Source organism: Lepidochelys kempii, chromosome 8 (assembly GCF_965140285.1).
Source record: "Lepidochelys kempii isolate rLepKem1 chromosome 8, rLepKem1.hap1, whole genome shotgun sequence".
In the NCBI taxonomy this organism is placed as follows: Eukaryota; Metazoa; Chordata; order Testudines; family Cheloniidae; genus Lepidochelys; species Lepidochelys kempii.
The window spans coordinates 23,332,379-23,474,097 of NC_136387.1; the positions used below are offsets into that span (position 1 = coordinate 23,332,379).

General features: G+C 42.3%; 2 protein-coding genes across 9 annotated transcripts; one reads left to right on the plus strand and one right to left on the minus strand.

Annotated features, from left to right (window-relative positions):
- Positions 1–2,214: 2,214 nt before the first annotated feature.
- Positions 2,215–70,454, plus strand: TTC1 (tetratricopeptide repeat domain 1). Of its 5 annotated transcripts, XR_013636155.1 has the most exons (10): positions 2,215–2,318; positions 3,147–3,506; positions 11,119–11,179; positions 12,205–12,317; positions 17,207–17,243; positions 19,491–19,639; positions 29,154–29,208; positions 68,052–68,243; positions 69,197–69,305; positions 70,127–70,454. XR_013636155.1 is itself a non-coding variant. In XM_073355867.2 (8 exons), the coding sequence occupies exons 2-8, from the start codon at positions 3,171–3,173 to the stop codon at positions 46,262–46,264; spliced, it is 888 nt and encodes a 295-aa protein (XP_073211968.2). In that variant the 5' UTR covers positions 2,215–2,318; positions 3,147–3,170; the 3' UTR covers positions 46,265–46,780. The 5 variants fall into 5 exon arrangements, 4 of the variants coding, with proteins under 4 accessions (XP_073211968.2, XP_073211973.2, XP_073211969.2 ...); XM_073355867.2 differs by lacking the exons at positions 68,052–68,243; positions 69,197–69,305; positions 70,127–70,454 and adding an exon at positions 46,128–46,780; XM_073355872.2 differs by lacking the exons at positions 68,052–68,243; positions 69,197–69,305; positions 70,127–70,454 and adding an exon at positions 30,145–30,242.
- On the minus strand, positions 58,686–98,497 carry PWWP2A (PWWP domain containing 2A). Of its 4 annotated transcripts, none has more exons than XM_073355863.2 (3): positions 97,723–98,497; positions 78,737–80,443; positions 58,686–61,831 (listed from the first exon to the last, which is right to left on the minus strand). In XM_073355863.2, the coding sequence occupies exons 1-2, from the start codon at positions 98,412–98,414 to the stop codon at positions 78,751–78,753; spliced, it is 2,385 nt and encodes a 794-aa protein (XP_073211964.1). In that variant the 5' UTR covers positions 98,415–98,497; the 3' UTR covers positions 58,686–61,831; positions 78,737–78,750. The 4 variants fall into 4 exon arrangements, with proteins under 4 accessions (XP_073211964.1, XP_073211966.1, XP_073211965.1 ...); XM_073355865.2 differs by having other exon boundaries at positions 79,473–80,443; positions 97,723–98,483; XM_073355864.2 differs by lacking the exon at positions 58,686–61,831 and adding an exon at positions 95,874–95,983 and having other exon boundaries at positions 75,388–80,443; positions 97,723–97,811.
- Between the last annotated feature and the right edge of the window lie 43,222 nt (positions 98,498–141,719).

Consider the following 141,719-nt stretch of genomic DNA (forward strand, 5'->3'; position numbering starts at 1 on the left):
CTGAGAACCTCACAATCTTTAGGGTTTATCTTCACAACACCCCTATAAGGTTAAATACAATTTACCCCCATTTTACAGGTGGGGCACAGAAAGGCTACATGACTTGCCCAAGATTACACAGAGAATCTATGGTAGAGTAGGGAATTGAACCCAGATCCCTATCATCCCAGACTAGTGCCCTAACCAGTGGACAGCGTGCCTCAGGAATAAGCTATTCTGCAATAGCTGTTCTACAATAGCTTGCCCCGTGGACACAATTCTGGAATAAAAGTCACTTTATTCTGGAATAATTAGTGTATTGTCTGAGCAACAGAAAAATGATAGAAGGATAGCAAGTGCCAGACTGGCTCAGACTCATGGTTCATTTCATCCAGTATCCTGTCTCTGACCACATGTTTCATAGGAAAGTGCAAGAAAGCTCCTAATCCTAGCTGGAGAGGGTTTAAACCCTGAAGCACATGGTTTAATATCCTTTCCAAAACTTTTGTTAGCATTAACTATTTAATTGTGGATATTCATCTTAGCCACAAAAATGTCGTCTCTTTTCAAGTCTTCCTAGGGTTTTGGTCTCAACAACATCCTGTGACAGAGTTCTACATTTTAGTTACACATTGTGTGAAAAAGTATTTCCTTGTATCAACTTTGAATTCAATCTTTTAATTTCATTGAATGTCCCTTTGTTCTGGTGTTGTGAGAAAGAAGCTCCCAAACTACCATCTCTTTTCTATTCACTATTTTACACACTTTTATTCTGTCCCCAGAGGTGAAAGTGGGCTGGTACGGTGTACTGGTAAGAAAGCAATGGCAGCGCTTTAAGTACTGTACCGGCAGAGCCACTGATGGCGAGAGGGCAAAAGGGGGAGCTACCCTGGGGCCTGGTGATTTAAAAGGGCCCGGGGTTCCCAGTAGTGGCCCTTTAAATCGCTGCCAGAGCCCCAGGGGGCACAGGCTGGGCAGCACGGAAGGGCTGCCTGGTGGAGTCTGGCCCCAGCCCCGCCCCTTCTGCTCACAGCCCCGCCCTTTCTGTGGGCCCAGAGCTGACCCCCGTCCCAGGAGCCTGATCACCCCGAGTACCTGTGAGTCCATGTACATTGGCCAAACTGGACAGTCTCTACACAAAAGAATCAATGTACACAAATCTGACATCAGGAATCATAACATTCAAAAACCCATAGGCGAACACTTCAACCTCTCTGGTCACTCAGTAACAGACTTAAAAGTGGCAATTTTGCAACAGAAAAGCTTCAAAAACAGACTCCAACGAGAAACTGCTGAACTGGAATTAATTTGCAAACTAGATACCATTAACTTGTGCTTGAATAGAGACTGGGAGTGGCTGGGACATTACACAAATCGAATCTCTTTCCCTATGTTAAGTATCCTCACACCTTCTTGTCAACTGTCTGAAATAGGCCATCTTGATTATCAATACAAAAGTTTTTTTTCTCCTGCTGATACTAGCTCATCTTAATTAATTAGCCTCTCAGAGTTGGTATGGCAACTTACACCTTTTCATGTTCTCTGTATGCATATATCTATTTATCGTCTCACGATATGTTCCATTCTATGCATCGGATGAAGTGGGCTGTAGCCCAGGGAAGTTTATGCTCTAATAAATGTGCTAGTCTCTGGGGTGCCACAAGGACGCCTGTTCTTTTTGCGACTGCAGACTAACACGGCTGCTACTCTGAAATTATCTCAGCCTACCCCAAAGGTTCAAAACCCAGAAGACAAATTAAAAAGAAGCTAAAATTAATAACTAAAGTTAACTGGCGCGCATGACTTTTTGGTGCCTTGTTTGCGAAGGCTGGGGGTTGCCAGCCCTGGTCCTCAGGCTGTCTCTTCTGGACTAGGAGACGCCAAGGCAGCCCGCACAGGAACGGCAGCAGCATGAGCGCGCCTGGCGAATGCAGCGCACGCCACTCACTACTTCCCTTCGCAGCAGCCGTCTCGTGTTGCCGTAACACAAGATGGCCGCTCCCATCCCAATCCTAAGCCAAGATGGCGCCCCGAAACATTCTGTACGGACAGCCTCAGTCGCCATCTCATATTTTGTCACAAGCGGGAACGTCTAAACTGGGTGATGCACAGGACCCCTAGTCCCACCCCTTGCCGCCCTCAATGCCTACAGATCCCGCCCCTTACTAGAAGTTACTGTTACCTCATCGGTCATCACAAGACTCCAATTCCCAGCAAGCCCCACACCTTGAGCTGCTATTGGCCGGGAGGGGCCGGAAGTGGTTGGGCTACGGAAGGTCAGAGATTAGAGGGGAGGCCGGTCGCCTGCAGGAGTGGAAGAGAAGCCGGTCCTTGCTGAAGTCTGTTGGGGACGGGGTACCGGCCGTGTCTCTCGCTCTAGGGCTGCTCTCATGGGGCGGGGAGGCCTGAGCTCGGGGCAAGTGGGCGGGAATGCTGACCTGGGGGTGCCTGGGACTCGGGGGTAGGGGGTGTGAGTGAGGGGAATGCTGACCTAGGGGTGCTGGGGGGCGCGAAGTGGGTGGTACGCTGATCTGGGGGTGTTTGGGGGGATGGCATGTGGGGGAATGCTGACCTGGGGGCGCCAGGGACGCGGGGGCAGGGAGGGAGATAAGTGTGGGGCTGCTGCACCAATGGGTCTGTGTGAACATATGATCAGGAAGATAGAGAAGAGCCTGGGTGAGGGATGCTGTGCCAAGTGGCAGGGGAGAATGGGTGGGGAAGCCTGGCTCGGGTGGAGCCCTATGTGGTGATGCTGTCTAGGAGCTTGGCAGGCATCCAGGAGATGGTGATGCTGTGAGAGAGGAGGGGCAAGTGACTGCTGTGTGTGCAAGGGAGTTGTCACAATGCAGTGATGAGCTAGGGCCCACTCTCTGAACACTTACTCCCAGGCATAACTTTACCTGTTGGAGTGGTTGTGTAGATTCCACTGGGAAGCACTCCTGTGAGTAAAGTTGTTCACATGTGTGAGCGTTCACAAGATTGAGTTGAACAAGTGAAAGCCATTTAAATGCTGTGCTGAATTCAGTTCCTTGTCTGTAAAATGAGATAACTGTTTACCTCAGAGATGGGCCATGTGAGGGTAAACTAAAATGTATGAAGTACTTAGAGATCTTATGATTGTGTGCTGTAAGTACTGAGGATTATTATTTCTCCCTTATTTTCAAAAGCTTAACCCTTCAGGAGATCTCAAGATGGAAGAAACTGGAGAATCCAGTCCACCTGAAGAATTGCTCCATGGCTTAAAGCTTTCTGATCAGAAGTCATCAGAGAACACCAGTCCTTTGACAGCTGGTTCCAAAGATGCACATCTTCCAAGAAGCCTGGACCGGGGAGATCTTCATTCCTCTGCCCAAGAGGCTAGAGCAGCAGATGAGTGTTTTCATGACTGTAATGAGTCCTTTGAGGTAAAGGAACCAGGAATAGAACAGGAGAGAGAGGACAGTGAGGATCCCATAGGGAAACAGACAGAATTAGATGAAGAATACCTATTAGAACTGGAAAAAAATATGCCAGAGGAAGAAAAACAGGTAACTTTTTATTGAGATTACATTCGAATTTTTTAACTTGTTAATATCTGTTTTAAACATATTTTTTCTTTTTGATCCTTGTTTTTTGTTTTTGTTTTTTATACATTTAATCCAGTGTGCAAATGAAGTTTATGGACACTATCTTTAATGCTACTAAACTTTTAAAAAGAAACTGGCAAGTTAAAATTCACTTTTTTTTTTTATCTATCACTAAGAATACCCTAAAGGGATGATGTCAAGCCCCCCTCCAAAAAATCAGATTTCTGTGTACATTTTTTACCTACTTTTGGTATAAGTAACAACTTAGATTATAACAGAGAGACTGTGGGGGGAGAGGAGGGCAATCTCTTCTGGGTCCCCGTCCCCCCCGCCATTTTATTTTGTGCATCTGACAGCACTTTCACTGTTTTCTCCCTGTTTAGACAGTTAACCCCTGATCAGCGACAGGGTGGAGAAAAGCACCATGCAAAATAAGATAACGTGGTTATAAAACTAAAATCTGGCATAGGGATTCAGAACAGTTTTAATACCTTCTAGCAGATTTCTTAAAGCAAGTTCTCAGTTAGATTTAAAGTTGACTGAATCCCTTCTAATTATTAAAATTAGGTTGGGGGTGGGGGGAGTGGAACCACTTTGCACTATTTATGCTGCTTGCTTACATGCATTTCATTCATCTTGGATAATGGAAATAGACTAATCAGTTTCTATTTGGTTCTCATTCCCTAGTACCATACAGCAGTGGTTTGAATTGCTTTTTCTTCTGGGAAATTTTTAATTAAAAAAAAATCCAGTGAATGGGCTTCTATTAATATTAACTTGAAAAATCTTTGTTTTTAAAAGTTAAGGTTCAACTAACAATATTCATTTCAGTAACGTGATGAGATTTTTGCTAAAAATGATACTGCTCTAAGAGTTTAAATATTTCTAAAGGATTTAGGAGTCAAGTTATCTAATATACTTTAATAATTTCATGAGCCACTTTTTTTGCTGTTTGAAAAAATGAAGACTGAAAAATAAAATTGCTTTATGAGCACTCTGATTCTTTGGTTTTGACGTGCTAGGACATATAGCCTTTCTTTCTGTTAGCTTATTATGTAGCCTGGTTACACCATTCCAGAAATGATTAATTTGTAAGCCTACTGTAAAATAGTTAAAATTTTCTCAAAGTACTGATTCATGCTTTTCAAATCTGATTAGACTGTCTAGTTAGGGAGCTAATTTTAATAGCGCTTCTCAGCAATGTCTCAGTTTTTCTGTATAGTAATCCACTATTTAAAACTTGGGAAGCGCGTGATTCTGATTCATTTTAATTTGTGTAAAAAGGCTCCTTCAGCAGACTTATTTTTACAACTTTCTAGGTATATGCAGCATTCTTACAGATGTAAGAAGACACTGTTCTTTGTCCAAAGTATGTTTACAATCTAAATTACAGTTAACATGCTGAATAACAGATCATGGTTAATGTCAAAGTTGCTCAATGAGGAGGCACAACAGATTACAAGGGAAGGGGCTACTACTCTTGAGAGAGCATTATTTTACAGGGGAAGGAGGTTGTGTAACTTTTTTTTTTTTTCCGATGGAGAGAGATCAATATAAGTGATCAGGTATAAGAGTGAAAATGAATATGCAGGGTTGAACAGAAAACTCAAAGTAAATTTTGAGAAGAGGTTTGAAGGAGGAGAATGAGATTGTTTGGCATGCAAGAAGAGGAAGGTATGGAGTTGTGTGAAACTGCAAGAGAAGGATGTACATTAGTACTATGAATATTGTCTGGATTAGGATGTGGATGCTGTTATACAACAAAGTTTATCTTACAGATAAATATTGAAGGGTTTTGTAATTGGGGTGTTTATTTTTTGGAGTGTTTTTGTTTTTTGGTTTTTTTGTTTTAAGCAGCAAGCTGCTTCTTTCTTAGTTGGCACCACAGGTTTTGATCTATGCCTGGCCCTGTCTTCTTTTCAGAACTAAATTGAATACCAATGTGCGCCCCCCAAAAAAAGTGTGTTGGGGTGGGGGAGGATGGTCTTGCCAAGGTCCTGATTGTATTCTGCTGTTTATTACTGTAAGTGGAAAATGATGGTGAAAAATATGTACAGTTGAGGGCAACTGAACACAGAGCTGAGTGAGCAACCAAGTCATTGTTAGTTCATTTTTGGTGACATTTTACTGATTTAATTGAAATATGGCAAAAATATAATAAATCCCCTTATTCTTAATTTGCCTTCATATTGTACATATGTCATTACATGAGATCCTTGGGGCAGGGAGACAGCTCTGGTGGATAGAGCACTGGAATGAGACTCAGTAGACCCGGATTCTGTTCCCACTTCTGCCACTGGCCTGCTGGGTGACTTTGCATGATTCTTTTCCCCTCTTTGTGCCTCAGTTTTCCAATTTGTAAAATGGGGATAACAATACTTGTCTTTTTTGTAAAACACTTCGAGATCTACTGGTAAGAAGTGCAAGATCTAGGCAGTGGTGATATATTTTTACTAGGGCTGTCAAGATTAAAAAAATTAATTGCGATAATCACAGTATTTAGTAATTGAATACTATCTATTTAAATATTTTTGGATGTTTTCAAATATATTGACTTCAATTACAAACAGAATACAAAGTATACAGTGCTCACTTCATATTTATTTTTTATTACAAGTATTTGCACTGTATATAAAAAAAAAGTATTTTTTCAATTCACCTTATACAAGTACTGTAGTGAAATCTCTCTCATGAGAGTTGAACTTACAAATGTAGAATTATGTACCAAAAAACTGCATTCAAAAGCAAAACAATGTAAAATTTTAGAGCCTGCAAGTCCACTTAGTCCTACTTCTTTTTCAGCCAATCGCTCAGACAAACAAGTTTGTTTACATTTGCAGAAGCGTTAATGCTGCCCACTTATTGTTTACAATGTCACCTGAAAGTGCTGAGAATGCCAGTTGTAGCTGGAGTCGCAAGATATTTACGTGCCAGATGCGCTAAAGATTCATATGTTCCTTTATGCTTCAACCACCATTCCATGCTGATGATGGGTTCTGCTCAATAACAATCCAAAGAAGTGTGGACTGACGCATGTTCATTTTCATTTTCTGAGTCAGATGTCAACAGCAGAAGGTTGATTTTTCTTTTTTGGTGGTTCGGGTTCTGTAGTTTCCACATCGGAGTGTTGCTCTTTTAAGACATCTGAAAGCATGCTCCACACCTCATCTCTCTCAAATTTTGGAAGGCGTTTCAGATTCTTAAACTTTGCATCGAGTGCAGTTTTTGGACAGCAGTATTACAGAATATGCTATTGCTTTGGTCAAATGGGAGAAAATATTGATCACAGAAGTCCACAATTCAAATTGATTTACCCTATAGCAGTGGTCACTTCCTTTATTGGAGAACACCTGTGCTGCTATTTCTCCAGGCAGTTGATCTTGGGAAAAGGGCTGGATTTTCTAATTTAGGTGTGCCTTAGAAAATCTACCCTTAAGTGTGGCAAGCAAGGCTTGGGGAGAAATATGATGAAGTAAATGATTTTGTTGATTAAAATAGGGCACTAAATACTATGTACATTTTATGGGGGAGGGTGGTTATATTTCACAAAGATGAAGAAATATAAATTGTATTAATACTATTTTGTCAGTGCTAAGTCATTAAACATAGCCCATAGCAGGTTACTGTCACTACTTGTTTGTTTTTTTCAGCATTCCTAGATGACTTATTTAGTCTATTTTTTTTCTGTTTTCTTTTCTTTTTCCCCACTTCTCTGGAAAGTACAGTTTCTACCAGCTTGAGACACTCGGCACACAAAAGTAAGAAACTTAGTCTATAACTCTTGTATGCTGATGTGAGGTGGCTGCTGTGCTCCCTTTTGAAAATCTACTTTACAGCTCTGAGAGTTTGCTTCATCACCACGGTATTTCATGCTAACTGGCACTCTGATTGTCTCTGTCAACAGAGAAGCCAAGGATTTAATGGGCATGATGGAGACTGAGCTTATCCTCTCATGCTTGGATTGTGAGCAGCACATCCAGGAGATGACCAGTGATAGGGCTGCGAGAAGATACTTAATATATCTGTTCTGTTAATAAACAGAGGGCACATGCCTCCACAGTTGTCAGCGTAACAATTCTTATTGCTGATAACTGCAGTAAATCTTGGGATTGACCTGACTGCCATACTCCTAAGGTGAAACAGATGCTTGGATTTGTGATGTAGCAATGACTTTATAAGACTGCAGGGGGAAGCAGACAGCTGCTAAATACTGATTTACAATCAGGAAATGGAATTTGAGGCTGAGAAATTTATATTTCCTTAACAACATAAGTGACTTTTTTATACTCTTTGGTGATAGAACCTCATTCAGTGTAAGCAATTGCTACTTAGTGACTTTACCAGAGAGTATATTTTCACGTTGTACGAATAGCCTCAGAGAGAAAAGAGGGAGAGCACATGCTCTTCTTGTGCCTTTGGCAAAAATGGATCCAAGTATAGTATACTACTAAGGCTAAATCAATCCATCAAATAAAATCTATAAGAAAAAGCCAGAGGAGTTGAGTGGGGGGGAGTGTTGCTGAGTGGGGAGTATTGTAGGCTAGCAGTACAGGTGTCTGTTAACTGTGACAGCTGAATGATGAATGTAGAGATTTAGCTGCTTATGCATTTTTATAAAGCTGATCACTTGCAGAATAAAGAGTAAAGAAGCATAGATTGTTTTCTTTCAATAGCAAATTAGCTTACTTTAACTTTTGATATATATATTTTTTTTCTTGACAAAGTAGCGGAGTTCATATGAGACACTCCGATGGTCTTTCTGTTGGGCTTGTACTCTGTTGTCAGGAGGCCAAGATGACTTTTTCCCCATTACTCTGGGTTAGTCTTTAATCTTCAGTCTCTCTTGCTGATTGCCAGACCAATTTACCCTAACTATCGTAACTACATTTTCAGTTCCAATTTTCATAAACCTCTCTTAATCAGGGTCTTTCTTTGCCCTTACTTAACATTAAGGATCACTTGATTAGTTTGTGAGAAGTAACCGCATTTAACTTAATATCTTCAGTAGGCTTTTTCTTTTAAATTTCAGTCAGTTCATGCATCCAAAAAGCAAATTTCTGACCCTGGTGTATTATTATCCTGGCTCATAATTTCCCTGTTCATAGGCTTTTACGGGGTAGAAAATGGACCTTTGGATTTCTCTCTTATAAATAGCACCACATAATGAAGTGTAAGGCAGAACAGTTATACTTGATTCAGTGAACATATTAATAAAGCCTCAGGGAAAACAAGGTGCCACCCCCTTCCTAATAGAGCATTCTGAAAGTCCATTCTGACCCACTTCTGTCACTGATTGAAGAACAGGCAATCTGCCCTGCAGCTACTTAAATCTCACTCTGAAAATAAGGCAGTGGGGTGACATTCTGCAAAATTTGTCCCAAGGACAAGTCACTTAAAATTTTTTTCCACTTATAATGGAAATAAAATTGGTGGGTCACAAAACAGTTCTGATATAATCACAGTGATGACCAGTCACTTTGCAGTTGTTACTCATCTGAGCTAGAAGTACAGTGTAAAAAGCAGGAAGCTTACAGCTTCATCTTTTCCAATAGGGTTGTCCCCTCCTAACAGTGAGGGTTAGTCAAACACCGCTAGCTTGTTACATACTGGTACCTGAATATTTTGTTCACTGTTGTAAAATCTGTTTGTTTTTGTTTTGTTCTCCGCAAGAAGCATGTACGGTAGAGAATATACATTTCTCTTCTATGCAGCATCCAGACATCAGGAAATGACCTTGAAAGTGCTGCTGTTCCATTAGCATTCCCCTAAGACTGGGCTCAGCCTTCAAATGTAGCTGTCTAAATAGGCCAGCCAACTCCTGAATGTAGAAAAGGCATTTATACACTTATATGCCAATTTACTTTATTTAAGTGCCCAAATGTTCTCCTTGCCTTCATGCTGGAGTGCTGCATAAGGCCTTGTCTATAACTGGCTTTTCTCCATTATGGACCTTTGAAAGACAATGGAGGTATTTGCTCATAATCCAATGCCTGTAGTATCTCACCATGCATGGGGTTTGTCAATGGTAGAGTAGATCATTGGGGAGAACACTTCATCCAGTGATGAGTGGATAAGCTGGGTTTTTTTGGTACCTGAACTTGTATCCAAAGGTTCAGAACAAGAGAACTTATTTGTGATGTGAAAACTGTGTGGCATTCCCCTAAATCTGCTCTGTGAAAACTGTTGTGGTTTCTGGATTATCATGGTGGTGTCTGTGGTTGGGAGAACTATTTTCCCAGGGTAAAGCAGACAGTAGAAAGAACCCCTCTCTTTGTATTGAATTTGGGTTTGCTTCTTGGCACAAATGTGAAACGATGCAGCTCTCCACACCGACTACTATATTTAGCTGTTTCCAAGGAGATGTTCTGTGTGATATTGATAATTGCATTAATCCTTGATTTACACAATCTGTATGGAAGGAAACTGCTCCTTTCCCCAGTGTTGGCTTTTTAATCACTCAATGAGCTGTAATTTATAAGCTTTAAATTTGAATGCTCCATGTGTGCACGTGCACATGAGTGAGAAATCAATGGTCAAAATGATCACTTGCCACAGAAATAATAAGGAGCTGCACTTTCTCTTGAATCTTAAGTCCCTTGTACTCTTACCCTATGATATTTTGTTTTTATTTCCATGAGCTATATTTGTGTGCCAAGTATTCCTTAGTGATCATTTGGTGACGGCTTGGTGACATCCTTCTCTATTTGCAGTGTTAGCTAAAGGCATTCATGCCAACATCACTTATGCCAGCAGTGCTGTTAAGATATTCATGGTTGAAAACACACTCCTGCAATTTTCACTATCTAATGGAACCTTCTTCCAGCCTTTGGGTTTGATGGTTGGTTGTTTAGTCATCTGTGAGCAATGCTAAGAGATCCAGCAAGGAGAAGATGTGTGTCTCTTCCCTTAATAAGCCCATTTATTTGTGCCAGTGACCCGTTTTTCAGCCTCTAGCTGCTCGTAGTGCCTGACATCTACATTATTTTCACTAGAGGAAAAAAGAATGTTCTGTTAACCAATCCTTCTGCATAATAAATCTATTCCAAAACAACATCCTCACATTTGAACTAGTCTGTTGTGTCTGCTGCATTGGAAGTGCACTTTTTGCATCCCATCAATATTAGACCCTCCTCATCAGGCTTCACAGCCAGCTGATTATAAACTTCTTGGACAGGATGTCTCAAATAATAACTTGCAGGACTTCACTGTCTAGACATATCTTATGTAGCCAGTTTGAATGGAATGAAATTAAATGGCATTGGAAAGGTTCTATTGTCCCAAAAGAGGAAGCAAACAGTAAATGCCAAAATGCAAACATTAATTAAAAAAAGTCCCTTGTGTATATTTTAGTTTATAAATCAGAGCTCTTTATGCCCCTATCCAGTGTGATGATACACCCAGTATGTATAATAATAAATTAACTGTTTACAGACAACACCTTTGTAGCTGTCAGATTCTCCTGGTTACTTTTCATTCTGATTTTCTTTCATAGTAATGCAGAACTGTAGCTGACCCACTTGTTCATTTCAGTTAAATCCTGTGAGACACTGTGAAATTCTCTGATCTGTTGCAGAAAAGAAGAAAGGAGAGCACAACGTTAAAGGAGAAAGGAAATGAGCAGTTTAAGAAAGGAGGTGGGTTAATGTTATTTTAACATAATAAATTCTGAAATTAGACATTGTGGCAAACCTTAAGATAGATTATATTTTTCCATCACCCCTGAGTCTCTCTTCCCCTCCCACAAAACGATCAGCAACCCAAGAGGAGGAGGGGGATCTAATTGACAACAATAAATGCTAGAGAAGTACTTGGTGCAATGCACACCAAAGGAAAGTATCATTAATATACTTATTAGAGTAATGATCCCACAGAAATGGATACTTGCCAACAATTAGATGGTGGTTTGCTTCCAAGACAGCTCACTAGAGAGAGCTTTCTGTACCGGATGATTGAAACTTTGTGACATAATGTGTAATGAAAACTTATTGCTGGAATACACAGGAGGGGGGAAAAACCAACCTGCTGTGTCCTTTACTTTTTGAAAATCTGACAGTGATTAATAACAGGTATCTCCTTCCTTCACTTGCCCCCTTGCTGTATTAAGCTTGGATATGGGTGTATCTTCAAGGCATGATCTAGAGAAGAACTGTTCTTTAAAGAGGTTTAGCATCTCTCATCATGTCAGGATTCCTCTCTAGGCTCTGAGAGGAGGTGCTGATGTCATGTCATGATTTTTCAGATCCGTTATGGGCTGGCTTCAACTAAGGAAAAACATTTCTTTTTATTTTGAGACTTTGCTTCACTTTTTAACTTCAAAGAAAGTGCAAAGTTTGGAAGTAAGGCATATGAATTAAAATCTGCACAACAGTGGCACAAGTCTAGAGATTGTAGTACTGGGACCAGGTCTTGGCATTTTAACATAGCTAGTATTCCAATAGAGGTGGTGGTTTAAAATGACAAAACTATTGTCATTGGTATGTATGCAAATTCAGCAGGACACTTTTTCTGAGAGCAGCTGACTGAGTCTTGCTTTTGGTGTAAAACTGATGTTGCTTCAGATATTGAGGAATATGTTTCCAGAGAGTTTATGCTATGTGGCTCTCACTAATTCTACTGGCAAATGCAATGAATGTTGTTGTTTTTTCTCTTCAATCTTCAGAATATGGGGAAGCAGAAGACTCCTACACAAAAGCTGTACAGGTTTGCCCAGCCTGCTACCAAAAAGACAGGTCTGTTTTGTTTTCAAACAGAGCTGCTGCAAGAATGAAACAGGTGAATGTACTTTCAGAGTATTGTGAATATATACAATAGTCAATGAATGAGCTTGAAGGAATTAAGTCATAGATTCCAGGTTTTATTATTCACTTCTTTTTTTTTTTTTTTTTTGGTCCATCTCAGTAGAAATACTGGTGGAGATTTGGGGCAGGTGGTATGGGCACTTCTATCCATGCTGTGGTTCTCAACCTGCAGCCCAGGTAACACGTTGTAAATAGGTTGAGAACCACTGGTATAGTATATAGAAGTACAATATTTACATTCCAATTGATTTATTTTATGGTTCTATGCTAAAAATAAGAAAGCTAGCCATTTTTTAGTAAGGATATGCTGTGACACTTTTGTATTTTTATGTCTGATTTTGTAAGCAAGAAGTTTTTAAGTGAGGTTAAACATGGGGGTACGCAAGACAAATCAGATGCCTGAAAGGGGTACAGTAGTCTGGAAAGGTTGAGGGCCACTGCTCTATCCCCTGCTTAGTCACTATGGGGTAGCTGTCCAGATACTACCAGAATGCACTGTACACTCTTAAGCAGCATGGTAGGTGTGGAGACACAAACATAACTGTTGGCAGAAAATCTGTTGTGGGGAACCAAATCAACTGTATAATTTGTAACTAGTCAAGGGAACTGTGCCTCTATCCAGTTTTTAAAAAATCCATTAGAAGTTTTGGTGTGGGTATGATGGTCTTCATCACAATAAATGTGCGGCCAAAATTGCTGCAGAACTGTGGTGAAAAAGAGGGTAATGGAGATGAGTGAGGAGCCAGCCAGGAAAACTCCTTAGTGCCTTATCTTGCTCCCATTTAGGCCTGTGAGAATTATGCCATAGAATCATAGAATATCAGGGTTGGAAGGGACCTCAGGAGGTCATCTAGTCCAACCCCCTGCTCAAAGCAGGACCAATCCCCAATTAAATCATCCCAGCCAGGGCTTTGTCAAGCCTGACCTTAAAAACTCCTAAGGAAGGAGACTCCACCACTTTCCTAGGTAACGCATTCCAGTGTTTCATCATCCCCCTAGTGAAAAAGTTTTTTCCTAATATCCAACCTAAACCTCCCCCACTGCAACTTGAGACCATTACTCCTTGTCCTGTCCTCTTCTACCACTGAGAATAGTCTAGAACCATCCTCTCTGGAACCACCTCTCAGGTAGTTGAAAGCAGCTATCAAATCCCCCCTCATTCTTCTCTTCTGCAGACTAAACAATCCCAGTTCCCTCAGCCTCTCCTCATAAGTCATGTGTTCCAGACCCCTAATCATTTTTGTTGCCCTTCGCTGGGCTCTCTCCAATTTATCCACATCCTTCTTGTAGTGTGGGGCCCAAAACTGGACACAGTACTCCAGATGAGGCCTCACCAATGCCGAATAGAGGGGGATGATCACGTCCCTCGATCTGCTCACTATGCCCCTGCTTATACATCCCAAAATGCCATTGGCCTTCTTGGCAACAGGGGCACACTGCTGACTCATATCCAGCTTCTCGTCCACTGTCACCCCTAGGTCCTTTTCCGCAGAACTGCTGCCTAGCCATTCGGTCCCTAGTCTGTAGCTGTGCATTGGGTTCTTCCGTCCTAAGTGCAGGACCCTGCACTTATCCTTATTGAACCTCATCAGATTTCTTTTGGCCCAATCCTCCATTGACCTACCTCGGTGGGAACTGGTGCAGGACGTAACAGTGAGCATTCAGCAATACTTCCGTGCTCCACAGGGAAGTAGTGGGTCTAAATTAATTGTCTAAGGCACATGAATACCATGTGTCATAGAAAAGCTTGTACAATTTTCAACACTGTTCCTATTCAGGGCATGTATATGTTGCCAAATAACCTCTGACTGCTTAACAAACAGAATCAAGAATTTAGGAAGTAGGAAGCAATTTCTCCTTCTGTTGCTTTTTAAATGTATTCGGAATAGAGACACATTCCCCCCCGACCCCCAGTTATTTACAACACCTGAAGAAAACTTGCATGACTGTCCAACATGCAGGGATCGAATTGGGGATAGAAAACATTGTGGCAGTCTCTAATATTCAAGTACTCTGTCGTATATCTGAAATTAAGTGCCAGAAAGTCAGCTGAGCATTTTTGCTCAAGTAGAATCACCTAGACTACTTTTATACTACCAGACTATTAAAGCAGAGAATAAAATGAGATTCTCTCTAGCAGCTGCTGCAATGGCCTCTCCAACATGAACCTGCTGTCTGAGCATATTTATAAAAGACAAAATTATCCTCACAATCCAGATGTTAAAAATCCATGTCACTGGAGAACTAATCCAGTAATTGCCAAAGTATACAAGGAGAATAAAATGAGTTGGATAAAACAGTTAGTATGATGTCTCCTTATTAGGGTTGCCAACTTTCTAATGGCACTAAACTGAACTCCCCGTCCCACCCCTTCTCTGAAGCCCCATCCCTGCTTACTGCATGCCCCCTCCATCTGTTGCTTGCTCTTCCCCCCACCCTCACTCACAGAAGGTTGGGGTGTAGAAGCGGGGTGAAGGCTCTGTCTGGGGTGGGGCCGGGGATCAGAGGTTTGGGGTGCAGGTGGGGGCTTCGGGTAGGGGGTTGGGGTTCAGGGTGCGGGCTCCCGGCGGCACTTACCGCAGCTCCCAGGAAGCGACCGCCAGGTCCCTGCAGCCCCTAGGTGCATGGGCGGCCAGGAAGGCTCCGCATGCTGCCCCCACGCCCACAGACGCTACCCCCGCAGCTCCCATAAGTCGTGGTTCCCAGCCAATGGGCCCTGCACTTTAACAGCACTTGGGGCGACAGCAGGGTGCAGAGCCTCCCTGGTCACCCATGTGCCTAGGGGCCGCAAGGACCTGGCGGCTGCTTCTGGGAGCCATGCAGAGCTAGATGGAGGGTTCCACGACCACCACTCCCAAGAGAAGGAGGCGGGTGGTGGTTGTTGGGGGTCTCTCTCCTCCGGGGGACTGAGTCATCTACCTGCTGCCCTGACCGGGAAAACCGAGAAGTCTGCTGCTTGCCGGGGGCTAAGATTCGCGATGTGACAGAGAGACTGCCGAGACTCATCAAGCCCTCGGATCGCTACCCCTTCCTGCTTCTCCACGTGGGCACCAATGATACTGCCAAGAATGACCTTGAGCGGATCACCGCGGACTACGTGGCTCTGGGAAGAAGGATAAAGGAGTTTGAGGCGCAAGTGGTGGTCTCGTCCATCCTCCCCGTGGAAGAAAAAGGCCTGGGTAGGGACCGTCGAATCGTGGAAGTCAACGAATGGCTACGCAGGTGGTATCAGAGAGAAGGCTTTGGATTCTTTGACTATGGGATGGTGTTCTATGAAGGAGGAGTGCTGGGCAGAGACGGGCTCCACCTTACGAAGAGAGGGAAGAGCATCTTTGCGAGCAGGCTGGCTAACCTAGAGCTATTCCCAGAAGACTGTGGCGGGCGCCAGACACGTCACCGCCAAGAAGTGGCAGCTGCAAGAAGCGCCGCCGCCAATAAACAGCAACGCTTCTTGGTGGCGGGGTGTCCTGCAAGTGCACAAAAATGCCCCGGCGGGCGCCATGGCGCCCACGGGCACTGCATTGGGGACCCCCTGATCTAGACTGAGTTGGGAGTATGGGGGAAGTGTTGGCCTATGGCTTCAGCACTAATCCCTCAAGCAACTAGACCAGATCCCAGAAGGTGGGGAGATGTGTGGTAGACACTTAAGGCTGAGTCACTCATGCAGGCCTCTACTCAGCTGTTGCACGCTGCCTTGTGTGAGCTGCTGAGCGCAAATTAGATGAGTATGCAGTCACATGACTGACACCAGCCGCTGACTGTTAAGATAGAGATATTCAGGCCTGTCTGTAAAGGCCTATACTCTAAGAATTTAGGTGTATTCTTATCACTTGGCTAGTTATAGAGGTATAAAAGAGAATCAAATCACTGTCTGCTGGGGCCTTCTCTTACTGTGACAGTCTGAGGCCCTGTGCTTAGGCTAAGATCTTTGGCTAAACAGCAGAGGCAGCCATAAGCTGGGAAGGGAACGGTCACATCCTCACATTCCAAACTAGTCACATTGAAATAAGGTGCTATTGGGCTGTTAGGAATACAGTCCTGTCCTGATAATGCCTGTCGCCTCCAGAAAAAGGGAAGTGCCTAGAAAATGTAAAAGGAAACTTAGTTTGATAGCATCCTGTCTGGCAAGAACTCACTTATCAATAACTGGGATGTGAAATCCTCATTTCAGTGTTTGTTCTATCACTGTAGTCCCCATTTCCCTATTGTTTGTCTGCATAATATCTGTCTGATTCTGTGATTGTTTCTGTCTGCTGTATAATTAATTTTGCTGGGTGTAAACTAATTAAGGTGGTGGGATATAATTGGCTAAATAATCATGTTACAATGTGTTAGGATTGGTTAGTTAAATTTCAGTAAAATGATTGGTTAAGGTATAGCTAAGCAGAACTCAAGTTTTACTATATAGTCTGCAGTCAATCAGGAAGTGAGTGAGGGTGTGGGGGGGAAATTGGAATCATGTTTAGCTAAAGGGGCAAATGGGAACAGGGACACAGGTACGCCTCTGTGGTGTCAGAGCTGGGAAGGGGGACACTAAGGAAGGAAACTGGAATCATGCTTGCTGGAAGTTCACCCCAATAAACATCAAATTGTTTGCACCTTTGGACTTCGGGTATTGTTGCTCTCTGTTCATGTGAGAAGGACCGGGGAAGTAAGTGGGTGAAGGAATAAGCCCCCTAACACTGTCATGGAAAGCTGGCCTCTTTCTGGTTTAGACATCTCTAGCATATTACTAATGTAATTTAAGGCTTTTAATGGGTCTCTACAAATGTATTCGTTTCCAACTGGCACCTATAAATATGTATTCAGTTATCTGACTAGAAATGGTGTAAACAAACCTAACATTATTGATTTTTGTTTTAGGACAAGACAGAAGCTGCCCTAAGTGACTGCAGCAAAGGTATGATCCTTTTTCCTGATTCTGCAAGTGCTGCTGTTGCGCAGTGACATTGGTGCAGAAATCATGCCACTCAGTAGGGCTGCAATTTTTGGCAAGGCAACTTTAATAAAATAAAATAACAAACAAATAAACCCTCAGAGGGAGGTCATGGTGATAGGGGCAGGTATCTTGGATTAACTTTATATAATGGTTGTCAGGCTTTTGCTACCTGAAATATCTTATTTCACCATTGCAAATAAGAATGGTGTTTGCAGTGTGATAGTAGCAAAATCTTTATTACAGAAGCTGCCCTTTCTCCTGCCCCATCTCTTATAAACCCAACCCAGCTCTCCAAATTTCAAGAGTTTTAACCTTGAAGTGCAAGGAATTATATGTGGTCCCTTGAAATTAAAGGCACCAAATCCCTTTGTCTAAGTCTTTTACATTATTGCTGACCTCATGCTCTCTGATTCCCATGCTGCCTAGTTTTAACTCTGCAGCTCTGGATGAAATCTGTTCAGCAGTGTACTGTTGCATCCACCCACTCACCCACATGTAAATCCCCAGATGTCTGGTCTTGGATGTGTGTTATACTCTTTATAACAGCTGGGACAAAAGTCCAGCCTTACCAAATGGAGAACTAATTCAGTGGCTGAGTGCTATCACTACTTATACAGTAAGCATTTTTTAGTAAGCGTTACTAGTATTCTTGCCTTTTTGAAAGTAGCAAAATTTAGCTGGCTTGTACCTCTTTGCTTTCTTTGACTTCCTGGGGTGTGTGGTTTTTGGGGGGGTTTTTTTGGCGGTGTTTTTTTTTTTTTATGCTTCTGCTAATTTTGTACTGGCTGAAAGGAAATCAATCAGCTGTGCAGCGTTACAAGATTTAAACTTTACCATCATTTGACAGTCTCTAGGGGCTTGGCTCACAAGCTGCAATGCAACACTTAGAGCATAGCAATGCAATTCACACCGACCTGCATCTTGCTGACTGCAGCATTGTCCTTGTCCCTCTATAAAGAAGAAACAAGCTGTTTTGGCTAGAATATTTTGGGCTGCATTGCTTGCATTAAGAATTTATTTTCATTTTTTTTTTAAAGGTGCTTTTTCCTATATTGAAAACTGGGTGGAGGAATGTCTTGAGAGCTTGTTTATTAGCAGGTGACTGTTGTACAGAAGCAAACTGTTTAGCATTCAGTCCCAGCTGCACCAGTAATCATGGTTGTGTCTGTCAAGAGAATAAGGAGATGAAAAAGCATACATTGAATCTACGTGCTTCTTTGTAATTTCTAGAAACAGTCTAACCATTCATTTATAGGCACTGAACCAGTTTTAATCTGTTATCAGTGTAGATTCAGAAGCACTTCAGTGGAGTTACTTTTGACTTACACCATTAGATGAAGATAAATTCAACCTCTGCATCTCTTTCTAAAAGTGATATCCTTTTATCTTCTAGATCCTGTATTTGTACTATATTGGCTTCACTCTGCATATTATATCTGAAGTGTCCAGAATAATTACTATGTGTAATATAAATACCCCAAGTACTGGTCCCTTCCTATGACTTCTGCTATGTGTCCCACATGTGCAGTGAGAAAAGTTCCAGGATGCCTGGAGCACAGCAGTGAGGCAAAGCACCACGGGATACCTGCCCAGAATTCTGCACAATTACTTTGCATAAAGTCCATGCTGCTGTGTAGACACATTAATCTGTTCTGAATCTGAAAACAGTGGGCCATATGTATGCAGTTATTGCATGCTATCGAATAACAGTTAGTGTGCAAAACTCTGAATTTAAACCTCCCCTGTAGACAGGGCCATGGAGATGCAAAGAACCCTCTTTAATTGAGTCTTTCCCTTGCAAATGCAGAATATAGTCCCATCCTGTCCCCCAACATTAAGATATATCTTATATTAAACTTGTACTATGCTTGATTTTAATAAATAAAAAAATTAATTAACTTCAAGATACATGTATTCACTTAACCATTGATTTGAGGGGGTGTAGAAACATTCCATAAAAACATACCACTTTTAGAGTCTTGTGGCACCTTATAGACTAACTGACATATTGGAGCATAAGTTTTCGTGGGTGAATACTCACTTCATCGGATGCACGTCATCTGATGAAGTGGATATTCACCCACAAAAGCTTATGCTCCAATACACCTGTTTAGTCTATAAGGTGCTACAGGTCTCTTAGTCTGGATCTGTAAAAGCAGCAAACATGGCTACCCCTCTGATACTTGACACTTCGTTTTAATTTTCCAGCAATCGAACTAGATCCTAACTATATCAGAGCTCTGCTGAGGAGAGCAGAACTATATGAAAAAACAGAAAAACTAGATGAAGCCCTGGAGGATTATAAAACAGTCCTAGAAAAAGATCCATCAGTACATCACGCAAGAGAAGCCTGCATGGTAAGCATTTACACCATACTCACCATAAAATTTACATATGCAATGCATTGATACTACTTATGCAAGCTGCTTCACTCATTGAGCTTTGACTTAATTCTCACTAGTGATGCAAGCAGGCTTAAATCTCAGATCATGATGTATTCACGATAGCCAGATGTATATCCTTATTGACTCAGGATATCACAGTTGCCTAATGTTGGTATTAATAGCAAAGTTGCAACTAAATTTTCTTTGTGGCTCTGAAAACTGATTGGGTTTCTCTCATCCTGCCTTCTCACGGCCTCCCTCCCATGACATTATATTACAATTCTTCATGACTTTTTTTTTTTTAAACCATTTTATATCTACATAGTATGGAACTGTTTAACCTTTATAAATGGGTGGAAGTAAACATGGGTGTTCCTACCTGCAGGTGCTTGGCATATAATGACTATATGTAAGTATGCTTTACTTGTTAAACTGGGCGGAGTGGCTGTTTATCACTCATACGCTATCGTCCTTTGTTATCTTTGTTACGTTTGATGTTTAATTTTTATTCTTTCCATAAAATGAGCAGTAATTTATAATGTTCCCATGAGGAACCATGGCAGGATAACACTGAGGCTTTGTCAGAAACAAAGCTGAAAGTGAATGTTTATACATGCTTCTGTGATCAGATTCCCTTCAACGTATCCTCTGTAGAATACAATATTCAGATAAATAGCTAAAAAAATCATGATTCAAATTCTGACTTATTGTTACACCTATATATTTGCCAAGCGAGTGTTCAGGGGCAGGGCATGTGTAGTATGCACCATGCACTTGAGCTCCGGGCCCTGGAATGGAAATCATATCCCACACCACCTCTGCACTCTTGCAGAAGTAATGTGCAAAGGCATCTGGGATGGGAGGAATTGGTAGATCAGAAAAAAGGCACACAATAACATTGCTTTTGCTAGTTCTTCAGTTGGCTGGAATTTATGAAAAGCACTATACTATAAGACCTAGGTATTATAATACCGTAAGACCTAGATATTCTACTGCAATCGTTCTTCTGAATGGTGACTCTGTGGCCAAACATCTCTACCACACACTTGTCTTTTTTCTGAGGGAGATGGACATTAATAACTGGAATTCAAAATATTAATTTCACTTTTGCCTTGATCATGTAATTTTTGAGGACACCAGAAAATGGACTTGTAGCTAAACTGATAACTTTGATTGCGGCAGACGTAAAAGATCATTCAAAATCTTGAGTGTTTTGTTTCTGAAAACTTTTGAGTTATTTTTGCTAGTAGCAGTTGTTTACATCCAAGAGCATGTCCTCTCATTTTAATGGAATGTAATCTTGTGGTCATAAACAGAAGCACCTCCTGATCTAGCTGCTTTCTTCATTAATGAGCAAAATGAGGTGTGCGGTTTAATGCTAAATCCCATGTCCTTTTCAGTTAATGTTACAAATAGCTGTGGGATTGAAGGTACCTTGAAAGATTCTTTTGTTATATCCATTGGTGTAAATAAGTACTCAGAATGTTTTCTTTGGTTTTTGAACAGTATGGCTTGGAAGAATAAAGGTAAATGCTTAACTTCCTGGAACCCAAATCTGACCTGTATACAGTCCCTAGTCAATGGGGATTTAAAGTCGCTGCCATGGACTGTTTCCAGGTTTTAAGCAGCTATTTGTGTGACGTTCCAGCAGGAAGTGCTTTTCTGACGGTATTTAGCACTTTAATTCTTAGTGTGAAAAGTGGTGGTGGATTTGGTAGATTAGAAACAGTCTGTAGAATGTCCAGGGAGGCAGGAAGGGATAGGTACTCTGACTGCTCCTCTCAGAGGCTGCTTGTATTTTCCACTGTGAGACATTCTGCAGAGCAGTCCAGACCAGTGAGGGGCTGACACCCCTGTCATGCCACTTTGGGTGCCTTGCAGTGCTTTGCTATTGTAGCTTCCAAGTTGGGTTGCTCACAGCCTGCCAGCATGCAGGTCGCACCCAGCATGTCAACTGCAGTGGGAGCTAGCTGCAAGTGCTCCACCCACTAAAACTCCAACTACTTCAATACTTGAAATAAAATTGCAGTTAATATGGATGTAAAACAGAGAGAGCGTCCAGTCTGTAGTCTGGCCTGAGGACATTTCCTTGAGCATATTGAGAAGAACATGGATAATGCCATTCTCTGATATAATACATGTTTTTATGTTGGTTGTTTGCAGTTCTCAGACGTTCCTTGTTTTCCTTTTGATGGGTATACTTGATTCTATTTCATATGCATTGTTTACTGAAGTTACCTTTTGATATGTTGTTGTGGAGAATGTGGGAAATTTCTGTATGTGACTCAGTTTCCTCACTCATATTGCTACCCACTTGTTGTGAAGGGTAAAAGTGATGAAGACATGTTGGGGTTGGTATGAATGGACTATCAAGAACTGCCAGCATGTGAATGAGGCTATCTTGGAGATACAGTAGAAGACTAACAACTGGACCATTAACTTTAATGACTGCCAGCCAAGTGGACTGTCTGATCACAACCATCTCCTACCTGCAACAGAGCACAGGAGAGGGAGGAGAGTACACGTGAAAATAGCATGCCTGGAATCTACAACACATGACTGAGGTGTTTACGAGACATGGAAGAGAATGATGTTCCAGCATGGTAGAACATAGGTTTTCAGTCCAGGACTAGTTCGCGAAGGCTAGGGAAATTTTGCAGCAACCATGTAATTTGCTTTGCATGCCTGGACAAAGCGGCACCCACCTAACTAAACACGTTCTGGCTTTTTTACCGTTTGAACCCAATGGCCCTAACTATTGTATTCCAGTTGGCTAATAATGTTTTGCTTTGAAAAGGTTGTCCTGTGTCACTGCAAACATCTGCTGGTTGCATAGCTCCCAAGAGGATAAATCTCCAGTATAGGCCCAAGCTCAAGCTTATTGGGATCTACTGAAGAAGCCAGCGTGGGTTGGGGGTGGGAAGGAGTGCTGAAGCTGGGGACCCAGTCTCAGAGTAATGGAGTGGTAGGGCTTCCTAGATAGGCCCAGTGCCTCCACTTTGCTATCATTGAGAAGGATACGCATCTAGAAAGACTGCATAAATGTCAGCAACATAGCACGCCTGTGGCACAGGTGTTGGTTAATGATGGGATTTTTGAAACTGCTCAGCAATGCCCTAGGTTTTCTTCCATAGAAGTCCGTGGTAAATCTCCCATTGACTTCATTAGAGCAGTTAGGTCAAGACTTAAGAACTTTAAACATCTGACCCTAAAATCGCTAACTTTTATTTATTTTTAAAAAATGCACTTAATGTTAACCTGGGACTCAATCGCACCTTCCCAGGAAAAAAGAAGAGTGTGAACTGAATCTTTTTTTTTTTTTTTTTTTTTGAGGTTTTCAGTCATGACTGGCTTGAACTACCCACACCTACCCCAAATTTTGAACATTTAGATCTAGCATTGAATTCAAAATGCTAACTCCCTGTTATGGAGAAGATCACTTCATGAGAATTGGTGTAGCTCCATTGAAGCCCCTGTGTGTACATCTTTAGTTCTAAAATTGTATATGAGAGGCAATTTGATCTAGTGAATAGGACACTGGACTGGGAATGAGGACACCTGGATTCTAATTCCAGCTCTGTTATTGACCTGCCGCATGACATCTCTGTGCCTGTTTCCTCTCCTACCATTTGTGTGTCAATTGCAGGCTCCTTAGGGGCAGGGACTGTTTTTGTGGTTTGTATGCATGCCTTCATGTATTTGTCCAGCACTATTAACTTTGAGGCTCCAAGTTTGAACATTTTGATCATATAATTGAATGGTCTTACATTTTAAAGCCTGCTGGCAGTTTAAAAACTGCTTAAACTTCTGTATAGTTCGATTTGATATAAAACACTCTAAAATTACTTAAATTGATACCCAATGTTCTAATTCTGCACTGTACAACTTAAAATAAATTTCATTTTCTGTTAAAAACCCATTATGCTGCTCTAGGAGTAGCACTGGAAACAACCAGAGAGAACCTTGGCTTGAAACCAGAACTGAAACTACGTTTTTTGAGACTGGATCATTAAGTAGGATTCTCTTCTGCTAGTGGTGTGTGTGTGTGTATATGTAACTCCCACTAATGCTAATGTAAATTGCATATGTCTCTAGATGAGGGCAGAATACCCTCCTAAGCACACAGCTCTTGGTAACAGCCTAGTGAATTGACAAGCTTGTCACCCATCATTAGTTTCATGTGTAACAGATGTGCTGGGGCTATGATGTTCTAGAAATACATGCGTAAATATGTCGTTATCCTTGTTTATCATTTTGCTCTTCACTGAAGCCATGACTTCTTAATCTAATAATTCAGTTAAAAATTCTGGAGACCTTAACTGAGAAATCAATGATTCTCTTACTTTCTGTAGCTTCTAGCATATCCTGTATTTTAGCACCATAGTCCCTAAAATCTATAGGTATTCCTATAATACATGGACTCTTCTTTTCCTCCCTTTTTTGTCCTTGCTGTTGTTGTACTTGTTCTCTTTTTAGCAGAGTCTTTCCTAATTTTTGTTGTTCTTGCAATGTAGGGTATATTGGGGTATTTTACTTCTCTAAAGTGTCTGCATTTCACTGATTTAATATCTGGTACATACTGCAATTTTTCTGGAAAAATGTTCATTATAAAACAATCTGTGCAAAATGTGGGATAGCAAAGTTTCTCAAACTGTGACACAGTGCACCACATCTCTATAAAATGTTTCATGGACCCTTCTTCCATTCAAGACTCTGTAGACCACTTCCCCTTCAAAATTGTATAACCTCTCTGTGTGATACCCACTGCAGTTGATTATATCAGAAAGTAATATTAGGAAAGCATACATGGTGCATCTAAATGCCTCTTAATGACAGAATTATAGAAATGTAGGGGTGGAAGAGACCTCAAGAAGTCATCAAGCCCAGCCCCATGTGATGAGGCAGGACCAAGTAAACCTAGACCATCCCTGACAGGTGTTTGTCTAGCCTATCCTTCAAAACTTCCAATGATGGTGATTTCACACAGTATCTTGGCAGCTGCTTCCAGAGCTTAACCACCCTTATAGATAAATATTAGGAAAAACTTTCTAACATAAATCTTTCTTGCTGCAGATTAAGCCCACTACTATTTGTCCAACGTTCAGTGGACACGGAGAACTGATCACAGTTCTATTCATAACAGACCTTAACCTGTTTGAGACTACTATTAGGTCCCAGCTTCAGTCGTCTTTTCTCAATACTAAACGTGCCCATCTTTATTAACTTTTCCTCATAGGTTAGCTTTCCTAAATCTTTTATTATTTTTGTTGCTCTTCTTGGGACTGTCTTCAATTTGTCCGCATCTTTCCTAAGTAAGTCCCCCAGAATTGGATACAGTACTTTAACTGAGGCCTGACCAGTGCCAAGTAGAGCAGGACAGTTACCTCCTGTGTTTTACAGGTCACACTCCTGTTAAATACTCTCCAGAATGATATTAGCCTTTTACAACTGCTTCACATTGCTGACTCATATTCAATTTGTAATTCTCTGTAACGCCCAGATCCTTTTCGGCAGTATTACTAACTACAAAATGGGGAATAACTGGCTAGATGTGTATTTGGTTTCTCATTTGTCTGTGTTGAATTTCATGTTTATTTCAGACCAATTCTCCAACTTGTCAAGGTTGTTTTGAATTCTAATCCATTCCTTCAAAGTGCCTGCAACCTCTCCCATCTTGGTTTTCATCTGCAAACTTTATAAGCACTCTCGCCACTATCCAAGTCATTAATGACCTGGACCCAGGACTGACCATTATGGGACCCCACTAGATATGCCCACACAGTTTGACAGCAAACCATTGATAAACTACTCTGAGTAAAGTCTCAACAAAGCATACACCCACATTGATAGTAATTTTATCTAGGCTGCATTTCCTTAGTTTGCTTATGAGTGTCATGTAGGACTGTATCAAAAGCCTTCCTAATGAATCAAGATGCAGTTGCTCAGCTGAAAACAGAAGAGCCATATGAACAGCCAGGTGTCAACAAACCACCACAAGTAAACCATAGTCTGTGGAATGTGAGCCACTGGCCATCATTAATGCTAAATTTAACAACATGTTACCAAAAAAAGAAAGAAGGCTTTTTGGCTAGTTGAAAATTCTCTTATTTAAACGGTCATAGACCTTGCCTACACTAGAAAGGATTTGCTGGTTTAGCAGCTAGCAGTGATGCAATTTATACTAGCAAAAGAATTCTTTTGCTGGTATTGCTTAAACCAGTTCCCTGAATAAAATAAGCTATACTGCCAAAAGGAGAGCCTCGTGTTTGGTATAACTGCATCTACATTGGGGCTTTTGCTGGAATAGCTATGTCAAGGGGTGTGACTTTAGAAAAAATAAAACGCCTAGCCACCATAACTATGCCAGCAAAACTTTTAAGTGTAAACTAGGCAATAGACATTAGTTCTCATTGCTAATGTACTGCCTGCAAAACCAATCTAATGTGAGTTTCAGAATCACAAAAGACCTTTTCCAGTGAAAATGTACCTAATGCTGATAGAGCCTGACTGCACGAGACGCTTGACACCTTGTACCAGTCAGGAAGGGACACGTGAGACACTCACGACCTTGTACCGGTCAGGGATGGACACAGTGCTCTCTTTGATGTGTAGCTTTAAAAAGTGCTTTCATGTTGGGTAATTATCCTTATTTTTGTAGTTGGGAAGTAAAGAGAGAGTAAGTGATGCCTACATACCCTGGTTTGTCACCTGTCTTATTTCAGTCCAATTTGCAATATACCCCTTGCAAGATACTGAGGGCTTGTCTACACACCACTGCAGTGGCACACATTAATGTTAACATTGGATCTTTCACTATCACTGCTACTTACTTTAGCAGAAATAACTAGTTCAGTGGGGATCAATATCATTGAGAGGCAGGAGGGGAGTTTAAGTTTTTGCATTCCTCCGTGGGAGCCACTCCTCAGAGAATATCTGTTGAAAAGCCTTTCTGGCTATCTTTCGGTGCATTATCCTGCACAACTGTCTGATCTAGCTGTAAATGAACAATGTGGTTTCTAGAAAATTAGGGTCTATTCCATACCCTAACAGCCCTCACTCCTGCAGTTTTTCTGACTTTTTTTTTTTTAAGCCTATTTTTTTCTCGTTAGTATTGAAGCTCTGGCATAGCAAGACATTCTTCCATGGGTGCAGTAATGGTGGAAACTCAAAGGGGCATCTTTGCCCCCACATACCTGCCAACCCTCTAATACAGGACAGCAAAGGCACCTGGAGTTTTCAAGGACATACTTTTAAAAGCAAAACAAACAAAAACAGAACAAATAACCCAATGCTGATATTTGTAATCTCGTGTCTCTACCAGCCTGCAATGGTCTGTAAAGAAACCTTAAAAAGCAGCTCTCTCTCCAGGAGCTTCTTTCTTTGTTATAAATAGGTGTTTGTTTATATAGATATAAAAAAATGTCAGGACAGCTAACCTACATATAATGGCTCAGAAAGGCTTTAAATTACAGAATGTAACACACGAAGCAAACTTCAGTTCTAGTTCTTTATCCAACTTCAGAAGCAAACTGTTACAAGAAAAGAATAATTTAAAATCCAGCATTTTGAAACTGTAACCCTAGTTTCAGAGTTTTTTATGGTGGTGGTGTATAAAAATAATCCAACAAAATGCAAAATTTTCCTACAGTTCAAACGTTCTGTGTTCAAAGGTTCTAACTGGAGAGGTCTTGATCTTTTAAAAAATGTTCTAATAATTTTATAATAGCATATAAATAAGTTTTGTTACTGTTGATGTTCTTGTGCACTCAACTCTGTGGCTGCAGAATCATTATGTCATGGATTCTTAATAAACTAAGTCTATGTCAAAGCTAGTATTAGGGATCTACTGTGCTTACCTACGTGAGGGAATTGCTAACGACATATTACAGCTATGCGTGGAACCCACTACCTATAGTTAGGGGAATCTGGAACACTCTGTACCCTTCCTCCTACCTGGTATCTCCACCCTTTCCTGAAACTGAGATTCCTCTACCTCTGAATACCCCATTCACTCATTCCCAACTCCTGCTTATCCCCCCTGAAAAGTGAATTACACATATAAAGATCTCTAGAGTTCCAGGAGCAGGTGAGAAGTGAATTCCTCACCTGTTATAATCAGTGATTGTTGTTTATGTATCTATGGAGGGTACTTCTGGAGCTATTCTGTCTCTGCTCCTTCACAGGTCTATCTCCAGCAAAAAGAGTTGCTAGCATTAAGAGCTGTGATTGCAGTTTTTCAATGCATAGAATTACTCCCTTAAATGCTCTGTTATAAGCTGATGAGCACAACAGAAAAATTCCTTTGAATATATATGTGATGTACAATGAATGGATGTCATCCATACTACATTTTAATTTTGTTATAACAGTGATGGTTCTGTGAATCAATATACATTAGACTGCTCCTCTTTTTCTTTACCAAAATGGTAAATTTAATCCCTTAATTCTGTCTTGGTGAAGTACTGTATACACTTACAATGCAACAAACTTCTCGTTAATATTTTCATGGTATTCATCTGGCAAGAGCTCATTGTAGAATGCACTATAAGGGTGTGAGCTGACTTGATGGCTTAGCAACTGTTTTAGGCATAATTTTAAGAAATCCTTGACTTCTAGAAATTTAAGACTTTGTGTAAAATTGCCTAATATCCTTGTTTTAAAATAAACTTGCAAGCTTTCATTGTTGAGGATTGCACCAAAGGCCTAATGCGATACTCAATAGCAAGAAGAGTATGTAACTAGGACCCAGATACTGCACAGTGTGACTTCATATGGGTGCTGGAGTTCCCCTCCACCATGGAGGAACTTGCAGGATAGAGTCCTTGATCTCTAACATTCTGTCATCTCTCAGATTTGGGTGTGTCATGTCTTACATAACAAGGTACTTCTTTATTAAAACAAGAGATCCTGAAGTGCATAAATAGCAAATTTAAAGAACAGCTGGCAAAAGTACCATCTGAAATTTTCTAATATGTTTCATAAAATGGAAGTTCTCTACAATCTCATGCAAATGACCCAGATTCCCAGCAATCTCCCCTTCACCTCCCACACCCAGTATGTCTGTGTTCATAACTTAAACACGGTGCCTGGTTGCAGTCGGCTTTTTACAGTCTCTTTTATCAAGACTAATAAGTGCCACACTGGAGATATAGCTAAAAATAGATTTTGATTCTGTCTTTTTTTTTTTAATTCTATTTGCTTTTCAATTAAAATAGGAGAAAGCAAATAGGCTTCATCTGACCACCTTAACCTAGACATGAAAAATTATTTATAAATGAACGTTGATTTTTTCCCCCATCTAATAGGGCAGATGTTAGGTTTTTTAAACAAGATGGAAATGTCTGTGTTTTACATCTGTATTTCTTTTAGACCATAAGTAGTGGGTCTACGACCTGGGTATGTGTATGCAAAATACAGTATATACATTTATCTGATAAGATTGCCAAAAGTATCCTTCTGAATCTGGTCTTCTCTTACACTCTTTCAGCGATTACCTAGACAGATTGAAGAGCGGAATGAAAAATTAAAAACAGAAATGTTAGGTAAGTAATTCATGCATATAATTTGTGTGCACAGTAATCTTTATGACAAGTTTTGTAGAAATAACAAAACTGCATGACTAGGTAAAATTCTTTGTAGACAAAAGTGGGTAAATCTCCCAAAGCACTTGTTGTTTAAAAGGGAAAAAAAAAATCTTACTAGATGTCTGTTTTGGGGGAGGAGCTTGTTTTGTTTTTGTGGGTTCTTCCCCCCTCCCTGGCCATGGAAAATTCTACTGCTTGAAATTGCCTTGCTGAAACCATTATTGAGGAAGCAACTGTCAGAGACACTCAACAAGAAAAATTTAAATTTTTAGTACTTGTGAAAAGTGAATCACTTTCTTGCTTGTGCTACACATAGCTCTGTCATGCAGTCTTTCACCTCACAGGGGTGCCGACGTGTCACACTTACAGTGACCAGATGTCCCAGTTTTATAGGGACAGTCCTGATATTTGGGGCTTTGTCTTAAATAGATGCCTGTTTTACCCCTCCCCCCCCATCCCAATTTTTCACACTTGCCATCTGGTCACCCTAGTCACACTTCTGACCTGTCCTTCTAGAAAAGAACTCAATCTCTTCTGCAAAAAGAATGTCCGTTTTCTTTTATACCAAACTCTGAAAATAGATGTGGACAAGGGTCTATAAAAATACCAAATTTCCTTTCCCTTCAGACCTAAAAGACTTTCTACCAGTTTCCTAATGGGATAACATTTTTTAAATTATTCAAGTCTTGTTTGTAAAGTGCATAGTCCAGCTGATCAAAAAATGTGAAATATTTTCCTCACACAAAAATCAAATTGTTGGAAACATTTCAGTCTTTTTCAGAAATGTTTCCATTTTTGTTAAACTGGAAAATTTCAAAAACAAATTTGGCAAAGACACATTTTTTTCTTAGAGGCAGTTTTGTGTCAGTTTTTCAAACAAAACTGTTTTTCCAGCTCTAGTGCCGATGTATCTCTGAATCTGCTGTGCATAAAAGAATGGCTGTGAAAAACTACTTGGCTCTGTGACAGTCTCCATCCATGGATCTCAAATAGGAGGGTAAATATCAGTATCCCCATTTTACACATGGGAAAATTGAGGCACAAAGGTGAAGTGACTCACCCAAAGCATCACAGCAGGTCATTAGGCTCTCTGGAAATAGAACAGTCTCCTGACTTCCAGCCCAATGCTCTATTCACTGAACTATGCTGCCTCTCAGACAAATTTGTGCCAAAGGGTACTGTTAATGAAATTGTTCAGGGAAAACAGTCTTCTCATTGATTTAATTAGATTCTAAGTACTTATATGCCCCTGTGATTGCGGTGTCTGAGCACCTGCATGCAATGCTCAGAAATAAGGAAATGGCCAAAAAAAAAAAATAGAATTATTATTTAGTATACATTGGCCAAATATGATTGGTTTTCAGATGTGGTTTTCATGAGTGTAAGTAATCTTCTTGTATGAAGTCTTAGTTCCCTGGCTAAACACAGATGAAAATTGGATGCTTAGAATACTTTTTAAAAAATAGTAATTGGAATATTGGATGCAATTTTCAGCAGCCCAAATATTGCATTCTCTCTTGTATTTAAAGCATAGTGTTAATTGACATCTAGTCAGTTTGAAAATATGAGTTGGTAACTGTTGGTAGGCACTATGCCACTGCCAGAGTTGTCCAGACACTTTTGGTGCTTTTATTATTTTATTTTCCTTATTTTATTATTTTTACAAAAAATCCTCTCTCCGTTTATTATTAATGTTGTTTGGAAGATGCATACATAAAAGGGCAAGTGATCACACAGGGCACAAACTGAAACTGACTATACACAGTGCTGTTGAATGCACAAAACAAACTGAAAAATCTAGAAACAATTTTTTACTGATCTGGTTAGTCAGCCTCAGGTTGATAATAGTAGCTAAAAAGTTCTCATACGTGTGTGTGTGTGTTAGTTTTTTTTTTACCCATCCTTTGAGTAATCTAGTAAGAGCCAGGTTAAAAACATTCCATCTGTCTTGTGCACTGTGTAATCCCTAGGAAGGAAGGATTGTTTCAAGAGCTTCTGCTGAAGTCAGTGTTTTCTTAAATTGAACTCTTCTCTGTAGAGCAGTGAGGCTGAAAGCTGAGTCCTCCAGCTACTCCTGCTCTGTACTTGTCTATTCCCAGTAGCCTTAAGTGAAGTTGCATATAATAAGGATTTCTAGAGCTGTGGCACGTTACCAGTTTCAGCAGCCATATTTGTAAGAGGCTCAATACGATGTAAAGTGTGGTGCTGATCTAAATAAATTATGAAGGTGGATGATTTGAGAAGGAAGATATTTGCTTTCAGGATTTGGGGTTAGGTTTGAGTATAGTGAGCTAGATATCGATCTGTGTGAAAAAGGTCTCTGGAGCTTTTGGGGGACTTTGTTTTTCTGTCAGAATTATTGCTAATGGTACTGATGGCAGAAAGATTTCATTCCTAATCATGTGAGGCTGTGTTAAAACAATAGACTTAGCAATGAAAGCCAATGAAAGCCCTATCCTGTGCTTTTCACTGATGCAGAGAGGAGACTTCAGGCTACATCTGATCTCACTAAATCCAGTGAAGTTCTGGCTTTTGGATTTAAATTGGTGTAACTGAGATCAGACTCTGGTCCTTTGTTAGGAGTTTTACCTCCAAATAAGGAGTAGAGTCCCTAGTGCCAGAGCTGAGCAATGACTTAAGTCCATCAGCAGTCATATACAGCTGCATGGATGCACGCACGCAGCCAAGCTGCTGACTGGATTTCTGGGAGATGTGGTGAGGCATCCAACCCTACATGCATTAAATTTACTTGTGCAAGAGATGTTGATTTGATATAGTAGTCTTAGGGCTTGACATAAACTGTCGGCTTGACATAGTGTCTTGTGCCATGAAAAGTACTCTGTAACACCTAAGTATTATTTTATTTGTTCCATTAGCAATCAATGTTGCAGCAGGTATGTTTGGAGAATCATTGTAATACATAGGCACAATAGGAGAGTTAAAAACTACATTTGGAAAACTGATTTTTGATCAGGCTAGTCCCCTGAACTTGCCACTTCACAGTAAAGTTCCTTGTACCCCAGCTGGGAATGGGAGTCTTGAGGCATGGCCATTTGAAGGATGTGCTGTGGTCATACAATTAAAACGTGTACGCAAGATACCCTGACTTTTCAGAGTTACTCCAGATAGATAAGTGTTACCATAATTAGTGAGTAATGAAATTAGAGGGGGACCTGAAGTCTCTTCCTCCTGTATGTGCTTTCTAGGCTCAAGCTCTTTCGCTTACTGCAAGACAGTCCCGTTCTTGAGAGCAGTAGACTTAGCTACATGAAATCTCACCCAGCCAATCTTCATCTGTCTGAAACATAAATTAGTTTTTGTGACTCTTTGCTCTGCCTATCAAACGTGCATTATGCATCAACAAAAGAGCTTTGGTCCTTTTTTAAAAATAACTTTTTAAATTTAAGCTTCTAATTATTTTTTGAAAATTTCTCATATTTGCAGTACTTTGACAACTGTTTTCTTCACCACCTTTCTTAAGGCACTTACACAGTGAGTACATGGTAGATCACCTTGGGTGCTAGTGATGAGAATGCCCCTGCCCCACTCCTCTTCTCAGGGGCTGTCAAAGAGAGTGCAATATATTTAGTGCATCTCTTCAAAGCTCTGGCAACTTAGCCCCTTTTCCTGTAAAAACTAAGTATGCACTTAAGTCTCTGCAAGATCAGGGTACTGGAGAGCAGCTAACAGCATTCTTTGGTAGGGGTTCACCATGTGGTTTTACAGATTAAAGTCTGTCCACCATGGCTAAAGCAACGAGTAACATCAATTTCCTAGGTTTTTATTCTTCTAGATAGAAATATACTCTTTCCCAAGGACAGACTTAAATCAGCAAACTAACACCTTGTCTTGAAAGCTACACATAGGTATAAACAAACCTCAACATTTTAATATGTAGAGTTAGTTGCTCCTTTCCCAAGTGTTGCATAGAGTGTTTCCTGCTTACTCTTATTCCGCTGTTACTTGTTACAGCACAATGTGCCAGGAGCACAAAACCACAGCATTTTAATCAGTTGTGTGTAAATAAGTCAGTGTACACATTCTTGCCTGGATTTTTCTTATGGATTGCCTGGCTGGGCATTTTTGCATGTGAATGTGTTGGTGCATATGGCAGTAAACCACTGACAGAATAAAGATGGGAACATAAAAATCACTTTGGTGTCAGACTATGCCTGTTTCTCCTTAAAGCTTTAAACTACTGTAGAAATACCTAAAGACTGGCATTCACATTAAGTGATTTTCATGCTTCCAGCCAGCCTCTGCAGATGACTGCTGCCTCTTGCCTGTTTGGAATAATCACTTGACACTAACTTCTGCTTTATCAATTTCACAAACATGGCAAAAGCTTAACTTTATGCAAATCTTTGCAGATATACAATATATTTGCATGACTTTTATTTGCTTTTGACTTCCTCAGTGTGAACACCTTATGCCTAACTTAAGTTGCCAGGACATGAACATTAGAGAGACAAGGTAGGTGAGGTAATATCTTTTATTGGACCAACTTTTGTTGATGAGAGAGAGAGAGACAAGCTTTCTCTCTCACCCGCAGAAGTTGGTCCAATAAAAGATATTACCTCACCCCTGGGACAGACATGGTTACAACTGTAATGCATAGGACATGAACATGCAGTAGCCCATCTCAGTTTGTTTTTATTTGCTGCCTCTCTTTTGATTGATTCATTGATGATAACCATAACCCACCTGTTTACTGGAAGCTTAAGACCTAAATGCTGGTTTTTCAGCAGTTTGCTGTTTATGTACAGGTTTTCTGCACGTACTACAAAAGGAAAAGAGAAGTATCAAATTGCCAAAACTTTCTATACAATCTGTAGGCAGTGTGCCGCTTGCACTGTTGCCCAATCTATTTGACCCAATTCCTCCTGTTCATTAAATTTGCCAAATCATATAAAAAGTAATGGATACCTCTGTGTAAAGGGCATAAATAAGAGCACACCAGAAAACTGCAAAGTGTGCTTAGTGCATAATCACATTAATAACCAATAGGAAAGCCTATCAAAACAGAGCACCTGATTTCCTTTCTCACAAGCTTTCCTCAGCACCTCTTTTTTTGCCAGCTATTTGAGATCAGCAAATGTTCATTAGATTTAGTGCCTAAGAGAATGAGAATTGCTCCTTTCTGCTAGAAGGCAAGCTCTGACTAGTCTGCTAAGCCCTGATGCTACAGATATGGAGAATGTGAGATCATGTGAAATAGTCGGCAACTAAATCTACATCAGTTGTGAGCTTGCTTTTTACTTCATTTTTAACACATGATTGAGGGAGGGGAGCAGACTTGCCCTGCTCTTTTTAACTTGTTCACTTACGTTGTTAGAAATGCAGTACTTTGCTCACGGGTGAAAACTCATAATGCAAATTAATATGCCTTGGTTTTTTTAATCCATTAATATTATGTTTGCTATGTAGAACAGGAGAAATTTCAAAGCACTGTTCTGCTTATCTTTTGATTTCTAAACAAAACAGGTAATATTTGCAGGTTTATATTAGAAGAATTACAAGACTCAGTAGCGATGAATATCAGATCTGTTCATAAACAAACTAACAAGGTGTACTCCTGTGTATCTGTCTACTGATCGTGATTGCCAGGGGGAGTTAAATTTCATCCAGCTGAATGATAATAGATTACACACACTTCTACGCCTCATTTCTTGATTTCAGCAGTATTTGAGAGGTTAATGGGGAATCTGTAAATAGTTATAATGTATTGTCTAATAAATTCTTATGGTGAAACTCCAAGTAGAGAGTGGACACAGTAGATTATGTGCGAATGATGCCTTTTAAAATGTCAAGATTAATGTCCATCAAAATAACCTTGTTGTGAGTAAACACTAACTCTCTGAAAGAAGAAAACCTGACATTGCTCCAGGACAAATAAGCACTTGACTGCTGAGAGGTAAGAACACTTTGTTGCTGAGTCACTTGTGTTTCCAAGCACAGTTATTCTTTAAGAGATGGTGTGTGTGCACGTGTGTGAGAGAGAACAAACCTTAATCCAGTAGTGAGGGGGTGGGAGGGCATGCCCTTCTACAATGATGGGTTTATGTGCTGTAAGCAGAAGGAACTGTGTTTGGGCCAGAGTTCCTGGAAAAAGTAAGTCTTTCATTTTGGACTTAAATGAGTAGCAACAAAAGAGGCCGCTATGGATGTCTCAAAAAGACTTAAATCAGAAGATGGACTGTAACCCAACTATTGCTTAATGATTGAGCAGATTTCTAGAGAGAGAGGGCTTGAAATATCAGATATATTACACAGCATCTGGCTTCCAAAACGAATGGCTTAGCTTGCAAGAATACCAAGAGAGTTATTTTTTGTTTGTTGGCTTCAGTATGACCGGAAAAGGGCCGACACACTAACTCTGATTAGAAAAGGCCCTTCACTGTTTCCTGACACAGGACTTATCTGCATACTCCTGGGCCAGCTGCAGCGGTTGGATGATTCATAACTTGTTTACAACTGGCTCCAAGAATGTGCCAGAGATCCAAACTATGCCAAGATTCTTCTACTGTTAGACAAAGACACTGCTCACCCAAAAGATTGAAGCTAAGCAATGACCAATTCTTTGTTTCCAAATACAAAGGTAGCTATTTATCCTGATGACATAGACACTATGAAGAACTTCCAAGTTCTATGACCAAAAAGCTTTCAGGATGCAGTGTAAATTATAAACTACTTGTCTTAATAGTTCATTAGTGAGGTTAAAGCAATGGCCGTGGTACTAGGAAGCTAATCTAGCTGAGCCTCTCACTGAGTGACCTTAGCCAATTCACTTGATCTCCTTGTCTCAATTAACCCAGATGGAAAATTGAATTAAAAGCAAAGATTGCCCTGAAAGCCAGCTACTCTGGTATAGACGAGGTCTTTCTGGATAAAATAAGCTGAAAGCCTGATGACACTGGCATTGTTTCTGCATAAATATAGTTATCTTAAGACTGCAGAATTTTGATGTTGATCTCCAAAGACCAACCTAAATTCACTGACTCTTTAAGGAATATCCACTAGTGAATTAGCCCTTTGAACTGAAATCTGAATTATATGGAAAACAGAGGAGTATAGATGTAGAAGTAATAATGATTTTCATCAGTTATACTTCTGAAAGACCAGCCACTGCATGGAACGGAGATGTGCTCAAGCAACTGACTTTCTTTACCTTTCCTTTCTGTTCCCCATTACCCCCCCGAAACCCTAAATCGTCTGAGATTGATTAAATTACAGTGGAAACAGTGCTGCATTTTTGGTCTATTGCAGGTGGAATTTAAATTGATCTGAAATACTGTCATAGCATACAGCAGTCCTCGTAGTTCCACTTGATTGGAACTCAGGAGACGGGAGTCCTGTTCCCACCTCTGTCATAGACTTGCTGCGTCATCTCTTTCCACCTGTTTCCCCATCTTTAAAACAGAGATACTTCCCTGCTTTGTAAAGCATTTTGAGATCTGATGTACTATATATGAGCTACTTTGTACTGTCTGGTGTTTGTACAGTGCCTAGCACAATGGGGCCCTGATCCTGCCTAGATCTGTGTGCTGCCACGTTGCAGATACATCATTTTCATTGTGCACAGTGCAAAATATGAGACTGTCGTCCTTCAGAGGTGGTGAAGTCATTTAACAAAAGGGCTAATGTCATCACTGGTTGTTATAAACAGGGGAATCTTGAGTAGGTGTAGGGAGGTTATGGTACCTCTGTATTTGGCACTGATGAGACCACTACTGTATCCAGTCTTCGTGTCCACAATTCAAGGAGGATATTGATAAATTGGTGAGATTCAAAGAAGAGCCATGAGATTGATTAAAGGATTGGAAACTTGCCTTATAGTGGTGGACTCCAGGAGCTCAATATACTTAGCTTAACAAAGAGAAGGTTACAGGCAACTTGTTCATAGTCTTTAAATACCTACATGAAGAACCAAAATTTGCTCTTCGTTCTAGCAGACAAAGATATAACAAAGAGAGATGTTCTAGTTCAAACAGGAATTAATTCAGGGAAGTTCTGTGGCCTGTGTTGTACAGGAAGCCAGGCTACATGGTCACAATAGTCCCTTCTGGGTTCATAATCTATGAATTTGTACAATAGTTCTTCGAGTGCTTGTTCACGTCCATTCCACATTAGGTGTGTGCGTGCCGCGTGCACGAGCGTCGGAAACTTTTTCCCTTAGTGGCTCCCAGCGGAGCCCCCCGAGTGGTGCCACTGCGCCGTGCATATATACCCCTGCCGGCCCGACCCCCTCCAGGTCCTTCTTACCATCCGTGGTGGCGTTGGAACACCACCCCCCCCTCGTAGAAGAGCAGTCCCCTAGCCTTTACAGTAGCTGTTATCAGTTTGTTAACATACCTGTTGTGGACACTTAAATCATTAGGTGCTTGGAGGCTTCCAGCACCTGCCCCGGGCTGCAGGGCATGCCACAGGCCCACAGTTTCAAGGCTTGCGCCATGTGCCGCAAACCTATGCCAGTTAGTGACCCCCACGACTCATGTCTACATTGCCTGGGGGACAGACATCAAACTGAACGGTGTCAGATTTGCAAGGCGTTTAAGCTAAGAACAAGGAAAGAAAGAGACTTTTTCATCTAAAGCAGCTGTTGATGGAGGCTGCATTGCAGCCACTGGGCCCGGAGCCGGGCCCAACGCCGGCTCAGGCTTCCTCGGTGCGTAGTGCCCCGGAGCTGTTGAGAGACCCGGCACTGGCTAAGCACCGTAAAACTGTCGGCCCCAGAGCGCCAGGCACAGCCGAAAGGAATGCGCTGTCATTCCCTGCACAGGAGGCCGGCACCTTCCAAGGCACCGAGCGCTGATAAGAACAGGAAGGCCCCGGTACCGGCTCTGACACTTGTGGTACCGGCAGCACAAGCCCCACCAAGCCCAGACCTAAGTGACCTCAGTGCGGAGAATGGGCTTGAGGGCATAACAGATCAGCCCTCTACGCCTGGCACCTTTTGAGGCTGCAAAGGACCTCATCGAGCTGTCGGAGGCAAGCCCCCTCCCATATGGGGAGAACCCTCCGGCACCTGTGCCCCGGGTGCCATCAAGGGGTAAGCCGGCAATGGTGTGCCACTCGAGGACACCGTCCCAGTGCCTCTCCCGGAGTTGGTCCCGGTCGAGCTCTGACTCCGCAGACTCACAGTTGCCAGTGGCCCAGAAGGAGGTTGCGGCACTGGCAGTGGGTCGGCGTGAGGAAGCACCGGAAAGGGCATGCCACTCTCTGAAGCACCACCCAGAGACCAGCACCGGGAGGAGTTGAGACAGCACTCGCCAGAAGACTTCCACAGATGGTCCTGGTCTAGGGAATGCCGGTCCCACTCTCGGTCCCAGCCCTGGGGATACCAGTACCGCTCCCGCTCCGCCAGAAGCCGCCCGTTCTCCTGACGGTGCAGATCATTGGCACCGCCATGGCCTTCGTGATCGGCATCGCCGCAGTCCGGTGCCGATTCCAGCCATTATAGCTACCTGCACCAGGCCCCATACAGCAGGGACCCTTAGGTGGGCTGGCAACTGCAATGGGGGCCGCCAGGCCATTGGCCCTTCTGGACGCCCTGGGCCTATCAGGAGCGCCAACGGGCCCCGTCCAGGGCAAGTTACTCGGTGCAGCAGTCCCCGTCCCTGCACCTGATGGCAGACGGTGCTGGAGGCTACAGTTTCCAGGCCTCCAGCATCCCCCCAAGATAAACGGGAGAGACCGGCACCGAGTCCGGTGCTGTCCCATGGACTCCCGCCCCAGCCTGAGCCGGAGGCCCCTCCCATGGGAGAAGGGGAGCAGGAGGACCAACCGGAGGGGGTCAAGCAGCAGCTAACCTCCTCGTCTTCCCCAGATGAGGCCGTGGCGGGTACAGAGGTGTTCGGACCTCCATCGTTAGACCATACAGCCCACCAGGAATTGCTGCGCAGGATCGCTCAGAACTTGGGGTTGCAGGCCGAGGAGATGGTTGAACAGGAGGACCCCATGGTGGACGTTTTGAGCCCCGAAGGTCCATCCAGAATAGCACTCCCGCTCATTAAGACCATTCAGTCCAACTATAAGACTATATGGCAGGCCCCGGCCTCCAGTGCTCCCAACGGCCAAGAGGTGGAGCGTAAACACTTTGTCCCTTCTAAGGGCTATGAGTTCCTGTTCTGCCACCCGAGTCCATGCTCCCTAGTGGTCTCAGCAGTAAACGAGAGCGCCATGGACAGCAGGCCCCGGCCCCTAAAGCGAAGGAGGCGAAACGCCTGGACCTTTTTAGCAGAAAGGTGTACTCATCTGGGGGCCTTCAGTTGAGGATTGTGAACCAGCAGGCCATCCTCAACAGGCCCAATTTCAACTCCTGGGCCGCAGTGGAGAAGTTTAAAGACAACCTCCCCCAAGGTTCCCAACAGGAGTTCATGGCCCTGGTGGATGAGGGCAAGGCAGTAGCCAAGACCTCTCTCCAGGCCTCCCTGGATTCGGCAGACATGGTGGCTAGAACAGTCACATCGGGGTGGTCATGAGGCGCTCAGCGTGGCTCCAGGAATCAGGCCTGCTGCCCAAGGTCCAGAATACACTCCAGGACCTCCCCTTTGAAGGGTCCAGGCTCTTCTTGGACCAGACAGACACGAGGCTGCACAGCCTCAAGGACTCGCGAGCTACGCTTAAGTCGCTGGGTATGCATACCCTGGCGACCCAGAGGAAGCCCTTTAAGCTGCAGCCTCCCCCTCAATGCCAGTACCAGCCTGGCCATAGGCATGAGCCTTACCGTAGGCAAGACAGGGATAACACGCGACAGTGCAACAACAATAGTAACAATAATGCGTCGGGCCAGAACCAAGCCAGCACAAACCCCAGCCGGGCACTAAGCCAGGCTTTTGAAGGTGCACCCGAGGACAGCGTACCAGACCAGTCACCAGATCTGTCCCTTTGTTTCCTGAACTGCCTGTCCTGTTTCTCCCATGAGTGGTCCACCATTACGTCAGACCGTTGGGTCTTACGCACGGTGCGGAACAGGTACTCGCTGCAGTTCGCCTCCCTCCCCCGCTCCCACCCCCTTTCCCCGTCCCTCTTCAGGGCCCCTCTCATGAGCATCTCCTAGAGAAGGAAGTCCGCTCGCTGCTAGAGGCAGGGGTGGTAGAGGTGGTGCCGCACAGCCTGAGGGGGAAGGGGTTCTACTCCTGGTACGTCCTCATCCCCAAGGCCAAAGGGGGCCTTCGCCTCATCCTAGACCTGTGCGGCCTCAACAAGTTCCTGGTCAAGGCCCGGTTCCTCATGGTCTCTCTGGGCACCATCATCCCTTCCTTGGATCCGGGGTACATGCCCTCGACATGAAGGAAGCGTACTTTCATATCGCCATCCACCCAGCGCATCGGCGGTTCCTACGCTTCACCATGGGCCAAAAACATTACCAGTCTAGCCGCGGCCCCAAGGGTGTTCATGAAGTGCATGGCAGTGGTGGCGGCCTTCTTACGGAGGCAGAGAATCAGGGTGTACCCATACCTCGACGACTGGCTCCTGGTGGGTCGATCCTAGGCGGAAGTGCAGGGCCATGTGGAGGTGGCCCTGAGATTGTTCCTCGAGCTGGGGCTCCTGGTGCAGGCCAGGGCAAGTGTTCCACTATCCCGATTCTGGGCTATCCAGCAAGTGGTGGCCTCCCTGCGCCAGTTTCCAATGACAATGGCCAGGTGCTGCCTGCGGCTGCTGGGCCACATGGCAGCATGCACGCATGTGGTCAGGCATGCCAGACTGAGACTCAGGACTCTGCAGGCGTGGCTCGCTTGGGTGTACCACCCAGGCAGGGACCCCCTGGACTTGGTAGTGACAGCCCCTAGGGACGTGCTGAACTCCCTGCTGGTGGTGGCAGTCGCAGCCTGTGGTTTTGCAAAGGCATCCCCTTTGCCGCCCCACAGCCGGACCTGACGCTGGTGACGGACGCGTCAGACCACAGGTGGGGGGCTCACCTGGGGGACCTCATGATGCAGGGATTGTGGTCTGGAGCACAGCTGTCACTCCATATCAGTGTGAAGGAGCTCAGGGCGGTTTGTCTCGCCTGCCAGACCTTTCACGCCACTCTGAGTGGTCACAGCGTGACAGTTCTGACAGACAACACTACTGCCATGTTTTATATAAACAAGCAGGGCGGGGCCCATTCCTCGCTGCTCTGTCGCGAGCCTCTCCTCCTCTGGGACTTTTGTATAGCCTATGCCATTCTCCTCAAGGCGTCCTATCTCCCGGGGGTGCGAAACAAGCTGGCGGACTACCTCAGCAGGTCGTATCGCATGCATGAGTGGACACTCAGAGCGGATGTCATGCTTTCGCTCTTCCACAGGTGGGGGTTTCCCCGGGTAGACCTGTTTGCCACCAGGGACAACACCCAGTGCCCATGGTTCTGCTCGTTCCAGGGCCACAGCCCGGGCTTAGTCACAGACGCGTTTGCAATCCCGTGCGGAGGGGGCTTGATGTATGCGTTTCCCCCACTGTCCTTGGTACACAAGGTCCTGCTCAAGGTACGCAGGGACAGGGTGGCGTGGTCTTCATCGCCCTGGCGTGCCTCGCCAGCACTGGTACATAATGCTCCTAGAGCTGTCCGTGGAGGCCCCGGTAGTCCTGCCCCTACACCAGGACCTCATCATGCAGGATGGTGGGCGGCTTCTCCACCCTGACCTGCAGTCAGTACACCTGATGGCGTGGAAGCTCTGTGGCTAAATGCCTTGGAGAGCCAGTGCTCCCTTCCTGTGCAGCAAATTCTGCTTGGCAGTAGGAAACCCTCTACCAGGGCTACCTATATGGCCAAGTGGAAAAGTTTCTCCTGTTGGTGTGAGCCCCGACAGGTGCAGCCGTGCCAGGCCCTGGTGCAAGCCATTCTCAAGAACCTCCTGCACCTCAAGCAGCAGGGGCTGGCCCCGTCCTCACTTAGAATGCACCGGGCAGCTGTCTTCGCCTTCCATCCGGAGTTCTCAGGGGGCTCGGTGTTTTCCCACCCAATGGTGGGACGGTTCCTTAAAGGGTTGGAGAGGGTGTTCCCATACTCCCGCCCCCCCCAGTCCCTCCATGGAACCTTAACCTGGTCCTCTCTAAACTCATGGGACCCCCTTTCGAGCCCCTCGCTACCTGTTCTCTCCTCCACCTTTCCTGGAAGGTGGCATTTCTGATTGCCATTGCCTCGGCCAGAAGGGTGTCCGAACTGAGGGCCCTCACCTCTGAGCCACCGTATACAGTATTTCACAAGGACAAGGTGCAGCTCCGGCCGCACCCCAAGTTCCTCCCTAAGGTGGTCTCCCAATTCCATTTGGGCCAGGACATTTGTCTGCCAGCGTTCTTTCCGAAACCCCATATGGACCCGACTCACTGCAGCTTGCACACCCTGGATGTGCGTCGAGCACTGGCCTTCTATTTGGAGCGCACCAAGCCCTTTCACAAATCTGCGCAGCTGTTTGTGGCTGTAGCCGAGAGGATGAAAAGCCTCCCAGTGTCGGCACAGCGGATTTCATTTTGGATTGCAAGCTGCATCCGGGCGTGCTCTGAGCTCGCAGGTGTTCCAGCCCCAGCAGTCACAGCCCACTCGACCAGGGCGCAAGCGACTTCTATCAGGTCCTGATCCAGGAGATCTGCAGAGCAGCCACCTGGTCCTCGGTGCACACCTTCACAACCCACTACGCGGTGAACCAGCAGGCCAGAGAGGACGCGGCAGTTGGCAGAGCGCTCCTCCGAGCGGTTGTTCCATGACTCCTACCCTCCTCCAGAGGTAAGTTTGTGATTTGCCTAATGTGGAATGGACGTGAACAAGCACTCGAAGAAGAAAAAACAGTTACTTACTTTCTCGTAACTGTTGTTCTTCGAGATGTGTTGTTCACGTCCATTCCATTACCCACCCTCCTACCCCTCTGTCGCAGTCGCCAGCAAGAAGGAACTGGAGGGGGTCAGGCTGGCAGGGGTATATATGTACAGCTCAGTGTCGCCACTCGGGGCGGCCCCGCTGGCCCACCAGGAACCACTAAGGGAAAAAGTTTCCGACACTCATACATGCAGCGTGCGCACTCCTAATGTGGAATGGACGTGAACAATACATCTCGAAGAACAACAGTTACGAGAAAGTAAGTAACCGTTTTTTCTTAAGTTATAGTGAGAGAATAATTTTGGTGTCTGTGTAGGTTCTTATTTTGATGCCTCTCCTTGTAAAATCTGTACCTGATCTCTTGACTTGCAGTGTGCTAAACAAAATATATCTAGAAGAGTCTCTGCTTATGTATGTCAGCCTGCTTAAACAGACTGTGATAAACAGACAGTAATAAACCATTGTGGTTGCTGACCGATATTGTCAGTGGGATAGTGTGACAAAACCAGTGGTGGTAACTTTTATTTTCATTGAAACTGAAAGAAGATCTGAAGAGTTTCCAGAAATTACTCAGGGTACTCTCCTGCAGAGCTCCATATTCACCGGAAGTTACATTAGTGACCTTTGTAGTTTATTGCTACTGACTTCTTGAAACGATGTGCAGGAGTTGAACTCCAACTGAGAGCTGTGACTGAAAGTGCTATCAACTTTCTCTTTGCTGCTTATTAGCAATGTGTAGCATAAGAATAGCTTGTTTCAGACTAGCTTGCACATCCTTGATGCAAGGGATATATTTCAGTATGTTTAAGAAATGTCCAAGCATCCCACACACTCACCTGTGTTATGAGAAAGTTAAGGTTGCAGTTGCGTATTTGTGGAGCGTGCGTTACCTTCCAAGAATTAGAATTAAAGTTAGAACCTAGGAAATTCAAAAACAAAGTAATATTTCTCAGACAAGGCACTGTTCGCTATCATGGGCTCCTTTAATGTGATGATTTGACAAATGCTAAATGCATTAGGTGCCAGACTGCGCTCTGTGAAGTTATTGTTTCACTGTAACAATTAGTCTCAACAGTAAAGCTCTAACTATTGGGCAAAGTCCTGCACATTGTTGTGAGGAACTTTTTAAGTGGCAGAGATGAGGGTTGCACTGCTTGGGAGTAGGGAGCTCGTGCAGAACACATCTTTCCAGGACATGTTAAGAAGCAGAGGCTTGTTCCCCTTTCTGTAGTGGTGGGGGCAGTATTTGTAAGTTTCTTAAATACAAGATCATGAATAAAAACAGGATTAGTGGTTCTTTTCCCAGCCCCTTTATTCCACCACCTACTATTGTTTTCCCTGAAATACTTTCCATTGTCTGTTTGGAAAGCCCTGCGGATAATGATTGGATGTAGTGATAGAAAACCCGTAAGTAGACTTTTACTCCAAGCCCAGCGCTGGCTTCCAACTTAATTTGTTTGCTATCTGGGGAGCAGTCTGCATTTATCATTCAGCATAGACTTTGCCCTCTTATCTCCTTCAAAGCCAACCAGCTTTCTACATCCACTGCCTGGCTTACTGCTGATCCTGCAGCTGTCTGAGCCTCATTCCAGTGGCTCTGCCTGGTGTTACTAGGCCAGTATTGGGTATTGTTGTTCCCTTCTGTCTGTTTAATTTCATCTTTTTCGGGGGGGGGGGCTGATTTTACCTGTTTTCTATAAAGAAAACTTTCAGGAGATACTATCAAGCCCTTAAACACCTTCACCACCTTGCTGAGTTGCCAGTTATACTAATAGTTTCAGAAATCTGAAGTCAAAACATATTAATTCTTGAAAAATTAGTACTAAATCAATAGGAGAAACCCCTAGTTTGTATTAACTTTGGTATCAAATATAATACCTGTTACACTACTGTTCTACAACCAGAACTGCAGTTTACAGTAGCTGGTGGCGTTAGTTTTGTCTGTCTGTCTGTTTTTAAAGTTGGCTTCAGAGGGCCTTACTTTCAACAGTGGGAACGCAATTACGTGTCCTTACTTATGTGCTCAAATACCAGGCTTTTACAGACAAAATGATCAGTAAGTGGTTATACACTGAAACTTAAATTCTTAGTCTGCATGTGCAAATACATTTGTATGTATAGACCAGGTTCCCTTTTCTTTGTTCGTTCATTACACGTGGCTATATTCATCTAGCAACATGTACATTTTTATCATCGTTCACAAATAGGGAGTAAATATGAGTTTGAAATCTGTGGCTGTTCCTTTTGGAAATCTGAGGATCCTTATGAACTCTTCTGAGCTTTACTATGCCTTCCATTGCCCTATTGGCCTCTGATTATGGCCATTTTCTTTGTTAGAATAGGACTGGATTGAACTCTCTTCAAAATCCTTTAATACTGCTCCTTAATTGGCCAGAGGGATAATTTAACTATAGTAACACTGTGTAACATAATCCAGTCAAGGGAATTACACTGTTTACCAGCTAATGAGAGAACTGTCAAAACCTGTTTTTGAGAAGTGTATATTTACACAGTTTTACTGATTTATGTGCACTCTGGGGTTAGTTATAAAGTTAAATGAATGTTTTACGTAGCTTGTTTCTAAACTGAAGATGTTTCAATTGACAGCCAGGTGGGAATTGAGAATTTTCAGAATGATCGGAAATGGAACAACAAATGGTGCAGTTATCAGAGTTAAATCCACATAGAAGTGCTGGGGAGAGAGCAGCACTTCGCTGTTGCTGTCTTAAGTAATTTCTTGCCTTGACGATTGGTAAGGGAAAATAGAGACACTTCTAGGCAGCCAGTTAAAATATAATCCCCATGGCTCTAGTGTCTGAGAATCAGGCTCTTCGGGACACAGTGTGCAATGGCTTGCTGATCTGTTTTTAGTTCCTAGTGGACAAGTAACTGCGTCTCAATAATTGGAAAAAATATTGGTCTCAAAGGCTAAGGATTGAATGCGCTGTGGAGATTTCTACTGCATCTGTCTCAAATAGTATAACCAGCCTGTGGAGCTATGGATAATTCAGTATCTTTCAGCCCACCTATACACACAGGCTGGAGTTATATGTTTAATATATTTTTAAATTTTGCATTTCAGGTAAGCTGAAAGATCTTGGGAACTTGGTTCTTCGACCCTTTGGCCTGTCGACAGAAAATTTCCAGGTCAAACAGGATTCCTCAACTGGCTCATACTCCATCAACTTTGTTCAAAATCCAAACAACAACAACAGATAGCATGAGCTAGGCCTGCTTCTATTAAAAAGCTGGCTTTTAAGCTTTGTGACACCATGCTTGCAACTACCAATAAAAGGGTTCAGCAATCATTTAACATGTAAAATCACTTTATCCAAATGAAAATAGACTTGAGGGTAAACATTTCCACTTTGGTGAAATGTTTAAAATGTGGATGAAAAAGCAAGTCATTTGATTTCCCTTTTGCAGTGACAGCTTTATGCCCAGAGTAGGTTTTTTTTTCAAGGGCATTATGTGTTTTCCCTAATAAGGAAGTTGGTTACCCTGGCCCATTCACTCTCGGCAACTTCAGTCTAGCAAGCAATTCAGTTGGATCAAAATGCTCACATGCCTGTAGCCCAAGTTACAGGTGTGTCTAATGGGTGTCTTGTGGTGTTAGTGAATCTATCAGAAGTGCTTCTCTCCACTTAGCCAGTGGGTGTCCCAGGCGGTGGCCATGGAAGCAAGCTGACCTCTGTGGCATAATTTATCTTCATTATAATAAAGGCTTGATGTTTCTGTTGGGCTGATTTGTGATTTTTGTTCTGTATTTTGGCCTCTCACCAAAGGTAATCTTCAAATTTTTAAATGAATATGAACATAAGTAACCTAAAAATAAGAAAGCAAATTTGCAAGACACTGGTTTAAAAAAAAATGCAAGGCTTTTAATCTTAACATTGTCTTATAGAGTTTATGTCATTAATTTTTTCTTGGGCAACTTGGCACCAGTTCTCTACTTTATCTTGATACTCTCGGGAGACTAGTTGGAAGCTACATGCAAACTGCCTTAATATTTTTGGTGTGTTAACTTTTACTATGAGGTCAGTAAAATTCACCTGCCTGGTTCAGTACATGTTGTGTGCTTTCTGATGCTAGGATAATGAGATGCAAATATCAGTGATGTTAAAGTGATTGCAAAAACGTCTTCAAGTTGTATTGGAGTCTCTGAATCTAGGAAAGGTTTAAAATATCTCCGCAGATGTACTAGTCAAATATTGTGGGGTTTGAATTGAGATGGGGTTGTGGTATTTTTGCTAGCTTGTAGCTAAGCATGTTTTTTTCTGTTTTGACCCAGTTTTATAATCGTAAGGCCAAAACCTTGATGCAGCTTTTAAATTTACCATTGATTTGAAAATATTACTTATTTAAAATATTAAATTAATAACCGAGCGATAGCTGTTTACTCATTTTCAGTTCTCTCCTTTAACTTATTCCTGAAACTTTTTAGCTGTGTGCACTTGACTTCAGCTTCCTGTCACCATAGATTACTTTAGAACTCGCATATCTTGAGCCCCATTTCCAGTGATGTGCCGGAAGGGGGGCAGTCCCCCAAGCTATTTCCTAGCTTTTATTGTTGGGTTTTTAAGTGCTGCTGATTTCCTTGTGTTTGGGAAGATTTGGATTTTGCTTAGCTATTCATAAAAGTTGTCCTGCTGCCATGCAAAGTTCATGGGCTAGTTTTTGTCTCTGGCTACCCGGTACATGCTGTCTATATAGCATCTGTTGCAAACTACCTCACATCTGCAGTCACTGTGTATGAAGTCCATGGGGACTAAACTGTCAATGGAAAAGACCCTGGTTCACATTGAGGCCTGTGCGGACTTTAAGTTCTTGTGCATAATTAAAATGTCACTTCACTTAACAACAGAAAACAGCCGCTAGGATTTCCATGTGTTTAGACATTAATCATGAATTGCGCTAGTGGAATGGGGTTTTATTTCTCACAGAAGGCTCAGTCCTCTGCCCAGTCTCTGTTAGATACAGCAGAGGTGGAGGAGCTCTGAAGAGGCTGGTTGATCCTGGTGTAATTGAGAGCAGCCATAGGGCTGCTTTTAACGATAGCTTGGCTGCAACAGCCCCAAAGAGCAGTTTGCCAGAGTTTGAGGGGGATGTCAGAACCTGCTGTGCTGGTTTTGTCACCTGGAGATTCTGCTTACAACAGGGGATTCCTCTGCTAGTTGTGTAAACAAGATTGACAGCCTCTTTGCACTAGCAGAGCAATGCAAAGAGGATGTGATGGAGCTGAGGTTTGCACCCTGAGGTTTCAGTCTACTACCACTTCAGAGGGAAAAATAACAAACCTTTTGTAAATATAAAGTAGACTTTTAAACTGGAGCATCCCAAACTGATTCTGGACATTTGACATTTTACCTTTTTTCTTGACTGGCTGATTAATCAACAAATAACACTGGTGCTCACAAATGTAAATCAGATGTGTAAAGGCACAGTCAGTGATTTAACAGCCTGATGCCTTGTCTTACAAACTATTTAAGGGGTAGATTTCTTTCTGCATCATATTCCTGCTTCAGATTTTTAAAGGGTTGCAAATAGTTTACATGCATGAGGGGAAATTATTTACCTTACAGAACAAAGTTTAAAAAAACAAAACAAAAAACTTGAACGACTACCTGATACTACCAGTTTTGTTTTTTGCAAGTGCACAATCACCATGAACTCTTGGAACACAGAATAAGCTTTTAAAATGTAAGTTGCAGTATGTAGGTATTTAAATGACTTCCACAAAGGACTGTAACTGTGAGGAATGTCATCAGGTTTGTTGGACAAGACCTATTTTCCATAAAACCATGCTGACTGGCATTAATTATATTCCTGTCCTTTAATGCTATATTGATGGAATCCCCTATCAGCTTTTCCATTATTTTAGCCTGACATCAATCCCAGACAACTGGCCTATACTTCCTGGGGTCATCCCACTTGTTCTTTCTGAATATTGGCACAACATTAGCGTTCTTTCAATCTTCTGAAATTTCACTGGTATGCCAAGATCTATTAAAAATTAACATCTGCGGGCCAGAAATCTCCTTAGCCAACTCTTTTAAGACTCCTGCTTGCAAGTTATCAGGCCTGCTGATTTTAAAAATGTTTATCCCTAGTGGATGTTGTTTTTATCCACCTGAGTACCAATGGACTGGAAAGTACTTCATCCTTATGGGATACAAAAACATTGTCCTACTTCTTTCTAAATACACAACAGAAATTTATTGAACACTTCTGCCTTTTAATTTTATCATCTCTTGCTGTAACTAGGCCTCTACCATTTCTAGGATTTATTTTGCCCCTAATATACTTTTTGTCCTTAACCCTGCCAGCCATGGATTTTTTCCCCAGAGGTCTTTAGCTTCACACCTTATCAATTTTCTATAGTTCACAACTTCTCATTTATATTTCTATCTATTCTCCCCCTTGTTTTCATTTCTTATGTATTGCTTTTTTATTTCTAATTGCTACTGTTACCACAGGAGCAGGATGGGCTCTTAGCCAAAGTTATCCTCTTTCTTGATTGTGAAATTATGGCTTTTTGGTCATCTAATAAAGAACTTCAATTTTTTAAAGAACTCCCAGTTTTCAATCACATTTTTCTGTTTCAGTTTATTCTTCCCAATCAATTTTGTTCATAATTTTCCTCAGTTTTGAAAAAAATTCCCTTTTGAAGCAGTGGGTGGGACTGTCCGCTGGTTGCTGATACTGAACATGAGGCTTACTGGTGTTTAGATACAATAATCGCTGGACTGGAAGTTGGTGGCTGCCCTTTTTCTATCATAATGAGGTGTAAAATAGTTATCTGGTGTTTCGCTCAGGTGCAATATTTTGTGTGAGAAAATTATTTAAAGTGTTAGGAAGTTGGACATTTTACTACTGCCTGCATAACACCTCCCACATATATCTGCCAAATTTGAAATTCCCCCATAACACAATTTTTCTTCCCGCCCATAAGCCAAATGTTTAAATAGTAATTCATCCTGGTCTCTGGTTTGATTCTGTGGTCCGTAACAGGCCACAGCCACTACTTCTTCCTGACCTTTGTAGTCACATGTTGATCCACCTACAATCAAGATGTTGTGGTTCAAGTTATTGATAACTGAATAAAACTACTAACTCTATTAATGTACTGCCACCCTCCCCTTCTAACCTAGAATAAGCTCTATAACTTTAATGTTCCAGTCATGTGATTTGTCCATCCGGGTTTGAGTGATGCCAATTATATTAATTGTCTTCTCATGAGTAAGAATTTCCATTTCCTCTTGCTTGTTACCAGGCTCTGAGCATAGGTATACAGGAAACTGAAAATTTTTGTCACTTCACATTTGCCATGTCAGTTCAGTTTGTTTACAGTATGCTGAGTTTGAGCTGCATTTGGTGCGTTAGCTCCCTTCCCTTGCAAGGCTAGTTAATGGTCACGTGGGTGCTCCCAGCTAGTCTCCAACTGAGATGATTAACTCCCCCTTGCCCATCTCTGAGATGCAAGCCATCCCCTTCATACACCCTCCCCTCCCACTGGAATGTGTCCCAGTGTTCCTCAAAACCTTCAACTTCACACCAGTTGCACAGCCAGTGGTTCCCCTCCAGTATTTTCTGCCTTTCACGCATAGGCCAGAAGAATCCAAGATCGCTTGGACTTTCCTCCTCTTTAGCTCTCTTTCAAGACAACTTCAGTAATCTATCATTTGTGTAGTTCTGTGTGATGATGCATCATAAATTCTAATTTGTATCATCACCCGTGGAGACTTGCCAGATGACTGCATGTTCCTGCCCAATCTTGCAGGTACATCTCTAACTTTTGCTCCGTGAAGATAGCACACCATTCCCAAGTCTCCCATTCTGTGTGGGGCTGGTGACTGATACTGTACTGAAAGGCACATTGGGCTTTCTAAATTAATTTAATAGTTAATCTTTGGAGGGGCTTTAAGCTGTATGTGAGTTCTTTGAGAAATACTCTGTAATCCCATTTAACCAGGGGAAAAGGCACCATTTGGCGAGCCTTCTGTACACCCTGGGGACAACTGTGCAAACCGCTTCATAGCAGGCCGTACAACACTTTTTATCAAAATGTGTTCATTCCAATTTAAAGAGCACCTCCATTGTAGCTTAATGTAGAAAACCAAATGGCCTCTCAATGCCTTAAAAAGTTCCCCCTCCTAATCCCTCATAACTGTAGCACCAGGTTGTGCAGCCCAAGGTGGGAGAGAATTCCAGCATAGTAAACTCCCAGCCAACCCCGGTACAAAATGATTGTTAATCTCAGCCTGATAAATAGACAGTCTGCAAGCATGGGGGCTTTGCTCAGTCGTCTTCTCCAGTTCTAACCTAGTTGGTTCCTTCATGCCTCCCGGAGTCTTGACAAAGGAAGAGAGAGGGGATGCATTTAACTGGGTCCTTCTCGCTTATGAACAGGCCTAGTAAACAAGAGAACAGTGATGCTGTCCCCCCTCTTCCATTCCATATTCTTATCTCCTTTCTCCCTTCTGATGGAGTAGGACTCCCTTATTCAAACTCCTCCTGTCTTGCTGAGGCTCCAGTGCATTTATAGGCTGGAGACACCAACACTTCCATCTGACTGCCCTAATGCAGGGCACCCCTGAGTGTTTTAAAGCCCAGCCTGTGAAACAGCTTTCCACCAACCTCCCCCCCTTACCCTTTTTACCCTACTACCCACTGCCCCTTCGTGTGAACAAACTGTGCACACTAGAGCAGTGGTTCTCAACCTATTAATCATTGCCCACAATGTGTTACCTGGGCCACAGGTTGAGAACCACAGCACGCCCCCAACCCCATACCACTATGCCCAGTGCCCCCAGCCTGGAGACCCCTCCACACAATGGGGCCAGGAGCAGAGCCCTAGTGGCAGGGAACTTGGACCCTGCTGTGCAGGGCTGGCTGGCAGCCCAGACCCTGATGTGTGGGGGCCAGGCGGCAGCCCCGAAGCTGGACCCAGTGGCAGACCGAACCCTTGCTATGTGGGATGGGCAGCAGCCCCGAGCCTGGATGCTGCTGTGCGGCGGCCCTGACCGCTGCTGTGTGGGGCCAGCCGGCAACCCTGGCCCTGGACACGCTGTCCTTTAGCACACAGCTGGGCTGCTTTGTGAACACCTGTGCACCACAGGGCCCAGCCTGCATCACAGAGGCTGTACCACCCTGTCCTGATTAAATGGCCCAGGCACCACTCCACTAAAGCCCATCCTCAGCTGCTGTAAATCAGAGGAGCTCTCCTGACCAATGAAACTGTCAGTCTGCACCATCTGAGGATCTGGCTATTAGACGCTGGACACTGTGCTAAGGGGCAGGCAGCTTAGCTGTACTTCCGTCATACACACATGGCTGATAATTAATTTACATTAGTGAAGCACCACTGCATGAAGTAGGTGCTATAAGCAGCATCCACATTTCAGAGGTAAGGAAGCAGAGACACAAAGGCTTAGATCCTTAAAAGTACATCTATGGCTAGCTGTCTGTCAGGTGACAAGTCTGCCATTAAGGTACTGACATTTTCAAAGCTGCTGCTCAACTGCTGTCTAACTTGGTTGGCACCAATGTCCCCAAGAGTTCGTATTTGCAATGCTGGTTAAGTGTTGAGGCCAAGATCACAGCTAACAAACTGCTCAGAGCCACAGCTCCGGTCAAACCCTCAGAGGCACCGCAGCAGCCAGGCATTCCCCCTCGCTTAATTTGACAATCTCACTGTCCACTGGGCCCATTTCCAGAGGTATGCTCTGAGCAAGCCTAGCACGTGTTACGTGCCAGCCCCAATAGTGGGAGGGCTGGAGGTAGACCATCAATAGGTGGAGGGGGAGCAGAACACCCACACCCCAGCTGCACAGGGCACAAGTCCATGTGGGGAAGAGCTATCCAGCGAGAGACAGAACCTTTTAGTTCCTAGGGCTTAGGTGCCCAACTCCTGGCAAGGGTTCATGGCTGAAGTTCTTAAGGGAGGGAGGTGCCTGTCTCTGACCTGTCAGCCAGGTGCACCAGGTCAGCTGTTTAGGTGCCCACACCCCTCTCCTCTTGCTGTGGCATTTCATTCCTGGCTAGTTTAGGCAGCTGACCCACCTTCTGAAAATCCCTTTTCTAGGTGCTTAATTATCCCCATACAATTTATGGGGAGCCTGGGCATTTAGCTTGGGGCTGAAAATTCGACTGAGTGGCAGACAACCTAACCAGTTAGATATTGCAACAGTGAGTGGAGCAACACCTCACTCCCTTTAATGATCTGGGCCTATGAGATTAAGGACCTAATTCTCCTCTCATATGGTAGTAAATTAGGAATAACTATTGCCATTAGAGTTACACCAGTTTCTCACTGGTTGAGGTGAACTCTGGGTCCAAAGCATTCTTCCCAGACTGCATGGCACTATCAGACAGAACAGACCTTCAATGAGGTTTTGCTAATTAGCTCTAACATAACAATACAGGAAGAAAAAACTGCACAGTGTACACATTCCCAAGCTTTTAATTAGCTACACCAGCCTTAAGAGATTGTTCTGATAACTGAGTTTGATTGCTGGCTTCTGCAGCTGAGAATCAATTACATTAAAGTGCTAACTTTTGAACAGTAGGTGAAATTAGCACAGGTATATTTAATGTGCAGCATTAATACATGGGTCATTCAGTTGCTTTGCATGTGTTTTGGAATAAGCCCAGCGCTGACTTCCTTGTTCATGTTGAATTCTTTATGTGTGCAGCCCTCTACTCCAAAGGGCGTACTTGCTAGGCAGTATGACTAGTTGTGGGTTTGTCAAGGAAACAGCTTCTTGAGACACAGTAAATTGTCAGGTTCTAGGCTTGTGGGGCTTTAAGCCCTCAGAGTCATTACAGCCTATCTTGACAAAGCAAAACCTGTGTATTAAGCACTTAAAACAGCTGAAAACTGTTAACCTCTCACTTCTAATTGTGTGTGTTTGGTGGGTAATCTTCCCAGCTATAACTGTGACCAGTTTCAATTGAGACTCACCATTGGAAATCCATACTTCAGTTTTCTCTCTCTCTAGCCATTGGCTCCTTGAGAGAGAATTTAGAAAGTGGATACTCATTTAACTGAACATGTGGCTTGGGGGCTTGAAATAGGTTTACCTTTTTTAGCTCCACTAAGACTATTAGGCCAGTCTGTTCCTGGGCAGGACTAGAAAACCAGATTTCATTTTATACTTCTTGCTGTTTGCATCATGGTGAGTCCTTCAGCCCTTCTTTAGGTGACTGGAGTAACTAACAGTCCCATATAAACATGATTCCCAAACTACAGCAGACTAAGAATGTGACTCGTTATTAGCAACCAGCTGCAGTACAGGAAGCCTTTTTCAGATCCCCAGCATTAACCATGGTGGTTGATCTGATATAAATATTTACACATTGTTCAAGGTCTTTTTTTCTAAGCGGCTTCTGGGATTAGAATGTAAAATGCCCCGTGTAGCTAGAACCTTAGATGTTGGAAGATATGTTACATCTGCTGTAGCTCTAATAGTATAACACAGTAGCTTCAGACTGACCCGTCAGTCAACTGAGAGGGCAGGAAAGAGGGGATTCTAGTCGATTCAGGGCCCTGGATGCTGATAGCTTTTCTAGCAGCTAGCCACAAAACAGCATTCTGAATGTACAGCATCTAGGCCGATTTCATTCCCAGACTTCTGCTAACCGATACCCAGTGGCAAAATGTCCACCAAAAGCAGAGAAAGAGTACGCACATGTGCACGCAGGAGGAGGGATGTTTGCATTCTATTTATCTAAATGCTTTGTCAGTGTAGCTTTTCCCAGTGCATCATCTTTTAGACCTAGGGTTAGAAAGGTCCAAACAGTCTCATTTCAGCGTGGGGATTTTAGGTTCTGGCATTTCTCTCAGCGTGGATTCAGTTAGCCGTAGAAGAGAGGTTGCAAGTTCACAGTGACCACTGTATACAATACAAATGTATATCTCTATCCCAAAACACGTAATACAAGCAGCATCCCTTCCCCTCTCCCACTGCATCTGCAGCTCACAGATCAGAACTTGCCCCGATGGGAGTAGGATTGTGCCCCCTAGGGTACTATCAGTCACTGAGCCAAGACACTGCTGGTAATGGATGGTTTCTGATGTGATCTTACATTTCCAGGAAAGCTGTATTTTGAGATCAAAGCATGGCACAGTGGCCCAATAATATGGTGCCTTTAGTCTGTACCATTTCTCTTTCCTATGTGAACCTATCAGTAACAGAACCAGCTGAGCAATGTTGGTATTGCTGAGGTCTTGAATTCACCTTAATTCTGCGTGGATTCTTCCTATTACACAATGGATTCTACACAGTCCCTGCTTGTTTCCCTGCTCGTTACTTGGGGCCCTGGCATTTACCTAAAAGTGGGCACATCAGCAGCTAGGTATCAGTAATTACTTAGCTGCATTTTGAAAATCAAATTCCTGAACCCTCAGCTGGAGTCAGAGGCCTTAGCTGAAGGGTACAATTTCAGAATTGCCACCATTAATCCTTGGCTTTGAAAATTCATCCTAATTTCAGAATTGCCAAAACCTAAAAAGCATAGATGGTTCCTGTTACACATTCAAATTGCTCCCTTTGCAATTTCCACAGCTTGTGTTTCAAGATTGTCTTAGGCTATGAGTCTGCAGCACAAGTAAAGACCACAGAAACTGCAGGGCTTGGGACAGAGTCACACAGAAAGGAGTTATAAACAGGGCTGCAGGCAGCAGTTGAAGTATTATAGCTGGCAGTGCTCTGTCCAAAAGAGGAAATCAGTTTGTTCCTTTTTCTTGTACCATGCAGCATGTTGTATCTCTATGTCTACTTCCTTTCAAGAGTCATTATTACGCAGTCTTCCTGCATTAAGAGATAAGTGAGAAGATGGTGACTGACAAGTCTATTTGAAAACAACTTCAGGGAGGACAAGCGAGCAAGAAAAAAAAAAAAAGAGGGAGTGGCAGTTAATATGAAAGTTCACAGTGACCTGTTGATATTCCAACAGCTGCTTGCAGGGCTGCTGACACTGCTCTGCAATTCTGTTGACATTCTCAGTTTCCTTGCGCTCACACGCTTAGTATTTGTCAGTGCGTGTATTTCTCTGCCACCTAACTGAGGATGGAGAAAGAAAAGATGGTTTCTGGAAACAATGGCCCGTATTCTCCTCTGCATTAGGACTGCTCTATGCAAAGCAGCCCTAAAGCTGCCATAACCAACGATGGGCTATTCACTTCAATCAGGGGAAAACGCAGTCCTCCAAAAGTAAAGAACAGCTGTAATGGCTACTATCCCCTGCAGCTGGAGGGGAGGGCATGGCTGAGGAAAAGGGGGCATGGAAATGGCTTTAATGTATCTCAGCAATCACCAGGCTGACCACTCCATGGGGTCACCAGGAGCCAGACTGTTAACCTATGCTGGGTAACTAACCATTGTTGGTATGTCTGCACTTGGAGATAGGGATGTAATTCCCAGGTTGAGAAAACAAACTTGCACTAGTTCTGATCAAACTAGTATGCAAAAAAATAGTGTAGCTGTGGTGGTTGGAGGGGCTAGCTGCCCTAACTCTGTACCTTTCCAAGACACTGGGCACATACGCCGGTGGCTAGCCCCTCCTACTGCTGGCACCACTGCAACTAACCCAGCCCAAGACCACAGAGCATAAAGGTAATGTAAAGCCATCTTTGTACCCTCTCCCTCTCCTGTGAGTTTCTTGGCTGCATCTGAGGGTATGGATGAAGATTTCTATAATGCAATTCTGGTCCTGCATTGTTTACCACATCTCTAATTTGAGAGTATGGAGGTCATCCAATATTCTCTTTTACCATAGTCCCTCTCTTTCTATAATTCCTCCTGCATGACTGAAGGCTCGCCTTGATGGAATCCATTTTCCTCTTTCCCTCAGAGGAAACGGTACCCCTTTATACTGGCTTCCCACTATTTACCTGGGAAGTGCTTATAAAATCTGCCTGCATCATGAAGTTCATTAGGGAGCTGTGACACATACTACTACGCCCTCATTAAGCATCACTTTGTTGATGCTTCCAGGGAGCAGTAAACAGGAGTCTACATGACATCATCATTGGTAGGGATGGTGTTACTTCTATACCTTCATTATAGTGCTACCGTAGTGAGGATTAATCAGTATGATATCTGTAGAACTCTGAAATAGATATTGTTAATTATGCTCATGGGTTCCATGGCCATGAAGCATACACAAATGACTCCACAGTGAGGAGTGCCAATGTCATGAAGTTATTAGTACAATTACATTTTAGCATGATTTCCTCTCTTCACCTATTAGCCTAATGAGAGAAAACCAAGCCAGGAGAGACTGCTGTAAGAATGAATGACTAATGGGAGAAAGAAGATGAGAGTTCCTATAATCAAAAAAGCCGTAGAAAAAGGAACATTTATAAAACGAACAGAAAAAGCATATGCCATATTTCTAGTTCACACAAGAGACTGGAGGAGAGAAAATATGACGCACGTCACCAAAAATGTCTGAATAGCATGGAGGATAGATCCTAGATAGCTGTCACGACAGACTGGGTGCATCTGCACAATCATTTAACTCCAACAAACTAGTTTTAATACTTGGGAAAGGTATCTGGCTACCTCTATTATCTACTGAATTGCACAGCTGATCTGTCACTTCAGACAAATTGTACACCATTGAAAGAGGAAAATGCTTAGTCAGTAACATGCTTAATAAACATTTCCAAACAGATTTCTTACCTACTTTATATTTGATTAACCTAGACACAACTAAAAGATGTGTTAGTTTTCCCTAAGTATGGAAGATTTAATTTGCAGGAATTGAGAGCAATTTTTTCTTTTACCAGACAGTGCAGCTCCTATAGATTCTGGCATTTGAGAAGATATGCAACAACTTGACCCTACGCTACAAATGCTGTGCTTTTTTTTAAGTGAATTACCCATCATGGCATAACCAGTTCACCTCCTTCAGGAAAAATTATGAGATAATGCAACTCAATGTGGGGAGTTTCCTGCCTAAATGGAGAAAGATTCCATTACCCTTACCTACAACAGATGGATTTGTCTGAAGTGTTAATATCACAAGAAACCAGTGATTGAACAGCATGCAAAGATTGTTCTTCAAAGGCCTCAGCTCTTTCCTGTGTTCCAGCAGCTTTGTGCGACACCATCAGAACAAAGTGGTACCAAAGACAGCTTTAGCTGGTCACCACACGATTCCCCACTCCATCGGGGGATACATGGGTGGCACAGAGCTCTTGCTGTGGCCAATGCAGGGGGTATAGCCATTGTGTCCCTCCACTGCAGCAATCCCCATCTGCCATGGCGTACCTCCATCTTGAGCTGTACCCTGTGCTCCTTGACAGCAGCCATAGATCACAGTCATCATGTTTTCTCTGTTTCTGCCTCTTCATGGTGTACAGTATCTTTTCTCATTGTCTATGTTGGGGCTTTTACTATTTCTTGTGGAAAGCATCCAACCGGTCAAGGAAGATTTAACATGCACCAGCCACATGGGCCAAACTCAAGGTCGGACAGTGTTAGTCAAGTAGGAATTTAGTCTGGAGGATGCACTCTCAAGAGCAGATCAGCATCCCCACTTTAATTCAGAAAATGTAACAGACAAAAGATGTCATCAAAACCTTCTGGTTTAGGAAAGGAAAAGGAAACATAAAGGAAAATTATAGCATAGAAATGTTCCACATGATTTCCCTTCAACAAGTGCTGAAAAAAAATCAAGGCTTTATTTGAATAAATGTTACACAACATTCTTTAACATTTACCTCTGAGCAAACCTTAAAAGTGAATCTTCCCCGCCCATTCAAGTCTACAAAATGAAGGAGGCATAGTGACCATTCAATATACAGACAAAAAGGTAGCACAGAGCAAAGCTTAAATATTAAGCAACTAAAGCCAAAAAGTGAAAAGCAATACATTACTGTACTTCCCAGTCATTAAAATATTCCTGACAGTTTCACTTCAAAATGAAAATCTGGTTTCAAACAAAATGGCTGCACTACTTCCCATGAAAATAAACTCATTTTTATGAGCAAATACAGTTTGCTACCTTGTCTATTTTTTAAGCTTTGTTTGCTTAATTTACCCATCTTCTCCAATGCAGAGACTTGCATTTCTCTCACACGATAATGTTCTGTATACTCCAACTGATGTGTGCTAGCACTCTTGCAGGAGAGGCAATAAGAGCACTGGTTAAAAGTCAGATGTCATATAGGCAGGCACTACTGGCTTCCACACACAACATCCATCATTTCTATCCCAGCATGGAATAACCCTGCTATTACAGTCCTGGGCCTTTTTCCTGAGCAGAAACTGTTTTGTGCCATGTTGTCTGGTGTGGTTTTGTTTTCACGTGGATAAAAAGGACTCCCCCAGTGGGGATGAGGACTCCCCCCCCCCCCCCAACATCTACCTGTAATACAATTAGAGTTTGGTCTCCAGAGGTAAAAGGCTGGCACATTAACTCACTGCACCCTGTCCCCCTCTCTCTCTAAGGCTATGTCTACGCTAGAGCTAGGGGTGTGATCCCAGCTTAGCTACACATGCTTGCATGAGGTGTCACTAAGCTACCGCAAGTATAAACAGCAGTGTAGCTGTGGTAGAATGCGTATCTGCAGTGGCAGCATGATGAATACAAACCTACTTGAGACTGGTGGGTACAGTCTAGGCTCCACTAAGCTATGGCTCTGCTGCTGGTACCCAGGCTACTGCGTCAACACTGCTATTTATACTCACGCTAGCTCCATGAGAATTAGCACGTGTATGTGTACGGAAACTGGGAATCACACACCTAGCTCATAGTGCAGATGTAGCCTAAGAGTGAGATGCTTTAATTTATAATATATCTTGGTCACATTTTGGGCAGTGGAGCAGGACCAGACTGCTGACCCTCTGCTTTGACTACATTAGAAAGGAAGAGTACTGCAGAACAATAATTACTATTCTCTATTTTAAAAAAAAAAATCTGCAGTTTATTATGAAAAGTAGCACAATTTGAATCTACTGTACAACAGCAACGTGCAGCTAAAATAGTTTTTGAAAGAAACAGATGCTATGGTTTTGGTTTCTGGTTTTATAAATAAATTATGAAGTTACCATGAATCAAACTAAAATAACTACTAAATCTCTAATATAGAACTGTCTTTGACTATATGTACCACCAATATATCTTTCCTGGGTATAGATTATTGTTTCCCTGCTCTGCTAAAAATATGGATTTGTTACCAAATACCAAAGCAAAAGGGAAAAAATATACATCTATGGTCACCATGATTTGAAATCAAAGGTTACTTAATTCACGATCCATGCACACAGGTTATGAAACCATATTTGTGCCGTTGGAAACCAGAGACTTGGAAAAGGTGATCTCTTTTCAGATAGCCTGTAGAAAGATATTTTACATTCCCTGATAAGATCAGAATATTAGTAAGTAGGAAAAGAGTTTAGTACAAGCCTTTGCATTTCCATGGAAAGAGGAACTTGTACTTTATTAGATCTTTAGATTATGTGCACATTTTCATTTCTCCAAAATAAATATTTACTCTCCCAAGTCAGGCATCCTGTGAATCCCCTTCTATCATTAAGAAGGGCACAGGAAACCATATTGTCAAGAAAATGTGCGCACAACGTTAAAACAATCAGTGGCAAATAAATTAACAAGCCAATACTCTAGCAGTATGGTCAACATTCACTAGCTTCAGCTGAAATAACTATTAGTAAACATCTTTTGGAGAAAGGAAGAAAGAGGATAAAAAATTTGACCTTCTAATTTTGATTTAATGATATTCAAAGAAGTTGATGCAATGCAAATCGAGCAGGGGGCTGGACTCTTGAGGTCCCCTCCAGCCCAACATTTCTCTGATGCTATTAAATCAACTACCATTAGAACCACTGATGGAAACTCTTTTTGTACTAGCTGCCTGCATGAGCTCTATTCTGGGCTGGAAGGGGTGAGGGGAAAACAACGACCTGGCAAACGACTGCTATCCTATCTTAGCAGTATCCATTCTCGAATCCCCTACTGCTATAGCATCACAAGCAAATCGAAATGACTGTACTGTCAGAGATGTAGCCCTTCTTGATATGTTTTCAACAATCCTCAATTCCCAAAGTGTTATATCAGCATAAGAATAGAACAACCATTTTCACAGGGGAAGATTTTTCCCATAAATTAGAGATACATGGAGTTACTGTTGTCATCCTACCCGTAACCTCTCTGGGAAACATTGGTCTCATTTAACAAGACTGTTCATATTTTACAATACAGCTGCTTTCGGACATGCTTTAGATCACGTTATAGCTCTGCTAACACCCATACTAAATACTAACTAAGCCTTGGAGAATGGAAAATGCAGTGCTAAAGTTAAGAATCAAAACAAGAGTTCAAAAGTTACAGTCATCTTTCCAGGCAATTGGCTCCATCACTGGGGCCTGTCAAACATATTGATTAAACCATCACATTAAAAAAAAATTATTCGCAGTGATTCTTCATACTAATAATTCAAGTGGTTCCTTGCACGTACACTTTGTATAGTCTCTCACCATCTCATGCATCATTTATTGCAAAAAAGTTTTATAAAATATTTCCTAATATCTTTTTAAATTTTGAAGAAAATGTACAATAGATACAGGTGCCCCAATGGGATTAGTGGGGGTGGTTTTGTTTAACACATTCACCCTGCCCTTTCTTCCCTCTGTTTAAGATTTCAGAGGAAAAATATGACAATTCAGTCTCAAATTTTTGTCGTTTCTGATGAGCTGGTGTTCTTCGTGGCAGTGTGGTGAGGTTCCATCAAAACAGCAGGTGCCTAGTGTCTCTGAGCTGAAAAGGGGAGAGAAAGGGAAAACGGTTAAACTTCTTCCAGGGTATTGCATATGTGGCAAGCAGAATCTGAGGTTGTCAGAACAGTTATTGTTTCACCTGTTACATTTGGTGCATTCCACAGTAAGAGAAGCTGGGTGGTGGAGGGCTGTCTTAAAATTGTTATAAAACATATGCAAGTGAACAGATCCTTCATCTGTTTGGAGTTAAAAGCCCAAGCCACCAGCCCAGCCCATTTTAAATATCACCCACTTTCAACATCAAGCATTCATTTAAATTTTCAGAGAAGCTTAGAGGTTGTTAATCAACTGCGAATGATTAATATACAATGCCTTTGGGACCATTTATAACTCACTGACTTATAACTCAGAGTGTCAACACATTTGTACTTGGCTACAGAGAACTGAAAGCATGCAATGGAACAGCAAAAATAAAGCTACTGAACACGCTGCCTTTCAGCAACCACTTGGTTCACAGTCTGCAGCTGCCTCACATGACACAGATGAAAATGGCAACAGAAGCAATCCAAGCAATAAACAATTCTTCTACAACACCATCGCCATCTAAGCACTTAGAGTATTACGAAGATTCAGTGTTACAGTATAGGTGCACCTGCCATTTCAGTCTGGTTAGGAAAGCGAAGGAGGTTCCAACAAAACCTGCCCAGTTGTGCTCACTCTTTTTACAATCTTGCTGGAGCTTGCTCAGACTAGAATTGCTTTAGATAGCTATACATATGTTTTCCACTCCCTCCAACACAATGCCTTAAACAATACATCCTGATTAACAGAAAAGACCATGGGTGGGCCTAAGCCCTGACACTGTTGCTGAAAAGATTTAACTTCAGAGAAGAGAGGGGAAGGGAAGCTTAAGAAATCACTTGATACATAAGGGGTGGGATGAGAAGAGAGGATATGAAAACCAGAAGAACAATGATCTGACATAGGAGTGGGCAAGGGGTGTATACTAAGGAGCTTCTCAGTTTGAAGGTGCTTACTGTGCCTGGAAAGTTGACTTTAATAGTAGCATAAAAGTTTCAAAAACAGCTCATTTTAGGTCCTCTGCTCTGCAGTAAAAGGAAGTGAGATGGAGTGGGAATTTGGGAGTGATTGGGCACAAAGGGAAGGAAGAGAGGCGCAATTATGAGGTTTAATAGAATCGTGGATCCAAGCTGAGATGCATCCAATTGCTGCATCTTGGCTAAAAATCTGTTGCATTAGTTTTAATATCTGATACGTCCTCCATTTGGGTACTATGTTCTGTCTTTGCAAGAAAATCAAGTCCACATGCCCTTCAGAGATGAATGAATTGAGCAAGCAGAGCTTCTACAAAGAAAAGGATGCTAATCTTACACTTCCGCATAGGGAGCAAGTGCTGATTTTTGCAAAGTGTATTTTGCAACTGAAATCAAATGACATTTACCATTGGTGCAGGTCACTGTGCACTGAGTATGAAGAAAAATTTACATTTGCTTTCCACAAATGTTAAAATAGACTTTCTAATCTCAAAAATATGACAGGTTGCCTAACACACAGTATGGGTCTTGCTCTTCCGTGGCTGGCAGGCCCAGGGCAGCACAAATGCCTATAGCAGCAGGCTAGGATTAGATAAACTAAGGATCAGCAACCTTTGGCACGCGGCCTGTCAGGGAAATCCGCTGCCAGCCGGGCCGGTTTGTTTACCTGCCACGTATGAGTCCACAGGTTCGGCCGATCACAGCTCCCACTGGCTGCAGTTCGCCGTTCCAGGCCAATGGGGGCTGCGGGAAGTGGCATGGGCTGAGGGCTCTGCTGGCCACCACTTCCTGCAGCCACCATTGGCCTGGAACAGCGAACCGTGGCCAATGGGAACTGCGATCAGCCGAACCTGCAGACGCTGCAAGTAAACAAACCGTCCTGACCCGCCAGTGGATTTCCCTGATGGGCCGCGAGCCAAAGGTCGCCAGTCCCTGAGATAAGCATTGTATTAATTAGCATCACTGCACCCAGGAAATCTCTCTGATGGAAACCTCCATAATGCAAGTATTACAGAAACAAATTCTTGTCAGAAATTCAACAATACTACAAAAATGTAAGAGTACAGTTTTTCCCAACATGTTTAAATGCCTTCGCTCAAAAACCCAGTAGCACAAACACATATAGAAGAGGAACCCTGTGTCTTCAAATCAGTCAGTAGATGAACAGACAATAATCCATATTCCAAATTCAGCCCTGATTTACCCTTCAGCAACACTGCCACGATCAGTCAACTAACTTCAGGGGCTTTGCACAAGAGTAAATGAGGGAAGAATTCGTCCTAATGATTCTAAGCTGTACACTAACATTACTGTTTGTTTAAAGTAAGTAATAGGCAGATGGCATTTACAAACCATGTGGTTTTCTACTGGCCTTTAATAGTGTTAGTAGAAGTTCTAATTTAAGTTTAAGGCCATATGCTTCCTTTAAATGATGCTTAACACAGCATTTTGGACCCTAAAGTTACACACAGTTTTGCCTTTTACCTTTTTACAGCTGGCCTCTCAACATCCCAGGTGACATTCTCATAATATCTAATCTAGCTTCATGTCCTTTAAGATAGTTCACAAGCTTCTGTAGTACCAGCGGACCACAAAAATTCCTTCGATTATTTTTAGAATAACCCAAAGCATGTCTGGTTTACTACACCTAACAAAATGGGATAGTATTGGATCAAACTCCTCCAAGTCCATAAACCATAACCCTTTTTCTTGTGAAGTGAAAGCAACATACTATAATAAATAGAGCTTATTTTGTAAGTCAGAAACACTTATCACTGTCCTATAAAAAACCTTCCCGAAAAATGCATAAAAATATGCATATGTCCATATCAAACAAAAGTACCTTACCAAGTAGCAAATACTAATTTGGACCTCAATTCAGGAAATCACTTAAGCATCTGCTTTAAATTCCCTTGACTTCAATGGGATTAAGTTAAAAGTTAAGTGCTATCCTGAATATGGATACTCTCCTGGAAGAAAAAAAATGTCAGTCTTTAAAATGACAGTCAAACATGTTCTTTGAGCAGTGGATCCTAAACTGTGGTCCATGAACCACTTTCTAGTGGCCTCCAGAGATCTGGCTGGTCACATGGTTTTAATTCTCCTCCTTGGTTCCAGCTGCTAAATCACATTAAATGCAACTTAAACAACACTAAATGCTTTCCTAATTTTACTTGTCCAGGTAAGCTATTGCTGTAGTAGCCACCAATATGTTATGTAACTGCCAGTGGCAGGAAGAGGCAGTCCACTTGATCACAAATGGAAGGGCAGGTGTCTACAAGACTGTCTCTATTAAGATGTTGTCGACACTATGAAAAAAAGTGTCCTTATCTTAAGGGTCCTTAAGATCCTCATCTTAAAAGATACCGTACTCATTTTGTTATAAAACAATTTTACCTTTACCCAGAGCTCTGTTATTTCAATATGATCATAAAATGCAAATCTCGGAAGCCAATCTGAAAAGGAAATTTTCTTGAATAAATTGAAGCTAATACACATCAACCTTATCACCACATATGTGTCAGTGGAAACAGCTGAAATGTACGGTCTGCACATGAGGTACAGGTGCACCAAGTTCAAATGGAAGTAGGAAATTAAGTGAGTGATGAATTCATCAGCTCTAACCTAACTTGTTTTGGGGGATGATTAACTGATGACATACTGCCCCCTTCACTTTAGGCAGGGCTTAAAACAGACAGACCTGCCAATTCACTGTTAACTTCAATGCCCCCAATCTGAATCCACAGTGGTCTGTCAGATAATGTAAGGGAGCAGCAGGACTCGTCACTGTCTGATGTAATATGCTGCCATTTGTTGAGACCTATGGTAGAAAAAACCAAGTTAACAAAAATAGAGCATTCATTCACGATGGTTTAAAAAAAAAAATCACAATTTAGTTGCCTGTCTTCCTGAATTCCTTCCGTGTTGATTTCTTTAGCTTTACAGAAAGCATGAAACGACATGAAAAGGCACTGAAAACCAAATGGAAAATAAGGCGGCATCAACAACCTTTTAAGAACTTAAACTAGACTGGACTTGCAGGGCTCAAGTCTCTCTCATAGAAATAACATTTAGCAAAGAGTACTAGATTCTAGCAAACATCATTTATATGTTATACACATAGAAGGACTTTGTGTTAGATCCAATGTGACAAAATAATTATCTAGAATAACTGAAAGTAGCAGGGCTTGATTCACTGTGGACCTGCACCTGGTGCTGTCATTTAAGCCTGTAAGGGGAGCCTAAAGCACTACCTTTTGATCGGGTAGTGTTTTACACCCACTGTGCACTGGTGTTAACTCTCAACATAAGGAGCAGGGCAAAAGTTAATCAGGCCCATGTATTTTGGTTTTTCACTATAGTCAAAAGCAGAGTGTGGCAATTAAACATCTGACTTGCCACGGTGGCAGAGTGACTATTAACCTACATCCATGGTTAACCATCACTATGCTCACTGTCCTAGATTTCTCTTGCTTCCTAAGAAAGGACATCACGAAAATACCTGCTGCTCTCCCTTGCAAGAAGGTCCACAGAAAGGACACCAATCTGTTTTTCAGAGCTTGAAAATCCTATCTTAAAGAGGTAGGAAGCTGAGATTGTGTCTTACCTAGGGCTCTACATACATGTAAAAACACTTCACAATGCTGTACATTGTATTTGTACAAACCACCAAAACCTGTATTCTTAATTGTGGTAATTTGCTTAAAAATACAACAGATGGTAAATAAACTCTGTCAGTTTGTATTTTGCTTCTCATTCTTTATTAAGAGCAATCACATACAAATAAAACCTCCATGATCTTTATTTTTTAAGAGAGCACGTGGTCCTTCAAACAATTATTCAGTTGAAGTAAAAAACGTTCTGCCTAGGATATCGATGTCTGTTGACGTGAGTACGGTAGGACAGAATATTATGATCGCACATGGTGAAAAAGCAAATGGGGCAGTTGCTCTCTTAGGAAACAAGGGTCCTGATTTCAGGGAAAGATACTTAGTAAAAAGACAAGTAAAGGAAAATCCAGAAAAACATATTTACAAGAAATACTGCTTCTGAATACAGTAAAGCCTTACTAATCCACCGACCCAAAACCTGATGGTGTTACCTCACTCCCACTAATGATTTAATAGGAGGTGTTTTAGTGAGTTCCCATATTACTAATACTGCAGTAATATGAAGTACTATAATAAATAATTAAAACTAAACTACAACTGGCAAAATGAAAGGTACATTTTGTTTTCTTGAGTTTGTTCATTTGCTAATTTGTAGAGTTCAAGAATTTGCAATGGGTCTCCCAGTGGTTAATGAAAATATTTTTAAGTTTTCTATAAAGTGATTACTGGTCCAGTGTTTTATTAATCTCGATGAGAAATTTCACTTAGGATGCCTTATCACCAGCCCACTCCTTGCACAATAAAGCTATTATTTATTATTATTATTAAACATGTAAATTGCTGTAATGCCTAAAGGCCACACCAGGTTGGGTGCTAGTGTGTCTGATGCTGTACAAACAAAAAGATTCACCGAGTCCACTCCTAACAAACCAGTTACATCAAAATAAGTTCTTATCATTGCAGAGTTTCTCTTCTTGCGGCCTCAAATTCTTATTCAAAAACATCAGAAGGGCACAACAGCTGTATTAGCTGTCCTGCCACCAGCATTACTGAAAAAATAGTGTAGAACAAGCACCTAGGAAATCACTTGTGATTCATTTTCTAGATCACTTAGTAAAAAGTTCCTTATGCTCCAGCAAACAGGTTTAATAGGAGCTATTGGTAATGAGAAAACAGTGGCGTCAAAAAAACAAAACAAAAACCTTTCACTTCTTGAGGCCTTCTCTATACATAAAAGCTATACTAATTTAACTAAATTAATTTAGAAACCAATGTAGTTAAATCAGGGCAACCACCCTGTAAGGTACCCTTCAATTGGTTTGAGAGTGCCTTACATTGATTTATCATAGGTCAATAAGGAATCGATGAGTTAAATTGATATAAGGACTTAAACCAATTGCAGAGCATCCAGACACGGGGGCTCCCCCAATTTAACTTTGCTGGTTTCTAAATCAATTTACTTAAATCAGTACAACTTTTGTTTGTAGACAAGGCCTGACTTAGCAAGATTAGAGAACCACGTTCTCTTTAAAATGTACTAACTACAAAATGAAACCACATATGTGCTGTCACACATTTCCTACTCTCCTTCCAGGCTCGCAAAACAAATACCATAGAGGAACATTTCTCATCCTGAGGAATCGCTTGTTGTGAGTTATGCAAAATGCTGACTGCTGATGTAAAGGACAAAAGGTACAAAGAATGACTGAAAACTGGAGTTGCTGAAAAGAATGAAGTGTGATTGGATCTTCAGAGGCCAATGCTTCTACATTTCTAAGCTGCCTGTGTCAGTATAATGTCTGTCTCCTTAAATGCCATCACCCCTGTGAATGCAACTGTTTATCTGTTTTATCAGTTATTTCATTCAGTGGGCTTCACTGCATCGTACAGTCAGTGATCTCTGATAGGAAAGACATTTTGACAGCAGCACTTGACTGCTATTAACAGACCTACAGTGGTCTAGACAGTACGGTGGGACTATTTATGTGTAGGGCCCTACCAAATTCATGGTCCCATTTGGTCAATTTCACAGTCATAGAAATTTGTAATTTTTAAAATCCATGATTTCAGATATTTAAATCTGAACTTTCAGGGTGTTGTAACTGTAGGGGTCCTGACCCAACTCTGAAGGCAGCAGTGCAGAAGTAAGGCATGGTATGGTATTGCCACCCTTACTTCTGTGCTGCTACTGGTGGGATGCTGCATTCAGAGCTGGGCACCTGGCCAGCAGCTGCCGCTCTCCAGCCTCCCAGCTCTGAAGGCAGTGCAGAAGTAAGAGTGGCAATACTGTGACCCCACTGCCATAAACATGTGACACCCCCTCATGACCTTCTTTTGCATCCGGACCCCCAGTTTGAGAAACGCTGGTCTCCCCTGTGAAATCTGTATAGTGTTAGGTAAAAGTATACAGAAGACCAAAGACCAGCTTTCATGGTCCGTGACGCATTTTTCACGGCTGTGAATTTGGGAGGGCCCTATTTATGTGGACTGCTGGAGACTATGAATAAAAGTAGTGTAATACTCTTTGATCTTGTCCACATTAAAAAACAGTATCATTATCAAAGCAACTGCAAGCTATTGTTGCAGGACTAATATAAACAGGGCTTCGGCATTTTTACCACTATCACGTAAACCTGCTCTACCTGACCGATGCCTATACCTGGAGCTTAGCACTAGTGTAGCTGCATCACTGCTATCACTGTAACACAGGTTCTAATTTTTTTAATGGACATTCTCCAGAGGTGGCCTTGAATCCAAGAGGCGTCACACTACTTATTCTGGAGCAGAGACAATGGCAGTCAGCAAGGGGAAAGACACAGAAAGAAAAAATGCAGCTCAGGATGATAAGGCAAGTTAAAACCTCAATATCCCCCCTAGTGTGCCTGAAAAAGGGAGGGAGGATCTGAAAAGAGGAAGGAGCCCTGGTTCTCAAATGGAAGCCCAAAAATTTAAAACAGTACTTAAAATTACCAAATTGTCTGTTTCTGCATAGAGAACTAATAGTAAAGTTTTGCTACACACAAAACCACACCACAGGAGACGCAGTACACTCTGTATTACTGCTACTAGTTTATAAACACCCATCTTTTAATTAGTTTTTTGGAATTAAGTTAACTTTATTCTCCAATGAATGAACTACAAAAAAGTAAGTCTGGCTGTTGCATCCCTTCCCCCAAGCCTATCTGAGAAAATGTTCTGGCTTTTGACTAAGTTACAGCCGACCTACCAACAGATTCATATTTTCCTTACTTTACATCAGTTGTCACTCACTCAAACATACACACTGAGAATTTCCAAAACATAGCAAAACCAGCTCTATGATATAATCTGAAACATCAACTGACAGCTAAAAATAAAAGCCTGGATTTTCCATGGAGTTTAAGAGAGTTAAATGCCCAACTCCCATTGAATTTGAATGGGATTTAGGTACCCAATTCTCTTAAATGTCTTGGAAAATCCCAGCAAAATATCATGTTAGCATGAGATTCCAGCCTGAAGCAAGCATTGGCCCAAAGCCATTTTTATTTTCATTCTTAAAGGCAGCCTGCAAAGAAAGTAAATGTGTTCGCAACCTTTTTTTCTCCTTTTTTTGTGTATAAAGATGACATGAAAACTTGTTTTTGAGAAGAGGCATTTTTCACATCAAGTTTTGTCTCCCTTGTTTTCTAGAGACTCCTTGGACAACTACAGGATTGAAGTGGCAGCTCCTTCAGCCCTTGGTTGCAAGCTTTCTTCCCCACTGTCTTCCAGGCATCCGAGTTAAATGAGTGTTATCAACACCACCAAACTGAGTAAAAAATCTCTTCCCCTTACAATTGCTTATGTAATTGCTCAAGTTGCAGTGGGGGAGGTTTAGAATGGATATTAGGGGAAACTTTTTCACTAAGAGGGTGGTGAAACACTGGAATGCGTTACCTAGGGAGGTGGTAGAATCTCCTTCCTTAGAGGTTTTCAAGGTCAGGCTTGACAAAGCCCTGGCTGGGATGATTTAACTGGGAATTGGTCCTGCTTTGAGCAGGGGGTTGGACTAGATGACCTTCTGGGGTCCCTTCCAACCCTGATATTCTATGATTCTATGTTTAAGTCTCTTTTGATGTTAGAATTCCACAATCTACTAAGAAATCCTCAATATGCCCTACAATTTCTAATGAAAAAAGAAGAGAAAATAACTTTTCCCATGGGAGAGAAACAAGGTAGGAATCTCCTTAACTCATAAAAAGGGTGCAATGAATTTTTGATTCTCTTTGCCAGTCACCTTTAAATTAAGCTTTCATGGATGTCCCTGACGGGTTGAAACCATGTGATCTGTCAGCAAAAGGCAACTTGTCCATTTCCAGTTCCAGCAGCTATAATGAAACTTGCTGTATACATTTACCTTCCTGTGAAAAGTAATTCTCTGAGAAGGTATAAGACTCTTCCATTACATTCCAGCCAATCAAATCTAAATCTCTAAAAAGGTATTAAACCCAGGATCCTGTGCAGAAAGACCACTAAGACAGAGATAATTTTAACTATATTACTAGTTTTTTTAATCATTCATTGATTAAAATAAATTAGTACATAATGTTAATTTTAGTGCTGGATGTTTTAGAAAAACAGGTCCTAACATGCACCTTATTAATATCAATATTGAAATGATGAGTTTTGGTCTCAAAAAGACAAAAGAACATTAAATAACATGTAATTCTTTATGAAGTGCTTATTCACATAGATGCCAGTATCATCTGAAGATATACTTCCTGCCTTTACTTTTTATTGGTCCTTAAAAAGCATTTCTTCGGTTCTTGTTAGAACCACAAAGCAGCTAAAGTAGGGATGGCCAAACTTACTGACCCTCTGAGCCACATACGATAATCTTCAGAAGTTCAAGAGCCTGACATGCCTGCTGGGGCATCTGCCCTGCGCAGAGGGGAGTCTCGGGGTTTCAGACCTGCAGGAGGCGCCTGCTGGGGCTTTAGCCATGTGGGGCATGCCTGCTGGCTTCAGCCCCACGGAGGCACCTGCTGGGGCTTTGGGCTTCAGCCCCGCTCCTGCTGAAGCCCTGAGCCCAGTCAGGTGTGTCCTAAGCCCTGACAGGTGCGTCCACCATGCCGCAGGGCAGAAGCCCCTAGCTTCCCCCCCTTTCCCCAGTCTGGTAGAAGGGTGAATGTGGGGGAGGGACGTGCGGGGCTCCACAAGCTGCACTTTAACTGTAAAAGAGCCGCATGTGGCTCGGGAGCTGCAGTTTGGCCACACCTGAGCAAAGACATCATTACACCTTAGACTCAAGCTAACTCTTCTTAGACACCTACAATTTGGCTCATCTTCAGAGGAACTATCAGAACTTGTTTCACGGTATCTACAATTTTGAAATGCTGGCAGGGCATAATCAAATACCAACCATAAATATAAATATCTTCTCCAGAGCCCAGCAAAAAGTCTAGGCACAGTTACAATCAGAAAAGCAATAACTTCTAATTCAATAGAGATTTGTGCTGTATCACAGTAAGTCAGTCAGTCTTCCCTATTTTATACACCTGTTATCACAAATACAAAGCAAATACAGGTGGGAGAGTAAGCAGAATTTAGTTTGTGTATCACCATCATTAAACTGAGTTCTAGTTGCAGAATCTATTATTGATGATAATGCAGAAGCAGGACCTGAACCTGCTCCCTAAGGACTAGATCATGGAGTTACCTACAAGCCCTGGGCTACCCCAGGAGCACATTAGGCACCATATTTTGATTCAGAGTCACCATTTGATCCCTGCTTCCCCTTTGGTCCAAACTATACCTTGTGCCTCTTACTTACCCTCTGCACCAGCTTCTTTGGATTGAGGGTTGAAGGAGAAAAATAAAACATCCAGTCTCCACCTTCACAGGATGGGGAGTAACATCCCTGAAGCACCAGCTCTCCCCCCCACACACAGATCAATGATGTGGGGAGCCTACACAGATGAATAAGGTGGTGTCTTTGGCCATGTCTATACATACAGCGCTGCAGCTGTACCGATACCGCTGTGCTGCTGCACTGCATCTGGTGAAGACGCTCTACGCTGACAGGAGCTCTCCTGTTGGCATTAAAAAAAAAAAGCACTCTGCGAGCAGCAGAAGCTATGTCGGTGGGAATTCTTCTGCTGACATAGTGACGTGCACAGTAGTGCTTATGTCAGTGGAACAAACTATATCCCTACAAGCAACTCAAGCCACTCCTTACCACATTATTCTTGATCCTGTGTGCCATTCAGCTTTGCTCTCCTTCTAGTCCCACAACACCCAGTTCTTATGGCTACCTTTACAACACCTAGGTGAAAATAAACGGACATGATATCTCATCTCAACCTTTCATTATTGTAAGTGTTGTGTGTAACTTTGCTCACCTCCATGTTTACTAACTCAGACTCATAGATATTAAGGTCAGAAGGGACCATTATGATCATCTAGTCTGACCTCCTGCACAACGCAAGCCACAGAATCTCACCCACCCACTCCTGCAATAAACCTCTCACCTATGTCAGAGCTATTGAAGTCCTCAAATCATGGGTTTAAAGACTCCAAGTGCAGAGAATCCTCCAGCAAGTGACCCATGCCCCATGCTACAGAGGAAGGCGAAAAACCCCTGATTTATTGCACAAAATAGTTAACTTCTATCCCCCTAACAATGGACTGCTAATACGCTTGTTACTTCGTGTTTAGTCATTTATATGACAATGTACCTGCTGTTCCTATTCATATCGTTGCCTGTATAATCTCAGGTATATTTTATGCCCCTTCTTGTAATTATCCATTTGAATAAATTGTAAATGAAAGGAGACAGGAGCTGAATTAACCTATTATAGTTCATTGCTTGTTCTTGGTTATTAGCTTGTTTCCTAATCTCCTCAGGAAATAGACCAATTCTATTTCCATATACTGCTTCACAAAACACCCATCAGGATGACATCATGATACACCTTCCTACTGCTACTCTGGTCCACTTAAGTGATCCTATTGTACATCCAAAAGCAAAAGTTGAAGCGCAGCATGCAAGTCTTGTGGCATTTCAAGATTTAAGAAAGTGTGGTAGCTTGCATTGCACCTTAAGCTGGCATTGCATGTTACAAGTCTTATGTCAATTTTCTATTGGCATGATCCATTAAGGTGAGCCTGGCTACCCTGAGAACAAGACACTTTTTTTTTTAAATGTGGTTTTATCATACCCTGAAAAATCTTGAAGTTTCTTAGACCTAATACAGTTTAGCCAAATAAAAATCCTTTCAATCCTGAAATCGAATGAAGAAACTGTTTTACTAGTCAAGTATTAGAAGCTAAGTAGCATGAATGTTGTCATTTAAATATCTGTATTGAAAGTTATAGCTCATAGAGATTTAATGAAATAGAGTTCTTAAACATTTGTTTTTAATTTCCTGTAGAACTTTGCTCAATAGAAGATGCAAACAACATTCACATTCAATTTCATATGTGGATGAATGACTGTATTTTTACTCCAAACCTCTGAGACAACGGTACTTACAGGGATTTATTGGGATTATATTCTCTCCCCTTCACATCAGATGCTTCTAATTTAGCTTTAGAGGCCTTCAAAGAAAGTTACGTTTTGTATCCACATTCATGGCTGACACCTATTTTCTCACTTGAAATAATTTGGGTAGATAACAGCTGTACTGAAAAAGAACTGCAAACCCCATAATCCACTGGCTGTGATGTATTCTCTTAGGCTGGCAGCAAGTTAGTCAAGTCACCGCTACCCTTTACTGCAGCATAACACTTTCCTTCATAATACACAGGTTGCTGACAGTTGATCAAATAGTACATTTTCACTTTGGCACTGGTTAGTCCTCAGCTGGAGTACTGTGTCCAATTCTGGTCACCAGTGTATAGAAAGGACGTGGAGATACTGAAAAGGATCCAGAGGCGAGCAACAAAGACGATCAAAGGGATGGAATGCAAGCCATATGAGCAAAGGCTGAAGGAACCGGGTATGTTTAGTTTGAAAGAGAGGAGATTGAGGGGGGGCATGATAGCAGTCTTCAAATACTTGAAAGGCTGCCATAAAAATATATATATATATATATATATATATGCAGAAAAGTTGTTCTCTCTTGCCACAGACAGCAGGACAAGAGGCAATTGGTTCAAACTACAGCATAGATTTAGATTAAATCTCAGGGAAAACTTCCTAATTGTAAGAACAGTAGGACAAAGAAAAAGACTGCATAGAGAGGTTGTGGAAGCTCCTTCGCTGGAGATTTTGAAAAGGAGGCTGGATAGCCATTTGTCTTGTATGGTGTAGCCACAACAAATTCTGCATCTTGGCAGGGGGTTAGACTAGATGACCCTTTCGGTCCCTTCTATTATTCTATGATTCCAGCAGTACCATGTGCGCTAACAATTACATAGCTTAGTTACACAGGATGCACCATCCCAGCACTGTAAAAACAAATGCACCTACTATCAGGTATTTGAGAGTCATTAAAATGATCTAAAATTGATTTAAAGATACACCTCTACCCTGATATAACAGGGTCCTCGGGAGCCAAAAAAAATCTTACCGTGTTATAGGTGAAACTGCGTTATATCCAACTTGCTTTGGCTCGAGCATTTCCGTTATTAATAGTCACCTCCTGCCCCCTGACTCCTCAGAACCCCCCAACCCATCCAACCCCCCCAGCTCTTTGTCCCCCGACTACCCCCTCCAGAGACCTCCTGCCCCAACCACCCCTCCCAAGACCCCATCCTCTAAGACCCCTGCTCCTTCTCCCCTGACCGCCCCCTCCAGAGACCCCCCCCATCCCTAATCACCCCCAGGACCCCACCCCCTACCCAACCCCCCTGTTCCTGTCCCTTGACTGCCCCAACCCTTAACCACACCCCTGCCCCCTGACAGGCCCCCAGGGACTCCCACGCCCTATCCAACTCCCCCTTTCCCCATCCCGACTGCCCTACCCCCAGAACCTCCGAACCATCCAACCCTGCCTGCTCCCTGTCCCGACTGCCCCCGAGACCTCCGGTCCCTTATCCATCCCCTCAGCCCCAGCCCAGCACCCTTAACATGCCGCTCAGAGCAACGTGTTGGAGCCAGACACGCTGATCTGCCAGAGCGTGCAGCCGTGACCCCCAGAGCACTGCTTTACCGCATTATATCCGAATTCGTGTTATATCAGGTTGCGTTATATCAGGGTAGAGGTGTATTAGATTGTGAATATACTGAAAACCACAGGTACAGCACAGCCTGTGCTCACAAGTGGAAACATCCATTGGGATCTGGTGAGCACATTACACAATTTCTGGCAAATACAGAGCAGGTTGCATTGGATTAACCTCAAATTTTCCACCACTTAATAGTCCCCAAGGTCAGGATAATAAGGTATGAGATACAATTGCAGCTGTCTACAGTTAAAAAATTTTATCAATCCTTAACATTTGCTCCACCACTAACTCAACTAAATCTTTGGACGGAGAGTACACCACAGCTACTTTTCCAGGGTTTAAAAAGAAGACAGTGGTGAAAGCAAGCATTTTAGGCAATTCATATAAAGTACTGTGGTGCAAAGAACTGACGGGTTTTAGGTTATGAGACTAAGTACTAGAGAACAGTTTTTGTTCTTGATATTACATGTGCAAGATTTGTGCTATCTGTTCTACAAAAAGTAATTCACTATAAAGACAAAGTGTGTGTGTGTCATGACCACTCATTCCGTAAGACAAGCACACAGAGGTTCTTGTGAACTTATATTTGAAATAGATTGTTTCTTTCCCATCTCACTGAACGAAGTCTCTGAGCAAACTGACTATATATGCTAGTACTATGCTACTCTTATATGTATTACAGAAGATACTATCCAAAAGTTCTAAATATTTTAGAAAGTTGCAGCGAATTAAATATCCAAGTATTTTACCTCAGATTTTTGGCTCAGAACATCAGATGGCTTTTATGATGTGGGATCACTTCATTTTGAGGTGCCTGACAAACTAGATATCAATCTGCTCTATACATCTAGAGATGTCTAAAAAAACCACAGTGTGAATTTTTTGTCTTCTGAAAACAGCCTGCTTTAAATCACAAAGTAAGGCTTATTTACTGAAATACTGTAATTGTTTCTGTTTGCAGGAAAGAATATATAATACCAGAGTGAAACAGGATTTCACATTATGAAAATTTTCATTGTGTGTTTATTACTTTCAAAAAGCATTGACTGACCTCTTGGAATTTGTTTAATTGTTCAGGGAAAAAACCTAGTATAGTTGGAAAGTTAATTAGCATCCGAGCAAAATCAATTTGGACCAATATGTATGTGTGTGTGGTTTTTGGGTTTTTTTAGAAAACATACTAGATATTCAATAGTTACATGAATGTGATATCAGAGGAACTGAACACGGTTGGAAGAAACTCAGTGTTTTGGAAACCAACTGACTTGTCAGTTGCAAGGCGGCATATTAATCTTCTAAAACTGCATCACAATAAAGATTCTTTAATGGGTTCAATCATTAAATCCTGACACTGTGTATTTTAGTTTTACAACTACATTCAATTTAAGTTTAAATTTGTATTCCTCATCTCTGCTTTGCCAATATGGGCAAAATGGAAAAACTTGGGATGGGAATTGTTCTGGAATGAATGCAGCCAAATTCTTCACAAGATCGTACAAAGCTGAAACAGGGGGAAAAAAAAAAAAAAGATATTAACTCAAATGGTCAGGTACAGACCAAAACTAGGAAGGAAAAATGTAGATCAACTGCATGAAAATGCCCCAACACTGAGCAACAGACATGCAAGAGTAGCTAACAATAGTGGAGATTGGGCTTAATTAGCTTTTGACAGATGAAAAAAATGGTGATTGAAAACATTTCCCTACTGTATAAGTCATATTTTCTGTCTATAATTCAAATCTATGGAACAGAACTGAATTTATGGAGAAATAATTTGACAAGCTTTATCTAAGGCAAGAGCTCTCTACAAGAGCCAGTTTTTGGGGAAATAGATGAATGCTTAGTCTCAAAATTAGAACCCTAAGTATATACCAATAGTACTTTACAGCAAACAATCTTTTAAAAGTGCTGAATGAGAACGAATTTACATTTTAAAGGGTGTCTCTCCTCTAAATATCATGTACACAGAAAACACCCTAAAAAATTTTCAAAGCTTTTTGAGAAACACACACAAGTAATTCAGATTTAGTCGATTTTATTTACAGTTTTTGTACATTTCAGAGCATTACACAATTACATATTCTCATTTTCTGACCTGCAAACAGATACCTTAAAACGGAAATATTAAAAAAAAATATGAAGTTAGATACATCCAAAATGCAACAATTACACATCTGACAATTCACAAAGTGTAATTTACTAGGACGTATCCTAAGAATTTAGTAACAACCAGTCAGAAGAAAATCTGACTAATTTCAGCAATCAATTATTTACACATTCAAACAAAACCTCTCTTGCTCTAAACTCCCAGACAAGTGGCCTGGAAGATTTTTCAGTGGAAGAAAGACAGGAAGTTATGATTCACACCTATGCAGCATTAACAGCCCTTGATCCCAAAATTCTGAGAAACATTTCAGCTTTGCCTTTGGGCAAGAGGCATCCCCTCAGCTTGTCAGACCCTGAAGTGTCGTACTTGTGCCCCTGTGTGCATAGAAAGGCTGAGCGTTTGGGAAAAAAGTGGTCACCAAGACCCCATTTAATCTGGCCTTTAAACTCTGTTTAAAGGGTTTAGTTAAATTGGTTTCTAACATAATTTAAACTGGCCAGTGTGGATGAAACCAAGCATGTTTTTAAATATGGTTTGAACTCACTTTGGCCCCATTCACACTGACCAGCTATATGTATAGAAACTACTTAATGCAGAAGTGTTGAAACAAGGTTTAAAGGCCAATATAAACAGGACTTAAGGTTCTGCACTTCCCCTGGTGGGCCACCCAGGTCACAGCTATTACTTCCATCCCTTGTTTACCCTTTGCCATATAGTGACTAGATACATACCGGCTAGAAACTACTAAAAATTCCCTGCAAATAAACTGCCTTTCAGCTGAGGCTATGGCTCCTATGCATGGGAGGAGTTTTTAATTTAAAAAAAGATTCTCATTTGAAAAATACTGAAGTTCTCACTTTAGATTAATTTTGATTGCATGTTCAATTTGTTTAGTTTAACTTTTAAGAAACTGCTACAAATCAGAACAATTTTAGTATAAAAAGAGCAGCCAACTGAGTGCAACGTTCTGAATTGGCCAAGTCCTTCATGGTAGTTCTCTAACTAGGCTATAAATTTTGTGGAGCCTCCAAATTCTTGCCTACCTTACTTTCCACGTTCACGTTTCAAACTGTGTCAGCAGGGCCCGAACTTCGGGAGTCAGCTGCTTAGCAGCCTTAGCGGCCTCTGTGATGGCCTTGCGGTAAAGGCCCTTTCTCTTCTTATTAAAGCGCGACTGAAAGTTTTCTAAAAAGGGGGACAGTTGTGAAAGAGCAAGAAAAGATGTTGTTGGGGACCCAAACCACGAAATGCGGGCCTCCTGTCGAACTAAAAGGCCATTATCTTTCCGGCTCACAGTTATAGTAAGAATACGGGCTGGCCACCAAGGGAAGCCATAAATCTTGGCCCAAACAATGTCCCCTACACATATGGTCCTGCCATCTGGTGTGACACATTTAGAGACGTTTTTGGAAAAGACTTTCATTTTCAAGGAATTACTGAGCTTTTTCTCTTCCTTTGAAGAGGAGGAGGAGGAGGAGGAAGAGGAAGGTGCATGCATGCTGCCTGGAGGAAAATCAAAGCTTTCAGTAGAACTACACTCAGAGTTGGTGGATTTCAAATCATCTGTGCTATCACTACTACACACTGATGCACTGGAAGAGTCAGATTTCTTTTGATTAAGGGTCATGTAAACCGTTATATTGCTTTTGCTGCCTCTCTTGCCCAATGTCTGGTGTTCATCCTGATCAACAGTTACATGCACTTCACTTGTGTCCTGAACCTCACTGCTGGCCTCTTCAGGGCCTTCTGAGGGGCTCTGATTTTCTGAAGGGGCCTCACCTGCTGAGCGGGTGGAGGAGCAGCGAGACTGGGGCTTAGTTGCCATCTTGCCACTCCGTATTTTCTCAAGTCCTGTCTTGAGAGATGAGTCGTTTTCTTCATTCCGGTACCTTTGTGGTTTTAAACGCAATCGGGGTGGGAGGGAACCTGAGCTGGTGTTCTGAAGACGCCGTGTGAAATGGACCTTTGAATGTGCATTTTTGGAAGTGGAAGTTGCACTCTGTTTCTTTTGTGCCTTTTCTTTGGCCATTTTCAAAACTTCCCGAGCTTTTGCATGATCCATGTTTTTGCTCTGGAGAACTTTTTTAGTATTTAACTGAGCTTTCGAAGTGTTTGCTTGAGCAGAAACTTTAACTACTTTGCTTCTGCTGTGGGCAATATTTGAAACTTTGACCACAGCATTTCTTTTCTGGCTTTCATTTTGGCTTTTTCCATCTACTTTATGGTCAGTTTTAAGTCTTTTATTCACAGTAGTCACACTCTCATTCCTTCGCTTTTTATGATCCTCATATTTTAAGCAGTCACTTGCATTGCCACTTTTTTTAATTTCTTTTTTTTCTGCAACAACACTGTTTTTACATTTGTCACATAAGACCTGCCTGGGTCGTAATTTGATAGCATTCATAATAGAAGTGGGTTCCTCCCTGTACATTTTCCGTTTGGGCCGCTTAATTTTTCGGGGCGGAGGCTGAGGTATTGATTGGTTATACGTGTCCCTGATAAACAATGGAGGAGGATATGGCGCTCCCTCATGGAAGAGGGGAGGTGGTTTAGAAGTCCATAGGCTTTTAGCGAGGCTAGGTTCTGATGGCTGAATGGGAGAAGAGGAGTTATCAGGGACTGCACCACTGGCTTCACACTTCACCTGTGTCTCATCTTGGAATGGTTTACTTTGGAGCTGCATGGCTTCAGGTTTATCCTTGTATTCCCTTTTAGGAAATATGGTCACAGGGATTCCATGGGGTCCAAACCTTAAAGGGGAAAAAAAAGAATTTTAAGTGTCTTCATTTTTTACTACACTGAAACAAGATATTTTTAAGACGTCCATGCTAAGGAACTGCTATTTTTAAAGACATTTTAGCTATCTATCCAGAGTCTAAGAATGTAGTTTTATTTTTCCTCAAAACAAGACACTGGACCTATAAGTTTAACAATATATAGTTTGTATAAGGGCATGGCTACACTGGAAACTTCAAACCGCTGTTGCGGGAGCGCTCCCGTGGCAGCGCTTTGAAGTGCAAGTGTGACCACGCGCGAGCTCCCAGCGCTCCTGATAGTCTACCTCTACGAGGGGATTAGCTCCCAGCACTCGGAGCCTATTTACACTAGTGCTTTAAAGCGCTCTGACTTGCTGCGCTCAGGGGGGTGATTTTTCACACCCCTGAGCCAGCAAGTTAGAGGGCTATAAAATGTAAGTGTAGCCAAGCCCTTAGTCACTGAACACAGGCTCCAGACTCATGAACAAATCTTACACAATAGTATCAATTTCTGAAGCTACAGTTTAAGTGGTTACCACAAGAAGCCCTAAACACACATTACTGTAGTCTAGTCTCAAGATCTCACTAATAGAAACAGGATCTACTTTGTAGTTCGACAGAAAATGAATGCTGAGAGATAGCTAATTCCAAAGGAGAGTGGATTTATCACCTCCCCACAAAGTCAGCACAAATTAAATTGCATGCTAATCCAAATGAGACACAAAATTCCTAGAAGTCTTTTGTGCAATACAAAAATATTTAGAATTTTTTTTAGAGTTATCAAAGCAGATTCAGTATGTTTTAAAAGTATTCAGTATATACATGCTAGTACCTGTTATAATGGATAAAATAAAATGTAAGCGATAGCAACCTTCATGCTTAATACACAAGAAGTTTTCCTTAAGAACAGTACTTGATCATTTGATGCATTACGTACAGTCTGAGACAGAATGCCAAGCAACTTTGGGTCTGTTCTGGCAAAGATATCCTTGTTACTTCAATACACTTGATACAAATATGCTCTCCCTTTTCTTCCCCCTACTGCACACCATGTCTTAAGCCATTCTATTTCTCCCAGCTAGCCCTAGTCAAGTTTTAAGATTTATACTGTAGCTACAACTCTTTTGGTGGAGTATGTGCAGGAGACTCAAACGCTTAATTCTAATACAATGGAAAAGAAATCCCTGAAAGAGCAGTAGGCATTGGCTCAATTTTGACTGGGCAACATGCTTCTGCAGTGACCACCCAGAGGCATGTAACATTTCCTGACACATGCTATAGAGAGAAAGCCATGTTTTGTCATTCTACAACACCTCTGAGGCAAAAGCAAGTGGGAGAAGTGGTAATTTCCCAAGTTTCATAACCACCTAACCACTTTCAAATATCCCTGATGCTTGTAGGGTTAAACCCTTTTCCATTTGTGTTTACATTTTAAATATCAACAGTACACAGCCTGTCTTCACTGCCTTATTAGCTTAAGGTATCACTCAAGTTTTGCCCCTAACTTGACTCCAATTCACACACAAGATCTCTAGCTCAAGTTAAGTGGCATTTTAAACTCAAGCTAGCTAGACCATTAGGGATATGATTTGAAGCTCAAGTGCTACTGAGGTTCACAGGAGTTAATAATGCAGTGGGGATTAACAGATAGTTACAACTCATTAGCTGCTAATCCAACCGCTCCAGTGCATTAACTTGAGCGAACCATTGCTCAAGCCCATAGATGAGAGACTGTCATGCAGCATGCATTAGTGTTGGCTGTACCATTCTTTCTTTTCAACATGAACTAAGTGCATAATTGCAGTAAATAAGTTAGGTACTTACAGACAGGTGTCACTTACCAATACACCTTAACTAAATGCAAACATGCTGAATGCTTCAAACTGTTGCAAGAAGCAGGCTGTTTGAACAAATGCCTATGTAATGCCTTTCATTTCTTGCTGCTCTATTATGAAACAGGGCGTTGTATGTGCTAGAAGATTCCTTACATTGTCAACACAAGTCTTTACTGATTTACTTTAATGCATACTGATTAAATGTGGTTTAAAAAAGTTATAGGTTATAAACAAAGCAATTTTCAGATAAAGTTGAAATGAATATGCCACATCCAAACTCACATGGGCCATTATTCCTCCCAGTTGTAGAGGAAGAGCAACCTCAATGAGTTTGGTTTCCACAAAAGTGCTGAAAGTAAACACCTGAAAACTTACAGAAAACTGACATAGTCATTACTGTTACCTACACACCAGCTACTGTTCATCTGACCTTTGAGCTATAAATAGCATGTTAACAGTTTAAGCACTACAGTGAACCTCTACACATGCTAGTGTGTATTGTTCTTCCCTTCCCCACAAAATAAACTAGATTCCCTTTGAAATTCAGTTCAGAGTCCTCTACCTGCTTAATATCTAAAGTTTAGACATTCCTCCATTAATTCAGAAGAACACTGTTCATTTTAACTATTTCTCTGATGCATTATTGAAGGCTTCAGACACTGTATACACACACACACACACACACACACACACACACAGAAAAGAACAAATACTGCTACAGTTATTTGAAGAAAGAGTACATCAGGCATAAATCCACTGTGGGACTCATGTTTAAAAATCTGATTCTAACTGCCTTAAAGGTCCACCAAATGGACCATTATGTTTCTTCCATACTGGAAAGGAAGATCTTTATCCACTTTTTGATCAGTTAGATTAAGGTATCAGGATTTGAAAAATGCCTACAATAGACATTATCCCAAGAAGTAAACCTACCAGACAAGATATGGTAGTACTGTACATTAGCTACCATGCACCAAGATCCTACAATTTAAAAGGACAAGAGAGCTGTACTCTTGATAATGGTAACTAAAAAGCCTCGATAAGCTTTCCATTTAATTATTTTTAAAAATGCTATTTTTCTTAAAGATAAAGGTTTTTTTCCCTGCATTTTCCAACGTGTTCTCTCTTTACAATAATGTAGGGGAAAAGGTGTAAAGGATTGAAGCCTGTTTTATAGCCCTCTGCTCTGGCTGAGCCAGCACCCTCCCTGTGAACCTGCCCTGGACTCTGTGAGAAGGTCATTTCCAACAGGGTCAGTTCTTGCAGTTTCTTTTATTTCAAGTTTCTGCAACAAAACAACTTCTTAGCATGTCCCTCAAGCCCATAAGTTCCTCAGCCCAAAAGTTCCTGACTTTTACCTCAGAGCCTTTGTGATAACAGGATTTCCCAGTCAACAGTACCTCCAGCCTCTATTGCATGTGTGGGCAAACTTTTTGACGCGAGGGCCACATCTGGGTGGGGAAATTGCATGCAGGGTCATGAATGTAGGGCTGGGGTTGGGGTGTGGGAGGGAGTGTGGGGTGTGGGAAGAGGCTCAAGGTAAGGAGTTGGGGCAGAGGAGGGGTGTGGGATGTATGAGGGGGCTCAGGGTAGGGTGATGAGGTATAGGGTGCAGGAGGGGGGCAGCACGGAGCTCAGGGCAGCGAGTTGGGGAGCAGGGTGCAGGAAGGGTTCAGGGTGTGGGCTCCCGCCCGGCACTGCTTATCTGGAGCGGCTCCGGGTAGCAGTGGCACTTACGAGGTCCAGGGCAGGCTCCCTGCCTGCCCTGGCCCTGCGCTGCTCCAGCACCACATCCCTGCAGCCCCTGCGGGAGGGGGAAAGAGGGCTCCACACGATGCCCTCGCCTGCAGGTACCTCCCCTGAAGTTCCCAGTGGCCATGGTTCTCCATTCCCAGCCAATGGGAGCTGCGGGGGGCAGTGCCTCAGGCGAGAGCAGCACACAGAACCCTTTGCCCCCACCCCCACCCCTCTCGGAGCCGCAGGGACGTGGTGCTGGCCGCTTCCGGGAGCGGCCCGGGGCCCGCAGTGCCACAGGGGTGGCGTTTCCGCAGGCCAGATCCAAAGCCCTGATGGGCCGGATCCAGCCCTCAGTTTCCCCACCCCTGCTCCACTGGCTACTGCTACCTGCTCCTTTTTTTATGAGGACCAGCCCTTTAAGCTCCAGGTCTTCTCCCAAGTGTGGCAGGTAGGATTAATTAGTCAGCCAGCTGCTGGCCTCTGACACCAGAGGAATACAATCCCTTTACTACAGTCACAATTATGCTCTTTACCACCTCTCCTATATTTGGTCTCTTCCATTTCTCTCCCGCACAAAAATTACCTGCATATTCTTAAAAGCCTACTTTTCTATCTTGTCTCCTCAATTCTTCCCTCTCTCCCTTGCTAAATTACATCCACTCATTCCACATCTACCCACTCCTTCATACATGGGTTTCTGATAAGTGTCAGCCCCAAAGAGCTACCAGATCAGAGCAAGAGGAGGGCCTACATTGTCAAGTGGCAATAACCAGACAAGAAAGTACCAAAAGTAGCCATTTTACAATCCACCTTCCCTTTCTCCCCACTCCCAGATCCTGGGTCCAGTTCTATATTTTTCCTAGTCCCTAGTTTACAGAGACTTAACTGTCTACTGCCTCAGTGAGCCAGTAACCCAGCCATTTTTCCTAAAGAGGACAACAATAGTTTGATTAGATGATATTGGGTTATTATTAAGAGGTTCTTTCCTCAAACAAAAAACAAAGGACAGCAAATTAATTTATGAAGTAACTATATTCTGTTGTGTTGCAGGGTTTCACTCCCATCTGCCATTAAATAGATTTTTAAAAAACTCCACTTCCCACCCAGGTCCACTTACCTCCAATTCCAAGCACGGACAGTTTGGAAACCTTCCCAATAGCTAGTTTTGAGGATGGAGGTCTCTACTCTTAGGTTTTTTGTTTTTGTTTGTTTGTTTGAGGCAAGTATTGCAGAACCATGGTAAATAACACTGAGAGCTGGCTTTTAAGTCCCATCAGATTAACAGAGGTCAGTCAAGTTTATATAAAGATGTGAATACCACAAACAGCTCTAACTTAGACAGTTTGTAACAAATAAGTAGTTCACCTAATGACTTCAATCACACTCGTCTGACCTTGTTGAAAGAGGGACAAAATCAGAAGCCTCAATTTAAGGTCAGCTTTACGCTCAGTAACCTCTCTCTTATTTTGGTCATCAAGTGCTTACCGGAAAGTGTTCTATTGCTATAGTATAAATCTAGCAACCAGAAACAATTTTAAAATCACTTTATAGAGTGTAAGATTTTCAAGACAGGGATATTGTTTTTTTGGGGGGTTGTTTTAAGACCACATAACACCTAGTCCACAGTGGATGCTGCAAAAACAAGGAGTAATGATGCTCAATTGTTCCTACTTAACAAATCCTATCCTCTTCCCTCTCAAAATTCTGTGAAATGTAGGGGCTAGTGAAGCACGGGACCCATGGGACAGTTCTGGGAAGTGTTTAAATAAAGGTACATACCAACTTAAGAGTCCATTGTATTAACTCACTTTGAAGCTGGGTTCTCCATTATAAAATGCAGTGCTTATAATGGATGTACCAGGAACAGTCATTGCATTGTTTGCTGTAACTTGCTACTGTCTGAACTGGTTTATAGTATTTTAACAATAGTCAAGACTTCCCCCAATGTTTTCAAACATGGGATAAGGCAATACTATGGAGATTCCACGCTTCTAGTACAAAGACTTCAGTGGAGCCAAAATTTGGCCCTGTCTGCCTTGAAAGACGAAGCTCCCAAATCAGGTTCGGTACAGCCAGTTTTCTCCAACAGCTAGATGGGTGCTGGCTTCTTACTTGGACACTGCCCCATAGCAACGGGCTACCTTCCATTTCTTGTATCTCTCGGTCATTAATAGGTTTAATTTGTTGGTTATTAGGACTCTAGTAAAGTTCCTGAGCCTATGTCTGGATGCATGGGTGGGGAGAGCATGTGGGTGGGAGAAAGGAAGAGATTGACAGGGTAAATTAGAAAAGAGAATTGTAGTGGAAAGGTTTGGGAAGGAGAGAACTAGAAGAAGAGAGTAGGGGTGAGAGAGAAAGGAAGGAAGGAAAACACTGAAGACGACAAACAGTATTTCTCTCTTATTGCAGGAGAAAAAAAGGCAGAAAAAGACAGAAAGAGAGCAGATCTAACAAAGGCAAGGGATACAGTAAGGGTGATTAATCAAGTAACTTGCCAAATACTATTCAGTTTTCACTAATTTATCAGATGAAACAACACAATGTACTGAATAAAAAATAAAAATCAAGTCCCATCTCTATTTCTGTAGTCACTCACTAATCACAAGACCTCAAAGAGATGTTCTGCTAAGTGTTTTTGCTCCACTCTCAGTTTCTTTGTATTATATAGACTAGAGTGTTTCAAACGAACAACAGAGCAAACGGTTTTAAATTTTGGTACAATTTCTACATGTTTACAAGTTCTAAAAGAAAGTGTTTTGATTAACTGGTATTAGCAAAGGTGAACAAGGACCACAAGAAAAATGCCACTATAAAAGTTCAAAGATGAAAAGCACATCACCGCTCTTCAGATTAATCTTGACATCATGAGTCACCTTCACTGGCCTATGCTCTGAACTGGAGTACATCCTGCAAGTCTAAAAGGTTTGTTGTAATGAATGCCATCTTTTAAAACAACCAAAACCAATTCGGCAACATAAGTAAGGCCTGTCTAACCATTCAGTTTGAAATAAATGCAAAGTGGCAAACACTGCAAGTGATATCTTCAGTTTGTCCTCATATCCAAACACAATGGTAAAGCTAAGCAAGAGCATTCCATGCAGAAACAACCTGTCTCAGGTACAATATTACTTTCTACTTAACAGAATGCCATCCCTTGAAGTTAACACCACAGTTTCTATGATCTGCTAAATAGAAAAAATTCCAGTGATGAGTGATTTATATTGTTCATAGGACAATGTAATCTATAGCTTTTCATTCATTTTGATGTAATTACACAACCTACAACTACACCCTAGGTCCTTATCTGAAAGCAGGAAAGATCTTGTGCTAGAGCCTCTTATGTAATTGAGCTGTGCTTGGCACAGGACTAGAGGAGGGCAGAGCAAAAGGTAGTTTAAGAGTACTTAAACCAGGTATTTAGCCCAGGCCTGGCATAATTCACAGCAGACCTGTAGCTACTCTAAATTACAAATGGCTGCATGTGAGCCTCCAGCATGTGTTCCAGGCCTGTGTCAAAAAAGCCCCACCAATATCAGGAAGGGGTTGATGTAGAAAATGCTACGCCAGTTCTTGCCACCTACCAAAGAATTCCCCTCAGAGGGACAGTTAACCTGGCTTTCCTGAGGCTTTGTGACAGAGTAGGAATCAGGACCTGTCCCCTTGTTTCAGCAATATATAGCTGAGGAAAGACTTTATTATTCCTATTAACATTTTATAGTAATGCACTGCTGCATTTAAGTAATGAGCTTGACATATCAGTCAGAGGTCATTTCAGCCTCTGAGATAATGAGCTGGGTGCACAAGTATTAATGCTGGGTGCTTAGGGTATCAGGGGATGACTAGAATAAGTGTTAAAAACAGAATAAATGAAGAAAGATTTAGCAATCCCAGAGAAGAGTGAAGAATGTTTCAGTCATGAAGTAGCAGAAGTAGGGCACAGACAGATTACCTGTACCAAAATAAGGAAACTTTCTGGAGCATAATCAGCCTTACTTTTAAAACAAAGACCATTTCTGATACTACCAAGTTTACCATGTCACTAACTTTTTGAAGTCATCACTGGTCAAGTACTTCATAAGGTTTTTGTGCAAGTCCTGTAAGCTATGAGAATTAATGAATATTCAGAGCTAATTATGTGTCCTCTTTAATTATGTATAGACTAGTTAAGTGACATCAGTAAAACCAAAAGCTGCAGAAGCATCTCACATAAATTTATGTAGATTTTGTTTTCTAGTTATCAGTTTATCAAAATTCCAGTTCTCTGAAGGGTAGCGAGAAGAAAATAATGATGTACACATTCAGCATTCTGTTCTCAAGTGGGGTGAGCTACCACAAAAATGTGAAGTATTTGAGTCTTTGCCTGTATGTCAATTAAGTCAAGACTAAAGCAAGAAATGTGGGTATACGTTATAAACACTCTTCTACGATTATGAACCTATTTAGGAGTTGCCTGTTGTGTTCTTCAGACTAAACAAATGCACACAAGCATTTAAACAATGAATGATAGCATGGAGGTTTACTTTAATGGGGAGGACTTCAGTGAACCCTTCCTGCATTTGCAAACTACATGGGGGAGGAATGGAGTAGAAGGGGGAAAAAAAGCTTTTCTAGCAAGCTAACGCCTCCTGCAGAGAGAAGCCAACTAGGACGGTTTTAAATCTAATGATTGAATGTGAACCATGTTCCTTCAGTCTCTTGAAAAGACTTATGATTTCATGGTGTCTTGGCATAACTATCAGAATGCATGATCACTAATTTGAATCAGCACAGGAAGTTGATATTTTAGGAAAGAATCAGATTTGATCTAACACATCATTTACAAGAAGTCCATTGACCTCTGATGTGTTATCACTGATAGTCAGCCTACAATGGTCTGATTATAAATTAAAATATTCTGTTTATTTTTTTTGTTGTTCAGACCCATACAGCATTCCTTATGTGTGTTCCACAGAAGCCATGACAGGAATCATTTGGTTTAAGGTTCAAACATTTTGTAGCCTATTGGCTACATTTACTAAAATATTTAGCACCACTTAGTTCTGAGCATCTTTGTTTCATGCATCATCTACCTGATTAATTGAAATATTTCACTTAGAATTTGAAGGAATTAGTTTAATAAAGCTCCAATCTGACTTTATGCACATTAGTATTCCAGAATAGCTATACTGGTTATATATTATGTAAGCTACTTAATACGAAGCACAATATCCTGAATACAGGTATCCAGAACATACCCCAAACATTTCACTATTATTCTGCTTAGTGTAGAATTTCAGTGTCTAAATATACACTAAGTATCCACTGGGACACCTTACTGAGTAGGTATCCACAGAAGCTGAACTATGTTCTTAGTAGTTTATTTCCATCCAGAGTAATATGGCACCAGAGTTCACAGTTCAGAAAATGCAGTATTTCATTTAGTCAAAGTTCCAGAACAATGGCTTGCACCTCCAATTTGAGTTACTATGTGCTGTTTCTACAGAAATGGAAGTAAGTGGCCAATGCCTTTCACCACCCAAAACATTGCTTATTAGGATCTGCTAGTAGTAATAATTATGCATGTCCTATGCAGACAGGGTTGGACTGATGGACTCTACATGTAAACAGAATACTTATGGAATCATATTTCTCTTACATGTAAATGACAATCGCAAAAAGTCTTTATTTGGTATAACTTCTAAGCATGTAAACATCTTCCAACTGAAGTCAAAGATTTCTAGTTAAATACTGAGTTGAGTGTTTTAACAAAGTTACATCAGGGATTAACAGTTAACACCTGTCAGAGGAAGTGGATCAATATTCAACAGGGCTTTTTGAAGGCCCAGATTGAGCTTCACATCGCACACTGAATTTGAGAAAACACTGTACTGCTTGCAGCTGCATGCTTGTAGCTCCCCTTATGTACAGAGGAATCAGTTTCTTTCACTGCATCTTTCCCACCCACAGAGGACCCTGTGGATCCACAGCTTCAAACAGTGAGGGGAAAGAAGCTCACTAACCAACAGTAGAAAATACTGATGTAAAAACAGCTAGAAGTTGTATTACTTAAGAGTGCAAGCCTGAAGCTAAAAACCTCTCTTTGAAATAGGGGGAACCCCACGGGCAGCAGCCTACAGCTTCGTGAAACCACATTCAGTATAGACACACAGGGCCATCTTCCGAGAAGTCCGAAGGATCTGTGTATGGGGTAGGTCCAACCCCCTGATTTTTCCCACAGAGGTGGTAATGTAGTCCCTCCCCTCTCCTTCTGGAAGAATTGGAAGGAAGCACCATGTAAAGTTTTCTGCAGCTTCATCTCCACATCAGCATGTCTAGATAACCAGGTTACACTTTGGTAAAAAATACATGCCAATTTTGAAACTGGTTTTTATTTTTGAACTTTTACCTGGATACCAAGTACAGCTTTTTTCTTTTGTCATGCCACAGTGCTAGGGTCTCTGGGCTGATCTAGACAATTTTCACACCTATAAACTCAAACTCTTTTTAAATTGGTTTTGTTAAAATTGTGCAATCCCTTTTTAGTAGACATTCTTTAATTAATTTAAAAGTTCAACAAGCATGTTGCACTGATTACAGTCATTCAACCAATAAAGAATCACCGATGTATATGCTCAACCTTCACTTCACCTCAGTGTAGTTTGTCTGGGAATTTCTTTTTTAAATAAAAGAAAAGGAGTACTTGTGGCACCTTAGAGACTAACCAATTTATTAGAGCATAAGCTTTCGTGAGCTACAGCTCACTAACACTAAACCAGAAAGTGAGAAAATACTATCATGCACTATTTCAAATGATCTAAAGATTAAACTGAAGTCTTTTTCAATTTTAACTTTTAGCACCATATTTAGTTATGCTCCAGACATAAAGCAGTCAGAGCATACCAGGTTGTACACCCAAGTTTCCCGTCCACCCTCCTGTCCCCACATTCCCTCAAGTGAAGGGAAGCCAAGTTGCCCTCAGGAAACATGGTGGCATCCTAGGCTGTCAGAAGGTGGAGAAGAACACTAGAAGAAACAGATATTTGCACTGGCCATACATATGAACGTCAGTCCAACTGAGAACAACAGAAGATGGCAGCCATTTTAAAATAGGGCAGTTCTTTGTGGAGTTCTCTGTAGTCTAAACTGGAAACTTTTGCCAGCACAGGAGTGTCAGTGGTGTGATTTCTTTCTAAACCAGCTGAAGTCCTAGTGCAGATGTAGTTATACAGTTTATTTTGCTTTATTTAGAATAGCTATGCCAGCAAAATTTAAGTTTGGACGAGATCTTGTTCAGCCTCTTTTTTGTGAGGAGGAAAAACGAAAAATCTTAATATTATTTCTTTCAAAAGTAGTCTATGTACAAGATTCCAGAGAAGTTTTTTACTCTATGGGAACTTTGAGCAGTCCACATTTATTCCATTATTAAAATGAATTTGTCATTAGGAACAATAAAGAGGTCAGACAGGATACATAATACCTTAGGAGACTCATTTTTAAATTAACTTTAATTTGATTAATGCATTTAAATTTCCAAAAATATTGCTCTATACTTGGAAGAAGTGCTAGGCTTTGGGGGAGAATATGCTGTAATTTTCATATATCAGAGAATCGCTACTTTAACTGAAAAACTCAGTCCCACCATGACTGACACCTCCATAATTCTTTTTAATTATCTGCATTACAATAGCACCCAAGGGCCCATAATTATGGGCAAAGAAAGAGCAGACACTACAGAGAAGTTTGACTTTTGTGGCTGTTTCCTAAACAGCTTATCCTACCTGGCTTTTTGACAAGTCCAAAGAACAACTGCGTTTCCATACTCTTTAGTCACCAGAAAGAGATTGTGACTCTTAAGCTATGGCTATGCTAGAAAACTTAAGAGGCACAGCTCCACCACTTTAAACTCTCTGCACAGCTGCTCTAAACTGATAGCTCCCATCAGCTTAATTACTCCAGCCCCAGCAACCGGCGGTAGCTATGTCGGCAGAAGAAGCTCTCCCAGCAACATCAACACCAGCGCTTAAGTCAGCATAAGTTATGTCGCTCAAGGGAATGGCTAATTCACACCTGAGTGACATAGTTTATATCGATTTAAACTTTAGTGTAGCCATAGCCTTTGTGACATCTTGCAGATTACGCAAGGGAGACGAAACAATGCTACAGAGTCAAACGATGGGCAGAAGTTAGTGCCCCCTCCCCCAAATTTTGTGACTGAATATTAGCTTTGTAAACTTCAGTACTTCCATAAAATCTAAGGCAATATCAACCTGCACTGTAGTTCCTTCCCAAAACCAAAATTTAAGCAGTTGTTCATGACAACATGGGATTTGGACAATTTTTCACTACTCTTGTATTTTTTAATAGAAGCTACATTGGTTTGACTGGAGAAAATTCTTTACCCTTTCAGGGACAGTCAAATAAAAAATATCTAAAGACAGTTTACCTATATCATTGCCACAACCTTAGATTCTCAGAACTCAGATTCAACGTTAATCTTACGTTTTATTTTTGGGGTGAAAAGTGAAGAGAGACTAATCAGTTTCACTTTACAAAGGTCATGCTTTAATTAACACTAAGCTGCCATGTTTGAGCTGTAAACACTGAGAAAATGTGTTTATATCAAACAATCTTTGGGCCAACTGTGACAGTTCATGTAACCTCACTGGGGTCTACAAATTCTTTCTCCATATGGAAGTAGAAGTTCTATGTGAGCAGAAGCAACATAAGATTCTAACCACTTTAGAGGTATCATTGGGAGACAGTACCATAACAAAGCAACAAAAAGCAATTTTACAAAACGAGTTAAAGATTTATAAAGTTCAGTTAAGCCAAATGGATAAGTTACATGACAACTCTGCTTTTAAAAAATCATTTTCATTACCATTTTGTTCCCAACCAAAACCCTCTTTTCATATTGGCAGACAAAGTTATATGTCAGATTGCTAGAGATTAATGCTCTCTCCTCTGAATTCTGGTATCTCAAGCTTTCAAATGGCAAAAGACTTTGGTTTCTAGCTGTCATGGTTGTTCTTTCCAGAGCTGCTATGATGAAATTCAAAAAAGGGGGAAAACCCTGCATGTCAGAATTGTGATTAAGGTTCAATACATCATGATATACCAGGGCTAGAAACAAAATCTTTCCGTTTCTAAGCTAAGAATTCTGTGATTGTTCACAAGAAAATATAACTTAAAAAAAACTAGACATGAGGGACTAGGTTTTTTTTTCGGCACGATGAAGTCTTAAGACCCCGCCCAATGTAGTTTTCAATCCTGGAATAGTGTTCCAACAGGATGAAAAGCACTCCCACACCACCTCTTAAGATTTAGAAGTGCTATACTTACTAACGTTTGCTTTCTCCAGGTGCAGAGTGAGCCTTGCCGCAATTCTGAGCCAGCAGGTGGCATTAATGTATCACAAACCAATATAGCCGCATGCAGTCTCATAAGACCCTCAGAATACATTGCATGCGTAGAAATACATTAATTTAAAAGGAGATTGTGTCTAACAATTTTTGCAGATGGCAACTGATATTACTATAATTAAAATGTTAGAGAAAAATATCTATCCAAGGTCACCATGTGCATGATCAATTTCTGTTTTGATAGTCAGCTACACTTCCCATCTCATGCATTAAGATGATACCACCGCTTATGCACTGGGAAGGAGCTCTCAAGCATTACCTTCCTGAGACTATGCAAGGAGCTTAAAGGTAATAGCAGCAGCACTACTAGAGTTAAAATCAGCAGCAGGCAGGCATGTGGGAATGTAAACAGGAGGAGAGTGGACTCAGTGATGCTTGTTCTTGAATTTTCCAAAAAGACACTTCAGAACATCAGCTTGGGTACAAAAACTCCCTTTAAGAACTAGGCCCTGGGTATGAAAAATGTTCGATTGGAATTATATAGGGAATTGGAGTGGGATCCAGGAGACCCAGGTGAATTCCCAGAGCAACTTCTGACCTCCTATGTGACCATGGAGAAGCTGCTAAATTACTTTGTGCCTCAAATCCCCATTTGTAAAAGTGGGTATAATACATCCTTATCTGACAGGGATATTGTGTGGATAAAGTTCATTAGTGATTAGGGCACTTGCTCAGTGATGAGGGCCATAAATACTTAAATAGGACATTCTATTTAAAGGGGGTACTCCAACAGAAAAAATGTTCATATTTGTCAATTAAAAATGTAATTGACAATGTTCCCTTATATATGCACTGTTGACCTCATTTAAAACTCTGCTGGAATAAATAAAAAGGCTAGCATTTCATTTCAGCAGCAGAAACAGAAGTAGTAGAGGTTCAGAGAAAAACAACAAAATTGGTCGAAAGCATTTCGGCTGTGCTTCCATCCCACAATACAGGAGTGACAGCACTAAAATTCAGAGGGGCAATAAACTTGCCTGTATGAAATGCATATTTTTTACACACAAGTTAACCTTCAAACTCATTGCCATACGATAATGAGGCAAACAGCAGCCTCATTTCCATTTGCTAGACTACAAGTGCTATTAATCTTTATTCTTCAGAGAGTAAGATGGGTGGGGGGAATCATAGTTCACTGTGGGTAGGGTGAGTTAGCACCTGTAACTGAAGATGTTGGTAACCATTAAAAAAAAAGTGGACTAGATTAGAATTTTTTTTTTATTCTTACCAAAAACGTACTTGACTTTCATAGGAACTGATAAGTTTAAGATTTCTAGGAGAAGCAGATTTGGAGGCAATGGCCATGTCTGCACTGGAGAAGTTTAGAAAAATTCCCACAAATTCAGATGAACTGGTGGGAGCAAAGTTCCAATGGACATATTTTTTTCTATATTAGGATTCCCACCGTTTCAAGTAAACCAATGTTAGAACTTGTGGGGGCTTTTGGTTTGGTTTTTCCCCTGTGTAATGATTCCTAATTCAACATTCAGTAAACAGAGACTCCCAAAAGAGTTAAGGTTAGTCAAAACTTGTATACTATTGATGTTTTTAACAAGTCCTGCTACATGAATTATACATCTCATAAAAGTCAAATGAAGGGACCATCATAGTTTTCTGATATTGACAGCACTGTCCTAAGGCAGTAACAGGCCACCAAAGCGTAAAAATCTAGATAAGCTAATTGCAGCAAAATAAAAATAGCACAGAAGTGGAGTTTATTTAAAAAAATGTGTTTAACACTTAAGTGCTGAAATATTCTATAGGTAAAAAGTGCCTAGTACATTTCTAAAGTTAACATACTACTTTATTCTTCTTTTGGGGATTTGAGTCCAGATCTCACTTGCCAGCTCACATACACTGGTATCACTAGCAAAACATTGCAGAGCCTGTATGTAAGGAAGCCCAATTCTCACCCTAGGCCCGCTCCAGAGCTTTGATTTAAAGAGAGAGAGAGAGAGAGTCCAAACTGTATCTTCCACATCCACCTGAAGAGGGACCATCCATGAAGTCCAGGATGCACATGGACAGAGGGGCAGACACAGAAAATGCATCATTCCCTCATCAGCCCATAAGAAGAGGTAATACAACCCTTAGCTGTACTACCTTTTCCACAAAGTCCTCTGTGATGAGGAATGCTTCCCCCTACCTTTAACAAATGATTTGGGGCAATCTTGGAAGCATGGATCCACTGACGCCATACTACCCAGGAATCAAGGAGCCCCTCCTCATCCGTGTGGAGCCATAGTGCTTCTATGCAGATGGCCCTGTGCCTCAAAGGGATATTGGAAATTCACATGTTGGAGGATCCTCAGTGGTGAGACAATTTTTGTACCCAAAAACCCCAGACATTTACATCTATGGGGATACACTGGGTCAAATGTACATGTTTAATAAAACGCAGGTGATTTGTTTGTTTTTTCAGGAGGGGAAATAAATCAGGATTTTCCTTACTCATACATACAGGATCCAGAGTCATTTAATGGCAAGTGCTTTGACACCCACATAGTGCAAGTGACTGAACAGAGTGAAAGCCAGCAATTCTGAGGGTCTGGACTTCAGATCTACAAAAGAATAGAATTAAAAAATAAGTTAACTGAATGCACCCATCACTGGTTTGGGGCTTTTCAGTATTTCACACTAGAAATGTACATTACACACTTAAAGATCAGCCTCAAATCAATTTAATAAAATGTGAAAGTGCCTTTAGACTTTTCAAACTATAGGTGGTTAACTTCTGAGCTGTGGAATTAGCTTCCACGATTTTTAAGATGTTTCTAACATCTTAAATCATCTTCATTGATCTTAGAAAAGGCCATACACCTCTCTAAATATCTGCCCCCCAAAAAACAAGCTGGTTGAAAGCAAAAATGCAGAAAGCCATTGGCCCCATTTCTAAAGGAAGCACTAAGAGCAGAGAGACTATATAAGTAAATAATTTATTTAAATTGATACAGGTTCTCTATGTCACAACCACTATCTTGGATTACTAGAGTTTAAGAACATTTGCAAATTCTGTTTTCCAAGATTTGTGTTTTTTACTTTTTGCACTTCACTTAGAACAGGCAATGAAAATAGCCTAGTCAATGTCACTTTGTTCTATACTTGTAGTTTAATACTTCAGCATTAAGCAAACACTAAAGAAGGTATCACTGGGGAAATATAAATATCCGTAAATACTTTCCTTAGAATTTTCTGAACAATTTTTACTCCCATCAAGTTGTGCAAGTTTCCCCGAAATGCTGGACTTGAACTAACAAAACTGTCTCTTCGGGCCCAGATTTACTAGGTGGATATTGGTTCCTTGAAGAGAAAGCCCCTCCCCAGATGCAAGGAGAATCATACTAGTAAACCCTTCAGGACTCCAAGAATCTTCAATTTGAAGACTGCTGTAATCCAAAAGGTGTCAGCGGGCTTTTAAAGGATAGCATGACATGACTTGGTCAATGCAAGCTGTAAATTAAGAGATGAGCACCCAAAACAGAACTCTAGATCTGAACACCCCTATGATTTGGGGAGGCTCAGGCCAATTCTCTGCAGTTCAAGCTCATGACTGTTAACAGGACCATGGAATTAAGAAGGCCCAAGATGAATCCTAACTGAGTTAGAGGGAATTGACCATGTGCTCTTCCTGCCTACCTCATGTTTTCTAATTCCCACAAGGCAACAACTCTTATTATTTAAAACAGCAGCACGAAAAGGTGGGGGGGAAAAGTAAAGGTTTGTTGGTCAGTGACCAACTTTTATCCTATTTTATTACTTAAAATGAAAGGGCCTCTCCCTTACCTTTAACCCAGTAGTAGGCCAGAAGACCAGAGACCGTGCGTGGCAGCAGCAGAGGCTACATCGCATCAGAACTGGCGGTCGGAGAAGGTGCTGTTAGGCATTGTCTCAATGCAACGAGGCTGCGGGGGCACCGTTCCTACCCATCATGGCCCGGCCTGGGGCTTAGCCTGCGATAAGGCCGGGTTCTTTAGATAGGGAGTAATTAACACGGGGCAGTTCCTCCACCCTCACACAACGAGATAGAGCTAAAGGGGGTAAATCGGCTCCAAACACCCCGCCTCCATCTCCAGGAAGGATGGCGGGCCAAGGGCTACTACTGTACAGAGCCTGAGTCCCCTACACTCCATCTCTCAACGGGGGGGGGGGGGGGGGGAGGCGGCTGACCGAGAGCTGAGGAGCCCGGGCCCGCTCTCACCCTTTGCGGAAGTCCCTGAGGGCCTTGGGGTCAGGCCCAGGGATCCCCCCGAAGTGCTGATCTCTCCCGGCAGGGAGGAGCTGTTCTCCAGCGGCATCTCACCTTTTGGAGAGGTCCATGAGGACCCCGGAGAAGAGCTTCTCCCCCAGCCGGAACGACACCACCAGCGCGTCCTCGATGATGTGGTCCAGGGTGACCCGCACCTCCGAGCCAGGCAGCAGCGGAGCCTCCGCCTCCCCCGCGGCCGGGGCCACCGGGGAGCCGGGGGCCGGGGGCTCCGGCTCTACAGCGGCAGCATCAGCAGCATCCGGCTCCTCCTCCTCCGGCCGGCACGGCTCCTCCCCGGGCTCCGGCTCCACGGGGCCCCCAGCAGCCGGCAGGCAGGGCTGCGGCTCCTCCTCGGGAAGTTCAGGGTGCCCAGCAGGCGTCGGGCAGGGCTGCGGCGCCTCCTCGGGCTCCGGGCTGGGCGGTCCTCTAGGTTCGGCCTTGGGCGAACCCAGCTCCGGTTCCTCCGGCTCCGTCCTCTCAGGTTCCGGCTCCTGGGTCCTAGCCGGGCTCCGGGCGAGCTCTACGGGCGGCGGCGGCGGCTCCTCGGCCTCCCCCGGAGCGGACTTTCCCCCGTCGGCCTCGTCCCCATCAGGCACAGCCGACTCCACAGCCTCGCTGACAGCGGGGAGGGGGTCTGCGCCGGCCTCGCTGCCCGGGATGGGCTCCATCTCAGGCTCGGCTTCGCCGGCTCCCCCGTCACCCGGCACCGCTGCAGTCGCCGCCGCCTCCGCAGCCATGGCCGCCATTTTCTCTGCTGCTTCGCCGCCGCCTCCCTCCAGCAGCGGGATCGATAACCGCGGCCTTCTCCGCCCGCCTGGGAGGCAGAGCCCGCCCATTTTGCTCAGCATTGGCATCTCATTGGAGGCTACGCCACGATTCTAAGCTCCTATTGAAGATTGGGAAAGTCCATCAAGCCGAACGAAAACTTCTCATTGGCCAGCAGAGACTTCATTCATTCAGGGGTCGGGAAGAGGAAGAAGGGGCGGAGTTTAATACCGCTAAAGATCAAAGGGGCTTACTCATGAGGCAGTTGTCCCTTCCTATTGGCGCAGGGAAGACTCTCCTCCCCCTTCAGCGCTCTGAGAGGCTGTTAATTGGTGCAGAGTTACATCCATCAAACTGAGATGGGGCGCTTTAGGCCTGGAGTTCAGTGTAAGGGGAGATTCCTGTTTGAGTGGCAGGGGAGGGAAGGGTACAGAGGTGGGAGGTTAACTCACTTGCAATGAGAGGGTAGTATCCTCATATTCAGGACTAGGAGCTTATTGGGACAGAGACTGTGTCTTCTTGTCCATACAGCACCTAGCACCTTGGTGTCCTGATTCCATCTCAGGTGTTGCTCCAGCACAAATAATATAATGATCTTACCAACTCTAGTTTCAAGGCACCCACACTGGGACGGTGAGCAGGACCCATTGCAAAAGGGACCAGAGATGGAGAGAAATGGGAAAAGAGAAGGAAAAAATATGGAAAGTCAAAAAAGGGTGACCAAATAGAAAAGAAAAAATGTCTGGAAGAAAGAAGATTTTAAGGGGAAGAGGGAGTGAACTATAACGTTTTCTAAAAGGTGAAAAATTAGACACTAAAAGAGATCAAAGAAAAAACTTGGTATCAAAGGAGAAGTGGAGAATTGGGAGAAAAGGGAGAAAAAAGCAAATAACACTTGTATATTTTACAGTTTGGCTCATATGATACTTTGAATCAACACTAGCCTTTTCTTCCTAAAAACTATGAAAATTTTGCCAGTTTTGGTCATTCCTCGCCAGATTCAAACCCTTTGGGATACTATAAATCGGCCACCATTGTATATTTTGGAAAGTTGACATGGATGAAGTAGAAGAGATAGATGGACAGTTAAAGGGCAGAAGGAGAAGATCTGTGAAAGAAAGACAGAAAGCAAGGGGACGAGCTAGACCAGAGAGATGCTAAGCATGAATACAATTTGTAGGCCTTAATCCTCCCCAATGCAATTATAGGGGATAAATTATTGGCAGAGAGTGAAATTTGTGGAAAAGAAATGACCTGAATCTCTAATGTTTTGAGGGTTTTTTTTTTAAATATATAGTTTTAATGATTTATAGTTGTCTTTTCTGAAGGATTCTAAAGTGATTTATAGCATCACTGAAATGTAGCCACCTCTCTGTTGGAAGGCAGTAATTAGGCAGGCAACTGACATAAAGCAATGACGGTGAGGGAGTAGTGAAATTTTGGCAAAGGATACTGGAGCAAATTCCTCCGCAGTTTCAAAGCCTAGTTGTATACACTGCCTTTAGTCTTTCCACACTGGGAAAATTGAGTGTCATGCAGTTATAGCAGTACCGTAATGCAAGTAATAATAATAATAATCTTTCTTATAAAACCTTATAAACCAAGAACTGGGTTTGAAGCCTCCCATCACAGCAGAAGGGGCTGGAGAGTCTGTATGTAAACAGAACCTGATCCTGCAACTGCCAATCATAATGCATATTACCACATACGTAGTCCTGTTGTAGACCCAAGGGCCAGGGGCCTGATTCACCATCCCAGTGCTATCCATCATGTGTAGTGACTTGCACAAATGCAAGGAAGGCATAAAACACCATTCTGATTTGATAATGCTTTACCCTCACTTTGCACTGGTGTAACTGACTGTACAAGCTGCAGGACAACAGTGAATTAGGTCCTAGTGCTTACAGCATCAGCCTCATATAGTTTGTAAAGGGTTTATGTGTACATACATTTCTGGAGACAGAAAATGCCTTAGAAATGTAGCTCCTGAGTTAAATGAAATTTTAAAATATAAAATAGTTGAATAGCTCAGTATTATACAATCTACCATGTTCTCAGGCAATTTACTGTTTGAAGGGATGTGTGGTTGGAAATAAAATATGTGTTTGTGAGGAGGTTAGTACTACAGAGTAGCATATTGAATTGTAGTGTTTATTCTCCATCATGCATGGATCTTTGTCAGTCTCTGTCAGGGAGAAACAGCAGTTGGACTCATGGCTGTATGATTTGTGGCTAAAAACAAAACCAAGCCGATCTGGGGGTTTTCCAGAACTATCCAACATTAATGTTAATGCCTAAACCGTCTCTAAACATTTTGTTGGGTCATATTTTTAAAGGCCTGCATACTGTTTCCTGAGGCCATCATGCTTTGAAAGAGGGGCAACCATCTAGGAGCCCCCAGGGCTGAATATGTCTGTTTCCAGTATTCTACAGAATAATGAGATTTGTCTTGCTGCTGAGTTACTAATACCTTAACTCCAAAACCTGCCCCTCTGCAATGATTTCAATTTCACTTCAGAGGTAAGATCCCAGTTTTGCATTTCAGAATTGTTCTGTATATTCTGGTATGTGTACTGGGGACAAAATAACACTGGCCCCAAAAGGTTTTCAAAGGCTATGAATGATTCAGAAATATTTTTCATTTCAGAGGGACGCAGGAGGGGACAGTAAGGAGAATTAGGTCTCTGCTCTTCCTTCCTATGTTATTGCAACTCCCCAGAATTGTGACAAGATGAGAGACTCCTAGAAAACTGAGATTCCCTTCCCCAAAATCAGGAATTTACCACCTTATTCAATTAAGCAACAGTAGCAGGGCAAGCTATTACTCCCCAGTGAAAGCAGCGCAAAAATAAGTTCCAGAAGCCTGTGATAGGAATTGTGAGAGATACCCAGGGAGTAGGGCAATGGCAAAGCTGTAGAACAGCACTTCTGCAGATGAGGACAAAACTGTCATGGGTTTTATCTCAAAACAGCATGGTTAGTGTGGATACACTGTACCATTGGTGCTTAGAACAGTGATATCCCATCAGTTCAGTTAGCCACAGTTCATTTCTGTAGTGTAACCAGGGCCTAGTAGAGCAGAATGGCAGTAATTTCTAGCCTACAAGAAGTCACCAATCAATACAAAGAGCCTACTCAGTCATTGAACTAATGGGACATTGAGATCCAGTAGCTCAGCCCAGCAGGCTCTTTGTTATGTTAAATTCAGACTTCCGAAGGATGGGAGTAACATGGAAGAATTCCTCGTCCAAAACTGCAGTGTTGCTTTCTGAAATCACCCTGCTTTGCCAGAAGTGTTGCTTATGTCATACAGCAAGCATTAAAATGCTAACATTGTCATCATTTATACCTAATAGAGTCTCCAGCAGTCCTGAGAATGAATGTAAAAGGATTTTTTACAGTTTCATTTACATTTCAAATGCCAAGTGTTTGTGAAAAGATGGAAACAAATGTCTATGCCACTCTGATCTAATGACAGCTTTCAGAGTAGCAGCCATGTTAGTCTGTATTCGCAAAAAGAAAAGGAGTACTTGTGGCACCTTACAGCTTAGCTCACGAAAGCTTATGCCCAAATAAATTTGTTAGTCTCTAAGGTGCCACAAGTACTCCTGTTCTTTTTCTGATCAATGGCAGATGCAGAAATACAGTAGCATAGGCTATCCCTGTCTTCAGAGATAGGTTATGCCAAAGGCTAGGTGGTTAGTTATTTATTATGCAAAAACTTGCTTGTTTTACTGTTTTTGTCCCCTGGGGTGCTCCCTTGACCATTATCTCCCTGTTTCATCCTGCTCTTGCATCCTGTCATAAACCTAGCCTGTAAACTCTCTCAAGCTAGGATTGTCTTTTTTTTGTTACCTGTGCCTAGCACAGTGGGGCCCTGTTCTGTTCTTGGAGACGCTAGGCATTGCTATCATGCAAGTAATAATGAGTGGTGAAAATATAAGAAAGAGATTGATGAATCTGAGGGAAGGGAACTGGTTAGTTTTTGTGGGAAGAGGATCGAACTAGTGAATTTGGGAATTCCATTGCTGCAGATCCATCCACTATGTCTTACACATTGCTGAGAGTCACAATCCTGCGAAACAGGAGACATATTCATGGCCCTGCATGCTTGCATCACAGTGGATTTTCCAATTCCAAAATGACTTCCCGCTGACCATTAGCAATCTGGCCTTGCAAGTTTACACAGTGCAATCACCATTTGCTTCTTCACTGTCAGTGCAGCTCTCAGTGCAATTGAAGGCTAGGGTGAGACTTGGCACACAGATCCAGGAATGTGGCCATGTACATCCAAAAGTTCTGCAGCCACAGCTCGTCATTTCAAGCCTGCATTACAATGCAATCCCACCAGTTAGTGTTCGTTTCTCAGGCCCAGAAGCGACACTCCACCATCTGCAGGTGCTCTGTGAATGCCACCAGCTAACTTAAATTGGTTCATGCTATGTCCCACAGCAATCAGTCCTCAAAGAAACTTTCATATTCCCCGCTGATTTGGTTCTTCTTATGACTCTGCAAATTTCCTGGAGGATCGTGCTTGCAATGCTTATGACAATAACATAGAGCTGTGCAGGCTTCATGCATCTGTTACAGATGGTAGACAGTGAGGAGGGCCGTGGGTTCATGGGATGTTTTACGAAGGCATTAAAATTATGGAATATAGATGACATTGTGGGATGGAGACAGTTGCATGATGGGAAGTTGACCCTTTGCTCCCAGTAATCCTTGTGTAACTTGTTTCTGCCCCACTATGCACTGCGAAAACTTCTCAAAAGACGGTGAGCTAGATGCTAGCACATTGTACACTGGGACATCTACCTGTGGGGCACTGCACCGTGCATCGATATAAGCACTCCTGGAGAGTATGTGCAGCGCTGACACAAGGAGAGAAGACTGCATGCACACAAGCGATGTACTAGTTGGGGCAGCTTTATGCCGACGTAACTTGCGTGAACCATAGTTTTCAGCGTAGACATGCCATGAGTGAGCGAACATCAGTGAAGTGTGATTGTGAGAAACAGATACCTGTGTGTGTGTGTGAGAGAGAGTTGGTTGTGTGTACATGCCTAGGACTGTGAGAGTGAATGAGTTAATGGGGCGTGAATGTTTGCATGTGCATGAGTGTGAGTTTGTGTTCAGATGTACTTGCACAGTAGCAACACTGGCATAGAAGCTTTTCATGACAATAAAGTATTACTGTATTGAACTGTGTGTGAAAAAGAAAGTCTAGGAGTGTGTGTGTGAGAGAGAGAGTGGCTGTCTGGGCGTTGTGTATATGTAGGTGCACTTAGGGCTTATCTAGACTAAGGAAATTTGTAGTGGTGTAATCACATAATTACACTGATGTAAACCACTCATGTAGTCACATTGTCCTGGGGTAAAACAGGGTGTGAACTGGTGCAACTTACCCCAGTAATATACCAGGGTAAATTGCACTGATGCAGCATATCTACACATGGCAGTGTCACTGGGAAAAACACATCAGTGCAAATAAGACCAATATAGACAGGCCTGAGGTATATGTATGGTTTTATAGGGGGTATTTATGACATGAGGTGGGGCAAATGGAGGGACTATGTGCTAGTGTCATGGCAAGGGTAGGTTAATAGATATTTTTTTCTATGGCCTTATCTAGACTAAAGCTGCATCTACACTGGGGGTTTTGCTGGCATAACTACATCGATAGGGGGTGTGCTTTTTTCACATCCTTGACTGACACAGCTATGCTTACAAAACTTGGTAGTATAGGCCTGGGCTACACTAGAAAAGTTTTGCTAGCATAGCTATACTGGTATAGTTGTACCAGCAAACCCTCCTAGTGTAGATGCAGTTTAGGATGTAAAGGTGTGATGTTGGAAAATGATAGCGACCTCTCTTAGGCTAGGTCTACACTGCGCACCTTACAGTGGCATGGCTGTGCCGCAGCACCCGTGCTGTTGTAAGGTGCACAGCGTAGTCGCTCTTTGTCACCAGGAGAGAACTGTCCCAGCAACAAAATAAAACCACCCTGAACGAGAGGCGGTAGATTCGTCGACGGGAGAGTGGCTCCCACGGACGAAGCGCTGTCCACGCTGGCGCTTTTCGTCGTCAAAACTTTTGTCATTCGGGGTTTGGTTTTTTTCACACCTGAGTGACAGAAGTTTTAATGACAGGTTTCAGAGTAACAGCCGTGTTAGTCTGTATTCGCAAAAAGAAAAGGAGTACTTGTGGCACCTTAGAGACTAACCAATTTATTTGAGCATGAGCTTTCGTGAGCTACAGCTCACTTCATCGGATGCATGCCGTGGAAACTGCAGCAGACTTTATTTATACAGAGAGAATATGAAAAAATATAAAAAAAGTTTTAATGACAAAAGTGCAGTGTAGACAAAGCCTATGGCTCCCACAGCATATGTTAGCTAACCCATTCTAACCTGGGCTGATATCTTTTTTTGATAAGTCTGGAAGGCTTTCCCATTTGCAAAAAGAATGAGGAGTACTTGTGGCACCTTAGAGACTAACACGTTTATTTGGGCATAAGCTTTCGTGAGCTAAAACCCACAGCCTTTGCTAATACAGACTAACAGGGCTACCACTCTGAAACCTATTTACAAAAGGCACCTTTTAACCAATACAAAATCAGATCAGATGCCGAAGGAATTACAAATGGTTAGGTAAATTGCAAATAGCATACATGGCTAAAACTAAAGCAGAAACAGAAAATGAAGATTGGGTTTTAGTTGCATGCAGCAGAGCTAAACTGCTTCAGGCACAGTTTAGATGAGAAGGTTTGGATGAGAAGCAGTGCTCTGAAAAAGAGTTATTCGCTTTAATTTAAAATCATTGGTTTTAAACATTGTCATGATTTATTACAGAATATTGGCTGGGGTGAAAAAATAATCAGTCATTTTCCCTTGTGATCAGCAAATGATATTCCTGGTCATAGGAATGCAGAGCTCATTTTTGTTAGATTTGTGAATGATTCTTAAAGGATTTGTAAAATCCCAACATATACACACATGCCCCAGAAGTCTCTACTTGAAGCTGAAAAATTAATTATATGCTAAATTTCTTGTGAACATGCGAGAAGTTAAGGATTGGGGTTTCATCTAATGTCCTTTAGGGAACTGATTTAAATCCATTATTCACTCCATCCAAAGCTGTAACCACAGACCAGATTGATATATTGGTGCCACAAGTACTCCTCTTCTTTTTGCAGATTGATATAAAAATTTACAAATGTCAGTGAGTACCTGGGGCCAAATTCTGCTATTAAATCTATTCTGGCATGTCCCTTGCTTATTTATAAGTTAAACTGCTGAGGGTTGGAATCTGCTTCCTGTTTGATCTTGCAATCTGTGTGATTTCATCTGTCTTCTAAAATTCACGCATCTTGAGATAACCAGGCTACCCACATTAATGGAAATGAATCTCTGCATAGCAGTGCATTTAAACAAACAAACCAAAAAAATCCAGGTTACTAAAATGCCAATTTTTTTTCATTTTCTGTAGTCACATTCTTCTAATTTTGGATGCATAAGTCACAACGGACTTTTTATTTTAAAAAAACTTTATTCTTTTAATATCTTAATACAGAGGAAACTAAATCCAAGATGCACAAATATAACTTGGGTCTAAAGCAGTGGTGGGCAAGCTGCAGCCCGCAGGCCATACGTGGCCTGTCAGGGTAAGCTGCTGGCCAGCTGCCAGACTGTTTGTTTATATTTGCACGGCCACCCACAGTTCCCAGTGGCTGTGGTTCGCTGTTCCCGGCCAATGGGAGCTGCAGGAAGATTATTACCTGTTTTCAAGAAAGCCCACCATGTGGTACATACTGTATAAACATAAAAGGCATAGTCCCTGCCCCAAAGATCCTTTAATCAAATATAAATACATAAATACATAAATATATAAATACATAAATGTCAAGTTTACCTTCTTTGTAATGTTGCGGAGTAGCAGCCGTGTTAGTCTGTATTCGCAAAAAGAAAAGGAGTACTTGTGGCACCTTAGAGACTAACCAGTTTATTTGAGCATAAGCTTTCGTGAGCTACAGCTCACTTCAAGTAGCTCACGAAAGCCTATGCTCAAATAAATTGGTTAGTCTCTAAGGTGCCACTAGTACTCCTTTTCTTTTTCCGTCTTTGTAATATAACTTCATATTCTGTAGTCCCCAGATACATTAGTCCATTTTGTTGGGGAGGAAGCAGTAAAAAACCTCTACTCAGGTATGTCACCAAAACACTTGAACAAACAGAACAAAGGTTTATGGATAAAATTTTCTAACGTGCCTAAGTGACACAGAAACCTAGGTTTGATTTTCAAGTGACTTAGGCACATAGAGCATAATCTGCTAAGCACTTTTGAAAATCCCACTAGGGGCCTATCTGCATCTTTAGGCAGTTTTAGTTAAGTTAATTTTGTGTTCTGAAACAATGGGCTATTTCTGTTGCATATTCCAAGCTTTGAATAGTACAGAATTGTAGCTTTTGTGTTTTCGTTTTGGAAGGCTCCTGACCTCCACTAGCTCTATCCTGTGGGACCATCTCACTGAGTTTAAGATTTGGGGAAATTAAAATTTTGTTTTCTTTCCTTCTTCCCTCCCCCATCTCCCTGCAACTGCTTCTAAAATCTCACTCTCTTTCTGTGATCTGAAATTGGAGCAATGATAGTATGGCCTGTTTTGTTCATTGTAGACTATTCTTTGGCCAGAATCCTATAGTGTTTAGCATATATAAGGTCACATTGCACTTGCAGATCTAATATTGAGGGAATCATTTGCTCCAAGATAACAAAGGGATCTGGATTTTCCTTTAGGAATGCCAGGGCTTTGCCTATTTTGGGCTTGGATTTGGTTTTCTGTAAATTCTATCTGTGCTGTCTTTTATAAATGCTGATTTTAATTCTTTCACTGACTATTTCCTTATGTTCCTTTCCACCATATCCAGCTGCTGCTAGATCTTGGACATAAATCCATTCACAATCATTTATTTTTGTCAGTATTTTCAGGAGGACATTTTTGTATGAAATCCATCTGTTTTGGCAGAGTAATTCTGAAAGTTCTTGGATGAAGCTTTCTAGGTTGAGCAAGGAAGAGAAAAGCAAAATGGCTGCTGTAATGAGCATTCCAGTGCTAGAGTTTTAAGTCCAAAGAAACCCTTTGGACCTACTTGTCCTTGGCTTTGGGCATGACTTCTTATTCTGGGACCCAGCTGTGGCTGTGACCCACAAAGTTGCTGCAAAGCATCCATCCTTAATCTAATGAAGGTTATATCAGGCTTTTTTCCCTTGTGTTTACTCGGGAACTAACTAGGAACATTTCTTTCTTCATGGTTGCTAGACTCCAGTTCACTCCCTCCTCCCAATTGACTTCTTATGGTGTTACATCTTTGAGACTGTACTGATGATTAGTTACTTAAGAACTGTCTGGCTACATGTGTTTCTAAAGTCTCTGAGCCTTTACTCCTGTAATTTTAAATTAGGGATAAAACTGTGTCTTGTGTTGAGGTAGAAACTTGTCATTTCCTATTTACATTTCTTTGTTTTAAAATTTATGGTACAGCATATGGCTAGCAGCAGTTACTGCTTGGGCTGTGGTCTTGCCAAGTTAAGCAGGATTGGGCCTTATCTGTATTTGAATGGAAGATCTCTAAGGGGAAGAGCCAAGGTGTTGCACTGGATGATTTAATGACAGTCTTCCCTCGGAGTCAGTATTACATGAATGCATTGTATTAGGGCTCGTCTATACGAGGAAATGGATTGGAATAGTTATTGCAGATTATAGCTATTTCAATCAATTTCCCCACATAAACAAGCCCTTAGTAAGCACTGTGCTGTTGGAGGTGATGTAAAACAAAGGCTTTAAAGATCTTTCACAAGAATAGGCATGTTTAACCCTGATGTTCTTTTGGGGTAAATGTATTCTGCCTACCTACATTTTCCCTGTAGTTCAGCTAAATACTATAGTCCAGATACTGAACTGCAGTTGAGCTGTACTCAGCAGCACAGGTCAGGAATGGGACAAAGATGGATTTTAGTCTGTCTGCAAGATTAGTCCTGGGGGGAGGCTACACTGGCTGTCCATGGTTCTAAGGAGCCATTCTGGCAACTGGGAATCACTAGGGCTTGAGGACCACCTGACTAAGCTCCCTTTTACCTCGCCCCACCCCTGCATCAGGAACTGAGAGGGAGTTGGCGTTGGAACCACTACAATACTTCTGCGCCACCCAGAGATTCCCCTACACATGTGTCAGGATCTGCCAGTTTTAATGTTGCTTTATGCTGCCGGAGCACTGTTAAACAACCTACTAGGAGCAGAGGATCTAGCCCTTTATTCTTCCTCTGCTTAACTGCTGTGTAGTGTTACTCTGCACTGTTGAATAACTTCTGTGTTCCATTCAAGACACATCTGCATTTCATATATTGTGTAATTTGTATAAAACACTGGTATTCTTTGGGGTGAAAGGTGCTATGATATAGCTGTGGTGCTAATGACAGCTACAGTAAAGGTTGCCTGAAGATGTACTCTCTAAGCTCCAATTTTGAGTTTCTCATAACTTTGTGAAACTTCCATCTGTTGGACAGAAGGTCTCCAGGCCTGGTGTGTCTGCCTGAAGAGAAAGTAAAGAGAACAAGAAAGATGTATTGTTAAGTGCTCAAAAGTCAGGCCATATGCAGCCTGAAGTCTGCCCCCAGTAGGTATGCAAAATAAATATACAGCTTTAGTTAAATGGTCACATTCTATATTTCAAGTAATACAACATATCAGACAATTCTTTCTGCAGCCTTTTGTATCCTGTAAAAAACTTGCCTCATTCATTGTGAATACTGTATGGCAAAGGCTCAGTATGCACTGCATATCTTGTATGTAAATCATTGTCATAATCTCTTTTGTTTGACATATATACTGTACTAGAAAATGCTATGTGTGTATCATAAGGCTGTAGGAAAATGTGTGATATTATTGTATTTGAAAAATAGTATGTTATCAGGTATTTAAAGAGTATCAAAATGCACACATGCAGAGGGAAAGAGTTCTGATTGTACATGCAACCTTAACTTTGGCACTGTCTGAGTGCTTAATCTTGTGGCTTTAATGTTCTCTTATTAACTTAGCTTTTTAATGAATGGAATAAATATAATAATTACAACTTGGAATACATTATCTTGCTCCATTAATTTCATATTTTTCTTAATTACCTTAATTGTTTAAGAACACAATATGTGAGAGAACACCTTGTTTGTAGAGAATAATGCAATAAATAGCTGTCAGGTATATTATATCACTAGAGTATATTTATTTTGCGTTCCAAAGACATTATTAGAATCCAAGAAACCGTAATATTTATGCATGATCTTGCATTTTCTTGTAGGAGATATATTGTCTCCAAAGAATTACTGAGGATGTGTGGATATACCGAGTCTTTGATTTCTTGTAGTTCTTGAAAATTGCTTTTTACATTTCTCTCTAAAAACATACTAAGCCTGATTTTCAGGTGTGCTGAACAACCACAACTCCAGTTTAAGTAAAAGGGAGCTGCAAGTGCTCACGGAGCACCTCTGTAAATCAGGCTCATAACGTGCTGGCCCTCAACTGTTTTCTGGCAGGAGAAATAGCACTGAATGTCTTGCTAACTAAAAACACCATTATCCAAATGATAATCACTGTTTGGCTGAAACACTAGACTCCCAAAAGCCAGCATTAAACCTTGTTACGTGACCGAAAATCCTGCATAAGGTAATATTAATCTTATTTACAACATCTGACAGTTATTGTAGCTATTGTTTAGAGAGCTTGGTGAAATAATTTGGTATATGATCAGCTGTTCCCAACATAAATTACTCATCAGATAATGCTATTCACAGTTACTAAAATAGTCGATGCTGCTGCAGGTAAATAAATGAATAGGAAGCTCGCTGTGTGAATTGTCACCCTCATCTATGTTTGTAATGGTGGGCTTACCAAAAATCAGACATTCAGTAAGCTCTTGTGCCAGGTATAGACCTTTAGGAAAATTCACAAGTATGCAAGTGGTTCCTCAGAAGGGCAGTATAGGTCCTTTTGGGTTTAGTACTTTTGAACTATAATATTTTGTACTGGTGTTTGTAATGTGCTGGGTGGGGGGCAGTTCTGGTGGCTCATGTGAGCACCTTGAAAAATATTCGGGATCATCAAATTGAAAAGAAGGTCTGATAATTTCCTTGCACTAGAAGTGCCCATCCCTTCTCTGGACTTTGCTAATACATCTCAGTGGGCTTGTAAAACTACTCCTGGAAAGCATTTTTTAAAAAAAACTTTGGAACAGACCAGGCTTCACCAAATGGCGGGTACTATTAAAACATTTCCCAGGGAGGGATAGACTCATGCCACCCCTACAACTGCTTCATCCCCACACGCTGCATCAAATGGTTGTGCAAACTGGACTCTGTTTTATAATCAATATACTATTTAAATGTTTCAGGAGCTATACATAAATGTTCCCATCAAAGTGCTGCCTACTGTTTGTTTGGCAAGTGGCATTGCCTCCTTCCTTGGCTCAAGTTAAAAGAAAGCATTTTTGTTTATGAGATAGCAAATGAATAGATCCCTATTCCCTCACCTTTCCTTTCTGTAAGCACATGCATCCTTGGTACACAGCTAGGGGACATTTTTGTGGGAGCTCTTTCTTAAAACATTGGGATCACAACATAAACATATGGATCACTTTTCAAGCAATATTAAAACAAACATATATGAGTGAAACCTCATTACATTACTGTGGGATAATATTCCTTTAACAGTGTCTTTATTTGGAGTTCTGGGTGCTCAGCACTGTTGAAGATGAAGCTTCAAGTTGGTCACTGAAAATTTTTGGCACCCAAAATTCTGGCCACTTTGAAAATCTGGGGCTAGTGACTTGCTCAAAGTCTTACAGCAAATTGTTGACAGAGTTGTAAACAACATCCAGTACTTCTGAGTCCGGGGACCAGCTTCTCAGCTGGTGTCAATCAGAGTAGCTCTATGAAAGTTAATTGAGCTATGTGGATTTACACCAGGGGAGCAACTGAGCCCCAGTTCCTTTCTCAGACCACTATCTTTAATTCCCTTATTTCTGTACCTGTACCTGTACCTCATTATTGCAGGGTGAGCACCTGCTCCAGCCCTGAAGAAGTTGGAAAAGTCCTCTAGAGGGCTGGGGCTGGGGAAGGGAGTAAAACCCTGGCTGATTGGGGAAAGTGGCAGCAGCTGGGGGCCATGCCCCAATCAGGGCCCAGCTGGCTCTATAAAGGCTTTGAGCCAGCAGCTCCAGGAGAGTTTCCCTCTGCCTGTAGAGGGAGAAGGGCCTGGCTGTAAAGTGCTGAGTAGGACACCCAGATTGGAGCAGGGCTGAGGAAGGGCCAGAGGAGCTAGGAGCTCTGTCCTGGAAAGCCCCAGGCTGCAGGTCTGGGAAGGCCTATTAGGTATGGGGGCTGCAGAGGCAGCAGGTCCAAACCCCCTTACCTGTGATGAGTGGCTTATACTACAGTCTGCCCTAGGGAATGGGGGCTAGTTGGTGACTGGCAGTAGCCTAAGACTGCGGTGAGGTGAGGTGGGGATAGAGGGTGGTGGTTCCCCTGGGAGGGGGAGACCCAGAACTGTAGGGGTACTGCCAGAGGGCAGCACCCAAGACAAGGGCACTGGGGTCTGGGAGAGACATGGGGGGCCAGGGGCACTGAGACACCAGCCTCAAGGAGGTGCTCTGGAGGCTGGATGCTAATTCCCTGATGATGACCAGCAGGCGGTGCTGCTGAGTGAGTTGGCGCCCTGTGACCCACATTAATAGCTGTTATTGATCTAGTCTAGCGTTTTGTTCTGTCTTGTTCCTTTTGTCATAAATATTTGTCTTAGTCATCTGAATTATATTCAAAATGGGCATTAAACAAGCTCATCTTATTTCTAAATAAATCAAATTGATGAAGGTGTCTCAAGTATATTTTGTTCTGTTGCATAATTCTTGAGGTCATTTATTCACACTGTCCTTTTTAAATAATTCTTTTTAATTTTTAGTGGAGTTAGTAATTATCTGTCTCCCTATAAATATTGTATTGAGCTGGCATTTAAATTGCTCATTACTATCACTGAATCTTAAAGTGCTTTGCAAAGCAATAATTTATATAGTCCACATTAGCTAAATGCCTGCTCCACACCAACTTTATAAGAGGAGAAAGGGGAGAGAGGAGGCATTGTTTAAATTAATACCTTGCTCTGGGTCTCCTAGCATGCCCTGTATTTACCCTGAAAGTGAAAAGTGTTCACATCGGGATTCAGTTAATGGCGGTAAGGCTGATGCAGAAATACTCTTGAGTTGGAATCAGAAGAATGTCAATGAGAGGAAAATTTTACATAGCTACATACTTTCCAGCAATGGAACAGATCAATCTATTGATCTTCCTAATCTAGACAAGGACAAAGACTGTAAATTCCATGGGGCAGAGGCTCCTTGGCTGGGTCCTGTACAGTGCCAAATACATTGTTGGCACTTAAGTAATGAGTAATTTTAAAAATATTTTGGGTGAGTAGCATATGGCTCGAGGGACTGGTAACTGAACAAAGGCTTTAATCTCTAGGTCACAGGTTAGAATTCAGCCTAGTACTGTAGTGACCAAAAACTGTTAACAGTTACTGGTTTATGGGAAATGTGTCAATGTTTTCAATCCATTCCCTAATGGATAGATGTCCACATCACCAAAACCTCACTCTTGAGTGCACCACTTGTTGGTAGTTTCAGCAAAAAATAAGTCAAAGATTACCTGGACATGATACAAGTAGGTACATCCCCTGACAGGGAAGGGGGAATATTAGCACTGTCAAGGAAACTTGCATTGCTAATTTCTGTGATTTCCTTCTTTTGTGGTTACAGAGGAGCTCACTCTAGGGCACAGGAGACTGTCCCAGAGACAGTTCACCAGAACCAAATTCACAAAAAAGAAAACTTTAGTGACGTGTGTGCACTTCAGGATGATGTTACTGCCCAGGATGTATCAATGTACACTGTGCTCACGGCTGTGCTCTCTGAGCCTTCGTGCCGCAACGTCATTCCTGAGAGTGTTGCTTCCAAAAAGTGATTGTTCTGGGAACTACGTTGCTGAATCAGCCAAGCTGCTGCAGAAGCCTTTTCAGAACTAACCTGCTTTAAGTAGTGCTTCTAGAGTGAAAAGGATAAGCAATGCCAAAGACAGGAGTGGCATTTGTGGTAAAAGAGCCTCTTTGGGTCTCTGAATGTTCCCCTGTTTTGACTTACCTGTTTGCCCTATAGCAAGTGGCATATTAACTGCTTAATATCGTGGATCTACATTCTGTGCTTTGATGAAATGAGAGGGCAAGAACCACTGATGTTGCACTACTGTCTTTTATTTATTAAAATGCTTTGTGTGTAGGTCAACTTTCATTACATACAGTTTTGCGTGTGAGAATGAATTTTAGTGTTCCAGGACAGAACTGTATCAGGCTTAAGGTCTTTATTTTGCATAGAGACAGTATGATGCAAATAGGCAGCAACAGTGCAAGCTTCCTAGCAATGCATTATACTTCAAACCTGAGCTGGAGGGACTGCCCTGCAAATAAATTTGAAACTCATTTCACGTAGGCTGCCAAGCACCCATCAGATGGGGGGGAGGGGGGGGCTTCATTCAAACCATTTATTATTTTTTTAACCTGCCTTTAAATGTAGATTGCAAGCTCTTGGGGCAGTGATGGTCTCTCATTCATTATGCATCTGTACAAAGCAGAGAACAATGGGGAATCAAGCTTGGTTGCGGCCTGTAGGCGCTATAAAAATGTGTTTGAAAAAAGGTTCTGCAGCTTTCATTGGAGCCCTTGAAAGCTTGTTTGTACCATCTACTGAAGTGTTCTTGGCTTAGCATTTCTTAGAAAAGCCTTCTCAGCAAATTACACAAGCTCCCTGTATCCTGTGAGCAGCAGAGCATCGGGGAGCTATGTATTTCTGTCTCCAGTTGTGGAAGCACAACACTATAACCTAGAGGTTGTAGTCTACATCTGCAGTCTTACTTTTTTAATACTGAGATCAACAGAGCCTGAACTTTTGGCTGTGAGCAAGTCTACACTACTGCTTTATGCAGATAGAACTTGCGTTGCTCAGGAGTGTGAAAAAGCCATCCCTCTGAGCTGCGCAAGTTACACCGACCTAAGCACCAGTGTGGACAGTGCCATGTCGGCGTGGTGGGAGACACTCTTCCATGTCCCAGTGACCTAGCTACTGCGTCTTGCGTAGGTAGAGTAATTATGCCAATGGGAGAGCTCTCTCCCTTCGGCATAGTGTCTTCACCAGATGCGCTACAGCTTCTAGCGTAGACTAGCCCTGTGTCTTCGCTGCAAAAGAAGGTGTGTGTTTTACACTGAGATAACTAATCGGAGAGAGCTATCAGTGTAAAATCCTAGTGGAGCCAAGACACTATAACCTGATGTAGCTAGTGGATGTTAATCCCAGGTGGGGCGGGTATAGTGTTGACCATGACTAACTACATTGGGGGGGGGGGAACAGTGTTTTGTCTCCACTAGGATTTTACACCGAGATAGCTATTTTGAGATAACACTCCTCTTTGCAGTGAATACATAGCCGTAGAGACCACATTTAAGATGGTTAAAAATATCAAATGTAATAAAATCCATGAGTAACCAAATGAAAACATTGTACTTTGCTAACTGGAACTTGACAGAGCACAGGAAGGAACCCAGCTCTGACACTGGCTTTCTTTGTGACCTTTGTCATGTTATTTAATAGCTGACTCCATTCCCCCGTTAGTGAAACAAGGACACACAGTCACGCTTCCTTCCCCAATAGAAGTGTTATGAGGCTTAATTTTATAGTTAATGTTTGCAAAGCAGCTTGAAAATGAAAAGCATTATCATTAGCAAAGATCCAGTAACTGGGTAATTGGTCTTTTAGGTGCATCTAGTTCTATAAATTGCAAATTAATTTCTCTTTAAGCTTCTCTTTAAACACTCAGCTTGCTTGCTAATTTCAATATGTACAAGATTCGTGGAAGTAAATGAATTCTCTCTGGCTATCTTAGCTGTATCAGCCAGACTTTGTAGCCCTACAGTTTAGATGTTACACAGGGTCAAATCAGAGAAGCAGGCACCACAGCAAGCTTTCAAAAAAAATAACATGAATTTTGCCATAATATTTGCCTTTACCAACAGATTTTCAAGAGCATTTTTACAGTGAGTCAGTTCTGTGTTCATTTTGACTCTGATATTCATTCTAATTTGTGTGAATATCAAACATTGTCTCTGGCATTTACATACTGTCCTGGCATTTTTCAGTTGGTATGTTTTGTATCTGGATCTTCTTAGTTCACAACCCAGAAATCCATTTTTAGTTTTTTGTAAGTCATGCAAACAGAGATGTGGATGAACTAAGGCCTTGTCTACACTGGCAAGTTTCTGCGCAGTAAAGCAGCTTTCTGCAGTGTAACTCTCGCTGTACACACTGCCAAGCCACTCAGTGCGCAGAAACTGCGCAGTTGCAGTGCGGTAAAAAAACCACCTCGACGAGAGATGTACAGCTTTCTGTGCCAGGAGTACAGAATCGCAGTGCCAGTCTAGGCACCCTGGTCAATTACAGTGCTGCAATTGGCCTCCGGGAGGTGTCCCACACTGCCTGTTCTTGCCTCTCTGGTCATCAGTTTGAACTCTACTGCCCTGCCCTCAGGTGACCAACCATCATCCCCATCCCATAAATTCCTTTGGAATTTTTAAAGTCCCCTTCCTGTTTGCTCAGTGATAGGTGCAGTGGTCTCAACATATATTTCCAGATCATGCCTGCTCCACGCACCAGGTGATTCTCTTCGCCCCCCCCACACACGCACACTTGGAGCAATGCCGAGCTGCTGGACCTCATCAGCATTTGGGGAGAAGAGGCTGTGTAGTCCCAGCTGCACTCCAGCCATAGGAATTATGATACCTATGGACAGATTTCATGATGCATGACAGAAAGGGGTCATGACCAGGACACACCGCGATACAGGGTCAGAGTGAAGGAGCTGCGGAACACCTACCACAAGGCGCTAGAGGCAAACCGCTGCTCCGGTGCTGTGACCACAAGCTGCTGGTTTTACAAAGAACTGACACGATACTTGGTGGCGATCCCACTTCCACTGCAAAAGCCACTGTGGATACTTCAGTGACTCGCGTACCAGTTGAGAGTGGATGAGGAGGAGGAAATCTTGGACGGGGATGGGGACCCAGAGGCACAGGACGACTCGAAGGTCAGAGATGCATGCAGCCAGGAGATCTTTTCTGTGCCGGAGGAGGCTAGCCAGTCACAGCTGTCAGAGCTTGGCAAAGTGCAAACAGGAGAGGAGGCCCCTGGTAAGTGGATTTGATTTTGGGAATCGCTAAAGCAAGTTGTTGTGGGCAGAAGCGTTGCAGAAAGCAGGCTTGTGTATGATGTGTGTACCACCGCATGCTTAATTTGAGTGGTGGAACAGGGTGTATGGCGCGTACAGCACATGGCTATAAGCATAGGAATATTATCAGCCATCTATTGCCCCTCCACAGTTAGGGAAGCCCATTTGTGCAAAGCCATACACAATGTCATGCATGTTGCCCAGAGTCAGTCTTTTGGAGGAGGATGTGATTAATGGCCCTGCACATTTCCATCAACACAAGTCCAGCGGTCAACTTTCCCACTTCAAACCGGTTAGCAACCGAGCGGTAGCAGTCTGGAGTCGCCAGCTTTCACAGTGCAATTGCCACGCACTTCTCCAATGGCAGGGCAGCTCTCATTCTCGTGTTCTCGCACTGCAGGGCTGGGGAGAGCTCATCACTCAGTCCCATGAATGTGGCTTTCCTCATCCGAAAGTTCTGCAGCCCCTGCTTGTCATTCCAGACGTGCATGACTATGTGATCCCACCACTCAGTGCTTGTTTCCCAAGCCCAAAAGCAGCGTTCCACTGTGGTCAGCACCTCCATGAATGCCACAAGCAATCTCGTGTCGAAGTTAGTACACATGGTGAGATCAGTGTCGCACCTTTGTAGTTTAAGGAATAACTCCACTGCCATTCGTGATGTGTTAGTGAGCTTGAGCTCATATTGGTCAACAGTGTGGGATCCATTCCTGCAGATGGAAGAGGCAGAGCACACAGGACACAAACCGTTGAAAGATGGTGCCAAATGCAGATGGAAGCACAGGGATTCCTGGGATGCGAAGCAATGCATCATAGGGCATTGGGACAGGACCCAGGATGCCCCGCGACCCCCTCCGCCTTCCCACTTCTCTTAGCAGCAGAAGAGGAAGAGATGCTCTGTGGGATAGTTGCCCAGAGTGCACCGCTCCAAATACCAGTGCAAGTGCCACAAGTATGAACATGCTATTGCAAAGGCAGCTGACAGTGTGAACACACAACAGTGGTTTCCCTTCAGCACTCTCTGAGCGGTGATGTAATTCTGCCAGTGTAGACACACTCTAAATGTCCTCTGTGCTGCTAAAACTCCCTGCTACCTTGGCTTAGGCCTGGGCTACGCTAGGGTGGGGATTCAAACTAAGACACTTCAACGTCACGTAGCTGAAGTTGCGTATCTTAATTGGATTTACCTAGCCATCCTCACGGTGGCGAGTCGACCACGGTGGCTCCCCCGTCGACTCCGCTTACTCCTCCTGCCGAGGTGGAGTACAGGCATCAATTCGGGGATCGATTTATCTCATCTAGGCGAGACACAATAAATCAATCCCAGATTGATCACTACCCGCCTCTTCGGGGGGTAGTGAATACGTACCCTTAGTGCATTGTCCATTTAGGATACAAAGTTATAGCATTGTTCAAATGGATGGGGGAATGACCAGCCTGCTTCCACTTTTTTTTTTCCGGCCTCTCCTCTCTGGATCTTGACCTCTCTTCCTCAGACCCTTCCACTGTTTTCAACCAGCAGCAATGAATAAGTGTGGCTGTAACATAACCCTTGACACCCAGCACTAACCAGTTCAAACACTCGGGTTAAAAAAAAAATAGCTGGTGATCAGTACTGAGACAACTATCACGTGAGGAGAGAAAAAAATCACTCTGAGTGCGGTTGGACGCTTCCCATGCCATATAGTCACAGTGACAGACACTTAGGGGTATGTTCAGCCCTGATGTAATTCCCCTGACTTTGAGCTACACTAGGGATGAATTTGGCCCTTATAGTCTCTGCAGCCAGACACAAAGTTTGCTAATAACAATTGGAGAGGTCATGGCCCATTTGTGCATGCTAGTGTCACAGTGGTGGATGAGCAGATTTAATCCCTTTATCAGATGCTCCACTGTTCTGGCTAAAATTAGAATAAAAATGTGCAGTTTGCAGTGTTCAAAAACCAAGATTGTTTTTATTTCTGCCACTTTTTTAAGAGCACAAAGAGTCCTCTTATTTCCACCCCCTTACTTCTTTAGGCCTCATCTGACATGTACAGCCAAGAAATGATGATATCGTGACAGACCCGTACTTCCAGCACTTTTGAATCTGAAAATATACATCACATTTGCTCCTCTCTTTTCCCTAGCGTATTTTTGTGCTCTTGATTAAAACAATGAATGGTCCCTAATGCATAAGGAAAATGCCTAGCTTATCAATCTAAACTTGCACTTGTTATGGGGATACACCTGTGCACTTTGCAGGGAGACAAGTAGTGGAAATTGCTGTCAGTCAACCAATGTATTTTTCCTGTGGCGGCTGCTCTGCCCTTACCTTCTTTGATCAATGGCACAGGTTGCTGGACATCTGAGACTGAGGAGCCCCCCAGTTCTAGCCAGCTCACGGCCGCATTGGCAGCTTATCAATACTCTGACGGTCTGCGTCTATCTACCCCCATCTTTAACAGAGATGTGGATCTCAAAGACTGTGCAATACCCTCCCTTATTTTGAGCAGATTTCCATTCACATCAAGGAGCATGCTAGAGGTAGGAGCTTCTAGGGCCATCCCTCCTTATTAAAGAGGGGGTAGCCATATTCTAGCACTGTAATCGGAAAAACTACAATAAGAAAACACTGAGGGCCAGATGGTGCCTTAGTCTGTACTCACACTTATGCAAGGGTAAGTATAAGGAACCTTCCTCCTACTTGTTCTCCCACCTACCCAAGGGCCAACCCCAACTGCAGTGCTGGAGCACCCCAGAACACACAGGGACTTTCCTCTGCTAGCACCGGCTGGGTATCTAGCCACAGAACCACTGTCTCAGCACCAGATAGGTGGGGGAGAGCATACTGCGCTGTCCTAAAGGGAGATGCAGCATGCACACTCCCCTTGCACTCTGATGGCAAAAGATACCTGTCATACAAGGACTCCCGGCTCTCCCTCTGGAGCTGGGTGCCCTTAAAGACACAATCTGGCCATAAGGTTGCACAGTTAAATGATCAAAAGTCAGTAAGTGACAAAGTGAAGGTGACAGACAGATTTGGCCTGGCCACCCCATGTCTCTAATGCACATAGCTGCAACAAGTCTGAATAGCTCACAATAATGGTCTGCTAGCCAATGTCAAAGTTACAAGTGATTAGAGCCTGAATTATGCCCCACGTATTTTTATGGTGAGTCTCAATTTCCGCCTGGTAACAAGCCTTTATTTTACATGACAACTGAATTCAACGTAGGCACTGTTGTAGCCGTGTTGGTCCCAGGATATTAGAGACAAGATGGATGAGGTAATATTTTTTTTTATTAGATCGACTTCTGTTGGTGAAAGAGACAAGCTTTCGAGCTACACAGAGCTCTTCTCCAGGTTTGGGAATTCAATGAATTCAGGTCTGAATTCAGTGGGAGTTTTGCCAAGGAAAGCAGAATCAGGCTTTTTATTATTTTGTGTTCAAAGAGGATTGTTTTCAAAAATAAGAGTTCCTGAATGCTTTTAGCAGGAGGCTATTTCTTGTTGCCAAGAAGGCCAATGGCATTTTGGGATGTATAAGTAGGGGCATTGTCAGCAGATTGAGGGACGTGATCGTTCCCCTCTATTCGACATTAGTGAGGCCTCAGGCCTCATCTGGAGTACTGTGTGCAGTTTTGGGCCCCACACTACAAGAAGGATGTGGAAAAATTGGAAAGAGTCCAGCGGAGGGCAACAAAAATTATTAGGGGACTGGAACACATGACTTATGAGGAGAGCCTGAGGGAACTGGGGATGTTTAGTCTGCAGAAGAGAAGAATGAGGAGGGATTTGATAGCTGCTTTCAACTACCTGAAAGGGGGTTCCAAAGAGGATGACTCTAGACTGTTCTCAGTGGTAGCAGATGACAGAACAAGGAGTGATGGTCTCAAGTTGCAGTGGGGGAGATTTAGGATGGATATTAGGAAAAACTTTTTCACTACGAGGGTGGTGAAACACTGGAATGCGTTACCTAGGGAGGTGGTGGAATCTCCTTCCCTAGAAGTTTTTAAGGTCAGGCTTGACAAAGCCCTGGCTGGGATGATTTAGTCGGGGATCGGTCCTGCTTTGAGCAGGGGGTTGGACTAGATGACCTCCTGAGGTCCCTTCCAACCCTGATATTCTATTATTCTATTTCAGGATATTAAATATGGTTTCAAAGACTCTAAATCATATTTGAGGCCATGTGTTACTGCAGAGATGAGCATTTCCTAGGTCCAAGCAGAGAGACAACTTTACCTCACATTACACCATTCACCCACAGTAACTGTTAGCACACTGTGCCTATGGGATCTGACTGTATTCTGAACTTCTGAACTTGATGTATGTGCAACTGAAAAAATACCTGTCAGAAAGAAAGAATCTGAGAGATTCAGACTTCTGCAGTTCCTCTTTTGGGCAACTGACTTCCAAAGATGCAGAAGTTTCATTTTAAGTGAAGTTTAAGAAGTCTTCATTTTAAGAAGTTTCATTGACTGAAATATATTTTTATCATGTACCAGAGTTCCATCTCCTGGTTGTCAGTATCAGTTCTGAACGTGAAGTCTATTGAGTATAGACTCCTGTATAGTCCAGGAGTTACAGTAATATACATAAAGCATGTAACATTACATTTTGTAGGAAAATATTCCCTGATTTCTGTTTCCAGGTATGCTACTAGCTAAGTTATAGGTTTATATATATATATATATATATATATATATATATATATATATATACATATATATAAAGTTATAGTACCATACATGATAGTAATGTAATATGTAAGCTTTAGGGAAGAATGTTGGGAATCATTAAGGAATAGATAAGACGGAAAATATCATATTGCCTCTCTATAAATCCATGGTATGCCCACATTTTGAATACTGCATACAGATGTGGTCACCCCATCGCAAAAAAGATATATTGGAAAAGGTTCAGATAAGGGTAACAAATGAAGTGAGCTGTAGCTCACGAAAGCTCATGCTCAAATAAATTGGTTAGTCTCTAAGGTGCCACAAGTACTCCTTTTCTTTTTGCAAAAATGATTAGGGATCTGGAACAGCTTCCATATGAGGAGAGACTAATAAGACTGGGACTTTTCAGCTTGGAAAAGAGACAGCTAAGGGGAGATATTATAGATGTCTATAAAATCATGACAGGTGTGGAGAAAGTAAATAAGGAAGTATTATTTTACTCCTTCTCATAATGTTGGATCATATTAAAGAAGTTCTGTATTAAAATCACAAATGAGTTTGATTCCCCAGAGTTTAAATTCCAGGGTATTACTAATTAAGAGGTCTCTTGGTTTTTGGTACTGCTTTGTGTGAAACTTGCAAGCTGCTAATTGTGTTAGTACATTCTAAGTCAGAGTCTGTTCTCAAAGCAATTCTTTGTAACAACAACTACTCACACACAGAGAGACTCAAAGCAATACTTTGTAACAATAGAAACAGCACCCAGAGACTCCCTGCCCTTTTGTTGTATTCATCTTGCTTTGTTAACAATTGTGATTAAAATAGAGATGGATGCTTGGTGTGGATAATAACTGAATGATCAGGGAGGTGCCAGCCTAAGAATCCAGTGTCCATCGGCTGAAGAAGGCGTCAAGTGGAAATAATCAGAGGACCCACAAGGGCAGACTGGAATCCACCCAACAGCCTCAAGAATGGGAGAACCAAAGATCAAGATAACATTTAGCAGCACGGAGCCTTCAGGAATGTGCCATCCACTGATTGATTCAGCAACAGCATGATGAAGCAATTCCCATAGACTGGCATAGGAAGAAATTCCTATAAAAATGGACTCTACAAAGTGAGAACTTTGGGGTCTGATTCTGCAAACCAACTTCCAGGAGCATCAGATGAGAATCTGACAAGGCCCTGCTCCCTCCTCATGTCCAGGCCACCTGGCCAGTGGCTTGGTATGAGCAACTCTAAGGCTAGTAACTATAATAACAACCTTGTAGAACATGTGTGTGTGTGTGTGTGTGTGTGTATTTGTATGAATGAATGTGTGAATAAATATGAGATTGAATGGAATGTTATAACTATAACTAACTGCTTACTGCAAAAAGAAAAGGAGTACTTGTGGCACCTTAGAGACTAACCAATTTATTTGAGCATGAGCTTTCGTGAGCTACAGCTCACTTCATTGGATGCATGCCGTGGAAACTGTACTATGAAACTGCTTACTATGATTCTTTCTGTATTCACAATAAATGTGGTATTTTGACTTTTTCCCTTTTAATAAGATCCTGCTGGTTTTTAATTTATTGGTATAACAATAACACAAGAACTAGGGTCAGTCACCAAATGAAATTAATAGGCAGCAGGTTTAAAACAAACGAAAGTATTTCTTCACACAACACAATAATCAACCTGTGGAACTCTTTGCCAGAGGATGTTGTGAAGGCCAAGACTATAACAGGGTTAAAAAAAGAACTAGATACATTCATGGAGGATAGGTCCATCAATGGCTATTAGCCAGGATGGGCAGGGATGCTGTCCCTAGTCTCTGTTTGCCAGAAGCTGGGAATGGGTGATGGGATGGATCACTTGATTACCTGTTCTCTCATTGGCTACTGTCAGAAGACAGGATACTGGACTGGATGGACCTCTGGTCTGACCCAGTATGGCCATTCTTATGTATGAAGCCTGGTCTGAATAGTGGTGTTCAGTAGGTGCAATGGATTTTAAAAACACAGTGAAACACACTAAAATAAAGTAAAATATTTCACTGGATTAATAGCAATATTGTTTAATCTGTATAAGGGACAATTTACACTTCAGCAACATCATATTTTCTGATATTTGCTAACATTTCCAAAGATGTTCAATTAAAAAAAGCTTGATTAATCACAAAAAAGAAACACACACACACATACATATATCTCAGGCTTGTCGTCTTGGGGAAATTTACCAGCATAACTATACTGATTGATGTAACTGGTATAATTCCCCATGTGGACACTCTTATTTCAGAATGAATGCCTTCTTCTGAGACAGTGTGGGTGAGGTAATATCTTTTATTGGACCAATTTTCTGGTTAGCTTGTTCTGGAATAGGAGTGTCCACATGGATTTATACTGGTATAACTATATCAGTAAGTTTTCCTATGTAGACAGGCCACAGAGAGACAGACGTAATGTTCGCAAAAAGAAAAGGAGTACTTGTGGCACCTTAGAAACTAACAAATTTATTTGAGCATAAGCTTGCTCACTTAAGCTTATGCTCAAATAAATTTAAGCTTAAGTGAGCAAGCTTATGCTCAAATAAATTTGTTAGTCTCTAAGGTGCCACAAGTACTCCTTTTCCTTTTGCAGATACAGGCTTACACAGCTGCTACTCTGAAACCAGATATAATGTTGTGAATATACAAGGGAGATGATAGAGGGAACTTGTTAATGAGCTGCACCATTAGTTACAAACACCACTGTAGGCATCATATGAATGCCTACTGTTTGGAAAATGATAGGTTTCATCTACTGAAACAACCTAACTGGTAGAATATAAAGAAATGGATTGCATTAAAAATACAAAGTTCACCAATTCATTTGATTTACTGTGGGAAAATAATGTGGTTTGTTTTAAACTACACAAGCATGGTATCTGCTTACAAGCAATCAGCTTTGCATACAAGGTTCCCATACTGTTGTGTGTTCAAAGTCTGCACCTTGGATGGCTGGAGTTTGGATTCCCACTATAATTTCAGCTGGGTGAAAGCCGCAGTCTTGGAGAAGACACTCCCTTGATTCCCTGTTCACCCTCGGCAGCAAGATATCTTCCATGATCACAGCCTGTGGAAAACGTGGGGACAGGAATGATTATCAGACCCCTTCTTCCCCCCACAGTGCTGGCTCTCCCCAAGAGCCATGTGCCCAGTGTACAGTAGGGTCCAGGAGCACTGATTTCTCCTGCCCCTGAGGTTACTCACCACTTTGGGAGTCTTGTGGCTCATATGTACTTGCCTGGAGTCAGCCAGTTAGTGACAGGTATGTGAAAACGGGCTGCATTTTAAATCACTGAATCAGTGTTTTCTGTGTTGCAAACAATACTGCTTCTGTAAAGTGTTGCGTTTTGGCTTCACAGAGATGACCTTGTGAGCCCAGCCTCCCTCTTTGTTATTGCCAGCTGAACAGCTGTGCAGAATTAGAAAGCGGCCACGAAGAACTAAAGAGGACATTCTACGTGATGTTATGATGCACTCTGAGTGATCCACAACTCTTAACGGCAGAAGAAGAGATGCTCTGTGGGATAGTTGCCCAGATGCACCACTCTGAATACCCATGCAAGTGCCGCAAGTGTGAACACACAACAGTGGTTTCCCTTCAGCACTCTCTGAGTGGCACTGTAACTCTGCCAGTGTAGACGTACCCTGAGATGGAGAATGAACAATTTAAGGACCAACATGGAAGGAAAAAATACTCTGTAAACTGAATGTATACAATTATTGCAAAATCCTCTGCTCCAGACACAAACACACAAGCAATTATTGATTGGTTATATCTTTTATATAACATAAGAGGTGCTTGGGATGGCCATTCAGTTGCATTATACTATGAAATTACTGCCATTGGGACTATCTGGCATCTGTCTGCTGAAGACAGATGGGAATCTGATATCTCAGAAGGTTAGAATGGCTCTATTTTAGGGCTGACAGAAGTGCTGATCATAGACATAGATCATAGGCTGCAGAGAAAAACTGCATTCTCTAGCAAGTTCTTGAGAGTTATTTTCCATGGGGACCTCAGCTCCCAATAGAGTGAACACTTTTTTAGAGTCCAGATCATGATTGTATGTCCTGTTATAATCACCACTTCGTATTGACTTCACATTAACGGTATCAGGTCAAATTTGACCCACGATTTAGGTTTTGTAAAATTAAGCTTTACCAAAACTTAAATCCAATGTAAATATGTTTGAGAACATTTACATTTTAATTGTAATAGAAATCACATTGTTTTGGTTTTTGTAAACAAATGTTCTGTAATTGTAAATAAATTGGTTAGTCTCTAAGGTGCCACAAGTACTCCTTTTCTTTTTGCGAATACAGACTAACACGGCTGTTACTCTGAAATCTGTAATTTTTGTGACCCAAACACCACTGCATGGGGTTAGCTCATGTCAGACTGTGGAACTGATTAGAAATCCAAGTGGAACTCATCTATTTGTATTGTTCAACTCAGAAATTGTATAAAACATAAACAAACAGCATTATCAGGAAAAACAAAATATATTATTAAAAGTACAAAATAAAATTGAAAACCTAACGTTCTGGCACATTTAAGAAATATTTTTTTATTATATGGGCCAAATCCTGAGGTCTTCTCAGGCAACACTCCCACTGATTTCAATAGAAGTTTTTGGCTGAATGAGAACTGAATAAAAAGAGTGTAAACACCTCAGAATTTGGCCCAGTGATTTTTTTTCACCAGACAGTGTCTCTTTAAACACAACTTTTATCAACTGATCTACTCTCTAGTTGCAAGCATAAAAAGAACACACTTCACAACTGCCTCAAAAATAGCTATAAATGACTGCAGTGCCTAAAAATACAATTTTATTCTACAATGATTTAAAACACTGATGTAGGCTGTAGAATACTATAGTATTTTTTATAAGGGAATGCAATATGTTCTGTTTTTCTCATGGATCAGAGCCCATCCAGGTTTGTGAGAGCTGCTTCAATTGATCTCCTCTGATATAGTGAAATTATTGCAGTAGTAAATTATATTTCCCCATGGCATGAATTCACTATAAGACGGTTTCATGGTGCATAGGTCTTTTCCGCTGAGAGTAAAATCAGGTTAAGCGACTGACCCATTCTTGGTTTGGCAGCTGGGAGCCCAGATAAGTATTGCTAATTGATTTAGATTAAAGCCCAAAAATCTCTTGTCATGTCAATGGGGAAATTTTTAATGATAATTTCACCATGGCCTTGCTGTTTCTACAATAAACTCAATTTGATTCTAATTTCTGAAGTTGTCCAACATGAGTCAGATCTGGTCAAGCCAAATTAAGATCTGGAATGATTCCCAAAGGATGGAAAAGATGAGTCAGTTTGCAGAATCTTAAGCAAGTAGAGATAGCTGTGATAGGTTCAATGGAACCATATAAAGCCCCATGGTTGCTTGAGAGAGAAGGCCTATCCCCTGAGTCAAGGTCAAGTGTAACAGGATGACAAGGCTTTTCTGTGACTCAGTCTGTTAGCAAGCATTGGAATAGCTCTCTGTGGAGATGGCTGGAAGAAGTCTTGGAGGGAAACCCTAGTGTTACAATGAGTTTGGTCCCTTTTAGAAGGATCAGGTCAAAGTCCCCTCAGCAAAACCCATCCCCCACTCAGCAACTCCTCTTAGGTGGGTTCACAATCCTTTTTTCTTAGCTCAGGGCTTGTGATTAATTTATCCTTACAGTTAGGTAAATTGAAGGGTGACTTCACAGCCACCAATCTCAGCAAGCCTTTAACTTGACCCATAACAAGATTTCACCCAGCATAACAGCCCTCCTCCCTACCTCAGCTTTGCCCATCATCCCAGTGAAGCCTAAAATGGTAACAACTGGTATGACCCAGTTAAAAGTAACAAATTAAATATGATACAAGGTTAACTATCTACCTAGGGACAGTGTCCTTCTGTCAAGATACTTTCACATCGCAAACCCAAATTGATTTTTTTATTTCCACCCAAACCTCTGTAGGATTTTTCACTCCCTCATGGACTTTCTTTCAACCAGCAGGGAAGGGCCCTTTTCAATCAGCTCCTGAGCAATGCCTATTGTTTCTGTGGAATTTAGTGATTGAGGCAGACCCTGCATTTTCTGTTTGAATGGGGGATGATTCAGCACCATAACAACTTTTCCAGCCTCAATTTACACAGCTACATTCTCAAATTGGGGTGGGGCGGGGAGGTGTCAGAAACATTCAGCAAAGAAACAGGGATCAGTTCTTCAGATCCACAAGAGCTTTAGCAGCTAAGATTTCCCCAAGACTTAGGCCTCAAACCAGGATTCCACCACCCCACGTCTTTTCATTGCTGGAAAGCTACCACAGCATGTTAAATGGTTCCTGCCCCTGGAGGCAGGACAACTCATTCACTGCAAATCAATTGCCTATAAACCATGTGGCTCTCCTGGGCCATATCTTTGAAGTGAATTTCTACAGACTGAATTTGTAAGACACCTTTCCTGGCATTGATTACATCGTTGTTATTAGCCATAATAAAATCCAAGCCATTTATGAACTCATCCACTATTTCAGCCAATCCAATTTCGTCCTCAAGTTCCAGAGGTCCAGTTTTCAAATCCAATTTTCGGACAGATGCGCTTGTCAGTCACTATCTCAATCTGAGATCAATTAGGTGGTTCAGTTCTGAATCCTTGATTCCCTAGCCTTTTTAGCATGTCTGGTTTAATAAATGTTATATTTGAGCCAGTGTCAATCACAGCTGTGCATTTCACAGACCCTATTACACACTCAATAGCCAAACACCCATTACTGTCCAGAATAAAATGAAACCTGTGGGGCTGATTCTTGTACTTCCAAGTTTTGCTCTTTCAGTTTAGTGTTTCCCCATTTCCCAAACTGGCTTTCACTAGACCCTTGTGACAGTCTGTCTTGGGCTGTCTTAAATGTATAAAAATTCTTTTTGCGGCCAGTTTTGTCTCAGTACTGGCATTTAATTGAACTGTTTCCTTTAATATTTGCATTATTGCCAATTTCCCTTGTTTTACAAACCAAATTTATCTGTTTTTCTAATCACTCAATATGCTCAGGAACCAGATTAGCATGCTCTATTTCAGGGATCGGCAATCTTTGGCACGCAGGCCACCAGCGTAAGTCTCCTGGTGGGCCGGGCCAGTTTGTTTATCTGCCACTTCCACAGGTTTGGCTGATCACAGCTCCTACTGGCTGTGGTTTGCCATCCCAGGCCAATGGCGGCTGCGGGAAGAGACGGCCACCACATCGCTCAGCCCGTGCTGCTTCCCGCAGTCCCCATTGGCCTGGAGTGATGAACCGCAGCCAGTGGAAGCTATGATCAGCCGAACCTGCGGACGCAGCAGGTAAACAAACCCTGGCGGGCCGCGGGCCAAAGGTTGCCGATCCCTGCTCTATTTCATCATACATATTAGACACAGAGCTGGACATACAGGGCTCATGGTGATCAGCTTTCATCTTCCTCCCTAGCAGCTGCTTCCTTTTCTGGCGCACTGCTGCAAGAAAAGACTCAAGTTCTGTGGCAAATCGCACAGCCTCTCGGAGTGTCTTTGCCATCCATTTGCTGATTATTTTTATCTGCAAGTCTAAGTCTAGCTGAACATCTATAAATTGGTCTGTTGCCAGTTTACCCTGGAAGGCCTTGTTGGCGTCTGAATATACCAGGAACATAAACTCTCTGCAGGTCCTCTGCCAGTTCAAGTAGGGTTTCTTCCTTCCAGGTCTTAGCTGTGTCTTGGCCAGCTCAGATTGATGGCTAGCTCCAAACCGCATGTCAAGGGCTTGTACCAGGTCTAGATAACTAAGTCTCTTCTCTGGGATTAAATTCTGCAACACCATCAGACCTGCTAATAACTTCCCTTTCTGTCCATCATCCCAGCCATTCATTTGAGCTATGTTGTTGAAGTGATGTTGAAATAAGCCTCCTGAGGAGTTTTTCCCTCAAGACAGTGGGTTTGTGCATCATTTGACCTGGGGTAGGCCAACCTTTCCTCTCTTGGCCTCTATAGGTTACAAACAGGATAGAAAACTGTTGCAAGCGTCTAGTTTTACCCAAGTCCACTGACTGGTCCAATTCTAGCTGCTTTCCACTGTGGCCTGTGACCCTTTGATTTCCTTCTGCAGATGAATTTTAGCTCCATCAGTCCTTGCTGCAGCTCATCTCAGTTAGCAAGTTCTAAACTGGTCAAAGCCTGTTTAGTCTCTGCTATTTCGCAGGAGATCTTCTGGTCTGTGGCAGTTAGTTTGCTCGTTACCTCATCAATCTGTTTAACCATTCCAGCCTGGGTATTTTGCAGCTGGGTTTCCCAATCCCTCTGGGCACTTCATTGTTGCTACTCTAAAATGATAAGTCTACACTGCAGCTAGACACTCACGGTCATGGCTGAACTATGCCAAGTGAATTGGACTCTCGGGGTTAAGGCTAAGGGACCGTTTAACTGCAGTGTAGACTTTCAGGCTCGGGCTGGAGCCCAGGCTGTATGACCCTGAGTGGCGAGAAGTTCCCAGAGCTCAGGCTGCAGCCTGAGCCAGAACAGCTACACTGCAATTAAACAGCCCTTTAGCCCGAGCCCCCACAAGCCAGACAGCTGGCACAGGCTGCCGTGGGTTTTTAATTGCATTTTAGGCATACCCAAAGGAATCTCATCTCAGCCTGCAAGTCATCTCTGAGCCCTTTCTGGGAAACATCCAGCTCGTGTTTTATATCTTGACTTAATTCCTTTTGCAAAGTCTCTAGCTCCTGTTTTAGATCCTGTTTTAATTCCTGCTGGCCATTTCTGCAAGTACCCCCGTTGTTTCTTCCATCTTGGTTCAACAGGAGTGCCAGGCTCACAACCTCTTTTCTGGGAAACTGGGTCCCACGGCTAACACAATTGTTGCCCCTTTTCAATCTGAGCAGCTAGTCAAATGTTGGGGCCTGGGGCATGTTCCAGTTGGAAGTAGAAATTGATAAGAGCCTGGTATTTTCTTTGATGCAATTTTATTTCTTTACAAGGAATGTTCAAAGTCCTGCTTCTCCAGACACAGGGGAAACCAAGAAGAAAAAAAGAGCAATTTCTTAGCTTACAGCCCTCAAAGCTCTCCCTTTAGCTTTTTCCAGGTTCACACTGTCCTTGTAAGTGACTGCTTGGCTTTCTCACTTTCTGCCTCTGCCTCTCTCTGTGTGCTTGTCTGTTCTCAGTTTTTTGTGTTCTGCCTGCACAAATTCACATCCATCAATCTCAGCGAGGTCTTAGCTTGACCCATAACAAGGTTTCACCCAGCTCGTAACTAGTATAATGGACTATGGGAGATCCTCCCACACAGAGACTAGGAGACAGGGGGACTTGCTAGCGCAATGACACAGCAGAACCTTGTTAGAACCTGCCTAGTGCCTGACAACCAGCCCTAAATACCAGTCAGTTCAAAACAGAGTGTACTCACTCACAGCACTGTGTGTTGTATATGGAGTCAGTTATGTTGCAGTCTGATTACAACATTTGGTAGAAATCTATACTGCAAAGACAGATCCTCAATTATAACGTTAATTTTCAATCTGGTTTGTTCCAAAACAAAATCTATTGCTTGTAGCACTCCTCACCTCACTTATATCCATTCCAGTGTTGCCACATCATTACTTACTGCTATTCTTCACTAACGCAATAAATCTGATGACTTAACAGTGCATAAATCCCTTTGAGGATGGCATCGACTTTTTAAATATTAATTTCTATGCAGATCAGGGACATCCCAGTCTGGCTGTAATCAAAGGAGGAAGAACAGAGACAAATAGCATGACTGTTCAGGGAGTAATTTCTGTCAGAGATATCATCAAGAGTGGGTCTTAGGAACATTAGGTACTATCAACAGCACAGTGGGTACAAGCTTCGGAGACAGGCACCCCGTAGCACAAGTAAGATCGATGTGGGCTTCTTTGATTCCCACAATTGTATAACCGCTCCCTGCCATCCCTTCATCTTCCAAACAGCTGCTTCTCCCCTGCAATGCTGAAATGCCAGTTGTTTCTCTCTGCTAACTGCTGAGTAATGTAGTGTGAAAGGTGCCAGACTGACAGCACTGGGAAATGCACTTGTCTGTTTATACCCACAGTGCAGGTACAGCACAAGCCCCTTGTCAGCAATGTGCTTCAACCCTGACCTGCAGGGATAAATCACAGGGGTCGGAACCTCCAGGGCTATTATTCAGTTCTTGGCTGCTCTGCCAGTGTCAATTAGTGCCAGCCATGGTGGTGAGTTTTGAAATGTGGAAAAGCAATATGTATCTGGGCTTCCAGCTGACAGTCAAAGCAAGGTCAGTCACGTAGCCTAGTTTTTACTCAGAACAGAAAAGACCTATGTATGTACAATGCAATCTTCTCCCAGTGAATCCATGCCCCTGAGAAGTGGACTGATACTACAAAACTTTTCTCATCCAGGCTGCTGAAGAGCCATCTACTAGTAAAGTCTGCATCACCCTGGATTCAAAGGTAACTTATAGCTGGGTGAAAGTTTCTATATCCCTTTAGCAACTCCCTGAGTCATTCAACCCTCCTCAAAGGATCTATGTTATATCCACACAGAGGCAGGAAACTGAAGCCCAGAGTTCTATGCTTAAAATGATGCTAATAAAGTCGCTGTCAATCAATACCACCTCCGAAGTGTGAGCTTCCATTCTTCTTAGCTTATGCGCAACGGGCCTCAGGTGGCACACAACCAGGATTCATCACTGAATTTGGTCCGCTGGCGGGATCATTACCTCCCCTGACTTGGGCCAGGTACTGACGGGGAGTGCGACATGACCCTCCCTGATCCATCCCCCCGTCCCGAGCTTCCATTGGTCTTTATGAAGAGAAACACTTAAAGCATTCATTTTGTTAGTGAAGGGGAAAAATAAAAAACAAACAAAACAACCCAACCCTTCGCTAAATGCATGTCTGACCCTATGAGGGGACATGAGAGAGAGAAGCCAGAAAAACCCTCAAGCTGGCCCTGACAAGCAATGTCACCTGAAAAAATAAGGAGAAAAAGACAGTGTTGCTTGGATCACCTCTGTATGTAGGTCACGGTGACTTAAAGCAGGCAAGGCACTGACTAGGCAAAAATAAACCTCTTCAAACGCGCCACATACGTAAGTCAGGAGTTCCATCTCAGGCAGAGAGCTCAAAATACACGACAGAGAGGACTCATTGTATAGTGCGATTTCACGAGCTTGGAGCTCCCCTGATGTGACAGGAGCCTGAGGAGTGCGGGCAGCAGCAGCGAAGCTTTGCACGTTTGTGGGCTGTCCTACCAACGTCTGCGTATGAAAACCTCCTACCCGTTTTCCAACAGCAGAGCAGCTGCACTGGTCCTAAGCTGCTACCAGAGCTGATCATCTGAATCCTCTGGAGGAGGCAGGGAAGGAGTTTGCCGGGATCCAATGCACAGAGGCTGTCCAGTTGGTGGAGGATCATACTGCGGTGTGTGTAGAGCCCAGGGGTAAGATCAGGTGCGGCCTCAGGCCTTAGCTGCCTGGCTCAGCCTGCCTCCCTCTCTCTCTTTCACACAACACACACAAACACCCCATTCCCCCAAGTGCAAGGCAAGGAAAGAGCACAAAGCTGGCTTTAAGCAATTCCTCTGCCTGGCTGATTGGGCTGCCTCCATATCGACCAGGTCCAACTTAGGCCTGTTCAACACTAAAAAGTTAGGTGAACCCAGCAACGTCGCTCAGGGTGTGAAAAATTCACCCCCCTGAGTGACATAGTTAAGCCAACCTAACCCCCAGTTTTCAGAGTAACAGCCATGTTAGTCTGTATTCGCAAAAAGAAAACGAGTACTTGTGGCCTCTTAGAGACTAACCAATTTATTTGAGCATAAGCTTTCGTGAGCTACAGCTCACTTCATCGGTTGCATCCACATGCACAAATAATCCAATAAACTCTCCTTTGCAGGGGAAGCTGGAGACAAAGATGCAGCTACATACAGGGAGCAACAGAGAAAGTCTAATAAACGCCTCTGGCCATGGCAGCCTTGTCTACGCTAGGGCTACAACCAGTGGTGCTGCACCAGCTACAGCAATGGAAGAGGTTTTTGTAATTAAAAAAAAACAACCCCCCCACAAATGTGGACAAGGCCTGAGAGTGTAAATCACTTGTAGAAAAGCCACATTGTCCTACACAGGAAAAATGCAGATTACTTTCCCTGAATTCAACAACAGAAGCCCCTGGATTCCCCTTTAGCTTTTGCTTGAAAATCCTATTGTGTGCTTAGGGTTACACATCACTCTCAATGCAAAGCTATTTGTATGACAAAGGGAATGTCAATTGTTTCTAGGCCAGAGCTTGGAGATAGCAGTGATTTTAAAGGTTTGCATAACAATAGAGGTAGGGTATATGTGCGTGCTGAAACATTTTTCAGATTCCTTTCTTTTCTTTTTTGTTGTTGCTAGATTTACTCCTGTTTATGATTGTTTTGTCTAATGAGATACAATAAATTATGGATTTAAAATTTCAGGTTATGATAAAAGCATGTTCTCAAAGCATGGCCGTCCTGGATATAAGAAAGGGTTCTCAAAAGGTTTTGTAGTTGAAAAATAGCCTTTTTCTCTAAAAAGGAAACTTTTTGCAAAAATAAAATAAAATTTTAAAAAAAACTGACAGCACTGAAATTTTCAGTATCTTTGTGAAATTTTCCACAATACTTTAGCACAATTTTTAATCAACATTTTTAGTCAAGTCATTTTCAAAACCATTATTTAAAATGTTCTCCTTCCAAAAACCTGAAGGTAAACAAAAATTTTCAAAAACGACTGAGATAAAACATTACAGTTTTTTAACCCTGCAAAATGGTAACAGATTTGAAATGCTAACATTTTTGCACATTGGTTTTCCAGTTTTTGGAGTGTATTACTATTCCTTCTATAGATAGAGGGACAGGGCAGAAAAGAAGAACCTATTGTTCTCACAGTTTCAGGATAACTGTACCCATACTCCTTCTCTATGGTCCACTCCAGGAGTGCCTTGTCAGGTCAGGTCAGCCCCCCGGTCAGCTCACCCCCACTTTCCAGTGCCTCCCGCCCACTGGCGGGCCCTGCAGAGCAGCACCTCCCCCTCCCTCCCTGCGCCTCCAGCCCACCGCAAACAGCTGTTTCCTGGTATGCAGGAGGCTGGAAGGGATGGGGGAGGAGCAAGAACACCATGCGCTCAAGGGAAGGGGCGGAAATGGGTGGGAAGAGGCAGGGTGGGGTGGAGCAGGGGCGGAACGAGGCAGGGTGGGGTGGGACCTTGGGAGAAGGGGTGGAGTGGCATGGGGGGCCTGGGTCAGAGCCGGGCATCGAGCACTCCCCGGCACTTTTGAAAGTCAGCAGCTGTGCCTACAAAGCAGTCTGCCTAATGGCCAGTGCCTGCGCATTGCTTTCTCTCCAAAGACAATCAGTGACAGCATTTTTACCAGCAGTTACAGGTCACCGTGCAGCTCTCACTAAGCAAGCATATTTATTCTTCCTGTAAAAACATTGCAGAGAAAACCTAATAAAAACAAACAGATTTAAACACACACTAAACATACTAAGACTCACCCATCAGTCTTATGGGGCCCCAGCATGCCAAAGTATTTCCAACCCTTCTGCGAGGATTGGGAGCCCCCCTTGAACTGAAGGTCCTTTCTATTTGCTGGATCAGAAACAAGGCCCTTTGTCAGTTCAAGCTCAGCTTTATACCAAAAGGCCTTTCTTTGCTTGAATCTCTGGCAAACCCATCCTGAACCAGCATATGCAACCCCCACCCCACCCTGAGGTAACAACCCCACACTGGTTTTCATTCCTGTAGAAGAGGTGGTAACCCTCCCCCATGGAGTAGGACACAATCGTACATAAACCACTCATATATTCAATGTAATGGTCCCCAAAGATACCACACAGGGTTATAATATTTCTCACAACTGTCTCCTTGTATCTTCTACCCATGCAGGTGTCAAACTCTTTCTGTGGATTAGGCAATTTTTATGATGGTTCATGGGCTCAGGTATAAATAGGGTCACCAATTCTGGTTGGACGAATTCCTGGAGGTTCCATCACATGACATAATCTTTAATTGAAGATTAATCTTTAATTCCTGGAAACTCCAGGACAATCCTGGAGGGTTGGCAACATTAGGTATTAAGGTAGGACTCTGTGTACCCCTCAGTGCAGAGTACCACTCCCATGTATGACAATGGGGCTCTTGCACAAAAATCAAGGACAGGAAAGGGCTATAATGGAGTAACTAAAGTCTGAGTTATTGTCATTGTCTAATGCTTCTGTGTTTTGTCAGTAACACTCAGTGGGAAATATGCTCCTGTTTCAGAACACCTCTATTTCTGCCCTGTGTGCCCCTTCCTTTCCCATCCTCCTTTGTCTGTCCCACTTCTCCTTGGAGCATCTCCCAATCCCCCTCCCATAGGCTTCATTCTCTCTCCCTGATCTATCTGCTAAAATGATCAGAAACAAAATACTTAATGGTGACAATTAAAGTGTCAGCATTAGGCTTGAGACAGCATGATCATAACAGTCCAGAGAGATGAACAGTGGGGGGAGTCAGGGTGAGTTTTCATGCCACCTACAGCCTGTATGTTTCCAGACTAAAGGACTTGTCTACACATACACAGCTGCAGCAGCTCAGTGAAGATGCTACCTCTGCCAACGGTAGCTACATTGATGGGAGAAGCCTTCTTGTTGACATAGTGCTATCGACACCAGGAGTTCAGTCAATATAACTGCGCCCCAATGCCCCTGAGCAATTATAACAACGTAAGTCTGCAGTGCAGACCAAGCCTAAGGCACTCAACATGGCATTGGTGGACACTGAGATCCCCTGTGGAAGGTTATCTTCACAACCACAAGGGCTGGAAATGCAAGGGCCTACACTTCCAGAGGTGCATTTGTCCTTGGTGCAAATAACTAGCTTAACTTCCCTGTGCCTCAGTTTACAAATCTGCAGTGTGACATTGTGAGGCTTCATGAATTCATATTTTGTAAAGGGCTTTGAGACCCTCAAATGAAAGGTGCTTTTGAATAACTATTAGATAATAATCCCTGGGTTAAAGGTTGAGAACTCCCTCCTGAGATGTGACCCCAGAAAGAGGCTCTATAGAGCAAAGCTCTGCAAGGATGCCCTTCCAAACATCACTCCTATGTTATCCAGTTGAGGTTACCAGTTTGGCCCCTCCAAACCTGGCAGATCCTTAGGCATCCATGGGAGGGCAAGGTATCTGTGTGGAGGCCTTGTGTCCCACTCAGAAGAAACCTCTGAGATGGGTGTGAGGCAGATTGCTCTTTAGTAAGGGAGCAATATAACATTATAAATAAAAGTATTTAAATCAGAACTTCTGTTTTGACCTAACAAAACTGCAGCATTGTGCAAGGACAGACTTCGAATTCTTTTGGCACACTTTAAACCCCAAGAGCCACAGCACTGTGGTACACATGGTAAAGTAAGTAACCTGCATCCACCTTACCAGTGGCAAATTCAGGCACAACGGTAAAGCTGTGGGGTATTTGAATGTTGTTTGTTAATATGCAGAGTTATGATTTTACCACTAGATGGCACTATTGCCTATAACACACATTCCTTGTCTGATTTTCAGAGCAGCTAGTCCTAAAGCCTTGGCCACCCTGAAGCAATCCCCCCCAAATCCAAACTGGTTTTAAATCTGCTTCACAAGCTTTAAGTAAATCACTTAGAAGGACAGTTCTCGCCATGTGAGCCCCGTCTATATGGGGCTCCAACCCATTTTAAAACCAGCTTGAATTCGGTCTAAATGTAGCCCGTGAAGATTAAGGGACAGATTTTCAAAAAAGCACAGCGCTCATCTAGGCATCAAAATAAGTGGCCAGATTTTTAACAGAGCTCAGGATGTCAGTGCTACTCCAGTATTGCCAAACCTGAGAACCCACGGCTCATGAGATTGGCATAAAGTCAGGAGATTTTTAAAAAGGAATAAACGTAGGGTGCTTTTTATCTGCTTTCTGACCATTAGGGTGTGCTTGGGTCACATTTTCAAGCTTTTCTTTGAAACCATGATGGCTTAAAATCTTGTTTGTTTGTTTTTTAAATGAAAGCTGAGATTCTCATGCAGTTTCCTGATTCCAGCAGCAGCTTTAAGAAAATATCATTTACCAGAAAACTTGCAATGAAATTGCAATACTTGGCAACACCTCTCACTTAGAGCAGTTTAGCACCAGCATTGTTTCATTCACATCAGTGAAATTATTCCTGACTTACACCAGAGTAAATGAGAGCAGGATAAGTCTCTCTGAAGCAGTATGCCATGGACAAGACATCCTGACAGTGATTAACAACATGAGCAGATAGCATTACCTTCTGGCTTGGAGCAGGTAGGAAAAAGAAGAATTACATGTGGTGTATGTATTCTCCTCACAACAGAAGTACATGGAAACTCCCATTAAAGCTTGTACACTGGGGGCAAATATAAAGGAATTGGAGATAACATGTGCAATGATATGCATAAACACACAGCTTAAGACAATGTTTAGAAGGAAAGAATATTTCCTTTGGCTCTACTACAGAACGAAATAGGAATAGATCACTTTTTGCATCACCTATTTTCAAACTCTTTTCCCTTCTGAGTAATTTGTGTTGATATTTTATCATTATGCCTATAACTAAGTTATGCACCTGTAAATATGTTCTCTCTTGTCTGTTGTTGACATTTGTTGTCATTCCAAGACAGAACCCTTTTTGCCTGGCTTCTCAAGCTAGCAAATGGCTTATTACCACCAGCAGGTAGCTGTCTGTTTGACCCCCCCACTTTGAATGAGCCGTGGGCGGTGAGCATAGTGCATTGCTCAGGAGAGAGTAAAGAATATGGTTCAGAAGTAAGATATGGTGCAATCAAATGAAGTAAGGGATAAATAGACAAAGATTGTTAGATATGATAAAACTGATTGTAAGAGAGATTACTTCAAATAAAGACTAACAAACATGATGTAAAACTTTAATATTCCTCCTTAATGGGATGCAGTAAAGTGCAATATTAAAAAAAAACTGCCACTCTACAGAAGTTAATACTGTACAGAGTTTATATGCACACATAAAACACCAGGCTCTCCAAATGCAATAGGTGTAGGTTACTGTGCTTCACTGTAGAAAAGTCAGTGCAGATGCAAGGCAAAATGTTGGAGAGACTGTTATATCTATGGGAAGGAGTGTTATCAAGCAATTAGAGCAGGCAGCTGTGCATCCGGGTTTCTGAGTGTTATTCTGGTCTGGGTAAATCACATAACCTGTATTTAAAATATAGAGCGATCCCTTTAATAATGAAGTGCTGGGGCAAAGCACTCTGGAAAGCATTATGTATATAAATACGTTATGTCAATTCATTCATACTGAACTCAGAGTGACCCTTACCTCAGTGTGAGTTCCCCTTACATACAGAGTGGAGAATAGGGCATTTCCTTAGCTTTGTGTACTTGCTCCAGTAACTCTGGGTGACCTATTTGTAGAGATATTGAAAATGCATCCCAAACGATTTGAGCACATCCCAATGTAGAAATAGAACTGAATGAAATTCAGAATTTCCTTGCTGCAGAAAATTCTTCAATTTCAACATTTGTTTTCATCCCACAATGGGACAAAATTGAAAATTCAAAATTTTCTAGAAAATGGATAGTCTGAAATTTCATTTTGGAAATGTAAAAGTGTTTCATTTTGTATTGAATGAAAACACCGCAATATTCCTGAAAATGAAATGTTTTGGTTGGTTGAAGTGATCCAGAATGCTTCCTTTTGAGCTACTTCAACATTAAACTGCATTCCTCCATAGCACGCTGTGTCAGTGATGGAGGTGTGGGTGGTCATGCCTCACAGGTAGAGCAGGAGCCAGTAATCAAGAATCGGAGCTCAGAGACAGAAACCAGATGGCAGAGCCAAGGGTCACAGCTGAAGTCAGAAATTGGAGCCAAGGCTCAGGACCAGGTTATCTAGGCAAGGCTAGGTTCAGGGCAGGAGCAAACCTGGGAACAGACAGGTACAGGTGCTATTACAGCCATGGGCAAATGCTTTGAGCAAATGCTGCTGCTGCTGGCTGTAAGAGCCAGTCTGCTCCCTTTTCAAACCCAACAGGTAGTGCAGCCAGACAGCCTACTACTGGACATCTGTGCTCGTTAGGATGTCCAAGACTGGCTGTGCTGTAGGCCCTGATTCCTGACACATTGCCTTAAGGAAGTTGGCATTTGGGCTCCCACTCTCTTCTGTGGGCAAGATCAGGTGCCAGGCTGGTAATCTTCAATCAAACTAGGTGATTTCACAGTCAGCATTGTAAATCCTTGATTTCCCTCTGTGTACTTGTAGCCAGGGGGTAGTAATGCAAATAATAAACTTGAACGCTAATAAAGAAAGGTAGAAGACCCATAACTTGTTCCTTATCATTTTTAAGACCTCTTAATTTGCAGTGTACACTGTAGTGTTGGGGGCTTTGGAAACAATTGTTGACTTTTATACAGCCGGTAGCATTTTTTGTTACATTTTAAAAAGCTGATTAGCATGACTCTCATGTGAGTAATATAGCTCCCCTTAATGGCACTCGTATAGCTAGAGCAAGTTAAAGCACACTGTTATGTACTGGTCTTCCTGTTAATATAGTTAGTTCAAGAGTGGCTCTGTGTATATGTGCCTCTGTAGGGTACAGCATTTCTCCAAAAAAGCCTCAAGCTACCACAACACAACATCATGCAAAGTGAACCATCGGTGTTGCCCAGTATATTAGGTAGAGCATAAATTTCCATGGTTATTTCCATGGAATGCTACTGTAGGGCACCACAACTGGTAGAGAGAATTAGCATGAATGTAATTACATGCGTGAGTAAATTTCATGCCCCTGAAAATGCAGAACTCATGAGGCTGGCTTCAGGGAGGTGTCATACAACCAGGAAGGCCCCAATTCGGCTGCCACTGGAGTACATGCACTGTAACGGGGGCAGGCTTTGGGCCCAATGCATTACAATCCTGACCTGTAACTTATCCCACTACCCCAGTCCTAGGCCTCTCTCAGACATAGGCTACTGATCCAATTGTGATAAATTTCTAGATGCATATTGCTGAAGAAAAGTGGGAATTAGAGAGACAGCACCAAGCACGTTGCAACCAAGACTGAATTTGAATCTGCTAGATGTCTAGAGGTGGTGGACTAATCCTCTGAGGCTAGGGATTATGGAGTGCAGAGGCACCTAACAGTAGCTGACGTGCAATGCACGCTAACCCAAGGGACTGTTCAGTTCCTGTGGTCATACTGTCTTTGTTCTTTTGGTGATAACTGAACCTTGCCAAAAGCCCAAGGCCTCACATCAGAAGTATCTGAGCAAAACTAGATTACACTGAAGATTAACCCCCCTTTGTATCTGATTTATTCTGATGTATCAGCAAGTAACATTATACAGATATGATCAAGTAATAAAATCTTTACAACACATCACGTGTACTACAAAGATAAAGAGGAAAGGAGATTGCCTTATTTATGGCAGGAGGAATGGGTCATAATGTGTTATCTTAAAGAATCTCATATGTTAACTTCATCTGACTTAGAATTTTGGCTATTTTCCCTTAGGAACCTCAGATGTTCTGGTATAACAGTTTGTGGAACAAAATAAAAATATCCAGAAGTTGCACCTACCTTATTTGCTTGTGCTAATAGATATCACTATATCTGTAATCTAGACAACCTTTTTCAGTTGTTATAATTCTATCAAACTAATTCCTTTTGGATTGAAAGGAATTATTAGTTATAAATTCAGAGATTGGATTTGTCAGAGCAATCTACATAACTTGATTTTTGGCGGCTCCTGTAACTCACATTTATACTCCTATTGGGCATTTTCTGGTTACATTACTCAAAAATGGTGCGGGCTAGAAACTCTGCTTGTGCTGCAATTCTCACTGAAATTTAATTAATCTAAGGGCCCATTCCTGCTTTCCATGCACACCCAATACTTCCATTGGTTTGAATGGGTGTTTTGAGTGTTCAGTGATTGTAGACTTGAGCCCCCACGGCCAATCCAATTCCCAAAGACGTTGAGAGGATTTATTTCTTTGATTTCAGGGGACTTGGACTGGGCCCTACATTTGTACAAAATTGCATCAGCAGACCTAAAAAAGAGGCACATTATGAGTTCAACTTAGCAATACTCCTATCAATTCCAGAGACCTGTGTCTATCTGGCAGTTACTAAGGGAACATTAGACTTTTTCTACTCTTTTGGTATAGTTAGACTATTAAACATGCCTCCATTAACAC

Bases quoted from the DNA above. Each gene is read 5' to 3' on its own strand.
- TTC1 (XM_073355867.2), top strand. From the start codon at position 3,171: ATGGAAGAAACTGGAGAATCCAGTCCACCTGAAGAATTGCTCCATGGC. The intron at 3,507-11,118 runs GTAACTTTTTAT...GATCTGTTGCAG, and splicing joins TGCCAGAGGAAGAAAAACAG to AAAAGAAGAAAGGAGAGCAC. The intron at 11,180-12,204 runs GTGGGTTAATGT...TTCAATCTTCAG, and splicing joins TGAGCAGTTTAAGAAAGGAG to AATATGGGGAAGCAGAAGAC.
- PWWP2A (XM_073355863.2), bottom strand. From the start codon at position 98,414: ATGGCGGCCATGGCTGCGGAGGCGGCGGCGACTGCAGCGGTGCCGGGT. The intron at 80,444-97,722 runs GTGAGATGCCGC...TTCCCCTTTAAG, and splicing joins CTCATGGACCTCTCCAAAAG to GTTTGGACCCCATGGAATCC.